The sequence below is a fragment of the Elephas maximus genome, chromosome 9 (assembly GCF_024166365.1).
Source record: "Elephas maximus indicus isolate mEleMax1 chromosome 9, mEleMax1 primary haplotype, whole genome shotgun sequence".
NCBI classification, from domain to species: domain Eukaryota; kingdom Metazoa; phylum Chordata; class Mammalia; order Proboscidea; family Elephantidae; genus Elephas; species Elephas maximus.
The window spans coordinates 5,691,163-5,834,126 of record NC_064827.1 but is presented as its reverse complement, the minus strand read 5'-3'; the positions used below and the strand labels follow the sequence as shown (position 1 = coordinate 5,834,126).

Below are 142,964 nucleotides of genomic sequence, written 5' to 3'. Positions count from 1 at the left end.
GGTGACAAATGAGTAACTGCCAAGTTGTGGGAAATTTCCTGGCAACTAGGCCTAGCGCAGTCCTTTCGCCACACTCAGGCATTTGGGTGTATTCTTCCCTGTTTAACATGGTCCACCGTATCCAAGTGCACACAGGTTCCAATTTAATTTTTGTCCAGCAAGGGGCACCCAAACTATACATGACCAAGTGTTTATACAGATTCATGTGAACCAATAAAGCCCAGATAATTGATTTGCACATAGTTGTTAGTTGCTGTCAATTCATGGCAACCCCATGTACAACAGAAAGAAACATTGCCTGGTCCTGCACCATCTATGCTTAAGTCCATTGTTGTGGCCAGTGTGTATTTCGAGTACCTTCCAACCTAGGTGGCTTATCTTTCAGCACTATATCCGGCAATATTCTGTTGTGATCCATAGGGTTTTCATGGGCTGATTTTCAAAATTAGATTACTAGGCCTTTCTTCCTAGCCTGTCTTAGTCTGAAAGTCCCTGTTGACACCTCTCCACCATGGATGACCCTGCTGGTATTTGAAATACCAGTGGCATAGTTTCCAGCATCACAGCAACATACAAGCCACCACAGAATGACACGCTGGCAGATGGGTGGTGATTGCAGAGAGTAGACACTCAATACGTGTTTGATTAAATACTAGGAATTACTATTTTGTCATGTAGAAGACTGGAATATTAAAGAGCTCTAGAATATACAATGTGAAAGCTGGACAACGATTAAGGAAGACCAAAGAAGAAAGGATACTTTTGAATTACGGTGTTGGCGAAGAATATTGAATATACCATGGACTGCCAGAAGAACAAACAAATCTGTCTCGGAAGAAGTACAGCCAGAAGGCTCCTTAGAAGCAAGGATGGCGAGATTATGTCTCACATACTTTGGACATGTTATCAGGAGGAATTAGTCCCTGGAGAAGGACATCATGCTTGATAAAGTAGAGGATCAGCAAAAAAGAGGAAGACCCTCAATGAGATGGATTGACACAGTGGCTGCAGCAATGGGCTCAAGCGTAACAACAATTGTGAGGCTGGAGCAGGAACGGGCAGTGTTTGGTTCTGTTGTACATAGGGTTGCTATGAGTTAAAATGGACTGACAGCACGTAACACAACAACAGAATATACAGTTGGGCAGAGGACTGTTGGATGCATGAGCGCCAACAGGAAACGTGTATGAGCGCACACACTGGTCTCACCATGAGTTAGGTAGGTGCAAACAGAACAGTAGACTGAAGTGGTGTATGAGAGCCGTGACTGGATTGTAGTGGGGTTGTTGTTGTTGGGTGCTCTCTTAGTCATCTAGTGCTGCTATAACAGAAATACCACAAGTGGATAGCTTCAACAAAGAGAAATTTATTTTCTCACAGTCTAATAGGCCAGAAGTCCAAATTCAGGACATTAGCTCCAGGGAAAGGCTTTCTCTGTTGGCTCTGGAGGAAGGTCCTTGTCGTCAATCTTCCCCTGGACTAGGAGCTTCTCTGCGCAGGAACCCCAGGTCCAAAGGACGTGCTCTGCTCCTGGCACTGCTTTCTTGGTGGTATGAGGTCCCCCCTCTCTCCTTGCTTCCCTTTATCTTTTGTAAGATAAAAAGTGGTGCAGGCCACACTCCAGGGAAACTCCCTTTACATTGGATTAGGGATGTGACCTTAGCAAGGGTGTTACAATCCCACCCTAATCCTCTTCAACATAAAATTATAATCGCAAAATGGAGGACAAGCACACAATACTGGGAATCATGGCCTAACCAAGTTGATACATATTTTGGGGGGGACACAATTCAATCCATGACAGGCACTGTGGAGTCAATTCTGACTCATAGCGACCCTATTATGACAGAGTAAAACTGTCCCGTACAGTTTCCAAGGCTGTAAATCTTTGTGAGAGCAAATCACCAGGTCTTTCCGCCTTGGAATGGGTAGGTGGATTCCAACCGCCAACCTTTCAATTAGCAGCTGAGCGCTTAACCATTGTGCCACCAAGGCTTTTTGTAGTGGGGTTACCCATTGCTGTCGAGTCCATTCCGACTCATAGCGGCAACTCTATAGGTCATAGTAGAACTGCCCCATAGAGTTTCCAAGGAGCGCCTGGTGCATGTGAACTGCTGACTTTTTGGTTAGCAGCCATAGCACTTAACCACTACGCCACCAGGGTTTCCATGGTGGGGTGAGGGGATCAGAAAAGAAAAATCCTGAAAAGGGGAGATTATAAAGAGAAAGAAGGTGCGTTGGCTACCTATTGCTATAAAAAACACTCCAAACCTCAATGGCTTAAAACAACATGATTTATTATTTGTCACAGTTGTGTGGGTTTTTTGGTTGGTCTCACCTGGGCTCAGTCATGTGGCTACACGAGGCAGCTCAGCTGGAACGGCTGGGCCTCTCTCCACATGCTCTTTTATCTCTGGCTTCCTAGAGGGTAAGCCCCAACATGCAAGAACTTCTCAAACCTCTCCTTGCCTCACATTTTCTCACGTTCCATTGGCCATTCCAATTCCCATGGCCCAGCCCAGAGTCAATGTGGGCGGGGAGGGTGAAGAGCCAACCAATGAGCCCTCCTGGATGTTCAAGCCCAGTGCAGCCTCCAGAAGACCATAGACCAGCTGACACCACTTAGAGCAGAAGAACCACCCAGCTGACCTCAGTCAACTCCCAGAATCATGGGAAATATTAAATGGTGGTTGTTATGTACTGGGATCCTAGCCTTTATATAGGGGCAGATGACCCAATAAAAAAGGTAAGCATGGGTTTGCACATGCTTACTTGCTAATCCGTAGTGCGCAGTTTCACTTTTTTTGTGTGTGCTACAGATTCATAAGTTAGCACAACTAAGCCCACGCATACCTTGTTTACTGTACATCAATGTATACTGTACTTATTGGTTAACCGATGCCTGTGTAGTGAACAATTTCACGTTTTTTCACCACATCAAAGATTCTGCTTATAGATCTGGCTGGCATCTGTCTCTCAACACCACAGCACCTTCCTACAGAATCAAAGCATCTTTTCAAATTTATAGTCCCTGACAGGGACAGATTACCCAACAAACAAGGTAAGGACAGCACCGCTCACTGCGCTGTACGCCTGTGCTGCTTTGCTTGGTGGGTTACCCTCCCCGCCCAGACACCTCCCGGTGTAATCCCACTTGGGGATACAGTTTATTTGTTATGTTAATGAGGCCGTATCAGTGTCGGGCCTCACTTTTAAGCCAACCACTTTTGAAATATAAAAAGAGCAGTTTAGGCAGAGAAGCAAGCAAGCATAGATGGGGGAAGGCAGATGCCGCCGTGTGAAGATCACCAGGGAACCTAGGAAGAGGTGCAGAAAAGAGACAAGGGCTTTTCCCCAGAACCAACAGAGAGAAAGCCTTCCCCTAGAGCCGTGCCCTGAATTTGGACTTCGCCCCTCCTAAACTGGGAGAGAATACATTTCTGTCCTTTAAAGCCACCCCCTCGTGGTATTTCTGTTACAGCAGCACTAAGAAGCTAAGACAGCTGTTGTTGTTTTAAGATAATACATTTTGGGGGTGATTTATAACTAAGTGAAACACAGGCTTCAATTCATGGTGAGTGACTGCAAGGACACTCAAGATGGTTTGAAGGTGCACGGCAGTCCAGGCTTGATCAGGGAAGCGTCCTTCAGGACAAAGCCCTAGATTGACACTGCTCAGACATTGCTGCGGATAGAATTCAAGTTGTTTAGGATGAGGATATCCGGGGAACAGAAAGAGGTCTGGACAAAAGCAGGGGAACAGAACCAAGGAGACAGAGCTCAGAAAATGCAACCAGAGAACCAAACCATCGCCATCGAATCAATTCCGACTCACAGCAACCCCACAGGACAGGGTGGAACTGCCCCATAGGGTTCCCAAGGAGCAGCTGGTGGGTTTGAACTGCTGACCTTTTGGTTAGCAGCCATAGCTCTTAGCCTGTGGTAGGACTCTATTTCACCACCAAGGCCTTGTTTTTTTTGTTGTTTGTTTGTTTGTTTAACATTTTGCAAAAGCAATACCAGATGGAGCCTTAGGGCCAAAACAATTATATTATTACCTTCTTCTGGGAATGGACAGTGCATGGTGCCTCAAAAGGGAACAGATACTACTCAGAGCCGGGTGACTTTTGCCCCTGGAATGCAGACCCAATATTGCCAGATCTGAGAAGTCCCAAAACTGAATTTTTTAAGGGAAATCTGCCAGTTTTTAAATGTTAGCCACAAATTTGAACTAAAAAAAAAAAAAAAAAAGGAAAATCACCCACTCTGAAGTGTTTAAAGAAATTCTATCTGTGGCCATTTCTGGCTCTTGAGAGGTATGGTAGACAGCACCCCTGCACAGGCTGAGGAAGGTGGGCAGTTCAAGTCCACCCAGAGGAGATCTAAACCAAACCCATGGCCGTTGAGTCCGACTCATAGTGACCCTATAAGGCAGAGTAAAACTGCCCCATAGCGTTTCCAAGGAGCACCTGGCGGATTCGAACTGCTGACCTTCTGGTTAGCCGCTGTAGCACTTAACTACTACGCCACCGGGATTTCCTACTTCCCAAAAATCAGCCATTGAAAATCTATGGAGCACAGTTCTAGTCTGACACACGTGGGGTCGCCATGAGTTGGAGTTGACTCAGTGGGAGCTGTGTGGGTTTTTGCGTTTGTTTTTTGTCTTGCAGTGTGATGAAAGGTGACTGCAGGCCCCTGTGGAGAAGTCTAGTCTAGTCTGCTGTGAAGATTTCCATTTTGGCCCAGACTGAGACCAAACTGAAGGAAAGGAGAGTGGTGTGAATGAAGCAGGAGGCAGATCAAAAACAGGTGACAGAGAGGGGACCCGAAATGGCCTGACCTTACACAGGTCCCCACCTGGACGGCGGCTGCCTCTCCTGGGCACATCGTAGTTCTCGAGCTCAGCTGCGGAGAAGGGCCATTCCTGTATCCCCTTCAGCTCCGTCCCCCCAGTAGCAAAGCTCTGACTTACATGACCTATCACTTAAACACTTCATTTTAGTTTTGGAAAGGCTTTCCCATTTGATCCTTACAACAACGAGGAAATGTTTTTGGGCAGGCCCGCTTGTCCCTGCTCTACAGACAGAGAACTGAACGGCAGCCAGCCTCAGTGAATTACTCCATGTCAGACAAGCCAGCAGCAGGGCTAGTCTTTCTTTTCTAATGTATTTTTTAAATTTGTTTTTCTTGTACACTGAAGCAGGCTAATTAAGGGCCTGGAAGACATGAGAGAGAAGATACGGAACATCATTTCAGGTATTTATTTTTTATTCATGCCCCTGTCCTAGCATTTCTTACCCTCTCCTTTCCTCAGTTATCATTAGGAATTCTGAACCCCTTGAAGAGGAATTCTGAACCCCTTGATGGTCTTTTGTTGTTGCTGTTGAGTCAAGTCCAACTCATGGGGACCCCGTGTCTGCAGAGTAGAACTTCTTCATAGAGTGTTCAAAGGCTGTGACCTTTTGGAACCAGATCGCCAGGCCTCCCTTCCAAGGCACCTCAGGGTGGATTTGAACTGCCAATCTTTCGGCCAGTAGTCAAACGCTTAACTGTCTGCACCACCCAGGGACTAGCGCTAGTCCTTTGACGCCTGACCCAGTAATCTTCCCACTCTGCTCTCCAGAATAATATGGGGTTATCAAGTGCACCTGAGAAAAGGACAAAGCCCCAAGCACTCCCAGACAGAGGAAATGGACACGTACTCCCATACCCACTGCACACAGCCAATGGGAGGTTTGGAGCTCAAGTTGAACCCACTTCTGGATATCAAATATGTAATTCAATTTAGGTTTGTGGGGTCGTTCTGTAGTCAGAGCTGTGAGGTGAGCTTGGTCAAGGGGAACGAAGTGTATAGGACGAAGCCTTTCTCTTCATGAACACAAAGGCACCAAAGTAGCCTGCCTCTCAGTGCCTACAAGTTACAAAATCTCTAAAATGTTTTCTGTTGTTAAGAGCTGTGAAGTTTGCTCCTGTCAAGGCCAAGAAAGGTGCATTCTAAAAATCTAGATTGCCTAGGCAGCCTCCTCTGTAAGGGGCCTAAAGTAGAGACACAAGTCTCTGAATCCGTGTAAAAGTTTGGCCAGAGAGTTTTTCCCGTCCTGAAAGGAGAAGAGAATCCTTTGCCATCGAGTCAGTTCTGACTCACAACGACCCTGTAGGGCAGAGCAGAACTGTCCAATAGCCCCACAAGACTTTCAAGGAGCAGCTGGTGGATTTGAACTGCTGACCTTTTGGTTAGCGGCCTGGGCTCTCAACCACTGCGTCACCAGGGCTACAAATCCCATAGGCCGTATTTTTCCCATACCAATGTATTAATTAGCAATTGCTTGATAATGCTTTAGAACAACAATAACGAACCCCTCAAATGTTGGTGACTGTTATGGATTGAATTGTGTCCCCCCAAAAGATAGGTGGAAATCCTAACCCCTGTACCTGTAAATGTGGCCCCGTTTGGAAATAAGGATTTCTTTTATTATGTTACTGAGATCATACCAGAGCAGGGTGGTCTTGAACCCAATCACTGCTGGGTGACTTCCTATAAAGAAGAGTCCAGACAGAGATGCCCGGGGACGATGCCGTGTGAAAACAGGGAAATCCATCTATAAGCAGCAAGGGGTCGCCAGGACTGCTGCAGCCACTGGAAGCCAGGAGACAGGCTCTCAGAAGCAATCACGGCCGAGACCCTGGTTTGGGCTTTTTCACCGTCAGAACTATAAGAAAATAAACGTCAGTTCTTTAAAGTCGCCCACTTTGTGGTAGTTTGTTACGGCAGCCCAAGGAGACTAAGGCAATCCCTGGACGGCGCAAGTGGTTAACATACTCAACTGCTAACCAAAAGCTTGGAGGTTCGAGTTCACCCAGAGGCACCTCGGAAGAAAGGTCCAATGATCTACTTCAGAAAAATCAGCCATCGAAAACTCTGTGAGCACAGTTCCTCTCTGACATACGTGGGGTCGCTATGAGCTGGAATGGACTCAACGGCAACAGGTTTTTTTTTTTTTTTTTAATTTTTTGAGTCATATTATGTGCTATGTACTTTTCAAAGTACCGTGCCTGTATTAACTCACATAAGCCTCACAACAACCCTGGGAGGTAGATATTATCATGACCCATATTTTACAGATGAGACAACCCAGGCACAGTGGGGTTAAGAAAGAATTAAGGTCACTCAGTGTATCCGTTTCCTAAGGCTGCTGTGACTAAACACCGCAAAGTGGGTGGCTTTAAACAACTGAAATGTATTGGCTCACAGCTCTGGAGGCCGAGAGTCCGAGATCAGGGTGCCGTTTGTGTTGATTCCTTCTGAGACTCTGACCGACAACCTGTTCACGCCTCTCTCCTAGCTCCTGGTAGCTCCAGGCCCTCCTTGTCTTGCAGCTGCGGCGTCACGTGGCGTCCTCCCACATGCCAGCAGATGTCGCTAAGTCAACACGAAATGCCTTTTAAGAGGTGGGTGGAGGAAGACGGGAAGTTGTTTCACTGGAATTCAGGCCTCAAATACTGCATAGTTGAAAGTCCCTTTTCCTACTCAGTTTGGCTACATTGTCTTCCTGGCGCTGCGCATCATCTGCCTTATGAGGGCACCCGTCTTTTAGGACTAGGACCCGCCCTGCTCCAGTCTGACCCTATCAGGGTGGTATCTTCCAAGACCCTATTTCCCAACAAGGTCACATTCCCAGGTACAGGGGTTAGAAGTTCAGGGTATCTTTCTGGGGACACAATTCAATCCATAACACACAAGAAATGGCAGAGCAGGGCAGTGACAATTACATTAGCACGGAACACAGTCCAGTTCCTTTCTTTTTTGTATCTCCCCCACCCCCACAGCTTTGGGAGCCCTGTCTTGGAAAATGACAACATCTAGGCCCTTAGAGTCATCCTTGAGGCCCTGCCCCAGGTAATCAGTCATTAGGTTCCGCTGTCTCCACTTCCTGACTCTTCCCCTATCCCTCCTCCTCTTCCTCCCTGGCCATTGCCTCCACTAGAGCCTGGCCACATCTTTCCCAAGGATCCCCTGGCTTTAGTCCTGCACCTTCCGCGGCTGTCAGAGGATCTGCCTACAATGCTGAACTATCTGCTCAAGCCGTTCTCCTTGCAGTTTGCATATTCCCAGGAGCTTTTAGGATGAAATTAGCTTGGTCTCCCAGGCCCTCTGTGTTGTGACACTCTGCCCACACTCACCCCTCTCCCCAGCATTCCACACTACTGCGGGTCCTCAGCAGTGACGTGCCCCTGGGCCTTCGCACATGCTATGCCCTTAGTCTGGATCCCTTTCTCTCTTCATCTCACTGTCTGCAGTTTGTCATCCAAAACTCCAGTGAGGGGTCTTACCTTCTGGGAAAGGAACGCTGGTGGTGCAACAGTTAAGCACTAAGCGCTTGGCTGCTAACCAAAAAGTTGGTGGTTCGAACCCACCAGCAGCTCCGCAGGAGAAAAGGCCTGGTGATCTGCTCCTGTAAAGAGTAAAAAACGCAAAACCTGTCAAGGTTACAGCCTAGAAAACCCGACGGGGGCAGTTCTGCTCTATCACATGGGGTCGCTATCTGTTGGAATTGACTCGATGGCACCAAACGACAAACAGCAACCTTCTGGGAAGCCTTCTCCAGCCCATTCCCTAGTCTGACTTGACCCTCCTTCTTGGCGTTGCCAGCAGGATCTGTCCATACTTTGAATGTGGCGTTTGTCAGACTGTTGCAACACGGATCCGCTCAGCTCTAGTTTTTCTCAAAATGTGAGTCAGAGACACCCTGCTTTAGAATCACCTGGGAAATTTGTTTTAAATACAGGCTCCTAGGACCCACCCCAGTCCCACCGAATTCTAAAGTGTTCCCACGATCAATCTAACCTGTGCCGAGTTCAGGACCCACCACCCTAGACAGCGCAGTGGCTATGCTTTCTTGCGCCTCCAACACCTCGCACGGTGCCTGGCACGTGGTCGGCACACAGTGAGTGCGTTCTGAGTGAGCGAGAGACAGGTGCAGACACAAGGGCCTGTGGTGAAGGACAGCCCTGAACAGGTGAGTACCCGCCTGCTGCGGTGCCTGCTGCCAGCAGATGGCACTGTGTCAACAACGTCAAATGCATTTAGGCTTGAGGCCAAGGAAGACAGGAAGTTTTTGTTGTTTTGAAGGAATCCAAGCCTCAAATGCCACGTAATTAAGTTTTGTTTTTCCCTGCTCAGTTTAGCTACGTTGTCCCACTTGGATGAATAAATTGATTTCTGAACGCATGACGCCTTAGACAAGAAAAACAAGTAGGAGGAGACTTCACAGAAGGGAGATGAGCAGGGAATGAGAGCCGGGGAGGATATTCGTAATCACCCCTATTTTCGTCCTGATGAGGGTCGGCCGCTCAGGGAGCACTCAGTACTAGGAAATTACCTAAAGTGTTCAATGAACAGACCATTTCAGCGAGAGGGTGGAGCTGTCCCTTTCTTTCTTTCATCCTTGGCTTCCTTTATAGATGACGCTCCAATGCCTATGTGACTAATCTTTTAAAACCATTTCCCTCAGAAACCCAAGTCTGAATGCTTGAGCCTTTCTCCTGGTCTGGTGCTTTATTCTCCTGAGGTGCTGGAAGCCAGGCTCACAGCGTAAAGGCCAGGCCCCACAGGCAGCCCTTCCTCCCCGTCCCTTCACCCTCCCCTCCTCCCTACCCACCCCAGGCCCCTTGTGCAAATAACTGATAGGGCTGGTGTGGGGCACTGGGCGGACTATCAGGCAAAGCCAGAGCTCCAGGCTGGCCTGTTTTCCTCCCAACTTGGAGCTTTCTGCAAAGGGCCCTGAGGAGGGAACCAGAGGGAGGGGCCTGCTGCCCTCCCAGCTCCAGGCAAAGCGGGAGAGACTGGTGTGGACTTAAAGAAGAAGGAAAACCCCTGCTCTCAGCGTAGTCCGCATCTTGTTGGGGAGGGACAATTTGCAGGCATCACACAACTGAAGGACAATACATTGTAAAAAGAACCATCAATATAAACTAGGTGAAAGTGCTCTGAAGTATGAAGACCCAAGAGACATTTCCTTTTCCTTCCTTGAACAATTAAGCCCAACAGCCATCAGGTGGGTGCCAAGCAAGGCAGGAGGCTAAGAAGGGGGTAAGGCAAGCTTTGGTGGTCTGGATCCAGGCTGGATAGGGAAGGGGGAACCAGCACTGGAGCGGCAGCCCCATGGCGTGAGGTACATGACCCTGCAGTCAGGCAGTCTGGCATGGGGTATTGAAGTCCAAGTACAGAGAGAAGGGTATCCCCAAGGGGATGGAGCAAAGAAATACAAGCATTAAGGATACAGGAGCAACTCCTGGTTGGAGAAGGGGATTAACATGTGTGGAAACAGAAAACTAGAATGAAACCTGTACTGGGTTGGAATTGGAACTATAAGTGTGAACTCATGGTTTAAACACACATGTACATAATGTTGGAGCCCTGGTGGCGAAGTGGTTAAGAGCTATGACTGCTAAGCAAAAGGTTGGCAGTTCAAATCCACCAGCTGTTCCTTGGAAACCCTATGGGCAATTCTACTCTGTTCTATAGGGTCTCTAGGGTTTATATATAATGTTGTTGTCAGCTGCATCAAGTTTTTAGCCCTCAACTCATGGTGAACCCATATATAGAAATAAAAATAAACATAAATGTAAATGTGTTTGTGTTAGAATGAAATTATTGTAAATATTTTCTCTGGGCCACTGGAAACCCTTGAGACTGGGAACCTTCTCGGATATTTTGTTCAGTCACTAAATAACCATGGGATTTATTATTCTTGATTTCCTTATCTGTAAAGTCAAGAAATTGAAACAAATTCTCTAATCCTAGCAGAAATGAGAAAGTTAAAGCTCTCAAATTTTAAATCCTGTTTAACAAATTCTAAGAACACAGCCAAAATATTTGAACCATGATTCTATCACATCAAACATGATCAACAGTTATGCCATTATCTGTTGGATAGGAAAATATTTTATTGCCACAGTACCTGTTGTAACTGATTTAATTTTTATATATGTATGTTTTTCCAAATTTCCTATAATATATGTATGTTTATAAACCAGGAAAAAAGTAGAACACATTTTATTAAGAAAAAATAAAGACTCACTGTGCAGATTTCTGAATGAATATCTTTAGGATTAAGCACTCGCCTTACATTCTGTAAACAGACGTCAGTGTGGAAGTTACTGAGTATGCCCAGAAATCGCCGGAAATTCCCATCCAGGGAATACACACATGTTGATGTTTCTGGGAATTCCCTGCAGCCGGTTTTCCTTCTCACGTTGCACGCTGCCTTGGTCCTCAGATCGCTCAGCTGGAAGTTACTGTAGGCCTGTTAGTCCACTGCTTCTCCCTGAGGGCAGGAGTCAGGCATTTGTCCTTTTTGGTTCTCAGAGCTCCAGACCTAACTGTTCACCATCTTCCGGGTGCGGTTTTCCTAGAGGGCTGTCACCTCACAGACGTCCCTCCTGGACTTGCCTTGCTCTATGAGCATCTCCACTCACCCAGCAACCGCTTGGCGATGGCGAGGGAACAGAGGAAGGTCAAGAACAGTGCCTGCCAAACACGCAGTCCAGCATGGTCCAGAGGTGAGCGGTCTGGAAATAACGCCATGTGAGCAGTAGTGCAAAAAACTGGGCGAGTTTCACGACGAGAAGAAGGTGGGACATCAGGGCTTTGTAGCAGGAGAGACTGAATTTACTTACAGAGCCAGCGACTGCAGTAAGAGGGAGAAAAAGGTCAACGTGATATCTAATGAGGAACTTTTAAACAATGAGTGTTAGTAGAAAGGAAGCCTGTTTGTGTGACATAGCTGTCCCTCAACGGGGCTTATAAGAAGACGGTGTTCAGGGAGCTGTGTGTTGGACAGAGCAGTGGACTTGGTGATCTCCAAGATCCTGTCCAACTCTTTTATTGTTGTTGTTGTTGGCTGCTATTAGGCAGGCCCTGACTCACGGTGACCCTGTGTACAAGGGAACAATGCTGCCTGGCCCTGCGCCATCTCCATGATTAGCGGTGGACTGGACCGCTATGATCTATAGAGTTTTCATTGACAGATTTTCCGTCACCAGGCCTTTTCTTTTATTGCTGTTATAGTTGCTGTCAAGTTGGTCCTGACTCATGACCACCCTGTGTGTGCACCGTAGAACTGTTCCATTGGGTATTCAAGGCCGTGACCTTTCGGAAGCAGATTGACAGGCCTGTCTTCCGAGGTGCCTCTGGGTGAGTTCAAACCACCAACTTTTTGGCTAGTAGTTGAGCCCTTAAACTGTTTGCCCCCACCCAGGTGCAAACCTGGTCCTTGCTGTATGCTTTGACTTTGATTTTGTAAAATCAAGTGAATGATGTCCGTACGTCAAGGTCTGAGAAATAGCAGGAGTTCAATAAATGTCTGCTCTCCACACAACGCCAGAGTGACCTACTTAAAACGTGAACCAGAACATGCGACCCCCTCTGCTTAAAACCCTCCAAAGCCTCCTTTCATTCCAAACTTCTTCCGATGGACTTCAAGACTCTACATAACTTGACCCTTTGCCTAGCCCTCCAACTTCCTTTCTTACCACTTGCCTACTCTCTTCCAGCCGCACTGGCCTTTCCTACTGTTCTCTGATCTCACCAAGCTTATTCCTGTCTCAGGGCCTTTACACGGGCTGTCTCTTTGCTTGAAATGCTCCATTCTAATCTTATCATGCGCGGCTCTTGCTCGTCACTCAGCTCAAGTGTGACCTCTCAGACGTGGCCCTCTCTAACCCCTAATCTTAGTCCGTCGCCCACCCACCACTCTTTTAGGGTTCAGTGTGCTGTGAAATGATCTTATGGTTTATCTCAATCCTTGTTTGTTGTCTGTCTCCTGCAACTAGAATGCAAAGACCTGGTCACTTCAGTTCTCTATTGTTTTCCCAGCACTCAAAAGAGAACCTGGCGTTTGTAGAAATTCAGTAACTTTTAGTTTCTCTCCTCACATAATCCCAGGATTTATATATAGTTTTCTTACTACTATGGAGCTGAGGAGTCCCGAGGTGGCGCAAACAGTTAAGGACTGGATTACTAGCCAAAAGGTTGGCAGTTTGAACCCACCCAGAGGTGCCTTGGAAGACAGGCCCAGCAATCTGCTTCCATAGAGATTACAGCCAACATGGATAGGAAGACTTAACATTGTAAAAATGTCTATTCTTCCAAAAGCGATCTATACATTTAATGCAATTGCGATCCAAATCCCAACGACATTCTTTAATGAGATGGAGAAACAAATCACCAATTTCATATGGAAGGGAAAGAGGCCCCGGATAAATAAAGCATTACTGAAAAAGAAGAACAAAGTAGGAGGCCTTACTTTACTGATTTTAGAACCTATTATACCGCCACAGTAGTCAAAAGAGCCTGGTACTGGTACAACAACAGATACATGGACCAATGGAAGAGAATTGAGAATCCAGACATAAATCCATCCACATATGAGCAGCTGATATTTGACAAAGGCCCCAAAACAGTTAAATGGGGGAAAAGACAGTCTTTTTAACAAATGGTGCTGGCATAACTGGATATCCATCTGCAAAAAAATGAAACGACCCATCCCTCACTCCACGCACAAAAACTAACTCAAAATGGATCAAAGACCTAAATATAAAATCTAAAACAATAAAGATCATGGAAGAAAAATAGGACACCGTTAGGAGCCCTAATACATGGCATAAACGGTATACAAAACATTATAAAGAATGCAGAAGGAAAACTAGACAACTGGGAGCTCCTAAAAATCAAACACCTATGTTCATCCAAAGGCTTCACCAAAAGAGTAAAAAGACTACCTACAGACTGGGAAGAAGCTTTTAGCTATGACATTTCTGATCAGCGCCTGATCTCTAAAATCTACAAGATATTGTAAAAACTCAACTGCAAAAAGACAAATAACCCAATTAAAAAAATGGGCAAAAGATATGAATAGACACTTCACTAAAGAAGACATTCAGGTAGCTAACAGATATATGAGGAAATGTTCACGATCATCAGCCATTAGAGAAATGCAGATTAAAACTACAGTGAGATTTCATCTCACTCCAACAAGGCTGGCATTAATCCAAAAAACACAAAAGAATAAATGTTGGAGAGGCTGTGGAGAGACTGGAACACTTCTACACTGCTGGTGGGAATGTCAAATGGTACAACCACTTTGGAAATCGATTTGGCGCTTCCTTAAAAAGCTAGAAATAGAACTACCACATGATCCAGCAATCCCACTCCTTAGAATATATCCTAGAGAAATAAGAGCCTTTACACGAACAGATATATGCACACCCATGTTTATTACAGCACCGTTTATAACAGCAAAAACACAGAAGCAACCAAGGTGCCCATCAACAGATGAATGGATAAATAAATTATGGGATATTCACACAATGGAATTCTATGCATCGATAAAGAACAGTGAGGAATCTGTGAAACATTTCATAACATGGAGGAACCTGGAAGGCATTATGCTGAGTGAAATTAGTCAGTAGCAAAAGGACAAATATTGTATTAGACCACTATTATAAGAACTTGAGAAATAGTTTAAACTGAAAAGAAAACATTCTTTTGTGGTTACGAGAGGGGGGAGGGAGGGTGGGAGAGGGGCAGTCACTAATCAGATAGTAGATAAGAGCTGCTTTAGGTGAAGGGAAAGACAGCACACAATACAGGGGAGGTCAGCACAACTGGACTAAACCAAAAGCAAAGAAGTTTCCTGAATAAACTGAATGCTTCGAAGGCCAGTGTAGCAGGGGCAGGGGTCTAGGGACCATGGTTTCAGGGGACATCTAAGTCAATTGGCATAATAAAATCTATTAAGAAAACATTCTGCATCCCACTTTGAAGAGTCACGTCTGGGGTCTTAAACGCTAGCAAGCAGCCATCTAAGATGAATCAATTGGTCTCAGCCCACCCGGATCAAAGGAGAATGAAGAACACCAAGGACACAAGGTGATCATGAGCCCAAGAGACAGAAAGGGCCACATAAACCACAGACTACATCAGCCTGAGACCCGAAGAACTAGATGGTGCCCAGCTACAACCGATGACTGCCCTGACAGGGAACACAACAGAGCACCCCTGAGGGAGTAGGAGAGCAGTGGGATGCAGACCCCAAATTCTCATAAGACTAAATGGTCTGACTGAGGCTGGAAGGACCCCGGTGGTCATGGCCCCCAGACCTTCTGTTGGCCCAGGACAGGAACCATTCCCCAAACTAACTCTTCAGACATGGATTGGACTGGGCAATGGGTTGGAGAGGGATGCTGGCAAGGAGTGAGCTTCCTTGATCAGGTGGACACTTGAGACTATATTGGCATCTCCTGCCTGGAGGGGAGAAGAGAGGGTGGGGGGGGCGGTTAGAAGCTGGCGAAAAGGACACAAAAAGACAGAGTGGAGGGACAGAGTGGGCTGTCTCATTAGGGGGAGAGTAATTGGGAGTGTGTAGCAAGCGGTATATGGGTTTTTGTGTGAGAGACTGACTTGATTTGTAAAGTTTCACTTAAAGCACAATAAAAATTATTTAAAAAAAGAAAAAAGATTACAGCCAAGAAAACCCTATAGAGCAGTTCTACTGTGTAACACATGGGGTTGCCATGAGTCATAATCAACTCAATGGCAACAAATAACAACAGCAACTTTCAGGCCAGGTAGGGGACTGTCGTGATCTGGTTATGGCAAAAAAACAGAATGTCCAGTGTTAATTGGGCACTCGATGGCCCAAGTCAAAACTACATTTTCTACCTTCTTGAGCAGCTAGATACGAGAATGTGACTGAGTTCTGGCCAATGGGAGCAGAAGTGATGTGTGCTGCTTCTGGGCTGTGCCTTTAGAGAGAGAGTGTGTATGTGCCATCCGTTTCCCCTTCTCCTCTCCTCTGGCCCGAATGTGATCATCACGGTGGAAGCTGGAGCTGCCATCTCAGACCACAAGATGGAAGCTTCAGTATGAGGACGACGAATCAAGGAGATGGAAGTATGGAGCTAGCTGTACCGGCTGCCTTGCCTCGGTAACAAACAATCCCACATTTTCAGAGGATTACAATAACAAAAGTTTATTTTTCATTCATATAACATCTTAGCCGAGTGTTGCTGTGGGTTGACTATGAATCTTTTCCATGTCATTTTCTTCATTTCAGGATCCACACTGAAGCAGCAGCCCCTTCTTGTTGTTTTTAGTTGCTGCTGAGTCAGCTCCAATTCATGGTTAACCCCACGTATAACAAAACATTGCCCAGTCTTGCTCCATCTTCATGATTGCTGGCATGTTTGAGTCCATTTGGGCTATTGTGTCATTCCATCTCATTGAAGGCTTCCTTTGTTTTCATTGGCCCTCTAACAACCATGATGTCCTTTTCTAGAGATTGGTCTTTTCTGTTGACATGTCCAAAGAAGCTAGTCAAAGTCTCACCATCCTCTCTTCTAAGGAACATTCTGGTTGTATTTCTTCTAAGACTGATTCGTTTGTTCTTCTGGAAGTCCATGATACATATTCAATGTTCTCACCAACACCAGAGTTCAAATGCATCAACTCTTCCTTGGTCTGCCTTTTTCATTATCCAACTTTCCCAGGCGTATGAGGCAGTTGAAAAGACCATGGGTTGAGTGAGATGTACCTTAGACAACAAAGTGACATCTTTGCATTTTAACAAAGATATCTTTTGCAGCAGAGTTGCCCAGTGTGATACACTATCAATTTCTTGACTACTGTGCCCATGGATATTGATTGTTGATCTAAGTAGCATGAATCTGGACATAGTCTCATGGTGGAGGGGAAAGGAGCAAGACAGCTGGTAGAAACATACAGAGGTTCTTAAAACCTCTACTGAGAAGTGGTAAGCATCATGTCAGCTCACAGGCTGTTGGTCAAAGCACGTCACATGGCAAGCTCAATACTAATCAGGCAGAGTTGTATATTCTTCCCGGAAAAGCACAGGTGAGGGCATACGTTTTACAGGTTTGGGAATAAATAATTCAGAGCAATAATTTTATTACATTAGCGTATTGACTCTAGGCTGCTGACGCTTGGCCCACTGTTATTTTGGCCTTGTTATGGTAGTCAAGAAGGCATTGGTGGTTCAGTGGTAGGATTCTCACCTTCGTACAGGAGACCTGGGTTCAATTCCCGGCCAATACGCTTCATGCGTAGCCACCACCCATCTGTCAGTGGAGGCTTGTGCATTGCTATGATGCTGAATAGGTTTCAGTGGACCTTCCAGACTAAGACAGACTGGGAAGAAAGGCTTGGTGATCTACTTCTAAAAATCAGCCAGTGACAACCCTGTGAATCACAGCAGTCTGATCCGCAACCGATCATGAGGATGGCGCCTGACCAGGCGGCATTTTCTTCCACTGTGCATGGGGCCACCGTGAGTTGGAAGCCGACTCAGCTGTAGCTAATTACAAAAACAACAGTAGTCAAATCCATATTCTAACTTTTGTTGGAGTAGCATCCTCCACAAATTAGACAATATTGGGACTGTTTTTAAAAAATACACGAAATATAGGATGGTGCCAAAGTGTTTTTTAATTAAAAAAAAAAAAAACTAAGACCATGTAAATATAAGAAGGCATCTAACAAGAAAGAGAATAATCTGTCTGAATGCAAACAGCCTAAGCCTGTCCAGCACGTGTTCCAAGTTTTTAAGATTCTAAACCGTCCTCCTCCTCTCCCTCACCGCAGGGCGGTTATCGGCCGTCGGATCAGACGCTGGATTGTGCACGAGCTGAGAGAAGCTACGTTCCTGCTCCATCTTGTCTCCCTGGGGAGCACAGACAGAAAGGTAGCAAAAAGTTTCGCTCAGCAACTTACCCACCAGCTCCTCTGTGGGAGAGAGATGTGGCAGTTTGCTTCCGTAAGGGCCACAGCCTTGGCAACCCTACGGGGCAGCCGTATTCTGTCCTGCAGGGTCCCTCTGAGTCAGAATTGACTCGATGGCACACAGCAATGACAAAACATATTTAAAATTATTACGTATATGATTGGTACAAGGAAGGACATCATCACTGTCTGTTATATCGGACACCCTGACTTTGTCCATATGGCTTTCTTTAAATAGAGGAACATACTTCAATACTGGAATGTGCTCACAAGGATCTTGAAATCTGAAACGAGGAAAGAAAAAAAACCTATCTTCCCAACCAGTGCGCATATATATTACGATGACGGGGAAATTCTATTTTTAGGGTTGCCAGCTGTACTGATGAATTACTGCAGACAATCCTGACAGCCGAGCCCTCCTCCTTCTTGGGGATCGCCTTGCACCTCTTGACCTAAAGTCTATCTAGCAGCTGTTCTTTCTTTCTTTTTTTGTTATAATTAAAAAAAAAAAAAAGTAGCTTAATGCCACATAAATACAAGTCTAATCCAGGATTACTGAGGCAGTGTCAAATGCAGCCACTTTCAAATATGGAAGTTTCCTTCATGGTAGTGATTTATTTACTTCTTCAGGATTTCATTTGGCTATTCAACAAATATTTATTTAGCATTTGGTATGTTTTGAGAATTAGTCTAAATATTGTATTTCTTATTTTATTTTTTAACTTTAAAGTTTTTTAATTGAGATGAAATTCACATAAAATTGACCATTTTAAACATTTTTCCAGCGAGAGGTATTTCATCAAGCCAGTTACCACTGTAACTAACAACAAGCTACCACTGTGGGCAGCTGGAGCTTGAAACCTCTGGGGAAACAAACACTGAGCAATCTGTGTCTCTGAGCTATCTCACCCAAGGGTTAGGGAGCTGAGGTACTTATGCACCGACTCCCATCCGTGTAACAAACACTATGAGGACTCTGTTGTTGTTAGGTGCCCTCGAGTGGGTTCCAAGTCAGAGTGACCCCGTGTACAACAGAACAAAACACTGCCCGGTCCTGCGTCATCCTCACAATCGTTGTGAGGCTTGAGCCCACTGTTGCAGCCACCGTGTCAATCCATCTCGTTGAGGGTCTTCCTCTTTTTCACTGACCCTCTATTTACCAAGCATCGTGTCCTTCTCCAGGGACTGGTCCCTCCTGATAACATGTCCAAAGTATGTGAGACTGTCTCGCCATCCTGGCTTCCAAGGTACCGTGGTTGTACTTCTTTTAAAACAGATTTGTTCGTTCTTCTGGCAGTCCACGGTATATTCAATATTCTTTGCTGACACCGTAATTCAAAGGCATCAATTCTTCTTTGCTCTTTCTTATTCATTGTTTGCTTTTGCGTGCATATGTGGCTACTGAAAATACCGTGGCTTGGGGCAGGCACACCTTAGTCCTCAAAGTGACATCTTTGCTATTTAACACTTTATCAAAACAAAACCCGTTGCCGTTGAGTCGATTCAGACTCATAGCAACACTATAGGACAGAGTAGAACTGCCCCGTAGGGTTTCCAAGGAGTGGATGGCGGATTTGAACTGCCGACCTTTGGGTTAACAGCCAAGCTCTTAACCACTGTGCTTTGGGGGGGGGGGAGATTAATTCCCCAGCACTTTTGGCCTGTCGAGTTCCATGCAGGTAGCCTCAGGCAGAGATGTAGGTGCTGGCAGAGGAAAATCAAGCAGGTTTGCCCTGAAAATAGCAACTGCTGAGGGGGTACAGACAGGGCACTCACAGAAGATAATCATTGTTTTCTTCAGGTTGTTGGGTCACTAAATGAGATGGAATACAAAAAAAGGGCTCCCTGCGTAGTACAAATGGTACACATGCTTGGGTGCTAATCGAAAAGTTGGAGGTTTCAAGTCCGCCTGAGGCCCGCTGGAAGAAAGGCCTGGTGACCTGCTTCTGAAAAATCAGCCACGGAAAACTCTGTGAAGCACAGCTCTGCTCCAACACACGTGAGGTTCCCGTGAGTCGGAGTCCACTGGAAGGCAGTTGGTTTTATACAAGCACAGAAACAACCCACTCCTTTTGCTCTCCCTTTTGCCCTGATACCCCCCATGACAGGATTCAGTGGAGGCTTTCAGGGCTTTGGGAGCCTCCGACACCCCCATGCCACCATCGTCAGCTTCCTAAAAGGCAGACTGAGGAGAGGACATCAGTGGCACTGGGTTCCCACCTCTCTCGAAGGACTTCTTGGCTGATTCTGCCAAGTCCTACCCACACCTCTACCATCTTGTCACCCTATAGGAGTTCAGACCGCAGAGGTGGGGGGCGGGAGGTCCTTCATCCCTGACTCTTATCCACAGCAGGCTACCTAGCTACATCCTCGGATCTAATTCCAGCTCCCACGCCGGTCAACCTCTCCTCCCTCCACCGGCTGCTCATGGTCCGGTGGTGGTGGAATAGTCCAGCATGGCCACCAACCATGTTACGATGTTGGACTCACAAGTACGTAGTCATTGGATAGTTAGCTGTGCATCTTTGGAGGTTTTTGAGCAGAGTGACATAATTCAATCTTTCAGAGTATTTTGGGTGTGCTGGAGCAGCTGGAAAAAGAAGAGAAAGAATGAAAAACAATATGTGTGTATGTAAAGTTATAGCAACTACCTATGTACTTTGAGGCATGCAAGATAGGAGGGGCTGACGTGCAGTTAATTGCCAAAACCAAAACCATTGCTATAGAATTGGTTCTCATTCATGACGACCCCACGTGTTAGAACAGATCTGAGCTCCATGGGGTTTTTGTTGGTTGTATGGAGTCTGGTGGGCAAAGGTTAGGCACTTGGCTGCTAACTGAAAGGTTGGGGGTTTGAACCCACACAATCTCTCCTCGAGAAAAACCTGGTGATCCTCCTATAAAGATTACAGCCTAGAAAACCCTATGGGGCAGTTCTACTCTCTCACATGGGGGTCGCTGTGACTTGAAATTGACTGGAGGGCACCGGACAACAATCTTTTCAGATCACCAGGCCTTTCTTCTGCCGTGCTGCTGGGTGAGTTGAACCGCCAAGCTTTCAGTTGCAGCCAAGTGCAAACCCTTGGTCCACCCAGAGACCTAGGGAACCCAAAACCAAACGTGCTGCCGTCCAGTTGATTCCGACTCATAGCGACCCTATAGGAGGGTAGACTGCCCCATTGGGTTTCGAACTGCCCACCTTTGGTGAGCAGCCAAGCTCTTGATAGCTGGGCCACCAGGGGTACGGGGAACGTAAATAATGGGACCATGTGACGGGGCAAAGCGTGGTGTCTCATAATAAAAACAAGCAGCGGCCTGGTGTGGGAGGACTCGGGCCCCAGCACAGGCTGCAACTGCCAGCCTTGCACCTTCCTCGAGTCCGTGTGCACGACGGGGCTGGCACTGCCGCGCAGGTCCCAGCCGGGACAGAGAGGAGCGCGCCTGCGACAGGCTTAGCGCGCCAGCCAACGGTAAGAAAAAGGCGGCGAGGTGATACCAGCCTCCCCCGGGGCTCGCAGCAGCAGGGACGCCCAGTAGCCGGCACCCCGCGGCTCGGGAGACCCCGCGAGGTCAGCCCGGCTGCCGCGCGCGCCTCGGCTCGGTTTCGCTCTCCCGCGCTCCCTCCCGCCTCGCGCTGTTGCCGGGGTCCGGGCCCTTCCCAGCTCCAGCGAGAACCAATGGCGGCGCGGCGCGGGCCCCGCCCAGCTCTCGTGGGGACCAATGGCAGCGCGGCGCCGGCCCCACCCTGATCCCGCAGGGGCCAATGGCGGCGCGGCCCGGCCGGGCGGGGAGGCGGGGAGCGGCCGCCGCCCCGCCCCGCTCCCCTCTGACCCGGTGTCTCGTCGCTCGGTCTTCCTGTTCCAAACCACGTGGACGCGCCGGGGGCCGCGGTGCGGGAGGGAACCCGGGCCGCCGCCGCCGCCGCTCCCCGCCGCCGCCCCGCGCCCCCGCGCCCCCCGACCCGCCGCGTCCGGCCCGCGGCCGCAGGGGCGCGCACATGGCTACGCCGACGCACTCCCTGGGCTACGCGGGCTGCAACTTCTTGCGCCAGCGGCTGGTCCTGGCCACGCTGAGCGGGCGCCCCGTCAAGATCCGCAAGATTCGGGCCAGGGACGACAACCCGGGCCTCCGAGGTAAGGCGGGGAGCGCGCCCCGGGAGCCGAGGGGACGGGGCGCGTGCGCTGGGGACTCCGGGTCCCTGGGGATCCCTCGGGGTGCCGCCGGCGGGGCTGTGTCGCCCCCACACCCGTGTCGCCGCGAGGGTCTCGGGCTGGGCCCCAGGGGAGCGCCCCGCCGCGCCGCGCCTCCGGGCCCTGGTGGTGAACAGCTACACGTTCTCCGGCGTGGGGTGTTGCAACACCCGGCGTCGCCCCTCGCTCCCTTCCAGTCCCTCCTGCTCTCGCCGTAAATCTCTCGAAGGAGAAGAACAGTTTCTTGGCCCGAGCCGTGGTGAATGGGCGGACATAAAGGTGGAGAGTCTTGGAGAGAGAAGTCCCCCTGGCTGGTTCCCTGCCCTGTCCCCAGGCAGGTCTCAGAAGCAGCTGCCCCAGGACACCGCCGTCCCTGTCACCGGGACTTCTCGGCTGCCCCCACACCCCTCCTGCCTTGGTTTTCAGCTGTGACTGCGATTGATGCGTCCGGGACAGGAGCTTTGAGAGAGTTTTTCACAGTCGTGGGCCTAGTGCGTTGACTTTAGGAAAGGGTAGGTGACAAGCCGTCAACTACGGGCTCCAAGCCCCCTTTTTGCCCTAGGAAGGCAGGTAGGTTAAAGTAGGCCCGGCGGGAAGCCTCATCCTGTTAGATGGTGGTCCCCGGAGTAAGACACATGTTTGAAAGCTTCTGTCTGGTTATTCCAAACTGGGAGACTCAGTTAAAGAAAAACAAAGCCGTCTGCAAATTGAAGGAAAGGGGTTTGTAGTGGTTCAGGCGGCCTGCTGGGGCGTGTTGATGTGTTTAATTTTGCACTGGCTCCCATGTTAGGTGGCCCGCCCATTTCATCGTTGGCCTGGATGCATTTTCTGGACAGTTCCATTTATGCGGCTCTTGAATGGTGATTGGTTGAACATAATGCCATGTCATTGCTGGAGATACAAGATTAGGAAGGAAAGAACCAGAAGACCCCACATTCCGTGGTGAGGAGCTCGGGGGCTTATGGTGGTACATGGCTCCTGAGCAGGTTCGGGGGCATGGTTGGACGGTTTGTGCCTGGTTCTCAGCATCTGTTGCTCTTGTTTTGAATCTGACCCTAAGGCAAAGCAATTGCTTGGTCTCTCCACTCTGGGGCATCTGCCCCTAATCTCCAGATTAACCCAGAGAACTTGCCGCTAGCTGGATGGTAAGAAGACAGACTTTCACTTTCTGAGAACCCTGGGCATACCTTTTTTTGTTAGATGAGTAAAAGTACTTTAGCTTGGAGAGCTGGTATTTCTAACAAATAAAGTGCAGATAAGATGTTACTACTACCGGCTGCGGTTGAGCCAGTTTCTACTCAGGGCAACCCCGTGTCTCATAGAGTAGGACTGAGCTCCATTTGGGTTTTCTTGGCGGTAATCTTTACAGAAGCAGATTGCTGGAACTTTCTGCCGAGGCTCCACCGAATGGGTTCGAACCACCAACCTTTGGATTAGGCAGTGCAAACCGCTTGCGCCACCCAGGGACCAACACGTAAGACACACTGTGTTTATCTCTTGAGAGATGGCTTCCAAATATTTATTGGCCCAAAGCATGTCCCCCTCTCCCCACCCCACTGTTAGTGAGCATTCCCTCACCATCACATACATGAGCTCTCATTTCTCTGAAGAACAGGTTTTGGCCACTTGGCACATTCCTGAAAGGGTGCCAGACCCTGGTACCTGGGGGAGGTAGTCCCGGCTGGCATATGTGCTGGTATTTTATGGAGAACACTAGTGTAGAGCATGATTTGCCTGACCTCATAGGTATACCAGAGAAAAAAGAGATTGCAAATTTAGACCTCGTTATGTTGGCTCGGAAACCCTGGTGGTGTCGTGGTTAAGTGCTATAGCTACTAACCAAAAGGTCAGCAGTTCGAATCCGCCAGGCGCTCCTTGGAAACTCTATGGGGCAGTTCTACTCTGTCCTATAGGGTCGCTATGAGTTGGAATCGACTCGAAGGCAGTAGGTTTTTGGTTGGTTTATGTTGGCTCAGAAACCCTGGTGGTGTAGGTTAAGAGCTACGGCTGCTAACCAAAAGGTTGGCAGTTCGAATCCACCAAGCGTTGAAAACTCTATGGAGCAGTTCTTCTCTGTCCTTTAGGGTCACTATGAGTTGGAATCAGCTCCATGGCAACAGTTTTGGTTTTTTTTTTTTTTAATGTTGGCTCTGAGGAGCCCTGGTGGTGCAGTGGTTAATTGCTTGGCTGCTAACCTAAAGGTCGATGGGTTGAATCCACCAGCAGCTCTATGGGAGAAAGATGTGGCAGTGTGTTTCTGTAAAGATGACAGCCTTTGAGACCCTATGGGACAGTTCTGCTCTGTCCTGTAGGGTCACTATGAGTTGGAATTGACTCAGCAGCAATGGGTTTGGGTTTTGTTTTTTTCTTTTTTTGGTTTGCTGGCTCCCAGACCTCAGAAACTTGTCAATGTTTGCCTGCTTAATTTCCTATAGGGGGAACTGAGATATACCTATATGGAGGTATCCATAGTGGTTCAGTGGTAGAATTCTTGACTTCCACATGGGAATCCCAGGTTCGATTCCTGGCCAGTGCATCTCGTGTGCAACCTTGGGTGTTGCTGTGATGCTGAACAGGTTTCAGTGGAGTTTCCAGACTAAGACAGATTAGGAGAAAAGGCCTGGCAATCCACTTCTGAAAACCAGCCAGCAAAAACCCTTTGGATCACAATGGTCCAGTCTATAGCGGATCATGAAGATGGCGCAGGGCCGGGCGGCATTTTGTTTTGTTGTGCGTGGGGTCCTCGTGAGTTGAGCAGCTAACAATGACAGTAAATGCATTCATAGGTATATGTATATATACACGTGTACATACACAAATACATGTAATCTCTGACACGTGATTTGTTGTAGTCAAGCGAGGGCTTGGTAACTTGATTCAAGATGCAGGCAGTGACAGCATTGCCAGTCATCTATATCCCCTTCCTCTTCCTGACACATCTGAGAGTTGGAGGGAGCTCAGAGCGTAGCCCATGAAGTCTTTGGCTCAGATGCGTGAATACCGTCTCCTGAAGGTCATTGCTTCATAGCCCTTGTGGTGTGGGCTTTGGAGGGTAGGGATGGCAAAGGTGTCTTCTGCTTCAGGAGCGGTTATTCATTCAGAAAAGGGTTATGTACAAGTCCTTGAGGGGTGTCAAAGTGAGCAGTTCACTGCCCGCGCTCCAGGTGCTTGGATCTAAGCCGGAAGAGCTTGGGTGAGTGGCTTGAGCAGCCTCAGGTGGGAACAGCTGAGTGTTGTAAAGGGACTCAGGGGGCTCAGAGCAGAGACTTCCCTGGAGGCTATGAAGCCAGGCTGGCTGGATTTACCTTGGATATTGACAGACAGGGTTGAGATACGACTGCAAGAATTTTTGTCAGTGAAACGGTTAAGTCAAAAAATTCTTTATTTCCTTTATTATGAGGTAAAATCCTTCTTTTGTCATGGTCGTAGTTGTTTGGTGGTTACGAGCTGGGTTCTGAGTTAGACCTGCCTTTCGGTTCTAGTTCTGCTTTTTGCTATTAATTCTTGGCCCTTGGGCAAATCCTTTAACATTTCTGAGCCTCAGTTTTCTCATCTGTAAAATGGGGCCAGTACTCCCTGCCTCATAGGGTTATTCTGAGGGTTAAAAGAAATAATACTTGAAAGTGCTCTGAATAGTGGCTGGCAGGTAGGAAGAAGAAATGTTAAATGCTTTTATTTTTATGTAGCTTCTACCCACTAGTTATAATTCTGCTTTCTGGGGCCCCAAATCTGTTCTTGTTTCTTCTGTGCAGGAACCCATCAAATGTTTGAAGAGAATTATTCCCTTCTCCTTGTCTTCCCTTTTCAATCTAAGGGTTTCCTCTTAGGTGATTGTTCCCAAAAGTTTGGGGGTTGAACGTATAATGTGGAGTCCCTGGGTGGTGGAAATGTTAAACGTACTTGGCTGTTAACTGAAAGGTTGAAGTTCAGGTCTACCCAGTGGAAGAAAAAAACCTAGAGATGCCTCAAAAGAAAGGCCTGATGATCTCCTTGTGAAAAACTGAAAACCCGCCGAAGCCAGCTCTGCTCTGGCACACGCGGGGCTGTCACGAGTCAGAGTCGGCTAATGCAATTTTTTAAAAATGTATGATGCAGTGGTTGGTTCTCAACCAGGGATGGTTTTGCTTCCCAGGGGACACTTGGCAATGTCGGGAGACATTCCTGGTTGTCAAAAGTGGGTAGAGGCCAAGAATGCTACCAAATATTGCATAATGCACAGGACAGGACAGTTAAACAAAAAAAGAATTGTTTAACCCAAAGTGTGGATAGTTCCGAGATTGAGACACCCGGGTCTAAGGCACTTAATCACTAAGCCTTTTCTCAAAACGCTCCTGAGAATGGCGGCACGTGGTAACAAGAAAACTGCACGAAGATTCAAAAGGGATGAGCCCCAGGTCAGACTCTGATTTCAGGCAAATCACTTAATCTCTTAAATAAAGCTTCCTCTTCTGAGAAGGAGGGATTTTAAATAATGACAAGAATTTGAACCCCAAAGAAAGAGAGTCCAACCCCTGGAACGGTTTCTATAACGATGCGACTAAACGTGTAACTGAGGCTTCACTCTTGAGGAATATAGGTGACTATGTTGCCCGATTATACGCTTCCCCGCAGTGAGGAGGAAGTAAATATTTTTTGGTGCTGTCTTGTTGTTAGCTACCATTGGGTCGGCCCTGACTTATGGCGAACCCGTGTGCGACAGAACGCAGCATTGCCTGGTCCTGTGTCATCTTTACGATTTTCGGTATGCTCGAGGCCATTGTTGCTGCCCCTGTATTTAGAGTGTCTTTCAACCTAGAGGGCTCATCTTCCTGCACTGTATCAGACAGTCCTCTGTTGTGACTCCTGGAGTTGGTTTTCATTGGCTAATTTTTGGAAGTAGATTGCCAGGCCTTCCTTCTTATTCTGTCTTACTCTAGAGGCTCTGCTGAAACCTTCCCACCATGAGTCACCCTGCTGGTATTCGAAGTACCAGTGGCCTAGCTTCCAGCATCACAGCAACACAAGCCACCACAGTAGGACGCACTGACACATAGGTGGTAGGGGCAGCAGTAGCGTGTGGATATTCAGCGCTACATTTATGGTGCTCCATTTTATTGGTAAGCGACATTGTGATAAACAGAGAAATGATTGACGTTGTCAAGGATTTCATTTTATTTGGATCCACAGTGAACACCTGTGGAAGCAGCAGTCAAGAAATCAAATGATGCCCATGGCCTCAGGGAACATCTAGCTCAATTGGCATAACATGGTTTATAAAGAAAATGTTCTACATCCTGCTTCGGTGAGTAGTGTCTGGGGTCTTAAAAGTTTCTCAGCGATCATCTAAAATACTCCACAGGTTCCACCACGTTTGGAGCAAGAGAGAATGAAGAAAACCAAAGACACAAGAGAAAGATTAATCCAGAGGAGTAATGGACCACAGCAACCACGGCCTACACCAGACTGAGTAAAGCACAACTAGGTGGTGCCTGGCTGCCACCACTGACTGCCCTGACAGGGATCACAATAGAGGGTCCCGGACAGAGCTGGAGAAAAATATAGAACAAAATTCTAACACACACACCCACCCCAGACTGATTGGTCTGACAGAGACTAGAGAAACCCTAAGAGTATGGCCTCTGGACACCCTTTTAACTCAGCACTGAAGTCACTCCTGAGGTTCACCCTTCAGCCAAAGATTAGACAAGCCCATAAAACAAAACGAGACTAAGTGGGCACACCACCAACCCAGGGGCAAGGACAAAGTAGGCAGGAGGGGCAGGAAAGCTGGTAATAGAGAACCCAAGGCCAAGAAGGGGAGAGTGTTGTTGACATGTGGGGTTGGCAACCAATGTCATAAAGCAATATGTGTATTAATTGTATAATAAGAAACTAATTTGCTTTGTAAACCGTTTTCTAAAGTACAATAAAAAAAAAAGTTAAAAAAATCAAACGATGTATTGCATTGGACAAATCTGCAAAAGACCTCTTTAAAGTGTTAAAAGCAAGGGTGTCACTTTGAGGACTACGGTGTGCCTGACCCAAGCCATCGTGTTTTCAGTCACGTCATATGCATGTGAAAGCTGGATGATGAATAAGGAAGACTGAAGAAGAATTGATGCCTTTGAGTTGTATTGGCTAAGAATATTGAATATACCATGGACTGCCAGAAGAACGGACAAATCTGTCTTGGAAGAAGAACAGCTGGAGTGCTCCTTAGAAGTAAGGATGGTGAGACTTCATCTCACATTTCGGACACATTACCAGGAGGGATCAGTCCCTGGAGAAAGACACCACACTTGGTAAAGTAGAGGATCAGCAAAACAGAGAAAGACCCTTAACAAAATGTATTGACACAGTGGCTGCAACAATGGGCTAAAGCATAACAATGATCGTGAGGATGGCGCAGGACTGGGCGGTGCTTCGTTCTGTTGTACACGGGGCTGCTGTGAGTCAGAACTGACTGACAGCACGTAACGACAATATTTTATCAGTATGTCACAGTTTATTCTACCGTTGGTAGACATTTGGGTTGCTTCCAATTTTTAGTTATAGGCAGTGATACTAAGAATATTTTTGTAAAGTCCTCTGGTACATGCAGTGTGTATTTCCACTGAGCGTGTGCTGGGCCGTAGGTTATGCTCATGTTCAGCTTTGGATACATGCTATGAAACAGTTTTCCAAAGTGGTCTTACTGCTTACATTGCCACCAGCAGTAGATGAGAATGCCAGTCACTCCAAATCCTTGTCAGCGCTTGGCATCGTCAGGCTGTGTTTTCACTGATGACTGATGAGGCTGAACACCTTTTCTTTTCTTTTTGCCTTTTTTTTTGTACTTTAGATGAAGGCTTATAGACCAAGTAACTTCTCATTAAACAATTAGGACACATTGTTTTGTGACATTGGTTGCCAACCCCCCCCATGACATGTCAACGCTCTCTTTCTTGACCTTAGTTTCCCCATTACCAGCTTTCCTGTCCCCTCCTGCCTTCTTATCCTTGCCCTTGACTGGTGTGCTCTTTTAGTCTCGTTGTGTTTTATGGGCCTGTCTAATCTTTGGGGAAACCCTCGTGGCGTGGTGGTTAAGTGCTACAGCTGCTAACCAAAGGGTTGGCAGTTCAAATCCGCCAAGCGCTCCTTGGAAACTCTATGGGGCAGTTCTATTCTGTCCTATAGGGTTGCTATGACTCAGAATTGACTCGACGGCATTGGTTTTTTTTTTTTAATCTTCGGCTGAAGGGTGAACCTTAGGAGTGACTTCATTACTGAGCTAAAAGGGTATCCGGGAGCCAAACTCTATGGGTTTCTCCAGTCTCTATCAGATAGCTAAGTCTGGTCTTGTGTGTATGTGTGTGAATTAGAATTTTCTACACTTTTCTCCAGCTCTGTCCAGGACCCTCCATTGTGATCCCTGTCAGAGCAGTTGGTGGTAGTAGCTGGGTACCATCTAGCTGTGCTGGACTCAATCTGGTGGAGGCCATGGTAGATGTGGTCCGTTAGTCTTTTGGACTAATCTTTCCGTTATGTCTTTGGTTTTCTTTACTCTCTCTTGCTCCCGAAGGGGTGAGACCAGTGGAGTATCCTAGATGTCTGCTTACAAGCTTTTAAGAGCCCAGGTGCTACTCACCAAAGTAGAATGTAGAACATTTTCCTTGTAAACTATGTTATGCCAATTGAGCTAGATGTTCCCCGAGACCATGGTCCCCGCGGCCCTCAGCCCAGTAATTTGGTCTGTCAGGGAGTTTGTGTCTATGGAGCTTCCATGACCTTGCCTTCCTCAAGGTGTGGTGGCTTCCCCAGTGCTGTGTACTGTCTTACCCTTCAACAAAGTTACCACTTACCTATTGTCTATCCAGTGTTTTTCCATCCCCACCCATCCCCTCCCTCATAACCATCAGAGATTGTTTCTTTTTGTGAACACCTTTTCTTTGATGTATTGATCAGTTGGGTATCCCCTTGGTGAAGTGTTGTTCAGATCTTTTGCTCATTCTTGTCTTGGTTTCTCTTTTTCTTACTGATTTGGTGTGTGATTAATATGTTCTAGAAATGTTAAAGTATTGCAGGTATCTGGTTCCGCTTTGTGACTTGTGTTTTCAAAAACTTTTCTTATTTTTTATTGTGCTTTAGATGAAGGTTTACAGAGCAAATTAGTTCCTCATTAAACAATATGCATTGTTTTGTGACATTGGTCGCCAACCCTGTGACGTGTCAACACTCTCCCCTTCTCGACCTTGGCTTCCCCATTTCCATTCATCCAGCTTTTCTGTCCCCTCCTGCCTTCTTGTCCTTGATCCTGTACTGGTGTGCCCATTTAGTCTCATATATACGACTGAGCTATGTTTGTTATTGTTTGTTTTGTGGGCCTGTCTAATCGTTGCTGGAGGGTGAACCTCAGGAGTGACTTCAGCATTGAGTTAAAATGGTGTCCTCCAGGGGTCTTTTCACAGTCATAATGATGTCTTTTGATGAACAATAATTCCTAATTTTGATATAGTCAAATTTGTAGATCTTTCTGTGTCCTTTTAAAGAAATCTTTGCCCTACCCCAAGGCCATGAAGATATTCATCTTGAACTTAAAAGGCTTCTGCTTGTAAATACAAAGGCTTTATTCTGTCAAAGAAACTCATTTTTCTTACCTTTAAGAACAGAATTTTACTGAAAGATAGATGTTGAATTTTATCAGATACCTTTTCAGTAGTAATGAAGCTGTTTATGTCTTAATACTGCGTTTAGCTATGTCACACTTTTCTTTGGGCTTTATCTACAGCCCATTCCTGGGATGTGTACCCTTCATCATAGAGGGTGGTTTTAAAATGTGGTATGGCCTCTTTTCTAGGACTCTTAGAATTTTTTTTTTCCATTCTTTTTTTCTAAATTTTATTTGTTTTGTTGTTGAGGATGTACACAGCAAAACATATATCATTTCAACAGTTTCTACACGTACAATTTGGTGACACTGATTACATTCTACAAGTTGTGCAACTATTCTCACCCTCCTTTTTTTTTTAAAATAATTTTTATTGTGCTTTAAGTGAAAGTTTACAAATCAAGTCAGTCTGTCACATGTAAGCTTATATACACCTTACTACATACTCCCATTTACTCTCGCCCTAATGAGCCAGCCCGCTCCCTTCTTCCAGTCTCTCCTTTTGTGACCCTTTTGCCAGTTTCTAACCCTCTCTATCCTCCCATCCCCCCTCCAGACAAGAGATGCCAACACAGTCTCAAGTGTCCACTTGATACAAGTAGCTCACTCTTCATCAGCATCTCTCTTCTACCCACTGTCCAGTCCCTTCCATGTCTGATGAGTTGTCTTTGGGAATGGTTCCTGTCCTGGGCCAACAGAAGGTTTGGGGACCATGACAGCTGGGATTCTTCTAGTCTCAGTCAGACCATTAAGTCTGGTCTTTTGATGAGAATTTGGGGTCTGCATCCCACTATTCTCCTGCTCCCTCAGGGGTTCTCTGTTGTGCTCCCTGTCAGGGCAGTCATCGCTTGTGGCTGGGCACCATCTAGTTCTTCTGGTCTCAGTATGATGTAAGTCTCTGGTTCATGTGGCCCTTTCTGTTTCTTGGGCTCATAGTTGTCGTGTGACCTCGGTGTTCTTCATTCTTCTTTGATCCAGGTGGGTTGAGACCAATTGATGCATCTTAGATGGCTGCTTGTTAGCATTTAAGACCCCAGACGCCACACTTCTACGTGGAACGTAGAATTTTTCATCTCTTCTCATTCCATGAGATTAGTTTCTGATTTCATTTTTTTTTTTTTAAGTCGTGTTCTTAACAGTTCTGCATTGAAGCTACATTTACGTATTTTTATTATTTTTGGTACTTTGGAACATGTAATATAAGAATTTTTTCATTGAATGTTGGAAAAATTTTTTCCAGTAACTTTATCAGTGTTCTTTTCTGTTTGTTATTTGATGATTTTCTTCATTCCCTTTGTTATAAGTCTTTTTCCGCCTTTGTTTTATCTGTCTTGGTTTGTTATTTTTTAACATAGTTGTCTGTCTTTGGAGGCCTGGTGGCACAGTGGTTAAGAGCTCAGCTGCGAACCAAAAGCTTGGCAGTTCAAATCCACCAGCTACTCCTTGGAAACCCTATGGGACAGTTCTACTCTTTTCTACCCTGTCCTATAGGGTCGCTATGAGTTGGAATTGACTTGATGGCAACGGATTTAGTTTGTTTATTTTTTGGCCTGTCTAAATCCCAGCAGTGCAGTAAATAATAGAGAATAGTTTACCACAGACACTCTTATGTGTTTTAGTAGTTGTATTATTTGCTTATTTTTTATTTTACTAATTCACATTTTTTCCTTTTACAAAAGGATGAGGCCATTGATTGTATTTTCTCAATGAATTAGCTGATTTTATTTATTTATCTTTTCCATTTTGTTTATCTTTTTTGGGGTTTTTATTTCTTTTTCTTTTGGCTAGTAATTTGTTCAATTCCTAAAAATCTAGGTTCATTTTACTCTTGCTTTTTTTTTTCTTAAGTATTATCACATGTAGGGTAGCAGTCTTTTTCCTTGGTATTCTCTCAAATATTTTCATAAATTTATATTAGTTTAAAATATTTTACCATGTTTGACAGTTTTTTTCGTGACCTGTTCATAATTTAGGAAACATGCTATGTATTTCTTTAGATTATAATATTACTTATCACATTATGTGTATTATATATAAGTGTACGTATTGTATTTATAATACGTTATTTCCAAGTGGGTGGACATCGTTTAGTTTATTCTGAGAATTGGGTATGTGTTTGTGATTTCTGCCTCTTTGGATTTAATGAAGAAAACAATGACTCCTTATTTCACTTGTGAACAGTTTGCTGTCTTGTCTTCCAGTTACTACTCTGAAGAAATTGAAATCACATTTATATATTATTTTCTAATTTTTTTCTTTGATATACTGTGAGCATTTTCTCATGTAATACTTCTTTTAAAAGCATTTTTAATGGCTGCATAGAATGATAAAGATTCATCCTAAATTATTTAATAAAAGCAGTTTTGTTGGCTATTTAAATTGTGTTACAGTATATTGTGCTTTTAAATTTAAATTTTATGTATTTTAAAAAATACATGCACATGGCGTGAAATTCAAAGGAAACAAGGGTTTACAACGGGAAGTGTCTGTCTGATCCTGTCTCCTCCCCACCCCTGAAGCAACTAGTGTTACTGGTTGTTTCTTTTCAGGGCTTTTTTTTTTTTTCTTTTGAGGCTGGTAACTTGCTTTTTTAAAAAAAAAATTTTTTTATTGTACTTTAAGCGAAAGTTTACAAATCAAGTCACTCTTATACAAAAATTTATATACACCTTGCTATGTACTCCTAATTGCTGTCCCCCTAATGAGACAGCCTGCTCCTTCCCTCCACTCTCTCTTTTCGTGTCCATTTCGCCAACTTCTGACCCCCTTTGCCCTTTCATCTCCCCTCCAGATAGGAGATGCCCACAGAGTCTCAAGTGTCTACTTTATCTGAGAAGCTTATTTTTCACCAGCATCTTTTTCTATCCCAGGGTCCAGTCCGATCCCTGCCTGAAGAGTTGGCTTTGGGAATGGTTCCTGTCTTGGGCTAACAGACGGTCTGGGGGCAGTGACCACTGGGGTCCTTCTAGTCTCAGTCAGACTGTTAAGTCTGGCCTTTTTATGAGAATCTGGGGTCTGCATCCCACTGCTCTCCTACTCCCTCAGGGGTTCTCTGTTGTGTTCCCTGTCAGGGCAGTCATCGGTTGTAGCCGAGCACTATCTAGTTCTTCTGGTGTCAGGCTGATGTAGTCTGTGGTTTATGTGGCCCTTTCTGTCTCTGGGGCTCATAATCACCTTGTGTCCTTGGTGTTCTTCATTCTCCTTTGGTCCAGGTGGGTTGAGACCAATTGATGCATCTTAGATGGCCGCTTGCTGGCATTTAAGACCCCAGACGCTGCTCTCCAAAGTGGAATGCAGAATGTTTTCATAATAGATTTTATTATACCAATTGACTTAGATGTCCCCTGAAACCATGGTCCCCTGCCCCCTACCCCTGCTACGCTGGCCTTCGCTATTTTTTTCATAAACAAATATATAAATATATATATAAATATATATTCTTTTTTTTTTTTTCATTTTACACACAAATGGTATCTGCATCTTACTTTTTTAACTGAACCATGTACCTTGGAGATGATTTATATCAGTATGTAAAAAGAACCTTGCAGTGGGATTCATTACCTTTTTGTGTGGCCTTTCTAGCCATTGTGTTGTAACTCTCACCCAGGTGGCTGTGTTGTGTGGTAGGGCAGTTGTGGCCTACCAGGGGAATTGGTCACTTTAGCCTTAAAAAACAGCCAATTCCAGAGCAGAGAGGAGGGTCCTACCCCCACCAAGGAAGGACAGCCGGGAGCAGAGAGCACGTCCTCTGGACCCAGGATCCCTGTGCTGAGAAGCTCCTGGAAGCAGGAGACAGCAAGCTGCAACCCTGAGGAGGGCGAGGAGCGGTGGGCGGAGGGATCTGGCAGCAGGAGATGGTGCAGGGGGCTTCTGGGCCCACAGAGAGAAAGCTGAGTGCCTTTGGGCAGAGACGGAAGGCCAGGGAGAGGCTGTCCCGATGGAAGAACTGTGTCCTGGGTGTTCTTGAGTCTGAATCGAGCTGTTACTTCCCTTAGAAGCCCCGTAATTGTGAATATGGCCTGTGAGCTCTCTGTGGCCATTGCAGTGAGTTCTAGAACCCCGTGGAGTGCGCTGTGGCGGAGAAGGCTGGTGTCAGAGTTGGTAAGGATGGCCTCCACCTCACAGGAGCCAACTTTGGACTGTTGATCTTAGTTCTCCATCCCCATCGTGAAGTTGGAAGGAGGTCAGACACCGCCCCCTTGCCGTTTTTTTATAAAATTATTTTGGTATATCTTATTGTTGTTGGTTGCACTCAAGTCGATTCTGACTCATGGTGACCCCGTGTTTGCAGAGTAGAGCTGCTCCCTGGGGTTTTCAAGGCTGTGACCTTTAGGAAGCAGGTGGCCAGGCCTGTCGACCGAGGTGTCTCAGGGGGAGTTTGAACCACCAGCCTCTCGGCTTGCAGTTGAGCACTTAACCATTTGCGCCACCCAGGGACTCCTGCTCTGATATAGGTTGTTGCGTGCTGTCGAGTGGATTTTGACTATGGCGACCCTGTAGGACAGAATAGAACCGTCCCATAGGGTTTCCAAGGCTGTGTGATCTTTGTGGAAGCAGATCGCCGGGTCCTTCTCCCACAGAGCCACTGGTGGGTTCGAACTGCCAACCTTTTGGTTGGCAGCAAAGTGCATAACCACTGCGCCAGCAGGGCTCCTTCCTAATATATGGCCGGGCCATAATTTATTTAACCAGCCTGGTGTTTCTGGATATTTAGGTTATGTTGTAATACTGTTCAGTGGAAACTGTGTTTGTTGAGATTTGCTCCTTGTTTTCAAAGTGTACATCTTGTGATCCTATTCCTTTTGCATTTCTTGGTGAGGAGTTACTGGGCCCTTAAAAAATGGTGAGCTCACTTATTGGTGGCGTAGGGAGGGGAGGCATCAGGCATGAGGTGGTGTCTAAGGACATCCTGAGATTAAAGGTCCTGGCGTTTAAAAATTCATTAAAATGTAAGATGTAATAACAAAAAATACATAAAACGTAAAAGTAGTGCTTAACAGATTGTTAAATGGAAACCTGTGTGACCCCCATCCAGGCCAAGAAATAGAACATGCCAGCCGCCTGTGCCCCTGCCCATTCCCAGCCCCGTTCCACACCCCGGAGTCAGCACACTCCTAGCTGTCATAGCGTTGATTCAATTTGCTTTTCTTTATAGTTTAAAAACCTAGTTGAGGAATTCCTAAACAATGTAGTAAAATCGTGCTAATTTTTGGGTCTTCTCCCCTAACGGTTTCAGAGACCTGAAATTGCATACCTTCAGGAGCACTCTTGAAGAGGAAGAATCACAGAGAGGGTGGGAGGGCAGGACAAGGAACCCTGTCATCTTGTCTTCCTGAGGTTTGGGACTGTCTCAGCTCTTTAGAGCTGCTGTAACAGAAATACCACAAGTGGATGGCTTTAACAAATGGAAACTTATTTTCTCACAGTTGGAGGCTAGAATAGAAGTCCAAATTCAGACCGGCAGCACCAGGAGAAGACTTTTTCTGTCTGTCGGCTCTGGAGGAAGGTCCTTGCCTCTGAGGTTCTGCTCCTGGGTGATCTTCATGTGGCTTGGCAGCTCTCTTCACTCATCTCTATCTGCTCTCTGCTTGCTTTTTATACCTAAAAAGAGATTGCCTTAAGATAAACCTAAAAACCTACTGTCGTCGAGTCGATTCCGATTCATAGCGACCCTCTCAGACAGAGTAGAACTGCCCCATAGGGTTTCCAAGGAGCGCCTGGTGGATTCAAACTGACAACCTCTTGATTAGCAGCCGTAGCTCTTAACCACTACCACTACGCCACCAGGGTTTCCTGACTCAAGATATACCCTACACTAATCCTCCCTCGTTAACATAACAGAGACAACCATTCCCAAATGGGATTATAACCTTAGGCATAAAACCAAAAAACCAGTTCTGTGGAGTGATTTCAACTCTTAGTGACCCTATAGGACAGGGTGGAACTCTTAGTGACCCTATAGGACAGGGTGGAACTGCCCCGTAGAGTTTTCAAGGAGCACCTGGTGGATTTGAACTGCTGTAGCTCTTAACCACTACACCACCAGGGTTCCTACCCACAGGCACGGAGGTTAGTGTTCACCTTGGTTTTTGTTGATTGGAGTACACAGTTCAGTCCATAAGAGGGGCTTCTGGTCACAATGGGTTTAGATGAGCCCAAGCTCTTTTAGTACCAGCTGCTGGAGCACCCCTCTGCAGCCAGGACTCAGGAGCTGGCCGTGTGTCTGCTGCTTTGACGTTCTGCTCCCAGAGCACCTGTTTGCTGTGGCTGGGGTGTCCTGCACGGAGGTCGCCATGCGTGCCCCTCACCTGGCATTCCTGTCTGTGCTCAAGTGTAAGAACCCCTGTGGATTGCAAAAAATTTCTCTCTGAAGTCATGCTTTCTTCTTTCCTAGACGGTAAAAGTTACGGCGTTGAATCTTGGGCTTTATTCCTAAGGATGTGTTTCTCTCCCATTTAAGTGCTTGGAAAGTGTGAAGAAATCAAAGGTTTGCTGTATTTGAGCAGAGCACCTGTTTTTGCTATAAACTGTTGTCAAAAGTAGCATTATGATAGAAATTGAGCCTGGTTTTTAAAAAAAATTTTTATCTCCTTTGTTCTTGTGGAGAAGACACACAGCAGAACATTCACCAATCCAGCAGTTTGTACACATACAGCTCAGTGACATTGATGACAGTCTTCAGGTTGTGCACCCATTCCCATTCTCCTTTCCTAAGTTATTCCTCCCCCGTTAGCAAAAACTCACAGCCTCTAAGGTTCCTATCTGATCTTTCGAGTTGCTGTTTTAACAGCATCAATTTGATCCCATATTAAAAAAAATAAAAAATAAAAAAACCCATTGCCTTAAAGTGAATTCTAACTTATAGTGAATCCTACAGGACAGAGTAGAACTGCCTCATGGGGTATCCAAGGAGCGGCTGGCGGATTCAAACTGATGACCTTTTGGTTGGTAGCCAAATGCTTAACCACTTTGCCGCCAGAGCTCCTGATCCCATGTAGGTAGTTCTTAAAAGAGCATAATGCTCAAAGCAGACATTTTTTATTAGTTAAGCTGAACTATCGCTGAGTCTCATTTTTGAAAACATGGACTATTCTGTATAGACAAGACCACGGAAATCATTCCTAGTTTAACTCCGTAGCTCAGTTTCTTTCACACTTTGTGATGACTCCTTACAGTAAGCATGCGTTTTTTTAACCACGACCTACAGTCTTACATATTTTTTTTTAGTATATGTAAGACTGGAACAGAAGTCTCATGACTCGTGTACACCCACTTCCAGCCTTTACTACATGCAGTGACTTCAGTATATTTTATTCTGCTCGAATTATATTAAAGGTAACTGTTGGTTGGGGGCCCATGAAATTGACTTCAGGCAGGTCAGTGTCTGCAGTTGAGAAGGGACAGTGGTTTTCCAGAGGGAGAAACTGGCTCAGGGGAGTAAACTGAGCAGAGGCATACTCATGGTGTGGCGTGGCGTGGTGTGGCGTGGCGTGGCGTGGCAGAAGGCATGGGCCTTGGAGCAGGACAGACTTCAGCTCAAATCCTGGCCCTCGCACTTGGCAGGCATTTGACCAGGGCAAGTAAGTCAACATTCCTGGGTCTCAGATGACTGTAAAATGGGATAGTCCTCCCAGCCTGCCTCGGGGCTGTAAGATTAACTGATAGACCCGCTGGCATACAGTCAGCGCTCAGTAGCCAGTAGCAGCGATCCGCCATGGTCAGTTGTCTGAGGGCTTCCAGCCCAGTGCTCCTTTGTACAGATTGCAGAACTCACCAGGACAGGAGTGTTGAGTCGCAGGTGGATGGGAATTGCTCAGTTGACCCGCCCGCCTTGGGGATCAGTTCAGGTGACTGCTGGGGTCAGTGCCCCTTAGCTCTGCAGGCTGATTGCAGGAGTTGGACTGCCTCAGAGTGTCAGCTGTCATAGCTCAGTGCCTGCAGAAGGGCTGACCCTCCTGTCCTCGTTCACGGGCAGGAGATTGAAGCTCAGGCGGTACGTGTGTGTGTGCGTGCGCGCGCGCTTGCCTGTGAGATCAGCTTAGGGAGAGACTAGAGGGCATACTCCCCTGTGTCTGTGTCTGCCCCTGTGTTGCACACTTAAAAGCCTATTTTCTCTCTCTCTTTCTTTAAAGAATGACCAGCTTTTATGTTCCAGAAAGGTTTATTTTCTGGTCATAAAAGGAATTAATATAAATTTGAGCATAAAAATATAAATAAGAAAATTGAGTTCTGATAAAATCCTGTCACCAAGAGAAGCCCATGTGTTAACTTTTGACATTGTTTCTTCCAGCCCTTTTTCCTGCCTTTGAGGGAAGTGGCAGCAGTTCTGTATCTTCAGGTGCCTTTGTGATGGAATCAAAAGCTGAGCTGCTTAGAGAGCTGGGGGTCGCTGTGGTGGCCGAGGAGGGGAGGGGAGGCACATTGTTGGGCGGGGGTGGTGATCTGTCACTGTCTCTGAAACGGAAGAGTGGCCCTTGACTTAGTTAGCCTTCTTCCTCCCAGGAATTCAGATGTGAGGAAGATTTTGACTTTAAAGCTCTTCCCTATTTTCTGCCACTCCTCTCTTATTTGGCATGCCCCCTAGAGGTCAGTGGAGTCTTGGTGGTGCAGTGGTTAAGTGTGAAGGCTGCTAACCGAAAGGTCAGCTGATGGAACCCACCAGCTGCTCCGTGGAAGAAAAGACCTGGAAACCTGCTCCCATAAAGATTTCAGCCTCAGAAACCCTGTGGGGACAGTTCTACTCTGTCCTATAGGGTCGCTGGGAGTTGGAACTGACTAGAGGCAGTGTGTTTTTCAGAGGTCAGAAGAACAGATCTTAATGGGTTTTATGCTGCTGAAGTTAATACCCCATTAAATTGCTGGTGGAGTCCCTGGGGGGTGCAAACGGTTAACTCGGCTGCTAACTGAAAGGTTGGAGGCTCGAGTCCACCCAGAGGTACCTTGGGAGAAAAGTCTGGCAGCCTGCTTCCAAAAAATCAGCCATTGAAACCCCTACGGGGCACAGTTCAGAGTCAACTCGATGACAACTTTTCCATGGAATGTGGATGCTGAATTGCTTGTAGTAGTGCTACTAAAGCTGTGTGTGCTGGTCAGTGCTTTCCCCCTGCCTCACGCTCCTTACCCTGTGATCTGTGAGGCCGTGAGGAGGAGCTGGGCCTGACGCAGGAAGGTGCCCTGGCCTCTCCGACTCGGAACTGAAGGGCTCTGGGGAACCGTGATCTGGTGTGAGGCTGACCTGTTTGCTCTTCGCCCGCAGATTTTGAAGCCAGCTTCATAAGGCTGATGGACAAGATAACTAATGGTTCTCGAATTGAAATAAACCAGACAGGTAAGCCCCTTCTCCCCACACTCCTGAAAGCACCTACCTGTAGTTTGTCAGCATTCCCGTTTCTCACTTCTTTTGATGATGTAAATCCTGTGTTCAGATGGAAAGACTCAGCTTCCTGTTGGTGATAGACTGTCCAGGGGTGTATGAGAAATCCCCTGAATTAAGAGAAATACACTCCATTTAAGGAAGTTAGAAGACTGTGGGCATTTCCAGACTAACAAGCAAACACTTCCCTTTTTTTTAACATAAAAATGTACCTAATGTTTATGCGTGACTTTCAGAACCCATCCACTCATGTTATCTCATTAAATTCCTACAACAAACTGTGAGATAGTTGTGTCTGCTGAGTTTTTATTTTGTCTTTTAAAACAACTTTACACAAGTACATGCAAAAAAAAAAAAAAAGTGAAACTCCCTTCAACCCTTTCTTCTTTAATTCTTTTCTCCAGCGGTGGCCACTCTCACAGCCTCGGGGGAGTGCTTGTCCCTATTATATACGTTTGCCTGTGTGGGCGTGTGCGTGTGCGTCAACCGGAGCACACGCGTCATTTTGTTCTTCAGCCTTTTTTTCACAGCAAAACTGTCTCAGAAATTTCCCTGTCAGCACGTGCAGAAAAAAAAACCCATTGCTGTCCAGTCAGTTCTGACTTATAGCGACCTTATAGGACAGAGCAGAACTGCCCCATAGGGTTTCCAAGGAGTGCCTGGTGGATTTGAACTGCCAGCCTTTCGGCTAGCAGCCATAGCACTTAACCACCCGGCACATGCAGGCCCACCTCAATGATATTCCACTGTGTAGATGCACAATAACTTATTTAACTGCTCCTCTAATTCTAGACATTTAAATTATTTCTACTTTTTTTTTTTCCATTAAAAACTCTTGTATCTGTATTGTGTAGGAGACCATGACAAACACCCTTTGGCCAACTCCATAAACTGTGTACCTTTGCACACATATTCAGGAAACTCTGAACTCTTTCTTGAGAAAGAAGACAAGCTTGGGTTCTTAAGTGGCCCTGTCCCACCTGAGACTCGTTGTTCTGTAGCTGCTTTCAGCCATACCTTGCAGAGAACAGGTTGAAGGCATGAGAAGTTCAGGTGTCCTTTGCAAGATGGTGATTCCACTGGCTGGCCCTCCTTGGTTTGTTTACTTTGACATTGCTGGAGATTTTTTCAGCCATTTTTTATTGGTGATTCTGAGGAGATAAAGTTATTTTCTAGTCAAATCTGCAGCTGAGTTTAGGGAGTAAGGCATGTATATGACCCCACTCTCACCCTGCCCCCCACCCCCCGCCTTATTCTGATGATCTGGTTCGTTTCTTGTTTGCTGGTTCGTAGACCTAGACAGACAGATTGGCATGGTGTAACTGATTTCACACCTAAATGGTTATATAGTTGTTTTTTGACTTTTTGACCTAAAGGATTGGTTTCATGATCTTGATGCCATTTACAAGGAATGACTCTTTGAGAAGGGTTGATTTTCTTGATCAGATTCTGGTTTTGATTGTGATCATTTGGATTTTAGTTTTTAGGGTAGTAAAACCTAAATTTACTTTCTGAAACGCCCAAGAGCTGCCACCCTCTTGAGGGACTGTACACACGCATTCCTTTTACGTCAGATTGGGGGTTTGGTAGATTGCGCCGGAGGACACTGCAGGAGATCTTGAGCAGCAGTGGTACCTTGTTCACCCAGATCAGGGTATTTTACTTTGTGTTTTCTTCAATGTGTAAATACAGTCAGAAAATACCATACTTTTCTGAAACTTACTAGATGATATGAGTATGCAAAAAATGAATAAAGATGCTAGAGAGTTGCCACTAAAGCTATAAAATAATTTTAGATATTTCTATTTGCTAACGTTAAACTTAAATAGCTCCTATTACTTGAATTGAATCTGTGCCAATTACTGAAAGATGCATTTAATCCTTCTAAGAGTCCAACACAATTGAACGCATCATCCCCCTTTTGCAGATGAGAAAAATGAGGCTCTGAAGGCTTAGAGAGCTGGCCTAAAGGCTTCCCGACTACTAGGCCTATCCCCTTACTTCAGAACCACACTTTTCATTTCTATTATGCAGGATCCCCAAAATGCCAGCATTAGTGGGGAAGAGATGTGATGGACCCATGGCATCTTAATTAAATTCTGCTGCAGGAGGGAAGGAAAGAGCAGCATTTGAGAGCCGAGAGGGATCTAAGATGTCAACTACCCTGGCCCCAACATTTTAATGGTGGGAGTGGAGGTGTGGAGTGTGTTAGGGACTCACCCAGAGCCACACAGGTACTTCCCGGGGGAGACTGACTGTGTCTCCGCCCAGGCGACTGGGGCTTTCTATACCTGGAGCCCCTGTAGCACCTGCTCCCCTGTAGTGACACCATTCTCTCCCCAGAGGGATGCTGGTGCTGACTCGGCTTTGGACAAGCCCTAGGCAGAGTGAGCCAAGTTGTCTTGGGTGTTGGCTCATTCCTGAGTTTCGTATTTCAAGCAGACTTTTTCTGGCTTCCAGCACAAAGATCCAAAATATAACGGAACAGACTCCGCAAATAGTTCAAGTGCTTCTCTTTCTGCCACCTGAGTCTGACCGTTTGTTTGATATGTGAGGCCAGGTGGACTCTAGGTGGCTTAGAAGTAGGAAGCAGAGTGGCCGTCTGTTCCAAAACCTTCAGGGTCCCCTTTGTGCTGACACGGTGATGTCATTTGCCTGACATTGAGGTCCCTCTGCTACCTAAACCCACCTGGTCTCCCAGCCTTACTCCCACTAGTCTCCTTCATGCCTTTGTGGGACCGTGGCTCACAGCACCATATAGGACAGTGTAGAAATGCCTCAGAGGGTTTCCAAGGAGCAGCTGGTGGATTTGAACTGCCGATCTTTTGGTTACCAGCCTGCGCTCTTAACTACTGCCCCACCGGGGCTCAGATTTAAGGATAGCATTTGTAAGCTCCGCCACTCAGCACAGCCTGAGAGTGTGGCTTTGGGGGACCAGGTGCCTCTCAGGATCCCTCCTCTGTGTTCTGTCGTGCCATTGGTAGTTCAGATGGCGTGGGGTGGGATTTAATGTATTACCGTCTATTAAGTTACACTCACAGTTTATTTTGTTATGGAGGCTTCACAGCAGTGAGTCAGCCTTTGGAGTGGCTTGTGGGCTCCCAGGAATGGTATTTTGAGCTCCTTTGGATGACCTTGTCAGACTCACCCCTTGGGATCCCGGCCTCTGTTGCCTTTGTGACACACGGCTTCTCTTGCTGAATGCGGCCCTCTCCTCCGGCTCCAGGCACGACCTTGTACTACCAGCCCGGCCTCCTGTATGGCGGGACCGTGGAGCATGACTGCAACGTCCTCCGCAGCATCGGCTACTACCTGGAGGCTCTTCTCTGCCTGGCTCCATTTATGAAGCACCCGCTGAGAATAGTCCTGCGAGGTGTGACCAATGACCAGGTTGACCCTTCGGTGAGTACTGAGGCCGAGCTCTGGTGTGACATTTGTTTTGCTTCTTGTCATTGCCCAACTTCTGAGAAAAAAGTTCTTTATGAAGCCCAGTTTTAGTCCTGAGTATATGCCTTTTGTATGTTTACCTTGTGATTTAGAAGTTGTCTTGGTCATCTAGTGCTGCTATGACAGAAACACCACAAGTGGATGGCTTTTAATAAAGAGAAATTTATTTTCTCACAGTCTAGTAGGCTAGAAGTCCAAATTCAGGGGATTAGCTCCAAGGGAAGGCCTCCTCTCTGTCGGCTCTCGGGGAAGGTCCTTGCCATCAACCTTCACCTGGACTAGGGGTCTCTCTACCCCAGGTTCAAAGGATGTGCTCTGTTCCTGGCACTGCTTTCTTGGTGGTATGAGGTCCCCAACTCTCTGCTTACCTCTCTTTCCTTTTATCCCTTTACATTGAATCAGGGGTGTGACCTGAGCAAGGGTGTTACATCCCACCCTAATCTGCTTTAAGCACAGTCTGTCTCATTCTGGAAGCTCTCCTGAAACTTCTTCAGCGTTGTAGCAACATGCAGGCCTCCGCCGACAGATGGGTGATGACTGTACATGAGGCGCATATACCGGGAACAGAACCTGGGTCTCCCACGTGGAAGGTGAGAATCCTACCACAGAACCACTGTTGCCCCTTGGAACCAAAATTAGTTATCATGCGATTCAGCAATGTTTGGTCTGTTAGCATTCAGCAAAGTGTCTGTCATTGTTATGTCTAAAACCCTTCAGACCAGATGCCTGCAGCCCTGTTGTGCTTGACACGAAAAGTGGCTGACGTGTGTGAGTGAGGCGTGGCTTTCATGAGGCCACGTGCAGAGGAGGCTGGGGGCAGCAGAACAGGGTTTTAGGCAGCAGATTTTAGCCCTTGACATTACCACGGCATAATCTTGAATTACCCAGGCTTCAGCTACGAGCTCAATTATGCTTCTTCCGAGAAGAGTTTGCAGAGTCAGAGTAAGAACAGGGAAGGAACATGTGAACTTTGAACATGTGTGGACCCAGCAAGCTGCTTATTAGCATGGTAATTCTCCTGCGTGTATGGGGAATATCGTTGGCGATCCAGCTCAGCTTTTCATTGTACCCTGTCAGAGCTGCCTAGTGCTGCCATAATAGAAATGCCGCACATGGTGGCTTCAAAGACCAGAAATTACTTTTCTCCCAGCTGAGGAGGCTGTTGTTGTTAGATTTGATTCCTCCTCATAGCGACCCTGTGTACAACAAAACTAAACACTGCTGGGTCCTGCACCATCCTCACAATCACTGTTAGTGCTTGAGCCCGTTGTAGCAACCAGTGTGTCAATCCATTTCATTGAGGGTCTTCCTCTCTTTCGCAGGCCCCCTGTACTTTACCAGGCACAATGTCCTCCTTCAGCGACTGGCCCCTCTTGATAACATGTCCAAAGTACGTAAGGTGATGTCTCGCCATCCTTGCTTCTAAAGAGAATTTTGTTGGCACTTCTTCCAAGACAGATTTGTTCATTCTTCTGGCAGTCCATGGTGTATTCAATATTCTTTGCCAACACCATATCAAAGGCATCAATTCTTTGGTCTCCTTATTCACTGCCCAGCTTTCACATGTGTAAGAGGCGATTGAAGACACCATGGCTTGGGTCAGGTGCATCTTAGCCCTCAAAGTGACATCTTTGCTTTTAACACTTTAAAGAGGTCTTTTGTAGCAGATTTGCCCAATGCAAGGAGTCGTTTGATTTCTCGACTGCAAGTAAAACGAAGGCTGGAAGTGTGAATTCAGGGCACCGGCTCTAGGAGAAAGCACTGGGAAAGATCTCTTCGAGTTTCTGTAGACCCAGTGTTCCTTGAGTCCTTGGCGATCTCTGCGTGGCATGTTTCTTCCCCTCCATTTGTGCTTATTGTGCTTCTCTTTTTATATCTCAAAAATGAGTAGGTTTAAGACATACCCTATACTGATAAGACCTCATTAACATAACAAAGAAACCCCTGTTCCCAAATGGGATTACACCCACAGGGTTGGGGTTCCAGCACGTATTCTTGGGGACATAATTCAATCCATAACATGCCTGTTATGGCTGTCTTAGTGCAAGTCTGAGTGGGTTTTGTCAGATGTGTGTGTGCCTAGAGAAGTCCTGCCCAGGTGTCTTTGATGTCTTGTGGCAGGAAAGGGTCCCCCCCTTTGGTTACTGTGCTGTCCGTGGAAGGTGTCCTCAAGCTGTTGGCTGTGATGTGAGGAGGAGCCCACTTGTCTCTGCCTCTGCAGACATGGGTCAAGGCCAGGGAGCAGGCGGCTTCTGAGGCCGGCTGTGTGTTGCTTTCTTACCAGGGAGGATCACTTAGTTGATGCCATGAGCCCCAAACGGAGACAGCTGGCATTCACCAAGACACCTCCCAGGGTGGAAACATGGTTAATATGTTCCAAGCCATTAAAAGGCTTACTTCTCAACTCTTGGAAATCCAGCTGCATAAACTCTTCTCTGGGGATGCTGAGTATAGCGCAGGATCTGAAAAGTTGAGCTGTGAAGGGATGTTGCGTAAGCTGTTCAGAATTCTTAACTGATTTCAGATGATTGCTTTTTCTCCCCTGCATTTCTGGAAGATTCTAGGAAATGACTGTTGGCGCTAATAGCTGGAAGGGAGGCAGCTAGCTTTTAGGTTGGAGAGGGGTTGGGGAGGGGTGCCTTAAATAATGAAAAAAGGCCTGAGTGTGAGGGGACTTCAGCAGTGCCCCAGTTTGGTATTCTTAGTCGCTGATGATCTTCGCAATGGCAGTGTTGAAAAAAGTTTTGTATATTAACAGAGACAAAGATCAGCTGGTGAATTCCCCTTAGATGATACTGGTATGTTGTTGTTAGGTGCCACTGAGTAGGTTCCGGCTCATTGCAATCCCACACACAACAGAACGAAACACTGCCTGGTTCTGAGCCATTCTCAAAATTGTTGCTATGTCCGAGCTCTTTATTGCAGCCATCGTGTCAATCCATCTCATTGAGGGTCTTCCTCTTTTTTGCTGACCCTCTAATGTCCTTCTTCAGGCCCTAGTCTCTCCTGACAACATGTCCAGAGTACATGAGATGAAGTCTCACCATCCTTGCTTCTAAGGAGCATTTTGGCTGTACTTGTTCCAAGACAGATGTGTTTGTTCTTCTGGCAGTCGATGGTATAGTCAGCATTCTTCACCAACACCATAGTTCAAAGGGCGCTTGGATCAGGTACACCTTAGTCCTCAAAGTGACATCTTTGCTTTTTAACGCTTTCAAGAGTCTTTTGCATTAGATTTGCCCAATGCAATTATATAGTTTGGTTCTTGACTGCTGCTTCCATGGGCATTGATGGTGGATCCAAGTAAAATGAAATCCTTGACAGCCTCAGTCTTTTTTCCATTCGTCATGTTTCTTATTGGCCCGGTTGTGAAGATTTTTGTTTTCTTTATGTTGAGGTGCAATCCATACTGAAGGCTGTGGTCTTTGATCTTCATCAGTAAGTGCTTCAAGTCCTCTGCACTTTCAGCAAGCAAGGTTGTGTCATCTGCATATCACAGGTTGTTAATGAGCCCCCTCAGATCCTGATGCTACGTTCTTCTTCATATAGGCTGTATAACTCTTGGCTGCAGAATATCGAAAGGATCTGTTCTCCTATGCTGCAGAAAGTGACTGAAATTGCATGATTAACATTACCTTCGTTGCTGCCTGGCTCCGGCCCAGGATAAAATAATATAACTAAACCTGGATAAAGAGTGTAACATCTCCAGCCTGTGCCTTGTTCGTTCAGAGCACTTCTCCTTTTCTACATGGATGTCCCATCGGTTCAGGCACGTATCTACTCTCTGCCTACAGGGACGAATAAGATGAGTGACTCTGCCCTCAAGGACCTTTCAGACTCATGGGCTGGAGAGCTGTGGAGACAGCTGTGGAGACAGCTATGGAGACTGCAAGGCTGCATGATCCTGGACTGTGATAGAGGTCGAGTCCCCGGGTAGTGCAAACTGTTAACGTGCCCAGCCACTAAACCAAAGATGGGCGGTTTGAACCCATCCAGCAGCTCTGTGGGAGAAAGACCTGGTTATCTGCTTTCATAAAGATGACAGCCACAAAAACCCTATGGGGCAGTCCTACTCTGTCACATGGCGTCACTATGAGTTGGAATCGACTCAGTGGCACCCAACAGCAATGACAGAGGTGGAGTCCCTGGGTGGTGCGAGCAGTTAATGTCCTCGGCTGTTAACCAAAAGGTTGGAGATTCAAGTTCACCCAGAGGCGCTTTGGAAAAAAGGCCTGGTGATGCACTTCTGAAAAATCAGTCGTTGACAACCCTGTGAGCCCAGTTCTCCTCTGACACACATGGAGCGATTCGGAGTAGACTGGATGACCATTGGTGATGATGTTGTTCCGTGCTGTGGAGTTGATACTAATTCCTAGTGACCCTGTAGGACAGAGCAGAACTGCCCCACAGGGTTTCCAAGGCTGTCATATTTACGGAAGCAGACTGCCACATCTTTCTCCTGCAGAGCAGGCTGGTGTGTTCGAACCGCCGACCTTTCAGTTGGCAGCCGAGCGCTTTAACCACTGCATCACCAGGCCCCTTGTAGTTATGATAGAGGTACAGAAAACGTGCTGAGGGTCAGGGAGGACTTAGATGAAGGGAAGCCACATGAGTCTGTCGGGGTTTTAGGAAGTTAATTCTGGAAGTGAGTGAGGAATGAATCAGAGATGACTAACTAGTCTGGACATTAAGGAGATGGAAGCCAGAAGGAAGAGAGAGATGGGAAGGACAGTGTGGGGGAGAGATGGCTTATAACTTGGCAGTGACTGGCTATGGGCCAGGAGAGGATGCCATATTTCTGGTTGACTTGACTGGTGGTGATTGGAGTTTGACCCAAGGCAGAGGATCAATGTGGAAGCACGACAGGCAACGCGTTTGGTGTTGGTACTGTTCCCCGGAACGTTGTCAGGATACCTGCAGGGTCAGTCCAGTTGACAGTTGGAAATGATTGTCGGAAGCCTCAGAGGAGTGTGAGATGGGGACTGACTGAGGAGACCGGACCACACCTGGAGTTACACCTGGGCTTCTGCCTGACCCTCCAAGTGAAGTTTGACTTTGTCCTTTGTGATTGGGTATAGGCAGGACAAGAGAGGAGATCCTCTATCACCCCATCTTTGTTTTCTCCCCTGGGGGCTTAGGGGCTGCTGAGTTCCAGGGAGCCCTGCCAGCAGAGCTGCCTGCATCCTTCATCTCACCTTTTCTCGGAGTCCGGTTGGCCTCTTCCCGTCTGCCCTCAGTTCCAGTCTAGACTGAAGTCTTCTCTGTTTTGGCAGTCACAAATGCATAGCTTAAGTTTCTAGGCGTATTTCACTTTAATATTTAATTGAAATTAACTATTCTCTAATAGGTATAATAGGTTTTCCTATTAACTGCCCTCACTCTGCCTGGACCTGTTCTGAACATATTACTAGGCCTCATGGTTCTCTTCTCCCTCTGCTTAATTTCTGATCTAAGGATACTTAGTTGGGGCCTAGGAGTCCTGGTGGCGCAGTGGTTAAGTGTTTGGCTGCTAACCGAAAGGTTGGGGTTTGAATCCACCAGCTGCTCTGTGGGAGAAAGATTTGGCAGTCTGTTTCCATAAAGATTACAGCCTTGGAAACCCTATGTGGCAGTTTTACCCTGTCCTGTGAGGCCACTAAGAGTCAGAATTGACTCGATGGCAGCAGGTTTGGTTTCTTTCTGGTTTTAGTTGGGGCTTCATCTGTGGCAGAAGGCCGTGTTGGAGTATTGTGCTGTTGAACCTTAGCATGTCAGAGGTGGTGGCAGCTTGGAGACAGCCAGGCTGTGCCCCTTAGGGACAAAGCAGTTAAGACAGTTTTCATTTTCTTGTCTGAGACCACACAGCCGTTAGAGGCAGAGTCGGGACCAGGACCAGGGCCTTCCCCTGTACCCTGTGCTCATGCTGCTGGCCATCACTGTAGGCTGAGAGGGGCTGACTCTGGTTCCACTGGGACAAGTCAGGGGTGGGTTTCTCTCCCTTATTATGCAGGTTATTATGGGTTAAATTCTGTCCCTCCAAAATATGTCATAAAAGTTGTGGTGTCATCGCAGGGAGCGTGACAGAGGGGCTATTCCAACAGTTTGACTCCACCAGGTGCTCCTCGGAGACCATATGGGGCAGCTCTGCTCTGTCCTGTAGGGCTGCTGTGAGTTGGAATCACCCTGAAGGCAACAGGTTTGGCTTTTGGTTTAGTCCCCTGAACTGTGAGAAAATAAAAGCCATCCACCCGTGGTATCCCTTATAGCAGCACTAGATAACTAAGACACAGGTGAAGCGACATTTACTGACTTGTCAGATAAACGTGTTTTGAGTGTCGTCCCTGTTCTCTGTGAGGACCCACACAGGAATAAGAAGGGCACCCAGCCTCCCAGGAGCTCTGACAGTGGAGGAGAGAAGAGGCCACACTCAGGGAAGTCTACCCTTAGCTGTGACTGGTGTCGCGGCAGTTTGGGTACTGTGCTGCCTCAGTTGTTTGTGGCTCTCCTCCCCAACTGCTTCCATGCTGTGTCGAACCCCACGTACTTCTTACCTGACTGTGAGGTGGGCACCATCAAGAGTCTTTAAGTATGCTGCCGATTGGTTTGCTTGGGGTTGGAGTGTCACCAGCTTTAAACACTGAGCAGCCATGTTGGGAAAAGATTAAAAAACAAGGCTGATACTTTCGTCCACAGTTTTTGTACCTGCGAAAGAGTGAGCAGAGGCTCCACTTGGTTCAGATCAGATCAGCTGCAGTCTCTCAGTGCTTTCTTTGTGAGGCGTGTGCAGCTCAGGATAGCCCTGTGAGGTGGGTGAGGTGTCCATGTCAGAAATGAGAAGACAAGTGTCTCGTAAAATCACAGTCTTCCTTGGGCAGAGCCAGGCTGTGGCCCCTCTAGAAGACAGCGGCCTTTCCCTTGACCAGACAGCATCTTTGACTTGGTTGTTAAGCCTCAACCCATATCAGGGGCTCTTTCTTTTTTCCATCTGCCCAAGGTTTAGTTGGGAGCCCTGGTGGTGCAGTGGTTAAGAGCTCTGCTGCTAAACAAAAAGGTTGGCAGTTTGAATTCACAGCCACTCTTTGGAAACCCCGTGGGGCAGTCCTACTCTGTCCTGTAGGGTTATTATGAGTCGGAATCATCTTGACAGCAACGGGTTGGTCTCTTGGTTTTAAGGTCTAGTTAGTGAGGCCTTGTTGGGTCAGTGGTAGAATTCTTGCCTTCCATGTGGGTGGCCTGGGGTCTGTTCCTGGCCAGTGCCCCTCATGTGCAGCCATCACCCATCTGTCAGAGGAGGCTTGCCTGTTGCTATGATGCCGAAAAGATTTCAGTGGAACTTCCAGACCAAGACAGACTAGGAAGAAAGGCCTGGTGGCCAGTGCCGAAATTCAGCCAGTGAAAACCCTGTGGGTCACAGTGATCTGATCCCCAACTGATCATGGGGCTGGCACAGGACTGGGCAGTGTTTCGTTCCATTGTGCGTGGGGTGGCCATGAGTCAGGAGCTGACTTGCCCAGCCCCTGAGGACAACAACAAGGTCTAATTAAACTTTCGTTTTCCCCTGAAATAATTTTATAGGTTGATGTTCTCAAGGCGACAGCCCTCCCTCTACTGAAACAGTTTGGGATTGATGGTGAATCTTTAGAGCTAAAGGTAAGAATGCGTGAACGTTGCCTGTATCTGTGTAGAACATATCCTTGGAATTCAGTCTGTGTGTGCATGTGTCACACTCGAAGTCACCATTCGTCAGAAGACCCGCAGGGCTTATGAACCAGCAGTGCATGCTTGAGCTGAAAGGAACCCGTTAGTAATGACAACAGCACCTAGGTTACATTGCACCTGTTTTGTGGTGGGTGCTGGCATGAGCGTCTTACCTGTATGAGTGAACTGCCCATGGTCACTGAGCTAATAAGCAGTGGAGCCAGGGTTCCGGCTGTGCCACCTCTGTGGTCTAGATGACCTAGGTGGAGTTTATGTCCCAAAACCCACTGCTGTTGAGTCGATTCTAACTCATAGCGACCCTATAGGACAGGGTAGAACTGCCCCGTAGAGTTTCCAAGGAGCGCCTGGCTGACTTGAACTGCCGACCTTTTGGTTAGCAGCCGTAGCACTTAACACTACGCCACCAGTCCAGGGGCTCCCAATCTGGGTGCTCGGAGGAGTCACGGTATTTCCAGACCTAGTAGAAGTAATTTAGCATCTGTCTGTCTGCTGTTGAAAGGAACCACATCAATGCACTGTGGTGACCCTGGATATCTGAAGCCATTTAGCCCGTGTTTCCTTAATTGACGTTTTTAAATAGGGGAAATGACTTCATTTTTATTTAGTGACATAGAGTTCTGATAGCTCCGAGGAGGAAAAAGGCTCCTGAATGTTAAGAAGTAGGCTCAGCTGATGAGCTAAGGAGGAAGCAGGTCCCCGTGATGGATGGACCTGGTCAGGGTTACTCAGAGAAATGGCAGGGCCAAGACCTTGTCTTGGACGCGTGGGCTCTGTGTCCGCTGACTTTTCTGATACACCCCAGGGTGGTCTTGCCCAGCACACACCCTCTTGGCATGAAGGAAGCTGCGGTTGGTCTTGGCGGGGCTGAGTTGCACGTGGAGAGCTGTCTGCCCGATGACGAGCCCCTGGCCTCCTCTTGCCAGGCTGGGAGTCGGGGTGGGCGCTGGGTCCTCACCCTGTCTTCTTGCCCGGCTGCAGGTTGTGCGGCGGGGGATGCCCCCTGGAGGAGGCGGCGAAGTGTTTTTCTCGTGTCCTGTCAGGAAGGCCCTGAAGCCCATTCAGCTCACGGACCCAGGAAAAATCAAGCGCATCCGCGGAGTAGCGTATCCTTTGCGTTTGGCTTAGCGCGCGTCTGTTTTTTACCTCTCCAAGGTGTGACTGACTAACCACAGCTTCTCTTCTTCCCAGGCTGTTAACGTCGTAGTTACGGTGCTTTAGTATGTGCCTCGCCGGCACTGAACTCATCAGTGGATTCTTTAAATTTTTTTTTCCCAGTTTCCGCTTAAGCAAATAGCTCCTGTGTGTGATGCTTTCCTTAGGCGTTGGTTTGGGAGCCACAAAAAGCAGCGCAGCCCCCGCCTCAGAAGAGCCCTTCATCCGTGCTGGAGACAAATCCACAAACTCACAGTTGTGACCCAAAAACCCACTGCCATCGAGTCGATTGCAACTCATAGCGACCCTATAGGACAGGGTAGAACTGCCCCCATAGAGTTTCCAAGGAGCTCCTGGACTGCCAACCTTTTGGTTAGCAGCCGTAGCTCTTAACCACTGTGCCGCCAGGGTTTCCCTCAGTTGCAACAGAATGGGTGAAATGACAGGGAAAGATGCAGACTGGGCTGCCTGCGTGGCCAGGCTGCCTGGAGGGCTTCGGAGGGCTGGGGTAACAGTGATGAACAGTCTCTTCCGTTAGCGAGTGCTTACCGGGTGTGCGCCTTGTGATCACTTCACACTCGCGCGGGCAGCCTTCCTTTGCACTGCCCAGGACGGTGGATGCCCCCCGGGGGCCAGACATTTCAGCCGCTACTCTGCAGAGCCGCCCCCTTGGCAAACACCTCACAGGAATGTAGGTTTGAGTTGAGATTGTCATCTTTGGCAGTTGAGGGGCCTGGCAAAAAAGAGCCACCTTTGGAAAAAGCGTTAGTCGGTTTTGCAGTTTTTTCTTGCCAGGCTGGTTGGCTTGTGGGGCTGAGCTTGGACATGTGTATCCCCAAAAGAGGCCTGAGCTGGGAGAGGGTAGCCCCACTCTGTGTGTTTGTGGCTTCAACTGAGTTACCCCATGTTTTCCCTCTCGTAGTCCAGATGATCAGCCAGGACCTGGGTGGGAGCAGGGGTTGGTTCCTGCCAGCAGCTGGGGCTGGATGGGGCCCCCGACTCCTGTCTCCCTGCCTGACGTGGAAAAAGGAATACTGTTTTAGTCTTGTGGCACTGACCCAGCAGCCACAAATCTGCAAACCCAGAATGCTGGCTTTCATGATTGGGCACACAGAAGTCCAGGTAGAGGCAGGAGAGGGAGGGATTTTGGGGACAATCTGGTTTCCTTTCCCTGACAGTAGGGAGGGTACTTAGCGCAGTGTCTGTCAGTCTCTGTCACACACGTGTACACACACCTACCTGTACCTGAAGGGCAGGCGTCCCATGTGGACTTAGAGCAGTGTCTGTCAGTCTGTCTGTCACACGTGTGCACATGCACCCATCTGTACCTGAAGGGCAGGCATCCCATGTGGACTTAGCGCAGTGTCTGTCAGCCTGCCTCTGTCACACCTGGGCATACACACTTGTCTGTACCTGAAGGGCAGGCGTCCTGTGTGGGCTTAGCACAGTGTCTGTCAGCCTGCCTCTCTGTCATACGTGTGCGTACACACGTCTGTACCTGAAGGGCAAGCATCCCGTGTGGACTTAGTGCAGTGTCTGTGAGCCTGCTTCTCTGTCACATGTGTGCTCACACACCCATCTGTACCTGAAGGGCAGGTGTCCTGTGTGGACTTAGTGCAGCATCTGTCAGTCTCTCTGTCACACGCGTACACGTGCACCCATGTGTACCTGAAGGGCAGGCATCCCATGTGGACTTAGTGCAGTGTCTGTCAGCCTGCCTCGCTGTCACACGTGTGCATACACACCTGTCTGTACCTGAAGGGCAGGTGTCCCGTGTGGACTTAGTGCAGTGTCTGTGAGCCTGCTTCTCTGTCACATGCATGCTCACACACCCATGTGTACCTGAAGGGCAGGCATCCTGTGTGGACTTAGCACAGTGTCTGTCAGCCTGCCTCTCTGTCATACGTGTGCGTACACATGTCTGTACCTGAAGGGCAGGCGTCCTGTGTGGACTTAGCACAGTGTCTGTCAGCCTGCCTCTCTGTCACACGTGTGCATACACACCTGTCTGTACCTGAAGGGCAGGTGTCCTGTGTGGACTTAGCACAGTGTCTGTCAGCCTGCTTCTCTGTCACATGCATGCTCACACACCCATCTGTACCTGAAGGGCAGGTGTCTCGTGTGGACTTAGTGCAGTGTCTGTCAATCTCTCTGTCACGTGTACACATGCACCCATGTGTACCTGAAGGGCAGGCATCCCGTGTGGACTTAGCACAGTGTCTGTCAGCCTGCCTCTCTGTCACACGTGTGCATACACACCTGTCTGTACCTGAAGGGCAGGTGTCCTGTGTGGACTTAGCACAGTGTCTGTCAGCCTGCTTCTCTGTCACATGCGTGCTCACACACCCATCTGTACCTGAAGGGCAGGCATCCTGTGTGGACTTAGCACAGTGTCTGTCAGCCTGCCTCTCTGTCACACGTGTGCATACACACCCATCTGTACCTGAAGGCAGGCGTCCCGTGTGTACTTAGCGCAGTGTCTGTCAGCCTGCCACTCTGTCACATGCCTGCGTACACACCTGTCTGTACCTGAAGGGCAGGCGTCCTGTGTGGTCTTAGTGCAGTGTCAGCCTGCCTCTCTGTCACACGCGTGCGCACACACCTATCTGTACCTGAAGGGCAGGTGTACTGTGTGGACTTAGTGCAGTGTCTGTCAGCCTGCCTCTCTGTCACACGCGTGTGCACACACCCATCTGTACCTGAAGGGCAGGCGTCCCGTGTGGACTCAGCTGTGATGTTGTCTCTCCTGGTTAGGAGTTCTTAATATGGCCCTCCTAGATAGATCCGCAGTGGTTAAGAGCTCGGCTGCTAACCAGAAGGTCAGCCCTTTGAATCCACCAGGCGCTCCTTGGAAACCCTACGGAGCAGCTCGACTGCGTCCTGTAGGGACACTATGAATCAGAATTGACTTGATGACTATTGGGTTGTTCTTTTTCTTTTTTTTTTTAAATAGGCTTCAGGAGATTCACAAACCCATGAAATAGTCTGCAGAATTACGCGTGCACGTGTTTCTGGGGAGAGGGCCCATAGCTTCCATCAGATTCTCAGCGGAGTCTCTGACCCCCGGAAGGATAAGAACCTCTGCTGTGGGATTCGAGTCCTGGACGAGTGATAAGAAAAGCAGAGCTGACCTTCCTTGGGCCCCTGCCACATGCCAGGCGCATGCTCAGTGCTTTATCTGCATTGTTCCATCTCACCTTCCCAGCCCTGGAAGAGGGGGCGTCAGGCTTACCCCCGTTTCACTGACAGGAAGTGGAAGCTCAGAGAAGTTGGCACACTTGACCCAGAGTGATACAGTTGGCTGGAGCTGGGGCTTGAACACAGATAGTCCGTTTCTAGACCTTGGCTCCGAGCTGTTGTACTGTAGGCCTCCACACCAAGCCCAGTGGCTCCATCTGGGATGTCGCTGGCTTTGAAGCGCCTTTGCCTTCTTCATCTCACAGCATTCCAACACAGGCTTATACTCGTCCCAAGTTGGTGCTGCCAACCCCCTGGCCTCCATGTCTTTGGGGCGGGGGAGGGGGGGCAGGGAGCTGTCTTTTGGAAGGGGGAATTGTGTGACCTTGAGCAGGTGACTTGGTTATGTGCACTGGCTGCCCTCACAGTAAACCCTGGGACTGGGAATCACTGGGCCTCACCACAGGGTTGCCATGTGTTTGACATACAATGATGGTGGATGTGAAAAACCTCAGAGGCGGGGATGCTGTGGAATTCTGTGTTAGGGGCATAGAGGCTCCTGTGAGCGGACAGCTTTAGGCTTCGGAGGACAGCACCTCCCAGTCCAAAGGGCATGTTGAGACCCAGGGCTGTTTGTCTGAGCCGTCTGGGACGTTCTGGACAGAAGAGGTGGTGTAACTGGGCTCTGTGTGCCTGTGTTGAAAAATCCCTCTTTGCTCTTTCCTCATTCCAGGTGTGTCCTTTGGGGCCAGTCAAATATTTATTGAGCATTTCTGAGTACAGAAGTAGTGTGTCAGGGAGCTGTGAGGGCCGCAGCAGCACAGGCCCTGTCCTGTGGAGCTTGCGGCTTGTGGACGAGCAAGAGCAGAATGTGTGATGTGAAGGCAGGTGTGGTGAGTTGAAGGAAGACCAGCCAGATGCCGGCTGGGGGTTGGAGGAGAGAGGGAGAGAGTGGGAACTCAGGCAGGAAGGACCAGGGGACGGGTACGGGGCAGGAGGTCGATGGTGCCCGGTTGGGAAGACAACTAAGTAGGGGTTTTCAAGGCTTTGAACTATTGAGAAACAGATAGCCAGGTCTGTCTCCTGAGGCTCCTCTGAGAGGGTTTGAGCGGCCAACATTTCAATAGTCGAGCACTTGTGGATAATGTAGGCTCCTTACACCTTCACACACACACGTGCACACACACGCATACACACACACAGTAGTTACAAGGAGCCAACATTATCCGCAAATTAAATCTTGAACGATTGGAAGTTGGCTCCGTATATTATAAAAACCTTTTTGGGTCTTTAAAGCAGCATTCACTACACTCTTCAACTAAATGTTCTCTGCTTCCCCTGATAACAGACTAGGAGGCTAATGGGACTGGCCAGGTCGGCCCTGGCGGGGAGTTGGTTCTGGCTTTAGGTTCTTGAGAGAAAGACTGATGGGTTACAGCAAAGGGGACAGGTGGACCTGATGTGTTTTCAAAGGTTCCCCTTCACAGGGAGCTTGGCTCGGGAGGTCCAGAGGCAGGTTCCCTCACTCAGTCCAACCTAGAGTGGAGCTGTTTCTAGGGGAGGGGGCGCACAGGAAGTCTGGTGGGGTTGGGGAGCATTTACTTCATACTTTCCAACTCTCTCTTTGTTTTTTTTTATCGTGAGCATCATCTAAACCTTTTATTATAACAATGTAAAAAAAAACCTAGGTTATGGTACTATAGAGTTAAGTCATTAAATGTAATTGGGAAACAGAATGGCCTTAGAAATCCCCATGTGTTACTGCTGTTGTTATTTGCCATTGATGGACTCTGAATCATGGTGACCTTATGCGTGACAGAATTGAAAGGTTGCCCGGTCCTGCGCCATCTTCGTGATCGTTGGTGTGTCGGAGGCCATTGTTGCAGCTGTCGTGTGGATCTATCTCATGGGGGGTTCCCCTTGTTTTTGTTGGCCTTCTACTAGCGACATTTGTTACTACTGCTCCACAAATATCCACTGGCTTTATGACTGACTTTCCCTGCTCTGGAGTCCAAGCAGGGTGGCTTCCTTAGCTCCAGGTTGCAGGTATTCCGTACGAGTGTCCCCTCAGATGGCCAACCGGATCGTGGATTCCGCAAGGGGCGTCCTCAACAATTTCATCCCCGACGTCTATATTTACACAGACCACATGAAAGGCCCCAACTCCGGGAAGTAAGTGTCCCTGCATTTGGGTAGCTTAATTCTGAAGCTGCCCTAATCTTACCATGCCTGTTCCGACTGAAGTTAAAGCTGCTGGCTCTGAGGTTGGCAGCCAGAGGAAGGGCACTTTCAGAATTAATTACCTTCTGTCACCAGCAGGCATTCCTTGAGCTCCTGAAACTGGAAATAGCCCTGGTGGCTGATGTCGGGAGCTGAGGGGTCCCTGCCCTCGAGGAATTGACCCTATCGATCGAGAAGTAGTGCTTCGAGCTTTAAATCCTGCGTATACTCTGCTCCCACAAAACGTCAGCGTGAACACGGTTTTCCACCCTATGTAAACAACAATTTAGGGAAAAAAATCCCTTTTTGTGTAAGTGCCAGTCGGATTCTCTCTCCATCAGTCTCCTAGATTTGGAAAACCTGCAGATTTTGGGTTTGGTATAGTTAAAGCCTTTGTGAAAAACCCCACTTTAGAAAATAAAAACAAAATTAATGATAATCTGTGCAAGGAAACTAGGCTTTGGTTGTGTATTTAGAAGCCAGGAAGAAGGGAAGCAAGTAAAACCAATTTTTTTTTTTTTTTAGGAAAATCTTAAACACACAGAAAAGTTCAAAGAATGGTACAACGGACACCTGAGTATCCCTATCACCTGGAATTAACAATGACCCGTTGGCCAAATTTGCTTTTCTTGTGTGTGTATATTTTAATTATTTGTTTTGTTTTTGCTGAGCCATTTCACTTTGAGTGGAGACACCCTTACACTTTAGCTCTAAAGGTTTTCAGCACCTAGAAATAAGAATATCAGAGTCAGGTTAGTCTGGGTTTGACCGTCGTGGGGTGAGAAGTTAGCACTCTCCTGTGTGGTAGCACAGCGAGGCCCTTGCCCAGCGTTCCACCCGAGGTTCCATTGACTTCAGTGATGGGAAGGAAGGAGACAGTAGGAGGGGCTGGGGTGCTGCAGGCTCTCCAACCTTCAGGAGGCCCAGGGCAAACAATGGATTTCAAAAATGTGGCCATGGCCCATAGTCCAAAGCCACAAAGGTGGCAGTGTCAGAGGTGGCAGAGTTGGGAAGGCCCGTAGTGAGTGGCCCCAGCCCCTTGGTGTAGTGCCCTGTAACATCAGCTCTGTCCTCGTTTAAGCAGTGGGGGTGATGGTGCCCGCACCCCCTGGCTACAGTACGAATGGGAAGATCACGTGTGTGATGCCTTGGACGTGGTTCCTGGCGCACAGTAGGTGCTGTTGAGATGGTAGCTGTGAATGCTGCTGCTTCTTCCTGTCCCCTCCCTCCTGGCTGAAAGGTAGGAATTAAGTGACAGCTACTTTCTTTGGGGAGGGGATGGCAGAGGGAGGCGGAGGTAGGAGCAGCAGAAGCTGTCTGATTGCCTCCACGGTCCCCTCGCCACCTGGCCTCAGCCCCACTAGGCACCGTGGCCAGGAATGAGCAGAGCAGGGCAGGGACGCCCCAGCTGGGGTCTGGCCATTTACAGGCCAGCGACTCAGCTGACCCCACCGGTTACTGTCGGGTCAACTGAGACTCATGACGACCCCATATATGTCACAGCAGAGCTGCTTGCTCTGTAGGGTTTCTGTGGCTGATTTTTCAGAAGTAGATTGCCAGGCCTTTTCTTCAGGCACCTCTGGGTAGACTCAAACCTCCAACCTGTTAGTGTACAGCCAAGCACAGTGGCCGTTTGCACCACCCAGGGGCTTTCCATTGCCTGGCACCCCTTGTCAGTGCTGTGATAGGCTGCTGATTGTTAGAAACTCTGGCCTTAGAATCTTCAGCAGTGTTGTGGGCGGGGAGGTGGGGAGACGAAAGGGGAAGGGAGGACTGATAGGAAAAGCATCACAAGCTCACATCTCTCTGGGTGCCACCGTGTGTGCCCTAGAAATAAATAAATAGTAATAAAATAAAAGATCAAACCCGTAGCCGTTGAGTCAATTCCGACCATGACGACCCCGTGTGTTACATACAGAGCAGAGCTGAGCTCCGTAGGGTTTTCTTGGCTGTAATCTTCAGGGAAGCAGATCGCCAGGCCTTTTTTCCAGCACTAGTGGGTAAGTTTGAACCACCAGCCTTTCAGTTAGTAGATGAGTGCAAAATAACCAAAAAACCCAAATCCACTGCAGTTGAGTCAATTCCAGCCCATAGTGACCCTATAGGACAGAGTGGAACTGCCCCATAGGGTTTCCAAAGCTGTGGTCTTTACAGAAGCAGACTGCCACATCTTTCTCCTGTGGAGCAGCTGACGGGTTCGAACCGCTGACCTTTCTGTTAGCAGCCGAACACTTAACCGTCATGTGTCTTTCCAATGTGAGCTAATAGAAACTCTAATAAGGCTTGATGGAACCAGAAAGAAGCCTCCAGACAGAATGCCATCAAAAGATCTTTGTCTTCTTGCCCTTTGCTGGCACCCATGGACCCTGCTCCATTAACAATGCTCAGTGTCTGTGCCTTCGAATTCCCAGGTCTCCAGGCTTTGGGCTGTCCCTCGTTGCCGAGACCACCAGTGGCACCTTCCTCAGTGCTGAGCTGGCCTCCAACCCTCAGGGCCAGGGCGCGGCCATGCTTCCCGAGGACCTGGGCCGTGACTGTGCCAGGCTGCTGCTGGAGGAGATCTACAGGGTATGTGCCCGCCTCGCCGTTCATCGCCTCCTCCCTGAGCACCTTCCTCCCCTTCCCAGGTTTAGCCTGGGGGGTTAGCCCATGCTTGTAATCAGCAGTTGATCATGAACTGGTCAGTGAGCAGAGGGTGGGGATGCAGGGCAGGTAAGTTTGAAAGGTGGGGAGAGGGAAGAGCTGGAGCAGCGTTGCCAAGGAGAGAGAAGGTGAGGGGTGACGATGGAAGGGCACACCCCCCCTTGACCAAAGAGGGGACCACCTCTCAGCACCCCAGTTTTTATTGCTGAATGGGAAGGGGGCTCATTGTTGTCAGATTTTTCAAGAGAAGCTGAGAGTCTAGGTGTGTACGTGACCCGAAAAACAAAACCCATTGCTATCAAGTGGGTTCTAACTCATAGTGACTGTGTAGGACAGAGTAGAACTGCCCCATAGGGTTTCTAAGGCTGTGATCCTTCTGGAAGCAGATGGGTCACATCCTTCTTCCACGGAGCTGTTGGTGGGTTTGAACCGCTGACCTTTCAATTAGCAGCCGAGTGCTTAGCCACTGAGCCACCAGGGCTCTTTTTGTAGGTGACAAAAAAAAAAAAAAACCCAACCCATTGCCACTGAGTTGATTCCGACTTATAGTGACCCTATAGGACGGAGTAAAGCTGTCCCATAGCGTTTCCAGGAAGCGGCTGGTGAATTTGAACTGCCAGCCTTTTGTTTAGCAGCCAAACGGTTAACCACGGTGCCACCAGGGCCACTAGAATGTGACAGTTGATCCAAATTTAAAATAATGCCACCAGGCTAGATTTTGCACTGTGCTCTGCAGCGTAGAAGACTGTCTAGGAGAGGCAGGCCTCTGTCACAGTGTGGAGGGGGCTTTGGAAAGCATGAGAACATGGACAGAAGGTGACAGGACACTGAAGACTGACTTCATCCATCCCCATTTCACTTCTGCAGCTCTGCTGGCCGGCAGGACACACTGCAGACCACCCGCCCACTCAGTGGCCCCAGTCTCTTCTCTGTCCGTCCATACGTGCATACCTGCACACACACACACACACACACACACACACACACACACACACACTTCTGCATTCCCCCAGAATGAGGCGTAGCTGCCCGAGAATACATTCTCCAGGGCTCTAAGCGTGCGGGTAGAGGCGAGGCACGATCTGCTCAGGTTCTGAACGTCTGCGCCACCTCAGGCTCAGCCACACATCAGGGAAGATGACATGCAGGTGGAGAATGTATAGCCTTCAGCCTCCCAAGGGCAGGCTCCTGGGGCTAGGCCTTTCTCTGCTCTGCCCACCAGCCTCTCATTCTTGAACAGAGCCCTCAGCAGCGGCTCAGCTCTGGGCGATTAGCAGCCAGCTCGTGGTGGTGTTTGTAAATTGTCTCTCTTCTCCAGCTGAAGAGCTGACACTCTTTTCATTCCTAGTATTTTATTCTCCAGTTCTTAGTCTTCTTGTCATTCTTTCCTGAAGCTTCCAAGGAAGTTTGGGAGGAGAAATCACACCCTGATTACTGGGGAAGTAAGGCGGGTTCCATGGTCCTTTTGATTTTCTTTTCATGCCTCCTTTGCTGTTGAGTTGGTTTGGTATTAGTGACGGTGGGAGGGTGATGTCTGGGGGTGGGCATTGCTCTCCGGACAAGCCTCACAAAGGAAAACAGCTTAGCGTTGTCATCGGCTCTCTGAATTCAAGTCAGTGTTTTTGAAAGTGTCTCATTGGTCTCAAGGTAGAGCAGTGAAGATGAACTACTTCCGAGTTAATTAAAACTTCCAGGTCCTAAAAAGCTCGACTTGTGCCCATCCCTTCTCACCATCAGCTTGAGAACCTCAGAGGAAAGAGGTCATCCGTTGACAGACATGCCTCTCCAGGAGGAAGCCCCCTTTCATAGCTCTCCACACTCAAGGCCTGTCCTCAGGTTTTTTGACGCTAAAGCAGCTCAATTTCTAATGCTAAGTTGAGTGATTTTCGAAAGCCCAGTAGTAGCTAAAAGCTGGGGGTCAGCTCTTGGGGGTTAAGAGGTTGGCCTGCAGTTGCGTAATTGATGGTGTTTGTTATCTATGTGTTTGGGAGGAAAGAAACATCTGTACGATGTGTACAGCCCTAAAACCCCGTGAAGGAGCCCTGGTGGCACAGCGGTTAAGTGCTCAGCTGCTAACAGAAAGGTTGACAGCTCAAACCCACCACCCAGTGGCTTCGTGGCTGAATGACCTCATGATCTGTTCCCATAAAGATGACAACCTAAGAAACCCCATGGGGCCGTTCTCCTGTATCACGCTGGGTCACTCACTATGAGATGAAAATCGACTCAATGGCACCCAACAACAGTAAGACCCTGTCGCCTCATGGGGGTTCCCCTTTAGGTCCTGTGGTGGCTGATGGCCCTCTCTGACTGAGGGATGCTCCATCTTTTTCTAGTAGCATGGGACAACCTGGAGGCACCCCCATTGCAGAACAGACCCGAGGGAGTCACGGGCACAGCTGGAGTGTGGTTTTATACCCCAGCAACGAGCAGGTGATATGCTGCAGGGGTCAGCATGGCCCGCTAGCCCACTAGAGGAAAACATGCTTCCGGATTAGGCTGGTTATTTCTTCCTTTACTCCAGCTGATTTCTACTTTAAACCATTTCATCATGCCGAGCCCAAGTTTTTGTTTTGTTTTTAATCCTTGAGACTTCCTTTGTGTATCTATGATCTTTAATTGTTAAAGGGATGAAAGTACCTTCCGTTGTTTGGAGTAAATCTGTACAGCTGTGTGACGTGAACTGGTCTGAAGGGGTAGTAAAAGCCCATCTCTGGGAGGTGCTGTTCACTTTACCAGCTTTGAGCCTCTGTCTGACCCTCTTGTTCCTTTGTGTCTCATCAGTTACCAGGTTCTCTTGATTCGGTTCCAGGCTTTCTGGATCTGTCCTATCCCCTCTGTGTGCCATCGCGTCAACCCCCAACTCATGGCGACCCCACTCAAATGGAAGGAAACATTGCCCAGTCCTGCACCATCCCCACAATGGGTTGCGGATTGGACCGTTGTGATTCGTAGGGTTTTCACTGGCTGATTTTTGGAAGTGGATGACCAGGCCTTTGTTCCTAGTCTGTCTTAGTCTAGAAGCTCCACCAAAACCTGTTCAGCGTAGTAGCAACACGAAAGCATCCACTGCGCTGACAAGGTGGCGGCTGTCGTTGAGGGGCAGTGGCTGGGGTCTGACCCGGATCCCCCAGACGGAAGACAAGACTGGTACCACTGAAGCGCCACCGTCCTCTCTAAGACACACGGGAAGGGTAAACAAGGGGAGAAATTAATACAGTGTGACCAGTGGTTTCTGAATATGTTCGAATAAATGTAATAGGTAAGACCTTTTAAAGGCAAAAGTCCTTTAATGTCAGATGGACTGTGCTGTTGTATGACAGAGTAAATAAACAGAAGTGTCACTCGACCCCCGGTAACAACCGTACGTTTCCTAGAACTGATTATACCTCTTTGCTTACAGTCAATAAGGTGACGGCTGCCGGGCTGCAGCTCCCGTGCGAAGGGAAGGCGTCATTTTTCAGTGCACGCACTTCAGTAAATTTGAGTGTCTGTCTGTCCAGTGCTTTCAGAATTACAGCTGCTTTGATGAAGTGCATTCCCTAGTTTATATAAGATTTACTTTTTTTTTTTTAATTTTATTGTGGTGAAAATACACATAACCAAACATACACCATCTCGATTTCTACATGTGCAGTTCAGTGACATTGATTAACATTGATCAGGTTGGCCAGCCATTCTTACTGCTGTTTTCCAAATCACTCTACCACGCTAACGTAGCCTCAGTTCCCCTGAGCAAAATCTTCCTCCTCTGCTCCCCCCGCCCACGGTAACCACTGATAATCTCTGGTTTCTGTGTATTTGTTTATTTTACATAAATGAGATGGTTCTGTCCTTGTGTGACTGACTTTACTCAGCACGATGTTTCCAGGGTTCCTCTGTGTTGTCGCATGCACCAGGACTTAAACATCTCTTTATGGCTGAGCCCTGTTACAAGATTTACAAACCCAGTGCTCTGTTTCGTCACTGCTCAGACATTGTCGTCTGGTATCTTTTGGGTTCTGATATTCTGCGTGTACATTTCCTTTTCTTTGCTCCTCTGTTTTGTTGATTTTCCCTTTTCTGGTTTGCACAACGATAACTCAGTGACGTGCTTGTGTTTACAGGGTGGCTGTGTGGACTCGACCAACCAGAGCCTGGCCTTGCTGCTCATGACCCTTGGACAGCAGGACGTTTCCAAAGTCCTGCTGGGACCCCTCTCACCCTACACGTAAGTGGTTTTCTCTCAGCCTCCTCCTTCTACCCAGTTTACCTTCCTAATAGCACGAAATGACCTGGCCTCGCACTGTGAGCACCTGCGTGTTCTCCCTCAGAAATGAGCTGGAGCCGGAGTCTCGACCTGTTGGCGGTTCTTCCTTACAAGGACTTCCTGCCTTCCTCTCCTGTAGTTTTCATCCCTCCACCTGGCACTCTGTGTAATTTCAGTTGCATGATGTACAGTGTGTGTTTCTTCTTTTGTCTATGCTTTTGATGTTGTTTCCACTTTGGCGGTAAGCTCCTGCCTCTGTTATAACTTGGACTTTGTTGTTAGTTCTTTAGTCCCTCTCCTCCCCAGCAATCTCAGTTGCTGTGGCCAGAAAGGCTGTCTTTCTGTCCAGGCTGATAGCGCTGGCATCGGCTGGGACAGGGTACAGAAGAGGCAGAGTACGTAGTGATGGCACTGGACTAGTAGGGAAGCTGCAGAGGTGGGTGTGGGACCACTGGGTATTAGCAGAAGCTGACTGCTGAGGTATGAACAGGACAAATAGGGAAGCTGTAGAGGTGGGTGTGGGACCACTGGGTGTTAGCAGAAGCTGACTGCTGAGGTATGAACAGGACTAATAGGGAAGCTGCAGAGGTGGGTGTGGGACCACTGGGTGTTAGCAGAAGCTGACTGCTGAGGTATGAACAGGACTAATAGGGAAGCTGTAGAGGTGGGTGTGGGACCACTGGGTGTTAGCAGAAGCTGACTGCTGAGGTATGAACAGAACTAGTAGGGAAGCTGTAGAGGTGGGTGTGGGACCACTGGGTGTTAGCAGAAGCTGACTGCCGGAGTATAAAAAGGCAAGTGTCCTTCAAAAAAGAACAGCTCGCCAGAAGAACTGAATTACAAATAGCACAGTGAAAGCAGCTTTTCCCCGTGGTTGTAAGAGAGGGTCCCTGAAAACGGCTGATTTGAGCCCTGAGGTGTGTGTGCGCGTGCGTGTGTGTGTGCGCGTGTACACTCGTGTAGATGTGTGCTCTAGCATTTACATACATGGGCTTATATCCCTAACGATGGTTGTGTAGCCATCCGCAGGAGGGAAGCCGGGGGTGGGCCTCGTGTGGAGGAAGTGTCAGGTAGAGATGAGACTGAACTGCCCTTTTTCGGTTATCATGGTACCGATGCTGTATATCTGAAAGGTACAGTACTGTGATAACTGAAGAATGGTGGTGCCATCACGTTGAGAGTGGGGCCAGGGCTGCGTGGGGTCAACGTCGGACTGTGACTTTGTGGGCGTGGAAACCAGGAGCTTGAAAGAGGTTTTTTGGGTGTTTGGTGGTGGGGGGTGTTTGTGGAACAGGGATGGAGAAGAGGGAATACGGTCCATTCGTGCTGGGGGAGACAGAAGCCGGAAGCTGTCCTCTGAGAACTTGTGTAAACTGTGTCATGGGACAGGAAACCTGAAATTGAGTAACCCTGGGTGGCGTGCTAACATCAGTAGTCAGCATTACTGAACTAGCTTTCATACGAAAGGCGTTTGGGAGGAAGGCAGCGCTGGGCGTTCAGCGTCCTGAGTGTGGAGGTCCACTCCCCCGGGGACCTGGCTGGAAGTGGCTTGGAGCCGTGGACTGACATGGGCCCCTTGGGCTCACCTCCTGGCTGCTGCTTTCTCAGCCTCTGCTCAGGGCAGCAGAAGGCCTGGCCATGCACACAGCGTGAGCTTGTCTGGAAACGTGTGTGGTCGTGGGCACAGGCTTTGGCAGAACGTCAGGTGAAAAAATGGAATGTATGTTTTTATTTTTCGTTGAGGTTTTTTTTTTTTTTTTTTTACTTTTGGGAAATTTTTTTCAGTCTGGCGCCAGGGCCTCGTAAACGCTCTTGAAGCCAGCAGCCTCCTCGGAGATGGGTCAGGATGTGACTGGACAGCTTTTAACAGTCCCCAAGTCCTCCTGCACATACTCCCTCACCAGACATTCATTGCAGTGTTATTACTTCCAGAAACTCCCTAAAATTACTGCTCTCCTGGGAAAACAAAGCAGCCTGCTCCAAACAGAGCTTTAAAGGAGTAGGACACGTTGCAGAATGAGGCGTTTTCGGACGGGCCGTGGGTGTGGGTGTAGGGGAGCCGTTCTCCCTCAGATTCCCTGCCTCCTGGGGCTCTGTGCCAAGGGTGCCCGCCTGGGATGGGGGTGGGTAGTCTGCTTTCTTCCTGGTAAGCCAGCACTAGGAGGGCGGTGGTTAGCTGCCCTCAGGTTGGCCCCCGACTCATGGCAACCCCACGCACTACAGAACAAAATGCTGCCTGGTCCTGAGCCATCCCCGTGATGGGTTGCAGAGCAAACCGTTGTGGTCCATAGGGTTTTCACTGGCTGGTTTTTGGAAGTGGATCACCAGCCCTTACTTCCTAGTCTGTCTTAGTCTGGAAGCTCTGCTGACGCCTGTTAAGCACCCTAGCAACATACAGGCCTCCGCTGACAGACAATGGTGGCTGCTCATGGGGTGCGTTGGCTGGGAATTGAAGAGCCTGGGACTCCCGCGTGGGAGGCGAGAGTTCTGTTACTGAACCACCAGTGTTCCCACAAGCAGAGGCGGGGGGTTTATTTTCAAGAAAGCCATTTCTGTTTGGGGCCCTTTTTCCTGTTTAACCACTGCAGGGGGCTACAGTGGCCCTATGTGTTGCAGAGCGAAAGTGGGAAGGAACGCGTGTCCTTCGGGGACCCAGTCGGCAAAATCAGCCTTGGATTTGTGTGGACTGCAGGGGTGGGGTGGGGGCAGACTCTGTAGTCCTTGTGGGAGAGCAGTTTGTCCTAATCGGATTCAGGTGCTTTGGAGACCACGTTTATTTATTTCTCTGTGCAGAACAAGTCCTGGAGATCTGTTCTGGGAAACCTCAGGTTTTTGTTTTTTTTTTTTTAGTTGTGCTTCAGGTGAAAGTTTACAGTGCAAATTAGTTTCTCATTCAAAAATTTACACACGAAGTGTCTTCTGATGTTGGATGCAATCCCCGCAGTGTGACAGCACTCTCCCTTTTCCCACCGCGGGTTCCCTGTGTTCATTTGTCCAGTTTTTCTGTCTCTTCCTGCCCTCTTGCTTGCTTTGGGCAGGAGCTATCCATTTGGTCGCGTTAATTTGATTGAACCGAGAAGTATGTTTCTCATGTGTGTTATTATTTATTTTATATGCCTGTCTGATCTTTGGCTGAAAGGTGGACTTCTAGAGTGGCTTCAGTTCTGAGTTAGCAGAGTATCTGGGGGCCATTGTTTCGGGGGTTCTTCCAGTCTCTGTCAGACCAGTAAGTCCGGTCTTTTGTGTGTGTGTGCGAATTTGAATTTTGTTCTTCATTTTTCTCCCATTCTGTCTGGGACTTTCTGTTGTGTTCCCTGGCAGAGCAGTCAGTCGCGGGGCACCATCTCGTTCTTCTGGGCTCAGGCTGGTGGAGACTGTGGTTCATGTGGTCCTTTAGTCCTTTGGGGGAATATTTTCCTTGTGTCTTTGGTTTTCGTTCTCCTTTGCTTTGGATGGGATGGGACCAAGAGATGTGTCTTAGGTGGCCACTCACAAGCTTTTAGGACCCTAGATGCTGCTTACCAAAATAGGATGTAGAAATTTTCTTTATGAACTATGTTATGCTGATTGACCTAGATGTTCCCCGAGACCATGGTCCCCAGCCCTTAGACCTAGCAACTCAGTTCTTCAAGGTGTTTGGATGTGTCTAGGAAGCTTCTACGACTTTGCCTTGGTCACGTTGTGCTGACTTCCCCTATGTTGTGCATTGTCTTCCCTTTGTCAAAGCTGACACTTGTCTACTATCTAGTGATTTCCCCTCCCCATCCCTCCACTCCCTCATAACCATCAGATTGTCTTTTTCTATGTATAAAACTTTTGAGTTTTTATAATAGTGGTCTCACACAGTTTGTCATTTTGTGATTGACTTATTTCGGTCAGCATAATGCCCTCCAGATTCTTTCATGTTGTGAGACGTTTTGTGGATTCATCATTGTTCTAAAACCTTAGATTTCTAAAGAGAACCAGAAGCAAGACTCTTCTTGGTTCAACAGTGTATTCCTTCTGGCACTTTGCACATGTTTTAATTTGTATAAATAGCTTTGTAAATGTCTACTTACAGAGTCCTGGAGTTAAGGAGGATGTCTGTTCTTTCAGCATTGCTTTCAGACCCTTACTGGAAAACATGTGTGTCCATATTGCTCCCTGACGAGCCCTGGCGGTGTGTATGTGAAATATTACTACTGTTTACTTTGAGGCACGCAAGGTAGGAGGGCCTGACTTGCAGTAAAACGTCAAGACAAAACCAAAACCGTTGCTGTGGAGTTGATTCTCACTCATGGCAACCCCACATGTTGGAGTAGACCCGAGCTCCCTGGGGTTTACTCGACTGTAGGGAGCCCTGGGGGACAGAAGTTAAGTGCTGAGCTGCTAACCAGAAGGTTGGTGGTTCAAACCCATGCAGCGGCTCCTTGGGAGAAAGACCTGGTGGTTTGCTCCCGGAAAGGTTACAGCCTGGAAAACCCTACAGGGCAGTTCTGCTCAGTAACACGGGGTCACCACGAGTCAACACCGACTCTACAGCGCCCCACAACAGCGACATATAAAAAAAAAAAAATTTTAAATATGCCTCCCTTATTTTCTTCCCACTGTTTCACTTCAGGAGACTGCTCTTGGCGGTTTTCCAGGCTGCTTGAAAGAGTCTGTATGAGAGCACTTTTCTGGGAAGGCCAGGTTTTCTCAGCAGAATGACTTAGTATCGGTGGGGTGCGTTCACACCGCAAGCTGGCACGGGAGGTGATTTCACATAAACTTGTTGCCTTTCAGGCGGGGTACATCTGGTGCCTGCGGTTCTGCTCTTCCTTCAGAAAGCTCAGTTTCACAGTTTGTTGTTAGCTGCTGTCGAGCCGGCCCCCAACTGAGGGCGAGCCCATGGCCAACAGAACAAAGTGCTGCCTGGTCCTGCACCGCCCCGTGGCCAGTTACGGGCTGGGCAGTTGTGACACACAGGGCTTCCGGTGGCTGACTTTCGGCAGGAGATCGCTCGGCCTTTCTTCCTAGTTCATCTTAGTCGCGAGCTCCATCGAAACCTGTTCTGCGTCATAGCCACACGCAGGCCTCCACCGGCAGCTGAGAGCTGGCTGCGCGTGAGATGCACTGGCTAGGGGTGGGACCCAGGTTTCCACGTAGAAGGCGAGAATTCTGCCACTGAAGCACCACTGCACCCTCAAATTCTGCACTTTAGGGAAGACTTACGCTTTATTTAAAAGTAGGATTGATGGCAAGAAGAATATCAACAACCATCTTAATTAGCACTTTCAGAAATTGTTTGAGAGAAGAACGTGGGGTTACCAGAGCTCTGTGTGTTCGGCCAGTGCACAGGCCTTGAAGCCCATCCTGTCTGGATTCAAGTCCTGGCCCTGCAGCGGAGCCACCATGAGACCACAGACAAGGCTTTGGGCATCCCTGAGCCTCGGTCTCACCTGAGATAAGGTGGATGATCTTGAAGTCATAGGCTTGTGGTGACAAGAATGAGGATTGAGGGCAGGTACTTAGGGCTCCAAGCAGTGCACCCACCGGGGGCTCCCCCATGTGCACCCCTCACTCTGTCCCCTGCTCAGGTCACTTGGAAGACCAGGAGTCCCAGGATACTTACCCTAAGCGATCTTAGATCTGGACATCAGCTGTAAATCATCTGTTCACCTGTCTATAAATCTGGAGTCCCTGAGTGGTGCAAATGGTTAGCACATGTGGCTGCTAACCAAAAGGTTGAAGGTTCGAGTTCACCCAGAGAGGTACCTCAGAAGAAAGGCCTGGTGGCCTGTTGTTAGGTGCTGTAGTCAGTTCCGACTCACAGCAACCCTATGTAAAACAGAATGAAATACTGCCTAGTCCTGCACCATCCTCACAATCATTGCTATGTTTGAGCCCATTGTTGTAACCACCGTGTCAATCCAAAAGGTCTTTTTCTCTGACCCTTTACCAAGCATGATGTCCTTCTCCAGGGACGGGTCCCTCCTGATAGCATGTCCAAAGTACGTAAGACGAAGTCTTACCATCCTCCTTTCCAAGTACAGCATTCTGGCTGTACTTCTTCAAGACAAGTTTGTTCGTTCTTTTGGCAGTCTGTGGTATATTCAATATTCTTCGCCAACACCACAATTTAAAGGCATCAGTTCTTCTTCTGTCTTCCTTATTCATTGTCCAGCTTTCACATGCATATGATGCAATTGAAAACACCATGGCTTGGGTCAGGCACACCTTTGTCTTCAAGGTGACATCTTTGCTTTTCAACACTTCAAAGAGGTCCTTTGCAGCTGATTTACCCAATGCAATGCGTCTTTTGATTTCTCTACTGCTGCTTCTGTGGCTTTTGATTGTGGATCCAAGTAAAATGAAATCCTGGACAACTTCAGTCTTTTCTCCATTTCTCATGATGTTGCTCATTGGTCCAGTTGTGAGGATTTTTGTTTTCTTTATGTTGAGGTGTAACCCATACTGAAGGATTCTGTGGTCCCTGTTCTTCATCAGTAAGGGCTTCAAGTCCTCTCCCAAAAATCAGCCACTGGAAAATGCCATGGAACAGTCAGGTTGCCATGAGTTGGAGTCACCTCCACGGCAGCTGGCTATAATCCATAAATCAGGACTCATTTAAATTTTAAATCTGTGACTAACTTTTTTCAGTCACATTGCTAAACAAGCTACATGTATCTTAATATTCCTAAGAGTTCTGGAAGGTAGGTGTTTATTTAATAAGCACTTAGGTGTTTACTGTGTGCCACGTGTTGTTCTGAGTGCTTCGTTACAAATTCCAACTCATTTCGTTTTTATGATAACCCTCTGAGGGTGATGAAGGCTCCTACCGTTATCAGCTCCATTTTACAGGTGAGGAGACTGAGGCACAGATCAGTCCAGTCACGTGCCGGCTCACAGTCAGGACGTGGGGCTGAGAAGCCGCGGTTGGTTTCTGAGCCCGTGCTCCCCTGAACTCCCAGCCTCCTGAGGTAAGAGCTGGGCTTCCACCCGCACTGGCTCCGTGTGCCTCCTTGCCCGAGGCCGGCTTCTGTACTGCCTCTGTCCAGGAGAGTCCCTGTGTCACATTCCTTAGTACGATGAGCTGCTATCTTTAGTTGGAAGTCTAAAATAAACCACAGCACCTTGTTCTTGATAAATGACCTCTTTCCACTACTTGTGGAAGTGCTAGGTCGCTCAAGCCTACCGTCGGGGCTTTTAGCTCGCTCAGCCTGCATCACAGCGATGAGGAGACCCTGTATGCTTGTGCGTGGGCACATCGGGCCACCGCCCACGCCCGCTGCCCGAGCGTGCCGGCACTTGGTTGTTAAACTTAGCAGATTCAATTGCTTAACCGCTGTACATGAGCTAGCACGCTAACCCTCCACCCCACATCCAAGGAGTGGTTGAAATGCTGGAAGGAGTTCCCTGGGCAGTACAAAAAGTTTAATGTGCTCAATTGCTAACAGAAAGGTTAGAGGTTCAAGTCTATCCAGAAGTACCTCTGAAGAAAGACCTGGCGATCTAATTCCCAAAAATTGGCCATTGGAAACCCCAAGGAGCATATTTGAGCTCTGACACATGTGGTATTGCCATGAGTGGAAATCAGCTTGATGGCATTTGGTTTGGCTTTAAATGCTGCAAAAGCCCGTCACCTTTGTTACACTGTTTGAGCCTGAGAACGTACTTGGCATGTAGTAAAAGCAAGCGACAGCTATACTTTTCAGACGAAAAAGAGGTCACTGACCTGCATGTGGGAGCTCCTGGAGCACCAGGGCAGGACCCAGGTCCCCCCGCAGTGCAGCCGGCCTGGCCCTTCCCGTGCTGCCCCTGTGGCTGAATTTAATCACCTCACTCTTGCAGCAGAGGTCAGCTGGGCCCGGAGAGGTCAGCTGCCGCAGAGAAAGCAACACCAGGACATCTAAAAGCTGCCGTGTAATGCCTGGAGTCCCTGGGCGGCACAGACAGTTAAGTGCTCAGCTGCTAATTGAAATATTGAAGGTTCAAGTCCACCCAGAGGTGCCTTGGCAGAAAGGCCTGGGGGTCTGCTTCCGAAGAATCGGCCGTTGAAGACGCCGTGGAGCACGGTTCCACTCTGACACATGTGGGTGGTCATGAGTTGGCAGCTGGCTGTAATGAGTGCTTATTTCTCAGCTTCTCAGGGTTTTTGCTTTTTAATATCCCAGCTAAAGGTATGGGACTGGAGGTGGAGGAGAAGCACATTCTGAAACGTGCTGGGTCCCAGTCTCTCATACAGCCTTCCTCAGACTGTCCAAGGGGTTTGGCAGAACATTCTGTAAAAAGTGGAACCGACTTTGCTTTTCCTGACTGTTCCAAAGGCTACAAATACCTCAAAGCTGCAAATATGCATCCTGCAAACTCGGTGGTGTCCCTACCCGTTTCCAAGAGAGCCAAGGCGCGGCGTCCCCTGAGAAGTTCTGGCAGCTGGGAGGGCGTCTGGGTTTTCAGGCACAGTTGAGTGATTCACAGTGAAGTGGGCCGGGTGAGGCCCAGGAGTGGAGCACCTCGGAGCCCCACGGCAGCCGCAAGAGAGAACACTTTCTCCCTTGATGCAGCGCGGCCGGGAGGTGCCGTCTTTGCTGTGCAGCGGCTGCCAGCTGGAAGCGTGGCCCACAGACGTGGACTGTTTATCTGTGGGTTTGATATATTTGTTTTCTTTTTTTCCCAGGATAGGGTGGGGGAGGTGGTGGGGCTGGGACGGAGACCAAAAAAAAAAAATTAAAATTTCAGTTGGTTAGTGAGACCGGGAAGCCAGCAGGGGGAGAGCCCACCTCCCTTAATTGCTGAGGCTGTTGTAGTTTCTCGAAGTGACCCCTAACTCTTAAATTCTACTTCACGCCTCTTTATTGAGTGCCTGATAGCATTCCTAAAGGGGGAGTTGGTGGTTCAGTGGTAGAACCTATGTGAAAAAAGGGCAGGCATTGATGGTTCAGTGGTAAAATTCTCACCTTCCACGTGGGTGACCTGGGTGCGATTCCTAGCCTGTGTACCTCATGTAGCCACCACCCATCTGTCAGTGGGGGCTTGCTTGTTGCTGTGATGCTGAACAAGTTTCAGTGGAGCTTCCAGACTAAGACTAGGAAGAAAGGCCTGGCGATCTACTTCTGAAAATCAGCCAGTGGAAACCCTGTGGATCACAACAGTGAGATCAGCCCCAGATCCTGGGGATGGCGCAGGACCGAGCTGTGTTTCCTTCAGTTGCGCACAGGGCTGTGCTGAGTCGAGGGCCGAGTCAAGGGCAGCCACCACCGACAGCACGGCACCTGTCAGGTAAGTGACAGATCCTGGGGATGCCGCAGGACTGAGCCGTGCTTCCTTCAGTTGCGCACAGGGCTGTGCTGAGTCGGGGGCCGAGTCGAGGGCAGCCACCACCAACGGCACAGCACCTGTCAGGTACGTGACAGATGAGGTCGTTGCCCTCGAGGTGCTTCTGTCATCTGCTGAGGAGGGAGGAGAAAGTTGTGAAAGGAGCTACGCAGGAGAATTTAGTTAGGTACCATGAGCAGAGTGGGAATGCCCTGGAAGCCCGGAGGGGAGGGCAAGGCCCTGTTGGGGGGGGGTTATTGGCTGGCAAAGGCTTCGAAGAAGAACCAGCAAGTGGGACGTCATTTCCAGTCCTTCTGGGAGCGTGCTGCCTGCGTTCAGCACAAGGCTCCCGCTCCAGGATGGGTGACGCCTGCTGCGCCAGTCATTTCAGCTAGAACGTGGTCGGGCCCCTTTTCTCCTACAGCCTTTTCGCTCCTCTGCCTAGTCACACGGTACTAAAGGGTCCAGAGAAAGCGGGAAGTCATCACTATAGGTTTATGCGTAGCTTGGTATACACTGCATGGGGTGGGAACCAGGGACTGTTCTTTTTTTCTTAAACTTTACAAGTATGTGTGTGTGTCTTTATTGTAACCAACTTTATTGAGATCTTATTCCCACACCACACAGTTTACTCATTTAAAGTACACGATTCAATGGTTTTTATTAGATTTACAGAGTTGTGTAACCATCACCACAATCTAATTTTCAAAAGAAACCCCATTGGCAGTCAGTCCCCATGCCACCGAGTGCCCCCAGCCTGCGGCAACCACTAGCTGGCTCTCTGTCTCTGTAACAGGCGTACCTGTTGTGGCCGTTTCCTGTAAATGGAGTGACACGGTAGTCCTCTGTGATGGCAGCCTGGTGTAAATGGAGTGACACGGTAGTCCTCTGTGACGGCAGCCTGGTGTAAATGGAGTGACACGGTAGTCGTCCTCTGTGACGGCGGCCTGGTGTAAATGGAGTGACACGGCATGTCATCCTCTGTGACGGCAGCCTGGTGTAAATGGAGTGACGCGGTAGTCGTCCTCTGTGACGGCAGCCTGGTGTAAATGGAGTGACACGGTAAGTCGTCCTCTGTGACGGCGGCCTGGTGTAAATGGAGTGACACGGTAAGTCCTCTGTGACGGCAGCCTGGTGTAAATGGAGTGACACGGTAAGTCGTCCTCTGTGATGGCAGCCTGGTGTAAATGGAGTGACACGGTAGTCCTCTGTGACGGCGGCCTGGTGTAAATGGAGTGACACGGTAGTCGTCCTCTGTGACGGCAGCCTGGTGTAAATGGAGTGACACGGCATGTCGTCCTCTGTGACGGCGGCCTGGTGTAAATGGAGTGACGCGGTAGTCGTCCTCTGTGACGGCAGCCTGGTGTAAATGGAGTGACACGGTAAGTCGTCCTCTGTGACGGCGGCCTGGTGTAAATGGAGTGACACGGCATGTCATCCTCTGTGACGGCAGCCTGGTGTAAATGGAGTGACGCGGTAGTCGTCCTCTGTGACGGCAGCCTGGTGTAAATGGAGTGACACGGTAAGTCGTCCTCTGTGACGGCGGCCTGGTGTAAATGGAGTGACACGGCATGTCATCCTCTGTGACGGCAGCCTGGTGTAAATGGAGTGACGCGGTAGTCGTCCTCTGTGACGGCAGCCTGGTGTAAATGGAGTGACACGGTAAGTCGTCCTCTGTGACGACAGCCTGGTGTAAATGGAGTGACGCGGTAAGTCGTCCTCTGTGACGGCAGCCTGGTGTAAATGGAGTGACGCGGTAGTCGTCCTCTGTGACGGCGGCCTGGTGTAAATGGAGTGACACGGTAGTCGTCCTCTGTGACGGCGGCCTGGTGTAAATGGAGTGACACGGTAGTCGTCCTCTGTGACGGCAGCCTGGTGTAAATGGAGTGACGCGGTAGTCGTCCTCTGTGACGGCGGCCTGGTGTAAATGGAGTGACACGGTAAGTCGTCCTCTGTGACGGCAGCCTGGTGTAAATGGAGTGACGCGGTAGTCGTCCTCTGTGACGGCGGCCTGGTGTAAATGGAGTGACACGGTAGTCGTCCTCTGTGACGGCGGCCTGGTGTAAATGGAGTGACACGGTAGTCGTCCTCTGTGACGGCAGCCTGGTGTAAATGGAGTGACACGGTAAGTCGTCCTCTGTGACGGCAGCCTGGTGTAAATGGAGTGACGCGGTAGTCGTCCTCTGTGACGGCAGCCTGGTGTAAATGGAGTGACACGGTAAGTCGTCCTCTGTGACGGCAGCCTGGTGTAAATGGAGTGACGCGGTAGTCGTCCTCTGTGACGGCAGCCTGGTGTAAATGGAGTGACGCGGTAGTCGTCCTCTGTGACGGCAGCCTGGTGTAAATGGAGTGACACGGTAAGTCGTCCTCTGTGACGGCAGCCTGGTGTAAATGGAGTGACGCGGTAGTCGTCCTCTGTGACGGCAGCCTGGTGTAAATGGAGTGACACGGTAAGTCGTCCTCTGTGACGGCGGCCTGGTGTAAATGGAGTGACACGGCATGTCATCCTCTGTGACGGCAGCCTGGTGTAAATGGAGTGACGCGGTAGTCGTCCTCTGTGACGGCAGCCTGGTGTAAATGGAGTGACACGGTAAGTCGTCCTCTGTGACGGCGGCCTGGTGTAAATGGAGTGACGCGGTAGTCGTCCTCTGTGACGGCAGCCTGGTGTAAATGGAGTGACACGGTAAGTCGTCCTCTGTGACGACAGCCTGGTGTAAATGGAGTGACGCGGTAAGTCGTCCTCTGTGACGGCAGCCTGGTGTAAATGGAGTGACACGGCATGTCATCCTCTGTGACGGCAGCCTGGTGTAAATGGAGTGACACGGTAAGTCGTCCTCTGTGACGGCGGCCTGGTGTAAATGGAGTGACACGGTAAGTCGTCCTCTGTGACGGCAGCCTGGTGTAAATGGAGTGACACGGTAAGTCGTCCTCTGTGACGACAGCCTGGTGTAAATGGAGTGACGCGGTAAGTCGTCCTCTGTGACGGCAGCCTGGTGTAAATGGAGTGACACGGTAAGTCGTCCTCTGTGACGACAGCCTGGTGTAAATGGAGTGACGCGGTAAGTCGTCCTCTGTGACGGCAGCCTGGTGTAAATGGAGTGACACGGCATGTCATCCTCTGTGACGGCAGCCTGGTGTAAATGGAGTGACGCGGTAGTCGTCCTCTGTGACGGCGGCCTGGTGTAAATGGAGTGACACGGTAGTCGTCCTCTGTGACGGCGGCCTGGTGTAAATGGAGTGACGCGGTAGTCGTCCTCTGTGACGGCAGCCTGGTGTAAATGGAGTGACACGGTAAGTCGTCCTCTGTGACGGCAGCCTGGTGTAAATGGAGTGACGCGGTAGTCGTCCTCTGTGACGGCGGCCTGGTGTAAATGGAGTGACACGGTAGTCGTCCTCTGTGACGGCGGCCTGGTGTAAATGGAGTGACACGGTAGTCGTCCTCTGTGACGGCAGCCTGGTGTAAATGGAGTGACACGGCATGTCATCCTCTGTGACGGCAGCCTGGTGTAAATGGAGTGACACGGTAGTCGTCCTCTGTGACGGCAGCCTGGTGTAAATGGAGTGACACGGTAAGTCGTCCTCTGTGACGGCGGCCTGGTGTAAATGGAGTGACACGGTAAGTCGTCCTCTGTGACGGCAGCCTGGTGTAAATGGAGTGACACGGCATGTCATCCTCTGTGACGGCAGCCTGGTGTAAATGGAGTGACACGGTAGTCGTCCTCTGTGACGGCGGCCTGGTGTAAATGGAGTGACACGGTAGTCGTCCTCTGTGACGGCAGCCTGGTGTAAATGGAGTGACACGGCATGTCATCCTCTGTGACGGCAGCCTGGTGTAAATGGAGTGACGCGGTAGTCGTCCTCTGTGACGGCAGCCTGGTGTAAATGGAGTGACACGGCATGTCATCCTCTGTGACGGCAGCCTGGTGTAAATGGAGTGACGCGGTAGTCGTCCTCTGTGACGGCAGCCTGGTGTAAATGGAGTGACACGGTAAGTCGTCCTCTGTGACGACAGCCTGGTGTAAATGGAGTGACGCGGTAAGTCGTCCTCTGTGACGGCAGCCTGGTGTAAATGGAGTGACACGGCATGTCATCCTCTGTGACGGCAGCCTGGTGTAAATGGAGTGACGCGGTAGTCGTCCTCTGTGACGGCGGCCTGGTGTAAATGGAGTGACACGGTAGTCGTCCTCTGTGACGGCGGCCTGGTGTAAATGGAGTGACGCGGTAGTCGTCCTCTGTGACGGCGGCCTGGTGTAAATGGAGTGACACGGTAGTCGTCCTCTGTGACGGCAGCCTGGTGTAAATGGAGTGACACGGTAAGTCGTCCTCTGTGACGGCAGCCTGGTGTAAATGGAGTGACGCGGTAGTCGTCCTCTGTGACGGCGGCCTGGTGTAAATGGAGTGACACGGTAGTCGTCCTCTGTGACGGCGGCCTGGTGTAAATGGAGTGACACGGTAGTCGTCCTCTGTGACGGCAGCCTGGTGTAAATGGAGTGACACGGTAGTCGTCCTCTGTGACGGCGGCCTGGTGTAAATGGAGTGACACGGTAGTCGTCCTCTGTGACGGCAGCCTGGTGTAAATGGAGTGACACGGCATGTCATCCTCTGTGACGGCAGCCTGGTGTAAATGGAGTGACGCGGTAGTCGTCCTCTGTGACGGCAGCCTGGTGTAAATGGAGTGACACGGCATGTCATCCTCTGTGACGGCAGCCTGGTGTAAATGGAGTGACGCGGTAGTCGTCCTCTGTGACGGCAGCCTGGTGTAAATGGAGTGACACGGTAAGTCGTCCTCTGTGACGACAGCCTGGTGTAAATGGAGTGACGCGGTAAGTCGTCCTCTGTGACGGCAGCCTGGTGTAAATGGAGTGACACGGCATGTCATCCTCTGTGACGGCAGCCTGGTGTAAATGGAGTGACGCGGTAGTCGTCCTCTGTGACGGCGGCCTGGTGTAAATGGAGTGACACGGTAGTCGTCCTCTGTGACGGCGGCCTGGTGTAAATGGAGTGACGCGGTAGTCGTCCTCTGTGACGGCAGCCTGGTGTAAATGGAGTGACACGGTAAGTCGTCCTCTGTGACGGCAGCCTGGTGTAAATGGAGTGACGCGGTAGTCGTCCTCTGTGACGGCGGCCTGGTGTAAATGGAGTGACACGGTAGTCGTCCTCTGTGACGGCGGCCTGGTGTAAATGGAGTGACACGGTAGTCGTCCTCTGTGACGGCAGCCTGGTGTAAATGGAGTGACACGGCATGTCATCCTCTGTGACGGCAGCCTGGTGTAAATGGAGTGACACGGTAGTCGTCCTCTGTGACGGCAGCCTGGTGTAAATGGAGTGACACGGTAAGTCGTCCTCTGTGACGGCGGCCTGGTGTAAATGGAGTGACACGGTAAGTCGTCCTCTGTGACGGCAGCCTGGTGTAAATGGAGTGACACGGTAGTCCTCTGTGACGGCAGCCTGGTGTAAATGGAGTGACACGGTAGTCGTCCTCTGTGACGGCGGCCTGGTGTAAATGGAGTGACACGGTAGTCGTCCTCTGTGACGGCGGCCTGGTGTAAATGGAGTGACGCGGTAGTCGTCCTCTGTGACGGCGGCCTGGTGTAAATGGAGTGACACGGTAGTCGTCCTCTGTGACGGCGGCCTGGTGTAAATGGAGTGACGCGGTAGTCGTCCTCTGTGACGGCGGCCTGGTGTAAATGGAGTGACACGGCATGTCATCCTCTGTGACGGCAGCCTGGTGTAAATGGAGTGACACGGTAGTCGTCCTCTGTGACGGCGGCCTGGTGTAAATGGAGTGACACGGTAGTCGTCCTCTGTGACGGCGGCCTGGTGTAAATGGAGTGACGCGGTAGTCGTCCTCTGTGACGGCGGCCTGGTGTAAATGGAGTGACACGGCATGTCATCCTCTGTGACGGCAGCCTGGTGTAAATGGAGTGACACGGCATGTCATCCTCTGTGACGGCAGCCTGGTGTAAATGGAGTGACGCGGTAGTCGTCCTCTGTGACGGCAGCCTGGTGTAAATGGAGTGACGCGGTAGTCGTCCTCTGTGACGGCGGCCTGGTGTAAATGGAGTGACACGGCATGTCATCCTCTGTGACGGCAGCCTGGTGTAAATGGAGTGACACGGTAGTCGTCCTCTGTGACGGCAGCCTGGTGTAAATGGAGTGACACGGTAAGTCGTCCTCTGTGACGGCGGCCTGGTGTAAATGGAGTGACACGGTAGTCGTCCTCTGTGACGGCGGCCTGGTGTAAATGGAGTGACGCGGTAGTCGTCCTCTGTGACGGCGGCCTGGTGTAAATGGAGTGACACGGTAGTCCTCTGTGACGGCGGCCTGGTGTAAATGGAGTGACGCGGTAGTCGTCCTCTGTGACGGCGGCCTGGTGTAAATGGAGTGACGCGGTAGTCGTCCTCTGTGACGGCAGCCTGGTGTAAATGGAGTGACACGGTAGTCGTCCTCTGTGACGGCGGCCTGGTGTAAATGGAGTGACGCGGTAGTCGTCCTCTGTGACGGCGGCCTGGTGTAAATGGAGTGACGCGGTAGTCGTCCTCTGTGACGGCAGCCTGGTGTAAATGGAGTGACACGGTAAGTCGTCCTCTGTGACGGCAGCCTGGTGTAAATGGAGTGACACGGTAAGTCGTCCTCTGTGACGGCGGCCTGGTGTAAATGGAGTGACGCGGTAGTCGTCCTCTGTGACGGCGGCCTGGTGTAAATGGAGTGACGCGGTAGTCGTCCTCTGTGACGGCAGCCTGGTGTAAATGGAGTGACACGGTAAGTCGTCCTCTGTGACGGCAGCCTGGTGTAAATGGAGTGACGCGGTAGTCGTCCTCTGTGACGGCAGCCTGGTGTAAATGGAGTGACGCGGTAGTCGTCCTCTGTGACGGCAGCCTGGTGTAAATGGAGTGACACGGTAAGTCGTCCTCTGTGACGGCAGCCTGGTGTAAATGGAGTGACGCGGTAGTCGTCCTCTGTGACGGCAGCCTGGTGTAAATGGAGTGACACGGTAAGTCGTCCTCTGTGACGGCGGCCTGGTGTAAATGGAGTGACGCGGTAGTCGTCCTCTGTGACGGCGGCCTGGTGTAAATGGAGTGACGCGGTAGTCGTCCTCTGTGACGGCAGCCTGGTGTAAATGGAGTGACACGGTAAGTCGTCCTCTGTGACGACAGCCTGGTGTAAATGGAGTGACACGGCATGTCATCCTCTGTGACGGCAGCCTGGTGTAAATGGAGTGACACGGTAAGTCGTCCTCTGTGACGACAGCCTGGTGTAAATGGAGTGACACGGCATGTCATCCTCTGTGACGGCAGCCTGGTGTAAATGGAGTGACGCGGTAGTCGTCCTCTGTGACGGCGGCCTGGTGTAAATGGAGTGACACGGTAGTCGTCCTCTGTGACGGCAGCCTGGTGTAAATGGAGTGACACGGCATGTCATCCTCTGTGACGGCAGCCTGGTGTAAATGGAGTGACACGGTAGTCGTCCTCTGTGACGGCGGCCTGGTGTAAATGGAGTGACACGGTAGTCGTCCTCTGTGACGGCAGCCTGGTGTAAATGGAGTGACACGGCATGTCATCCTCTGTGACGGCAGCCTGGTGTAAATGGAGTGACACGGTAGTCGTCCTCTGTGACGGCAGCCTGGTGTAAATGGAGTGACACGGCATGTCATCCTCTGTGACGGCAGCCTGGTGTAAATGGAGTGACACGGTAAGTCGTCCTCTGTGACGGCGGCCTGGTGTAAATGGAGTGACACGGTAAGTCGTCCTCTGTGACGGCAGCCTGGTGTAAATGGAGTGACACGGTAAGTCGTCCTCTGTGACGGCGGCCTGGTGTAAATGGAGTGACACGGCATGTCATCCTCTGTGACGGCAGCCTGGTGTAAATGGAGTGACACGGTAAGTCGTCCTCTGTGACGGCGGCCTGGTGTAAATGGAGTGACACGGTAAGTCGTCCTCTGTGACGGCAGCCTGGTGTAAATGGAGTGACACGGTAAGTCGTCCTCTGTGACGGCGGCCTGGTGTAAATGGAGTGACGCGGTAGTCGTCCTCTGTGACGGCAGCCTGGTGTAAATGGAGTGACACGGTAAGTCGTCCTCTGTGACGGCGGCCTGGTGTAAATGGAGTGACACGGTAAGTCGTCCTCTGTGACGGCGGCCTGGTGTAAATGGAGTGACGCGGTAGTCGTCCTCTGTGACGGCGGCCTGGTGTAAATGGAGTGACACGGTAAGTCGTCCTCTGTGACGGCGGCCTGGTGTAAATGGAGTGACACGGTAAGTCGTCCTCTGTGACGGCGGCCTGGTGTAAATGGAGTGACGCGGTAGTCGTCCTCTGTGACGGCAGCCTGGTGTAAATGGAGTGACGCGGTAGTCGTCCTCTGTGACGGCGGCCTGGTGTAAATGGAGTGACGCGGTAGTCGTCCTCTGTGACGGCGGCCTGGTGTAAATGGAGTGACGCGGTAGTCGTCCTCTGTGACGGCAGCCTGGTGTAAATGGAGTGACACGGTAGTCCTCTGTGACGGCGGCCTGGTGTAAATGGAGTGACACGGTAGTCCTCTGTGACGGCGGCCTGGTGTAAATGGAGTGACACGGTAGTCGTCCTCTGTGACGGCAGCCTGGTGTAAATGGAGTGACGCGGTAAGTCGTCCTCTGTGACGGCGGCCTGGTGTAAATGGAGTGACACGGTAAGTCGTCCTCTGTGACGGCGGCCTGGTGTAAATGGAGTGACACGGTAGTCCTCTGTGACGGCGGCCTGGTGTAAATGGAGTGACACGGTAGTCGTCCTCTGTGACGGCAGCCTGGTGTAAATGGAGTGACGCGGTAAGTCGTCCTCTGTGACGGCGGCCTGGTGTAAATGGAGTGACACGGTAAGTCGTCCTCTGTGACGGCGGCCTGGTGTAAATGGAGTGACACGGTAGTCCTCTGTGACGGCAGCCTGGTGTAAATGGAGTGACACGGCATGTCATCCTCTGTGACGGCAGCCTGGTGTAAATGGAGTGACACGGTAAGTCGTCCTCTGTGACGGCGGCCTGGTGTAAATGGAGTGACGCGGTAGTCGTCCTCTGTGACGGCGGCCTGGTGTAAATGGAGTGACGCGGTAGTCGTCCTCTGTGACGGCAGCCTGGTGTAAATGGAGTGACACGGTAGTCGTCCTCTGTGACGGCGGCCTGGTGTAAATGGAGTGACGCGGTAGTCGTCCTCTGTGACGGCGGCCTGGTGTAAATGGAGTGACGCGGTAGTCGTCCTCTGTGACGGCAGCCTGGTGTAAATGGAGTGACGCGGTAAGTCGTCCTCTGTGACGGCGGCCTGGTGTAAATGGAGTGACACGGTAAGTCGTCCTCTGTGACGGCGGCCTGGTGTAAATGGAGTGACGCGGTAGTCGTCCTCTGTGACGGCGGCCTGGTGTAAATGGAGTGACGCGGTAGTCGTCCTCTGTGACGGCGGCCTGGTGTAAATGGAGTGACGCGGTAGTCGTCCTCTGTGACGGCGGCCTGGTGTAAATGGAGTGACGCGGTAGTCGTCCTCTGTGACGGCGGCCTGGTGTAAATGGAGTGACGCGGTAGTCGTCCTCTGTGACGGCAGCCTGGTGTAAATGGAGTGACGCGGTAGTCGTCCTCTGTGACGGCAGCCTGGTGTAAATGGAGTGACGCGGTAGTCGTCCTCTGTGACGGCGGCCTGGTGTAAATGGAGTGACGCGGTAGTCGTCCTCTGTGACGGCGGCCTGGTGTAAATGGAGTGACGCGGTAGTCGTCCTCTGTGACGGCGGCCTGGTGTAAATGGAGTGACGCGGTAGTCGTCCTCTGTGACGGCGGCCTGGTGTAAATGGAGTGACGCGGTAGTCGTCCTCTGTGACGGCAGCCTGGTGTAAATGGAGTGACGCGGTAAGTCGTCCTCTGTGACGGCGGCCTGGTGTAAATGGAGTGACACGGTAAGTCGTCCTCTGTGACGGCGGCCTGGTGTAAATGGAGTGACGCGGTAGTCGTCCTCTGTGACGGCAGCCTGGTGTAAATGGAGTGACGCGGTAGTCGTCCTCTGTGACGGCGGCCTGGTGTAAATGGAGTGACGCGGTAGTCGTCCTCTGTGACGGCAGCCTGGTGTAAATGGAGTGACACGGTAGTCCTCTGTGACGGCGGCCTGGTGTAAATGGAGTGACACGGTAAGTCGTCCTCTGTGACGGCAGCCTGGTGTAAATGGAGTGACACGGTAAGTCGTCCTCTGTGACGGCGGCCTGGTGTAAATGGAGTGACACGGTAAGTCGTCCTCTGTGACGGCAGCCTGGTGTAAATGGAGTGACACGGCATGTCATCCTCTGTGACGGCAGCCTGGTGTAAATGGAGTGACACGGTAGTCGTCCTCTGTGACGGCGGCCTGGTGTAAATGGAGTGACACGGTAGTCGTCCTCTGTGACGGCGGCCTGGTGTAAATGGAGTGACGCGGTAGTCGTCCTCTGTGACGGCGGCCTGGTGTAAATGGAGTGACGCGGTAGTCGTCCTCTGTGACGGCGGCCTGGTGTAAATGGAGTGACACGGTAGTCCTCTGTGACGGCGGCCTGGTGTAAATGGAGTGACACGGTAGTCGTCCTCTGTGACGGCGGCCTGGTGTAAATGGAGTGACGCGGTAGTCGTCCTCTGTGACGGCGGCCTGGTGTAAATGGAGTGACGCGGTAGTCGTCCTCTGTGACGGCAGCCTGGTGTAAATGGAGTGACACGGTAGTCGTCCTCTGTGACGGCGGCCTGGTGTAAATGGAGTGACGCGGTAGTCGTCCTCTGTGACGGCGGCCTGGTGTAAATGGAGTGACGCGGTAGTCGTCCTCTGTGACGGCAGCCTGGTGTAAATGGAGTGACACGGTAAGTCGTCCTCTGTGACGGCAGCCTGGTGTAAATGGAGTGACACGGTAAGTCGTCCTCTGTGACGGCGGCCTGGTGTAAATGGAGTGACGCGGTAGTCGTCCTCTGTGACGGCGGCCTGGTGTAAATGGAGTGACGCGGTAGTCGTCCTCTGTGACGGCAGCCTGGTGTAAATGGAGTGACGCGGTAGTCGTCCTCTGTGACGGCAGCCTGGTGTAAATGGAGTGACACGGTAAGTCGTCCTCTGTGACGGCAGCCTGGTGTAAATGGAGTGACGCGGTAGTCGTCCTCTGTGACGGCAGCCTGGTGTAAATGGAGTGACACGGTAAGTCGTCCTCTGTGACGGCGGCCTGGTGTAAATGGAGTGACGCGGTAGTCGTCCTCTGTGACGGCGGCCTGGTGTAAATGGAGTGACGCGGTAGTCGTCCTCTGTGACGGCAGCCTGGTGTAAATGGAGTGACACGGTAAGTCGTCCTCTGTGACGACAGCCTGGTGTAAATGGAGTGACACGGCATGTCATCCTCTGTGACGGCAGCCTGGTGTAAATGGAGTGACACGGTAAGTCGTCCTCTGTGACGACAGCCTGGTGTAAATGGAGTGACACGGCATGTCATCCTCTGTGACGGCAGCCTGGTGTAAATGGAGTGACGCGGTAGTCGTCCTCTGTGACGGCGGCCTGGTGTAAATGGAGTGACACGGTAGTCGTCCTCTGTGACGGCAGCCTGGTGTAAATGGAGTGACACGGTAGTCGTCCTCTGTGACGGCGGCCTGGTGTAAATGGAGTGACACGGTAAGTCCTCTGTGACGGCAGCCTGGTGTAAATGGAGTGACGCGGTAGTCGTCCTCTGTGACGGCAGCCTGGTGTAAATGGAGTGACACGGTAGTCGTCCTCTGTGACGGCGGCCTGGTGTAAATGGAGTGACACGGTAGTCGTCCTCTGTGACGGCAGCCTGGTGTAAATGGAGTGACGCGGTAAGTCGTCCTCTGTGACGGCGGCCTGGTGTAAATGGAGTGACACGGTAAGTCCTCTGTGACGGCAGCCTGGTGTAAATGGAGTGACACGGTAAGTCGTCCTCTGTGACGGCGGCCTGGTGTAAATGGAGTGACACGGTAGTCCTCTGTGACGGCGGCCTGGTGTAAATGGAGTGACACGGTAGTCGTCCTCTGTGACGGCAGCCTGGTGTAAATGGAGTGACGCGGTAAGTCGTCCTCTGTGACGGCGGCCTGGTGTAAATGGAGTGACACGGTAAGTCGTCCTCTGTGACGGCGGCCTGGTGTAAATGGAGTGACACGGTAAGTCCTCTGTGACGGCAGCCTGGTGTAAATGGAGTGACACGGTAAGTCGTCCTCTGTGACGGCGGCCTGGTGTAAATGGAGTGACACGGTAGTCCTCTGTGACGGCGGCCTGGTGTAAATGGAGTGACACGGTAAGTCGTCCTCTGTGACGGCGGCCTGGTGTAAATGGAGTGACACGGTAGTCCTCTGTGACGGCGGCCTGGTGTAAATGGAGTGACACGGTAGTCGTCCTCTGTGACGGCGGCCTGGTGTAAATGGAGTGACACGGTAGTCCTCTGTGACGGCGGCCTGGTGTAAATGGAGTGACACGGCATGTCATCCTCTGTGACGGCAGCCTGGTGTAAATGGAGTGACACGGTAAGTCGTCCTCTGTGACGGCAGCCTGGTGTAAATGGAGTGACGCGGTAAGTCGTCCTCTGTGACGGCGGCCTGGTGTAAATGGAGTGACACGGTAAGTCGTCCTCTGTGACGGCGGCCTGGTGTAAATGGAGTGACACGGTAGTCCTCTGTGACGGCAGCCTGGTGTAAATGGAGTGACACGGCATGTCATCCTCTGTGACGGCAGCCTGGTGTAAATGGAGTGACACGGTAAGTCGTCCTCTGTGACGGCAGCCTGGTGTAAATGGAGTGACGCGGTAGTCGTCCTCTGTGACGGCAGCCTGGTGTAAATGGAGTGACACGGTAAGTCGTCCTCTGTGACGGCGGCCTGGTGTAAATGGAGTGACGCGGTAGTCGTCCTCTGTGACGGCGGCCTGGTGTAAATGGAGTGACGCGGTAGTCGTCCTCTGTGACGGCAGCCTGGTGTAAATGGAGTGACACGGTAGTCGTCCTCTGTGACGGCGGCCTGGTGTAAATGGAGTGACACGGTAAGTCCTCTGTGACGGCAGCCTGGTGTAAATGGAGTGACACGGTAAGTCGTCCTCTGTGACGGCAGCCTGGTGTAAATGGAGTGACACGGTAGTCCTCTGTGACGGCAGCCTGGTGTAAATGAAATGACATGGTAAGTCGTCCTCTGTGACGGCAGCCTGGTGTAAATGGAGTGACACGGTAAGTCGTCCTCTGTGACGGCAGCCTGGGTTTAGCATAGTGTTTTGGGGTTTTTCCACGTTGTAGCACGTGTCAGAACTTCATTCCTTTTTATTACTGAATGATGGTTAATAAAGTTGAGATGACACTAAAAAACAAAACTGAAAATATTCAATAAAATAAATTTGAATGAAATCTGACTAATACCACATTTTAAATATTTATCACGCGTTGGTCGACAAGTGGGTCATTTCCACCTTTTCACCGTTGTGGATAGTGCTGCTGGGAACATCCATGTAGAAGTTTTCTGTGGCTGTGTGTTCAGTTCTTCCGGGTAGACACCCAGGAGTGGGATTGCTGGGCCATGCAACAGCTCTTGAACGTTTTGAGGAACTGCCAAACCGTTTTACACTGACAGCAGTATGGGTGAGGGTTCCCGTTCCTCCACGCTTTGCTTATTGTCTTTGATTGTAGCCATCCTAGTGGGTGTGAAGTGGTGTCTCTTTGTGGTTTTGATTTTCATTTCCCTGATGATTAATGACAGTGAGCATCTTTACAAGTGCTATTTGACCACATGCGTATCCTCTTTGGAGACGATCTCTTCAGATCATATGCCAATTTTTTTAGTTATTTGCCTTTTTATTATTCAGTTTTAAGAGTTCTTTATGTATTCTGGATACCAGACCTTTATCAGCTGTGTGATTTGCAAGTATTTTCTCCCGTTCTATGGGTTATTTTTTCATTCTCCTGATGATGTCCCTTGATCACAGAAGATTCTCATTTTGGTGACATCCGGTTTATCTTCTAGTCGCTGCTTTTTGTGTCATATCTAACTCCAGGTCATGAAGACTTACCCCAATGTTTTATTTTAAGTTTTTTATTCTTTTATTGTACTTTAGATGAAAGTTCACAAAACAAACTAGTTTCTCATTAAACAGTACACATATTGTTTTATGACATTGGTTGCCAACCCCAAGACATGTCAACAGTCTCCCTTTTCAACCTTGGGTTCCCTGTCTCCAGCTTTCCTGTCCCCTCCTGCCTTCTGGTCTTTGCCCCTGGGCTGGTGTGCCCTTTTAGTCTCGTTTTGTTTCATGGGCCTGTCCAATCTCTGGCTGAAGGGTGAACCTCTGGAGTGACTTCATCACGGAGTGAAAGGGTGTCCAGGAGCCATACTCTCAGGGTTTCTCCAGTCTCTGTCAGGCCAGCAAGTCTGGTCTTTTTTTGTGAGTTAGAATTTTGTCCTGCATTTTTCTCCAGCTCTGTCTGGGACCCTCTGTTGTGATCCCTGTCAGAGCAGTCAGTGGTGGTAGCCGGGCACCGTCTCGTTGTATTGGACTCAATCTGGTGGAGGCCTTGGTAGATGTGGTCCGTTAGTCCGTTGGACCAATTTTTCCCTTTTATCTTTAGGTTTCTTCGTTCTTTCTTGCTCCTGAAGGGGTGAGACCAGTGGAGTATCTTAGATGGATTAGTATTTTTGAATCAGTATTTTTGAAGTTCCCCAGGTGATCCCATGTGCAGTTGAGGCTGAGAACCATCCGGCTGGGGTAGGGAGTTGGGATGGTTTCTTTGGGAGGCAGCACAATCCAGGGTTGCTGGAATACCTCATTACAGGATCTCAGATGATCCATTCTTCACTGACTGGTGAGATTCGCCAGGTGCTTGTTAAAGATAAATTTCTGGCTCCCGTGCATGGGGGCCGGGGTCAGGGCCCACCGGGCCCTGTTGGGGCAAGGTGGGGCCGGGCTTCTGTGTATGGCTCCTCTACACGGACACGTCTCCCTGCCAGTTGCCAGTTGATCAGAGCCTTAAGGAACCTGTGAGTTTAATGAGCTCTCAGGTGCATCTTATGATCACTCTGGCTTGTCCCACACCAAAACTTCTAGAACAGACCTTTAGTAGAAGCCTGTATACCTGCACCGGGACCCTCCACAGAATTGCTGTTCCCAGGTTTCTCTTGGGGCAATACCATCACTCTGTACTAAGGGCATTTACAAGAAACAGCCCCATGGGATCCCTTGCTGTGTTTGCTGTGAGCTCTTCACTGGTCACCTACTTAACATTGGCTCAGGCCAAACCCATGCAAATACCGTATATCCGCTTTTCTCATCCATCAGCCTTCTTGGCTTTATTTAAATTTCCATAGCACTTATCAAGAATATTACTTATCTTGTCTGTCCACGCTAGATTGAAAACTCTGTGAGGGGAGGAGGGATTTTCATTTCCGTCTTTTTAGTTGACTGCAGTCCCCCAAGCTCCGAGAACAGTGTCTGAACGTAGCGGGTGCTCAGTCAGCATTTGTTGAGTGAATGGAAGGATATCATTGAGTTTAGAGAACGCAGGGAGAGACTTCTTCATTTCAGTGTTAGCGGTAGTCATTCTGCGTTCTTTTTTTTTTAGCCTCATGGCTCTGTGAATCCTGGAAGTCCATGCTTCTCTCTTTGCTTGGGCCACCCAGAGATTACCGCTGTGTTTCTGTCCATCTCTAACAGCTGCACAGGACTGAATGACTACTTGTCATATACTAACCTCTAACCTTACTATTATTTTAATTTATGTTGCTGTGTGTGTACACTTTTGCAGGCTGTCTAAATCCTCTTTAGAAACTGGGTGGGGTATAAATAAGTACCTTTTGAGTCATTCCTGTTGGTCTGGGAAACTTTTCAAAAGCTTGGGTTTTAGGTGGGTGTAGGGGTGGAGGGGAATTTCTTAAAAACATGAATTCCTTTTTCATTTCCCTTTTTTTTCCTTTTGTAGGATAGAGTTTTTGCGACATTTGAAGAGCTTTTTCCAGATTATGTTTAAAATTGAAACCAAGCCGTGTGGTGAAGAGCTCAAGGGTGGGGATAAAGTGCTGATGACCTGTGTGGGCGTTGGCTTCTCCAACCTTAGCAAGACCCTCAAGTGATACTGTCGCAAGATAAGGCCCCCACACCTGCCCACAAAGCCGAAGCTGCCGGGACACCAAAGGGACCAAGGCCAAGTGCATTCATCAGGGACAGGACAACCTCTTACAGTAGGGACTTCCTTAATCTTCTGTTAAGAAAACCAGAATGCGAAAATACAAGGCATCTCTGTAGCACGTGGTTGTCTGCCGCTTCTCCAGTGGCATTGATATTCCTCAGGAAGCCTGTCATGATGACAACGTCCTTGGCTTACCTGGCGGGAGAGTGCGTTTCAGGACGGTCACACCTGCCAGACCAGCATCACAGCTGCATTGCAGTAATGCTTCCTCAGCCCCACATCCCTGCACTTCTGTCTGCGGCCTTTTTCCAGACCTGTGGAGTCTCTCACTGTTCTTCCTGCAAGGACTTCTCTGAGCCTTGCTTTCTGTTGTAGGGATTAAATGAGATAATATGTGTGGAAGCTCTTTGTGAGTAGTGCGATGCTATGCAAATGTCAGAGATGGGTATATTAAGTGCTTTATGCCTTATCTTCTGAGTGGACTGCCATCTTAGGGACCGATACCGCGTCCTGTTTGGTTCATTATGCGTGAGGGGAGGTTGGGGTCAGCAGGCATCCAACTGAAGTTATCGCAGGTTTTCTACATGCCAGATGTGTTAGGGATTTTCTTATTTTATTTTTACAATTGCCCTATGATACAGATTTTATTATTTTCAGAAGAAAATGAATTTGAAAAGAATATTTTGCTCCTTTGAATTTTTAAAGAGCTAAGTATGATCATTCCAGGGTCTGGGGTTTTAAACTACTTAGGAGCTAACAACTAAGATTATCCACTCTTTCATGGATGCTGGCAGAACACATGAGACTCCTAGGTCAGAGACAAAGAACTTTATTACTCACAGTATAGCAAGTGACCTGAGTTTCATGTTGTGTCTGTTCTCTCCCTCTGAAGTCCCACACGGGCAATGTGCAGGAGCCCCAGGTCATGCCACTTACGCAGTAGGCTGACAACACAGCCAAGGAACAAGCAGCCTTGGGGTTGTTCCTCTTTCCTAGTAAAAACAGTGAGTCTGCTCTGTTCCAGGTAGAAACATTGTCTCATCCCTCCAGAGTGCTTGCTGAGAAGGGGCCTGGCTAAAGAATGGTGGAACCTTGCTTTCTTGGCCGACCCAACAAGAACGTGCAGGGACATGCTGGGCTGTGACACATCGCCCCTGCCAGCTGATGGTGTCTGCATTTGCTGTGCGCTAGGGGGGCAGAAGGGGGTAGATCTGACTTTTTTCTATTAGGGTTTCAAATGGTATCCTCTACCTGGGAAGGACTCTTGAAGTAAGGAAAGGTCTTTGCCTTACCAGTCCTTCTTGGTACCCTTTTGTTTTTTAGTGGAAGGGGAACAGAGAAATCTGCTGTGATAACTGGGGGTATGGGAGGATGGGGGGAGGGTAAAGTGCTAATATTTTGAAAGGCCAGGGCATCTTGAACAATGGCACTATGCCAAGAGCTTTACATACCATATTGGTTTTCTATTGCTGCATATAACAAATGACCACAAACTTAGGGACTTAAAACAACACCTGTTTATTATCTCACGGTTCTGTAGATAGAAGTCTAGACAGGTTTGTTGAGTTCGCTGATTAGGGTCTCCTGAGGCTGCAGTCTTGTTAGTGGCCGAGGCTGGCCTCTTTTCTGGAGGGTCCAGGAGAGAATCTGCTTCCAGCTCATTTAGGTTGTTGACAGAACTCAGTTCCTTGAGGTACTTGCACCGAAGTCCCCATTTCCTTGCTGGCTGTCAGCTGGGGGAGACTCAGCTTCTAGAGGCTGCCTGTATTCTTCGTCATATGGCTCTTCCTGTCTGCAAGCCAGCAGCTGTACATTGAGTCCTTCTCATGCTTCAAACCTGACTTCTGCTTCCCGTTGGAGAAAACTCTGCTTTTCAAGCACCCATATTACATTAGCCCCACCCAGATAGCACATCCAGTTGCCATGGGCTTTACTCCAACTCGTGGTGACTCCCAAGTGTGTCAGAGTAGACCTGTGCTCTGTAGGGTTTTCAGTGGCTGATTTTTCTGGAAGCAGATTGCCAGGCCTTTCTTCGAAGAAGCCCCTGGTGGACTCGAACGTTCATCCTTGGATCTAACACGCAGCTGAGCATGTTAACCATTTGCACCACCCGCAGACCCCAGAGAATTTCCCTATGTTAAGGTCAACTGATTAATAACCTTAATTACTTCTGCAAAATCCCTTCCTTAGATTAGTGTTTGAATATCCAGGGGCTGGGAATCTTGGGTAGCTGCCTTAGAGTTCTGCCTACCACCCATACGGCAAACTTAGTGCTGCTGACGTTTGACCCCAGATCTGCCCGTACCAAATCCAGAACTAAGGGGCCACATTGCATATGGACATGTCAAATGCTGTCCTACAGGGGCCTTCTGTCCCTTGGAACAGGCTCTGGACATGGTGCTGTGGCTCAAGTTCAGGTGGTGTGTAGAGTCCAGGCAGTTTATTGGAAGCAGTAGAGGGAACGTGTGCCTGGTCAGCTGCAAATATGGGATGTTGGTGGCTTCCAGCCCTCCATCTGGCACATCTGCTGAAGTTGGAACATCTGACTGGGGTGATGATACCAAAAGGAGGACAACTTTATGGAACAGTCTGCACCAGGCTTCCTGTATTCCCAGGAGAGGCAAGGCCATGCTTTGGGCAGAAGGCATTATGTGCTGGCTGCGGCTATATCTTACTGACCCCTGCCTTCCCTGCCTTGTTCTTAGTTTAGCTTCTGGTTGGTACAGCTACCCCCTAAAATTGTCTGATGAGAGAGACTTCAGCACTTTGGGGCTTGGTTTTTCTGCCTTGGCCTGTCTGCTCCCATCTGCTGACAGGCACAGCGCTCTGGTTCAATAGGATTAGTCACTTTTTTTAGGCAGATACACCTGTGACCTTGTTGGGGAGTCATTGCCTTTACCTTCCTGTCATCTCCCAGGCCTGCTGCTTCTGTCTTTGAGCACCTTTCAGCTGTATTCTGTGCCGACACCAGCCAGCCTTCCTCCATCGTGATTGTTTTACCATACTCATCAGAAGAGTTGATTAAGGGGTGGGAGGAAGCTAGGGCATTGCAACATGACGTGCCAGCATGACATGCTGATTGGGAAATAGCAACAGGAACACCCACTGGAATCCCAACTGCCTCCTAGGGCAGCTGCACCTCGCGATTGGTGAAGGATGTCTAATTATAGACCTAAGTGAAAAAACAGAAATACAAGTTGTGCTGTGATGCCTGTCCCCTCGCTGTCACTCCCTACAACAAAAGACTGTGAGAGGGTTATTTCTTACTGAGGGCCTTCAGGTCACGAGGCTCCCAGGTGAGGCCAGATTTATGGTGATGGAGTATGAGAGCTGATGCTAGAGAAGTAGGCAGAGTTGAGTCGGGGAGAACTGAAGAAATGGATAAAATGGACGGCAGGTGGGGAAACATCAACAAGAAGGGAATTTCCAAAGTTTTGGCAGTGCCCAAGGTGGGGGTAGGATTCACTTGGGTGGGTCAGGGGGGAGGACCAGGGAGGGCTACAAAAATGGAAAATGGGCTTTGGTCAAGGGTATGGGAGTTGCATGTGAGGTTCCATTGATCTTACCTGTTGTACTTCCTTGGAGACCTGTGGATGTCAAAATGGGTGGTTTGAGCTAGCTGGATGGATGGGAAGACAGTGCCACACGCCATATGCCCAACCTGGCATCTCCAGTGTTCCTCACCTGAGTCCAGGGTGAGCAAGAGTAACTTGGGCTTAGTGAGAGTTTTCGTATTCACAAGCCCCTGTCTCGTGCTTTCAAAGTGACTAATAGTGGGGATATCTGCTGCGCCTGACCCAGGCCGTGGTGTTTTCAGTCACCTCACATGCACGTGAAAGCTGAATGTTGAATAAGGAAGACTGAAGAAGAATTGACACCTTTGACTTGTGGTGTTGGTGAAGAATATTGAATATACCATGGACTGCCAGAAGAATGAACAAATCTGTCTTGGAAGAAGTGAGGCCAGAATGCTTGCTCCTTAGAAGCAAGGATGGTGAGGCTGCATCTTACATACTTTGGACATGTTATACAGGAGGGTTCAGTCCCTGGAAAAGGACATCATGCTTGGTAAAGTAGGGGGTCAGGGAAAGACTGGACGGATCTATGAAAACATTTGCAGGAAAACTGGGGGGTCAGGTGGGGAAAACTGGCTCCAAATTATGCAAAGAAAAGAGCAAAAATAACTAAATAGCTACTAATGAGACTTTTTGCAGTCTAATTGCTAAAATACTGAGAACGATGTAGGTGAGAGTTTCATACCCAGGAGGATTTCCACGCACACACAAGATTGCCAAGGAACCCTAAACCCTAGCGAATCATAAATGAGTCATAGGTTGCCAAGTAATTTCAAAGGTAAAATTATAAAAAAAGCCTTTCAGAAATTAGGCTATGGTTGCATTTTGATATGTCTGGTTAGATACGCTGTCATAGGAGACTAGGAAGTAAAACCGCTCTAAGCGCCCCCCCCCCCCCGCATCTCGCTGGTTCAGCTCCTCAGTTTTAAGGGCTCAGCAGTGCCTTGGGGAGGCCCCACTCCACACTACACCCCCTTAAGTGTTCTTAGGGACCCCGTCCCCCCTCTGAGCACTCGCCACAATGGTGGTGGTTTAATTCTCCTTCCTGTTAACCTATAATGGGAGGGGCTGTGTCCTTTTTTTAATTTTTATTGTGCTTTAAGTGAAAGTTTATAAATCAAGTCAGTCTCTCATACAAAAATTTATATACATCTTGCTTTGTACTCCTAATTGCTCACCCCCTAACGAGACAGCACACTACTTCCCTCCACTCTTTCATGTCCATTCATCCAGGTTCTGGACCGCCTCTGCCCTCTCATCTCCCCTTCAGACAGGAGATGCCAACATAGTCTCATGTGCCTACTTGATCCAAGAAGCTCATTCTTCCCCAGTATCATTTTCTATCCCTTTGTCCAGTCCAATCCCTGTCTGAAGAGTTGGCTTTGGGAATGGTTCCTGTCTTGGGCTAACAGAAGGTCTGGGGACCATGACCACTGCGGTGCTCCCAGTCTCAGACCATTAAGTCTGGTCTTTTTACGAGAATTTGGGGTCTGCATCCCACTGCTCTCCTGCTCCCTCAGGGGTTCTCTGTTGTGTTCCCTATCAGGGCAGTCACGGGTTGTAGCTGGGCACCATCTAGTTCTGGTCTCAGGCTGATGTAGTCTCTGGTTTATGTGGCCCTTTCTGTCTCTGGGGTGGGGCTGTGTCCTTTAAAGTTTTCATATAACTTACCATTTTAAAAGTTTTTGGGAAAGCCTTTATATTTTTAAAATTAATAGAAAATTTAATTGAATTAATTAAAGATTAATGAAAACAATCTAATCATTTATGAGGAGAGCTGGTGTTTTGGTTTCTTGGGTTCTGGTGGAACATTGTGGAAATAACAGGCTTAGGCGTTAGACCAAGGAACCCTGGTTGCACAGTGGTTAAGTGCTTGGCTGCTAACTGAAAGGTTGGCGGTTCAAACCCAACCCGCTGCTCCATGGGAGAAAGACGTGGAGATTTGCTCTCTTAAAGATTACAGCCTAGGAAACCCTATGGGGCAGTTCTACGCTGTCACATGAGGTCATTAACAGTTGGAGTTGACTCCACGGCACCCAACAACAGCAACAAGAATTAGACCTGTGTTTGAATGCTGGCCATGTCAGTAGATCCATGGCATTGGGTAGGTTCTCCACCCCTCTGACCCTTGATTTCGTCAGCTATAAAGTGAAAACAACTACATCACACTCGCCCTGGAGGCTTTGTTAAACATAATGCAAAACCAAAAAACACACCCGTTGCCATCGAGTTGATTCCAACTCAAAGTGACCTTATAGGACAGAATAGAACTGCCCCATAGAGTTTCCAAGGAGCACCTTGTAGATTCAAGTGGCCTGGTGGATTTGAACTGCCGACCTTATGGTTAGCAGCTGTAGCTCTTAACCACTGTGCCACCAGCGCCCCATTAAACATAATGGGTGTGCAACAAATGATTAGGGTTCATTTCGTTCATTCAGTCTGGTGAAGATCGCAGGTAGCCATCTGCCTACCAGGTTAATGTCAACATTAGTCACAGGTTCTGTCTTTAGATCTGGTACTTGGATGTGCTTCAGCTGCAGAGCCAGAGACAAGGTGTGGCGCCTGCAGGTGGGTTGAGGTCCCACTGCCCCGTGACAAATGGTACAGAGTCCAAAAGGGGGCCCACAAGCATGTTGGTGACGTGCTCCATGTTCCAAGAGGGAGTGCCTGATCCAGACAGTCCAGGTGCAGTGACAAGGTGGTCAGACCTCAGGTAATGCCTCAAGCTACTCCGTACAGCAAACCAAACACAGCAGAAAAGTGCTGAGAAAAAGTAAGAACCTCTGGTTGCCAGTTCTGAAATTCTGTGTCGATCGTCTTTTCCCATAGCCAGTTCACGTCTGGTGTGGCTAATAGAAAAAGTCAGATAAGCCTAGGGGTCCAGCGTTGAGCCTCCCACCTAAGGCCCAAGCTTGAGCAAGTCACTCAACTTTTTGAGCTTCAGTTTCCTCATTGGGACGCGAGCACACACTGTTGTTGTTAGGTGCTGTGGGATCAGTTCTGACTTGGCGACCCAAGGGTGTCAGTTCTTCACTCTTCCTTATTCATTGTCCAGCTTTCACATGCAAATGGTTGTTTGCAGCTGTTTTCCTCCTTTTGAGTCGTGCCACATCAGCAGATCAAGGTTCCAAAAGCTTGACTTGGCCCACCTCGTTAAGGCCGACTCTGCTTTGAGGAGGCAGCTCTTCCCCAGTCATCTTTTGAGTGCCTTCCAACCTGAGCGGCCCACCTTCCAGCACTGTGTCAGATGATCTGCTATTCGTAAGGTTTTCACTGGCTCATTTATTTCGGAAGTAGACCACCAGGTCCTTCTTTCTGGTCTGTCTTAGTCTGAAAGCTCAGCTGAAACCTGTCTGCCAGGGTGACCCTGCTGGTATTTGAATACCAGTGGCATAGTTTCCAGCATCACAGCAACACACAAGCCCCCAAAGTACAACAGACAGACAGATGCGTGGGGGTAGCATACACTAGGCCTTCAAAGACTGCAAGAATGTCTTGACTGATGGTAGTACTAGGGAAAGACCAGGTTTCTTGACAGATATTACGGTGGATATGGAAGTCAGTTTATCTTGGGTAAGTCCTATGGCTTTGTATTGGGTAGGACTCAGTTGCAACTGAGAACTTCAAGAAATTGACTTAAGCAAGAGAATATGTTGGCTCAAGAAACTAAGGAGTCCTATGTATATTTGGCTTCAGGTATATAGTTGGATCCAGGACTTCCAACAACGTCAGTAGAACTCAACTCCCTCCCATTTCTGTTGACTTCCTTCTCCAGCAGACATTCCCTTTAATATCCTATTCTCTCAGCAACCCTAGTGGACAGAGATTCTCTCCACCCAATACTTTATAAAAAATAAAACATTCCCCAGTGTTGCATCTCTGTACTGACTCCGGAATGCTTGGGTTGACCAGATCTGTGTCCTGTTCTCATCCGTGGAACCTGGGGATAGAGTCATAGTGATGTCAGCCTCACCCAAATTGTGTGGACCAAGAGGGAGGGAAGAGGTGATTCCCAAAGGGAAATATGACAGCTTTTACAGAAGAGAATGGATGCTGGGCAGGCAGAAAGACCAGTTGTCCACCCTAGGCTGCATTGCTAATTCCTTGAATATTCTCAAAGGCATATCTGATGATATGGCCTGCCCCCCGCCATCTTTCTCCATATAGAATCTTCCAGCATTATGGTATAGAACTGGGTAGACAAGGATGAATTTAGTTCAACAAACGATGTCTGACAAAGGCGAACTCATGAGTTCCGAAGGCCAAACATGGACACTTAGCAAAGCTTCACCAGTTTAAGCAGTGATATTCTTGGCCTCGAAAGAGGAGCAACACTCAGGAGGACAAGACAGGGTGTGAGAGTGGCACTGGGTGCTGGGCTGGGGGGAGGAGTGGGGTCCTGCCTGGAGTGAAGAGGGAACACCTCATGCGAGGGTCAGTGGTACCCCTCCCCGACCCCCGCCTTGTGGCTTTGCCCTTCCCTACCTCGGCAAAGACTCAGGAGTCAGGGAAGATCTAGACTTCTTGTCCTTATCTCCGGGAATAAGCGGTTGCCTTTTAGTTGACTCTGCCTCGTGACAGCCCCGTGTGTGTCACAGTGGAATGTGATCCACAGGATTTTCAGTGGCTGATCTTTCGTAAGTAGATCACCAGGCCTTTCTTCCGAGGCACTGTGGGGGACTCAAACCTCCAGCCTTGCAGTTAGCAGCCGAGTGCACTAACCATTTGCACACCCAGGGAATCCTTTTCAAATTGACTTAACCATGGAACTCTCTTCTCCCTCACAGTCCCTCCCTGCAGAAAAAAGAAGCATCTCTTAACATCATGTAAATCTTATTCTGCAGATAATACTTGGGGTGTCTGATCTAGTAGGGACTTTTTTTTAGAAAAGATAAGTTGTTGCTTTTTTTTTTTTTTCTAAATTTTATTTATTTTGTTGTTGAGAATATACACAGCAAAATGTACACCAATTCAGTTGTTTCTACGTGTACAATTCAGTGACACTGATGATATTCTTTGAGTTGTGCAACATTCTCTCCCTGATTTTCCGAGCTGTTCCTCCCTCGTTGACATAAGCGCACTGCCCCTTAAGTTTGCTGTCTAATCTTCAAGTTGCCGTTGTCAGTTTGATCCCATATAGATAGTTCTAAAAAGAGTGTAATGCTCAAATCAGGCCTTTTTTTACTAGTGAAGCGAAACTGTTGTTTGGTTTTAAGGTGACTTCAGGGGTATTTTTGGTTTAAGGTTTAAAGATTATCTCAGAGGTTCATCCATCCTCCATGGCTCCAGAAAGTCTAGAGTTCCTGAGAATGTGAAATTCTGTTCTGCATTTTCCCCCTTTGACCAGGATTCTTCTGTGGACTCTTTGATCAAAATCTTCAGTAATGGTAGCTGGGCACCATCCAGTTCTTCCGGTCCCGTGGCAGACAAGGCAGTTGTTCATGGAGGCAATTAGCCACACATTCGGTATCCTCCCCCTGTTCCTGACTCTCCTTCTTCACCTGTTGTACCAGATGAATAGAGAACAATTGTGGTGCCTTGGATGGCCGCTTGTAAGCTTTTACGACCTCAGGCACTATACAACAAACTAGGAGGTAGAACAGAAGTACTAAACATGTTATTAGGCCAATTAAATGGGGTGTCCGATGCAACCATGACCCTGAACCTCCAAATCAAGGAACCAAATCCCATGAGGTGTTTGGTTGTGCACAAGCAGACTCAGCAGCTACTCTTTTTTTTTTTTTTTTTGTCATTGTAGTAAATGTATCACACAGTTCCTCTTTTTACAGGTGTACAGCTTATTGACAGCAGTTACAATAATTGGCTCTGCAACTTTCCCCTTAATCAGTGTGATTTTCCATCACCGTTAACCCTCTTTTCCCCCCAATAACCACTAATAAACTTTGGCCTCTGTACAGTTGCCTTTTCTTGTTTTTTTATACAAGTGAGGTTGTATGATATTTGTCCTTTTGTGATTGGCTTATTTCACTCAGCATAACGTCTTCCAGCTCCATCCATACCGTACTGTGTGTCAAGATTTCATTCCTCCTACTGGCTGAGTGGTATTCCATTGTATGTATGTACCACATTTTGCTATCCATTCATCTGTCAATGGCCAATTAGGTTGTCCCCACCTTTTAGCTGTTGTGAATAGTGCTGTAATGCATATTGGTTCACAGGTCTTTGAGTCAGTACTTTGAAGTCTTCTGGGTATATACCTAGGAGTGGAATTGCTAGGTCATACGGTAGTTGTATTTGTAGTTTTTTGAGGAACCTTTGTACTGTTTTCCACAGTAGCTGTACCATTTTGTATTCTACCAGAAACAGGTAAGGGGTCCAGTTTCCCCACATCCTCACCAACATTTGTTATTTTCTGCTTATTTTATCTTAGCCATCCTAAAAAATAAAAACAAAACAAACCTGTTATTGTCGAGTTGACTCCAACCCATAGCAGCTCTATAGAACAGAATAGAACTGCCCCATAGGGTTTCCAAGGAGCAGCTGGTGGATTCAAACTACCGACCTTTTGGTTAACAGCTGTATCACTTAACCACTGCACCACCAGGGCTCCTGACCATCCTAGTGGGAATGAAATGGTATGTCATTGTGGTTTTGATTTGCATCTCTCTGATGGCTAATGATGATAAGTGTCTTTTCATGTGTTTGGTGGCCATTTGAATGTCCTTTTTGGTAAAATGTTTACCCTAGTCCTTTGTCCATTTTATAATTGGGTTAAGCTCTTGCTTTCTTGGTTGAGGTATCTGTGAAAGGCAGATGGCTCAGGTCTAACCTTTGCTCCCAGCCCTACAGTGTTGCCTACCCACACACCTGAGCTTCATATCCATGGCCACCTGTCCTACCCAGCCCCATATCATCTTCCCTTCTTATATGAGCTTCTAGGAATTAGAGAGATCAGGTATGTAGATAAAGTGGGTTTTTTTTTCTTTTTTTAAGTCATGTGATAATTATAATACCCCCAGTTTCTGCAGAGTTATGCCAGCTGTTTCTTTCTGGGTGCAGAGCCTCGACACGGCAGGAGGCCCACTTTAGGTGCTTAGGAAGAAGAGGTGGAAGATATGTCTAGAAATTCTATGGACTGAAGGTCCAGGAAGGTTGCCAGAGCCTTGTAGGGGTTCACAGGCTTGAAGAGGGGTGGGCACTCAGCCTGTGTCTTAGTCATGGCTCAGGGAGAAACCCTTAGGGAGATGACACCATGAAGAAATGGAAGGCTTCTTGCAGGTTTGCGGCAGACCATGCTCTTAGGCCAGGCCTGAGCCCCAAGCACACCTGGATCTTAAGAATGGTCTGCCTGCAGTTCTCACGAAGAGGCAAAGAGCTTGTCCTCAGGGCAGTGGCCCCAGTTGCTGGGAATGCGGAGGGGTTGGGCTTTTTAAAAGGGACTCCTGCGGTTAGAACAAGCCCCTGCCTTGAACTACTTTCAGCCCTGCTCCTCCGCTGATGGGCTGTCCAACAAACAGACTCTGTGAGTGTCTGCTTATCTTAGTACAATGTACGTGGGTGCTTTTCAAAACTGCTGGTTGGTCCTGCAGGTCAAGGGTAAACCTCTGCCGATCCTGAAAACCTGAGTGCGTGCTATTTGCAGTCCTGAGTTTTGCCTTTTGGGAGTTCGGAAGGCGAAATAGCAGCAAAGGTTTAATTTGAGTCCGGATGTGACCCAGGTTAGGAAATAACTAAGGGGATTTGAACTCCCTGCCCACCGACTTGGGAGGAAGACGAGGGCCAAAGGAAGTGAAAAAAACCTCGGATCAGAGGAAGTGTGGCTGGGATCTGTGTTAACACCGCTGAGAAGACAGCTTTGGCAGAAGCAGGGGAACCCTACCAGAAGAATTGGCGTGGGCCAGTTACTCCAGTCCTTCAGGGGCTGCCCTCCTTGTCCTATCTGTCAGCCCCCAATCCCACGCCGAGGCACCTCAGAGGAAAGGCCTGGTGATCCACTTCCAAAGGGTCACAGTCTTCAAAATGCTTTATTGTTGTAGTTCTGGAGCCCTGTTGGCATAGTGGTTAAGAGCTCGGATGCTAACCAAAAGGTCAGCAGTTCGAATTCACCAGCCGCTAACTGGACCCCTATGGGGGAGGGCAGTTCTACTCTGTCTTATAGGGTCGCTATGAGCCAGAATCTATTCGATGGCAATGGGTTTTTGAGTTTGGTAGTCTCTCATTGGTTACTTATCTCGGCCATATGATTATTCTGGAAGGCTCCGGAAGGTTTTAATTTCTTGGTACAAACTCTGACCATCTACTTTTGGGGAGGAGGGTACGGGAAGGAGAGGAAGTGGGGAGACTGGAGGTCAGCTCAGTTCTTGAGCCATTCTCAGTCCTCATTCAAAGAGGGGAAGTTCCATTTGGAGTCACTGATCTCCTGATACTAAAATGTTGTACAAGCTGAGTCTCCCCACCTCAGGGTAAGGTGCTGCTCTCTTCCCTCAGGATGTTTTCCTCCGCAAAGCAGCAGTCTTCCAAGGTGGCAGTGTTCTGATTGACAGAGGGTAGTGACTCACAAAGACCAGTATTTTATGGCTTTCAAACCACTTCCCCGAACATCGTCTCATTTCATCCTCACAGACACATACGTTCAGCCTTAAAGAAGCTATGAGGCTTTCCCAGGGTCGCAGGATTAGCTGGGAAGCTGAAACACGAACACAAGGCTTTGGTTTCACTAACTCTGAACCATGACAGATGAGTGTTCCTAGCAGGTCACACCTTAGTGCCCTTTCAAACGGGTATTCTTTGAAGTGTTTTTTCAGTGTCACTTTAGAGAGGAGAGGATGAACACTCCGTGAGGGTAGGGTAGAAGAGCAGGGTGTAGAGGCAGCGCCCTAATTTCCTGCGTCTTCTCGGCAAAACCAAAGCCCTGCAGTTAACCAGGGCCACATTGGTGATCATCTTTTGTTAACCAAACATTCCCCGTGGAAGTTACGGTAAACCCTGTGAAATGCAGAGTCTGTGTAAGGTGGAAACCTGTCAGAGAATGAAAACTCAAATAGTTTTCACTAATAGCGAACAATAGAAAAGTGTTAAGACCACACCCTGTTAAAGGTGGAAGACTTGCGAGACCTGGAAAAACAGGGCAGTCCCGGCAAGTTTCGGCTGTCACAGGTTTCGCTGTCCAAGATTTTTTTTCTTCAGTGTACGTGACTGGAACAGAACTCAGACAGGCGTAAGCAAAAATGGGGATATACTGACTCATTTAAGTGCTTCAGGCATAGTTGGGTCAAGCTGATGTGTATGGTGTGATTCTGTCCCATAGTGCCTCATGTTCCCCACACCCAGATTCCAGAGAGTTCCAAAGCTGAGGGTCAGGGGCCCTGTGGTGAGTGGAGAGGCGGGTCACGGCTGGGCAGGGCCCTGCGTTGTGGGGTAAGGTGAGGAAGGAGAGGAGGCTGCTGGTTACTGATGTGGCTGGGCAAGGCTGGGGGGTCCTCGATTTGGACTGAGAAGCCTCACCCAGACTCACTTGTTGCTTGTGGGATCTTGGTCACCAACACTCGTCTGAGCTAAAGGACCAGCACAGTTTGATCCACCCATTAGTGCTGACCTCACTTGACCATTAAATCAATAAATATCCATTTAGTGGAGCGGTTGCTGGGAAACTAAGGGGTATCAGGGATCTGACATCTCCTTGAGGAGACTGTGTGACTTGGTTTGGTTTTCTAAAGCCACAGGTTGCTCCTTGGTTCCTGTCAGGGATTGAATTGTGTCCCCCCAAAATATGAGTCAACTTGGCTAGGCCATGATTCCCAGTATTGTGTAATTGTTCCACCATTTTGTCATCTGATGTGATTTTCCCATGCGTTGTAAATCCTATCTCTGTGATGTTAATGAGGCAGTATTAGAGGTAGCTATGTTAATGCGGCAGGTTTCAATCTACAAGATTAGATTGTATCTTTAGCCAATCTCTTTTGAGATATAAAGGAGAGAAGCTAGCAGAAAGACGTGGAGACCTCCTACCATCAAGAAACAAGAGCCAGGAGAATAGTAGGTCCTTTGTTTTTTTTTTTTTTTTGGGGGGGCCCAGGGTCCCTGCTCTGAGAAGGTCCTGGACTGGGAAAGATTGATCACCAGGACCTTCCTCCAGACCCGACAGAGAGAGAAAGCCTTCCCCTGGAACTGGTACCCTGAATTCGGACTTCCAGCCTCCTAAAGTGTGAGAGAATAAGTTTCTCTTTGGTAAAGCCGCCCACTTATGGTACTTCTGATATAGCAGCACTGGATGACTACGACAAGGCCTTTATGTTACTCCTTTCAGTAGGAAAGTGAATCCATAGCCTTCACCCTGTCAGGAGCCTTGAACATGCCCTCAGCAACTGCTCCTTGCTCCACAGTTGGCTGGAGGGCCAGTAGCTGGCAGGAGCTCCTCCCAACAGGTAGAGCCAGAGTTGGTAAATGAGGGAGGAGTTCTTTTCAGAAGAAAAACCCTAAAAGAAGAATTCTTGAGTAATTGTAGCTCATTTTCTGAATCTCTCGCAACTCGCGGAGGCACCGTTCCCAGCTGCACTGTGTCCCGCTCAGACCGTGTGCCTTTCATTCTGTCCTGATGGTATGCCAAGTCATTTCTATCTTCATTTAGTTTGCTGAAGGAGCCCTGGTGGCAAAATCTGTTTAAGCACGTGGCTGCCAACTGAAATGTCAGTGGTTCGAACCCACCAGCAGCTGCACAGGAGAAAGACCTGGCAATATTTTTCCATAAAGATTAAAACAAACAAAAACCCATTGCTGTCAAGTTGATTCTGACTCATACCGACACTATAGGACAGAGTAGAACTGCCCCACGGGATTTCCAGTTTTAATCTTTATGGAAGCAGACTGCCACATCTTTCTCCCTCAGAACAGCTGGTGGATTCAAACCACCAACATTTTGGTTAGCAACTGAGCACTTAATGCTATACCACCATGGCTCCTTCTGTAAGATTATAGCCTAGGAAACCCTGTGAGGCAGTTCTTCCCTATCTACTCTGTCATGTAGGGTCAATACAAGTCAGAATTGACTCAACGGCACTCAACAACTAGTTTACTGAGGAGAACAGTCGGGCAAGCTGGGGTCTTCTCTTCTGTGCGTCTCCTTTAGGGACAGAGATGCTTCACTTTCTCTCCAGCCTTCCCCTCCCCTCCCTTTCCTCCGGGCTGGCCATCCCAGAGGTCATGGTGGGGGTCATGGCGGCGGCGACGAGGGCGGGGCAGAACTGGATGTTGCGGAAAGAGATGGGCAACTTCATGTTTTCCAGTATAGCTGCCGCACATACTGCCCAGACACAGGCTGGGGACAGGGTCTTGAATGCCAGCTGTTGGGTGCCCGCCTTGCCACTGACTGCCAACCACATGGTTCTCCTTGCCTCCATCCTCCTGCCTCACAATCGGCCATGAGCGCCATCTTTTCAGGTGTCTGCGAGTCCTTTGGAAACGGGGCTCTGTGCTCAGTTCCACTGGTGTTGACCATGGGCCACCCTGTCAGCATGTCCATCTAGGCCTCTATTTTCCTTAGAGTGGCGGGAAAACAAATTGTGAAACGGGCGGAACGGGGTCAGGAGGTGATAGCTGTTCTGACCTAAAGCATTTACAGCCTGATGGGGCCAGCGAGTGCAGTCCCTTCTGTACCTGAGCCACCAACCAAACAGCTCTTCATGCTTTGGGGGTGAAACCATAACTTACACCAACTAGACTTGGATGGAGTGATGGGGGTGACTTGGAAGCTCCCGTCGGAAGATGGGTTCTGCTCTTTCTACCCAGAAAGTTGTCTAAGCTCATGCAGCTTCACAAAGTGTTTGTATATATTCTTATGTTAGTATTTGGGTGGCAAGTGTTAGAAATTGACTTATATCAGTCAAGACTCTTTGGTTTGCAAGGGATGAAACCCAGTTCCACAGAGAAATAATAAAAGAGATTTATTGGCTTGCACACTGGAAAATCTAAGAATGGATCTGGCTTCAGGCAGGGTGGAATTCAAGGCTCAAATGTTGTCCTCAGTGGGCTGTTCCCTCTCTGTCCACCTCTTGGGCTGGCTTTGCTTTGTCTCTGCTTGGTCGTTGCAGACACAGGGTCTCTTCATAGAGACGGTGAAGCAGAGGCTGGCAGTACCAGACTCCTGTCATCTCAGTCTACCCCAGCAGAAAGAACTCCTCTTTCCAACTCCCCACCTCAATCCTAGGGGAGACCGTGATGGACCTTGCTTGGGTCATATGTCTACATAAATGAGTCACTGTGGCCAGGGGGACGTGGTGCCCTGCTTGGCTAGCCTGGATGGTGAGCTCTTCTTTGGGGAGAACATCTGTGATGGGCTGCCCTAGTAGGACCACAGGGAAATTGGGGCAAGAGCTCCCCAGGGAAACCGAAAGAAGGGGGTGAGAAAGCAGGTTGTTCAACAAACATTGTAGCTACTACAATCCACTATTTGATGGAAGGTAGCTTAAAGGAAAAATGGGGGAGAGTTATAAGCGTATAGGGACCTCCTTTCTAAAGGGCTGAGACGGTGGAATATCCCCAGTATATAGCACAATGCCAGGAACGTGCTAGGTGAATATTTGTTGGAAAAATAAAAAAGAATGAAAAGTAAGAGAACAACAAGAAAAAGAACCTCTACCTTTGCCTAAGAGAAAATTGTTTCTTGTTCTTCTGAATTCTAGATTAGAGAAAAAGCTTCTGAGAAATCATTTTTGGAGAAAGGTTCCAGAATTTTTAGCCTCCATAATAATGATAATGGCTAACATTTTCAACAGACTAGGAAGAAAGGCTTGGCGAAGTACTTCTCAAAATTAGCCAATGAAAACCTTATGGATCACAACAGAATATTGTCCAACAGAGTGCTGGAAGATGAGCCCCCTAGGTTGGAAGACACTCAAAATACACAGAGATCTCAACAATGGACTCAAATAGAAGAACGATCACGGAGATGTCGCAGGACCAGGCCACTTTTGTCCTGTTATATATAAGGCCGCCACTAGTTGAGCTGATTTCACAGACGCTAACAGCAACAACATGCAAAGGATTGGAGCTGTGTTTCTCAAAATGTGGGTCACCAGAGCAATGTGGAATAGCTCAGCAGATGGTTAGAAATGGCTGAAAGACATGTCTAAGGGGATGGGACTGAGGCAGAGTCCCTGGGTGCACGGTCTGTCTAGAACCTGTAGGGGATCCAGAAGCCACTGCCTGCCCTGGTGGAGCATAGCAGATGCAGTCGGGTTCCTAATGGTATCTTCTTGTTTTTACCACTTCAGTGCAGGACAGAACATTCAACTGCCAGCATTGTATATTCTCCCCGAGGGTTTTCTCTGCCCACCCCCTCTGTAGGCTGAAGTCCAGGGAAATTAATGTTCTTAGGGAGCAGCCGTCAACCAAAGACTGACAGGAGCCTGTGTAGAATATTAAAAGCCCACCAGGTAGAGTGCCCGTTATTCCACTAATCGAAATACAAGGTGCCCTGCAGAAAAATGGACACAGCGCAATTCACCAAACCAAACCCGTTGCTGCCGAGTTGATTCCTATTCATAGCTACCTAAAGTAGAACTGCCCCATAGGGTTTCCAAGGCTGTAATTCTTTACAGACAGAAGCAGACACCACATCTTTCTCCGGAGGAGCAGCTGGTGGATTTGAACTGCTGACCCTTTGGTTAGTAGCCGTCGCACTTAACCACTACACCACCAGGGTTTCCACAGCGCAATTACTGGTATTAAAATACAAAAGACTAGAGTCCTTAGGATGGCCCTCTACTTAGAAATGTTAAGTAAAGATTAGGAACCAAGCCCTTCCTTGCCTTTCGGCAGCTGCCTCCTAACACAGCTCCTGGCTGCCACCTTGTTTTCCTCCCGGCCACTCAGCGCGCTGCAGGGCGGCCTCTGAAGTGGGGATGTGGTCATCGAGCTCTGCCAGGGCAGAGATGTTGTGATTTGCTTTGGAGTCCATTCTGACTCATGCTGACCCCATGAGGTGCCTCTGGGTGGGTTCGAACTGCCACCTTTCCCCGAGTAGTCAGTCAAGTGCTTAACTGTTTACAACACCCAGGGACTCTCCGTTGTGTCCTCAGCACCTAGGAGTGCCTGCATGTAGGAAGCACCCACAACCAAAAAACCCAGTGCCGTCGAGTCGATTCCGACTCATAGCAACCCTAGAGGACAGAGTAGAGCTGCCCCATAGAGTTTCCAAGGAGCACCTGGCGGATTTGAACTGCTGACTCTTTGGTTAGCAGCTGTAGCACTTAACCACTACGCCACCAGGGTTTCCCTACAGGAAGCAAGCACTCAATAAATATTATAGGAAATTCCTATGAACAGATTGTATCCCAAAATTTTGTGTGTAAAGAGGTCCTTTGCAATTTGGAATGCATTTTGGCATCACAATAAGTAGTTTTTAACTTGTCAGAATAAAAACCCGAAAACCAAACCTGTTGCCGTCGAGTCAATTCTGACTCATAGTGACCCTATAGAACAGAGTAGAACTGCCCCGTAAAGTTTCCAAGGAGTGCCTGGTGGATTTGAACTGCTGACATTTTGGTTAGCAGCCTTAGCACTTAACCACTACAACACCAGGGTTTCCAATAGCTTATCAAAAACAAGCTCACCCACTATGAAGCCTAACCCTAGTCCCAGCTTTCCTGGCTCTCTTGAGCAGGTGACCATAGTGTGAAGGAGACCAGAAGAAAAGGAGGAAGCATAGGTCTTAGGAGCCATTTGGAATTGGATAATTTGTCATCATCATCTTCCTACTTCCTTTTGGCATGTGAAAGCTGGACATTGAATGAGGAAGACTGAAGAAAAATTGCTGCCTTTGAATTATGGGGTTGGCAAAGAACAGTGAATAGCCCGTGGACTACCAGAAGAACGAACAAACCTGTCTTGGAAGAACTACAACCAGAGTGCTCCTTACAAGGGAGGATGGTGAGACTTCGTCTTATGTACTTTGGACATGTTATCAGGAGGGACCAGTCCCTGGAGAAGGACATCATGCTTGGTAGAGAGTCAGCGAAAGAGTGGAAGACCCTCAACAAGATGGATTGGCAGTGTCTGCAACCATGGGCTCAAGCATAGCAGTGATTGTGAGGATGGCGCAAGACAGGGCAGTATTTCATTCTGTTGTGTTTAGGGTCGCTATGAGTTGGAACTGACTACATGGCAGTTAACAACAACACTTCCCTTTTATACTTCTCTGTTACTGTCTTAGGGCTTGGAAACCCTGGTGGTATAGTGGTTTAGAGCTATGGCTGTGAACCAAAAGGTTGGCAGTTCAACTCCACCAGGTGCTCCTTGGAAACCCTATGGGGCAGTTCTTCTCTGTTCTATAGGGTCACTATAAACTGGAATCGACTTGATGGCAACAGTTTTGTTTTTTTGGTTCTCTGCACCTATTCCCCACCTTACTCCTCCCACCCGAACTGGGACCCCCCTCCAGGCTCCTCCTACCTTCCCCGCACTGCCAATCACCATTCCTGTTCTCTGATTGCAGAGAATGTCAGGTGTTAACAGGAACGTGGCCTCATTGAGCAGATTCCCATTCCGGATGGGTGTCTGACAGCTCTTTGACCTTCTAGAGGTATTGATGTTTTCTAAAATCAGCATCCACTACATGAATCTCCAGTGGAGTTTTTCACTGTAACAAGGTGAGATGAAAAAAATGATGGTGAAAGATGTTTTAGGGCAGACACTTCCACCAACCCTACAGCCTCTTTCCAGATTCTCACCTTAATACTAATGATCTAGATTATTCTGGATTTTCATATCCACAGGTTCTTTAGAGACCCCTCCCCACTTTTTCCCCCACAATTATCCTCATAGGCCTGGTTTCGGAGGAGGTCCTTGAGAGAGTGTAGCAATGGGTGGGAAGGTCTCTGAATGGATCCTTCTTCGTGGACTTTGCTGATTTACCCCATCCCTGGTGGCTTTGCCCCAGCAAGCTTGGCCTTTGAGCTGACACGTGGACCAAGTCCAGCACCAAAATGTAGTCAGTACTCAAAGAGCCAGAACTGGAATAATTGGGGGGAATTTCTAACTGAACAGTCTGGGGATTTCCATTCTAACATTTGTATTATCTTTAATTTTCTGTTCTTCAACCGGGACAAAACAAAACAAAAAAAACCCGTCTGACCAGGGGATTTCTGGTTTCGCAGCTGTAGGGAAGAAATGGGATTAGAAAGGATGAAAGTGATACTTGCCGAAGGTCACACAGCTAGTTAGAAGAGAGCACTTGTCTCCTGGCTCCAGATCCTATTTCTGCTGATAAAGAAGTAGCTGCTTCATATCACTTAAAATATAGGGTTTGCCCTAATCTTCAAGATTAGCTCTTCCCTCTTAAGTGAGAGAAAAATAATAAGATTATATTTGCAGCATTTTTCCATGGGCCCGAGACTTATTTTGGTTAAGAGTTTTCCTTTCCATGAAACACTATTATCAAATAATACACTTTGGGAAATACTGGGATAAGGGAAACAGAACTTTAAAAACCGAATCTGCATTAGGCCAATAATTTCCTTCTGCAATCAAGGACCTCTTAGTGCTGTGTACTCTGCTATACATGACATTACCAAATGATAGCATTAAGGTATAGTCAGACAATTTGTGTCTTTGGTAAAGCGTTGGTTGAACTCAGGTTATCCATATGATATTCTCTCACTGCAAAAAGATGTCATCTAAGTGGCATCGCTGCTTTTTAAAACTTGAAAAAAGGTCTTTTGCAACAGATTTGCCCAATGCAGTATGGCATTGCCCTTTCTTCACCATGGGAATGTTGAGAAAGTCAGGTGAGTTATTGTATGTGAAAAAAAAAAGTGCTTGATAAATGGTAAGGAACTACCCAGTAATAGTGAGCAGGGTCCTCCCACTGCCCGCCAGGGTGGAACCAGGGAGAACAGCGAACATCTAGTCCTCTGAGTTTCCAGCAGCCTCCTCACCTTCCTTGTCTGACTTCTCTTAACCCCTCTCCTTTAAACTGGTGCTACTCATTTGGCTGTATGGAACTGCCTCAGCCCATCCAGTACAAGGTGCCTCCCAAATCCTGCCAAAAGAACCTGTCCTTTTATTCTCTGGGGACCAAAGGGCATAGATTCCAAATCTGAATGGTGAAAGAGGGCTGAATCCAAACACACAGAGTAGCTCTCAGTCACTCGGCAATGGTCTGTTTCTTCCTTCTCTCCCACTCTTGTTCTTGCATGTAGAGAACACATTAACTTCACAGCTTGAATCAAGTTGGGTGTAGAGAAGATGCTTAAATAATCGCTATTTTAAGCCAAATTTTACTTTAAAACTTGAGGGAAGGAAATATGTGTAGATAAAATATCGCTATTGCAAAAGAGGTTGTGGAACATGGCATTTCATGATGTAATTCTGGAAGCCATTCACACCTTCATCCTCTTCCTTCCCTAGCAGTTCTGCAAAGTGTTTCTTTTGGCTTATTTCTCATAAAAATGTAAAAGAAAAAGAAGCCCTGCCCATTATTAAGAGCACTGGTCAATACAAGCTACTGTGGTTGATATGACTTGGCATGGGGAAAATGGATCTCTGACAAGAATGGAGGAAGGGAATTTCCAAATGTCACATTCCAGTGGGAGAACGACTAGCCGGGAGTCATGAGTGACTGACTCCCCAGTGGGAAGAAAACCATTGATATTAATGACCACAAAAAGAAAAACGTCAAACTTTCCGGTTGTACAGTGGTGATGGGTGCACAAAACGGTGAGCCTAATTAATGTCACTGAATTGTACACATAAAAATGGTTGCAATGGCAAATGTTTTCTCGATGAATATTTTACCACAATAAAAAATTTTAAAAGTCCAGTTATTATTATTTTAGATTGCTCTCCATCTCTGGGAAATCACTCTTATCAGCATTAATGGCAGTTTCCAAGGAAAAAAGGAGAAAGAAAAAAGATGCCACGTTGGAAGATGTCACCACGTCATTCTTTAAGCAGCCAGTTGGGGAGCAACTACATTTCCTTGGCAGGAGACTTTGGAAACCTCCTGTGCATCTCCACACCCAGCTGTCCTGTGAACTAGACTGAAAAGTCCACCGCCGCTCAGTAGTTCGCTCCCACAGGTGCCAGAAAAAATTGCTGAATCCAGAAATCAGCAAACCTCATGGGAGATTCTGACTGAACTCCAAACCCCGAGGCAAAGCAGGTAAGCATTGGAGTCACAAGCTATTTATTTTCTTATTCTTCTCCGCATGTCTCCAAACATGAATTAGTAGCGTAATTGGATTATTTAGCCAATGACTATGATGTACACCTCTTGGAAAAAGTAATCTATTAATGTATTAAAAGCCAGTTGCTGTCAAGTCACTTCCAACTCATGGCGATCCCATTGTGTGTTAAGAGTAGAACTGGGCTCCATAGGGTTTTCACTGCCAGATTTTTCAAAAGTAGATCTCCAGGGCTTGGTGGACATCGACTCCAACTTTTCAGTTAGCAGCTAAGCGGAGCACGTTAACCTTTTGTACCACCCAGAGACTCCATTAATATAGGACACTATTGTGGTGCAAAGGAACCCTGGTGGCTGCAGAGTTAAGTACTCGGCTGGTAACACAAAGATTGATGGTTCTAACCCACCAGCGGCTCTGCAGAAGACCTGGTGGTCTGCTCCCATACAAATTAAAGCCAAACCCATATAGGTCTGTCCAATCTTTGGCTGAAAGGTAAACCTCAGGAGTGACTTCATTACTGAGCGAAAGGTGTCCGAGGGCCATGTTTTCAGGGTTTCTCCAGTCTCTGTCAGGCCAGCAAGTCTGGTCTTTCTTTTTGAGTTAGAATTTTGTTCCACATTTTTCTCCAGCTCTGTCCGGGACCCCCTATTGTGATCCCTGTCAGAGCAGTCAGTGGTGATAGCCGGGCGCCAGCTAGTTGTACTGGACTCAGCCTGGTGGAGGCTGTGGTAGATGTGGTCCATTAGTCCTTTGGGCTAATCTTTCCCTTATATCTTTAGTTTTCTTCATTCTTCCTTGCTCCTGAAGGGATGAGACCAGTGGAATATCCTAGATGGCTGCTCACAGGCTTTTAAGACCCCAGACACAACTCACCAACGTAGAATGTAGAACATTTGCTTTATAAACTATGTTACGCCAGCTGAGCTAGATGTTCCCCGAGACCATGGTCCCCACAGCTCTCAGCCCGGCAATAAGGCCCCTCAGGGAGTTTGGATGTGTCTATGGAGCTTCTGTGACCTTGTCTTGGACACGTTGTGCTGGCTTCCCCAGTGTTGTCTACTGTCTTACCCTTTGCTGAAGTTACCACTTATCTATTGCCTATTTAAGGGTCTTCCATCCCCACCCCTCCCCTCCTTCATAACCATCAAAGATTGTTTCTTTTTGTGTGTAAACCTTCTCATGAGTTTTTACAGTAATCGTCTCATACAATATTTGTCCTTTTGTGAATGACTTATTTCACTCCGCATGATGTCCTCCAAATTAATCCATGTTACGAGATGCTTCACAGATTCACTGTTGTTCTTTATTGTTCCATAATGCCCCATTGTGTGTATGTACCACAGTTTGATTATCCATTCATCCGTTGATGAGCATCTAGGTTGTTTCCATCTTTTTGCTATTGTGAACAATGCTGCAATGAACATGGGTGTGCGTATGTCTATTCATGTGATGACTCTTATTTCTTTAGGATATATTCCTAGCAGTGGGATTGCTGGATCATATGGTATTTCTATTTCTAGCTTTCTAAGGAAGTGCCATATCATTTTCCAAAATGGTTGTATCATTTTGCATTCCCACCAGCAGTGCAGAAGAGTTTTGATTTCCCCGCAGTCTCTCCAACATTTGCTATTTCCTGTTTTTTTGATTCATGCCAGTAATGCCGGGGGTGAGATGGTATCTCATTGTGGTTCTGGTTTGCATTTCTCTAATGGCTAGTGATCACCAGCATTTCCTCATGTGTCTGTTGCCGCTTGAATGTCTTCTTTGGTGAAGTGTCTGTTCATTTCCTTTGCCCATTTTTTAGTTGGATTATTTGTCTTTTTGTTGTAGAGGTGTTGGATTTTCTTGTAGATTTTAGAGATTAGATCTTTGTCTGATTTGTAATAGCCAAAAAAATTTTTTTCCCAGTCTCTAGGTTCTCTTTCTACTTTTTTGGTGAAGTCTTTTGATGAACATAAGTGTTTAATTTTTAGAAGATTCCAGTTATCTAGCTTATCTTCTGGAGTTTGTGTGTTGTTGGTTGAGGTTTATATCCTGTTAATGCCATGTATTAGGGCCTCTAAAATTGATCCTATTTTTTCTTCTATGAACTTCATGGTTTTCGCTTTGTATTTAGGTCTTTGATCCACTTTGAATGAGTTTTTGTATATGGCGTGAGGTATGGGTTCTGTTTCATTTTTTTGTGGACGGACATCCAGTTTTGCCAGCACCATTTGTTAAAAAGACTGTCTTTTCCCCATGTAATGGACTTTGAGCCCTTGTCGAAGATCAGGTGACCATAGGTGGATGGATTTACATCTGGGTTCTCAATTCGGTTCCATTGGTTGAGGTGTCTGTCATTGTACCAGTATCTGGCTGTTCTGACTCCTGTAGCTGTATAGTAGGTTCTGAGGTCAGGTAGTGAGAGTCCTCCTACTTTATTCTTCTTTTTCAATAGTGCTTTACTTATCCAGGGCTTCTTCCTGTTTTGTGTAAAGCTAATGATAAGTTTTTCCATCTCTTTAAAGAATGTTGCTGGTATTTGGATGGGGATTGCATTGTATTTGTAAATCACTTTGGGTAGAATTGTCATTTTCATGATGTTGAGTGTACCTGTCCATGAACATGGTATGTTTTTCCATTTATGTAGATCTCTTTTGGTTTCTTGCAGTAGTGCTTTGTAGTTTTCTTTGTATAGGTCCTTTACATCCCTGGTTAGATTTATTTCTAAGTTTTTTTTTTTTTTTTTTAGGGCTATTATTTTTTTTTTTATTGTAAATGGTATTGTTTTCCTGATTTTCTTTTCATCATTCTCTTATTGGTGTATGGAAATCCAGCTGATTTTTGTATGTTTATCTTGTATTGGGCTACTCTGCTGAACCTTTCTATTAGTTCCAGTAGTTTTCTTGTGGAGTCTTTCAGGTTTTCTATGTATTGTATCATATCATCCACAGATAGGGAGAGTTTAACTTCATTACCAACTTGGATGCCCTTTATTTCTTTTTCTCGCCTTATTGCTCTAGCTAGGACTTCCGGCACAATGTTAAATAGGAGTGGTGATAAAGGGCATCCTTGTCTTGTTCCTGTTCTCAAGGGAAATGTTTTCAGCCTCTCTCCATTAAGAATAATGTTGGCTGTTAGTTTTGCATAGATGCCCTTTATTATGTTGAGAAATTTCCCTTCTATACCTATTTTTTTTAATAATTTTTATTGAGCTTTAAGTGAACGTTTACACATCAAGTCAGTCTGTCACATATAAGCTTATATACACCTTACTCCATACTCCCATTTACTATCCCCCTAATGAGTCAGCCCTTCCAGTCTCTCCTTTCCTGACAATTTTGCCAGTTTCTAACCCTCTCTACCCTCCTATCTCCCCTCCAGACAAGAGATGCCAACACAGTCTCAAGTGTCCACCTGATACAAGTAGCTCACTCTTCATCAGCATCTCTCTCCAACCCATTGTCCAGTCCCTTCCATCTCTGTTGAGTTGTCTTCAGGAATGGTTCCTGTCCTGGGCCAACAGAAGGTTTGGGGACCATGACCGCCAGGATTCCTCTAGTCTCAGTCAGACCATTAAGTCTGGTCTTTTAATGAGAATTTGGGGTCTGCATCCCACTATTCTCCTGCTCCCTCAGGGGTTCTCTGTTGTGCTCCCTGTCAGGGCAGTCATCGGTTATGGCTGGGCACCATCTAGTTCTTCTGGTCTCAGGATGATGTAAGTCTCTGGTTCATGTGGCCCTTTCTGTCTCTTGGGCTCATAGTTATCGTGTGACCTCGGTGTTCTTCATTCTCCTTTGATCCAGGTGGGATGAGACCAATTGATGCATCTTAGATGGCCACTTGTTAGCATTTAAGACCCCAGACACCACATTTCAAAGTGGGATGCAGAATGTTTTCATAATAGTATTATTTTGGCAATTGACTTAGAAGTCCCCTTAGGCCATAGTCCCCAAACCCCCCCACCTTGCTCCACTGACCTGTGAAGCATTCAGTTTATCCCGGAAACTTCTTTGCTTTTGGTCCAGTCCAGGTGAGCTGACCTTCCGTGTATTGAGTATTGACCTTCCGTTCACCTAAAGTAGTTCTTATCTATTAACTAATCTGTAAATAACCCTCTCCCACCCTTCCTCCCTCCCCCCTTCATAACCACAAAAGTATGTGTTCTCAGTTTATACTGTTTCTCAAGATCTTATGGTCTTATACAATATTTGTCCTTTTGCCTCTGACTAATTTCACTCAGCATAATGCCTTCCAGGTTCCTCCAAGTTATGAAATGTTTCACAGATTCGTCACTGTTCTTTATCGATGCGTAGTATTCCATTGTGTGAATATACCACAATTTATTTAACCATTCATCCGTTGATGGACACCTTGGTTGCTTCCAGCTTTTTGCTATTGGAAACAGAAGCTGCAATAAACATGGGTGTGCATATATCTGTTCGTGTGAAGGCCCTTATTTCTCTAGGATATATTCCGAGGAGTGGGATTTCTGTGTTGTATGGTAGTTCTATTTCTAAGTTTTTAAGAAAACGCCAGATAGGTTTCCAAAGTGGTTGTACCATTTTACATTCCCACCAGCAGTGTATAAGAGTTCCAATCTCTCCGCAGCCTCTCCAACATTTATTATTTTGTGTTTTTTGGATTAATGCCAGCCTTGTTGGAGTGAGATGGAATCTCATCGTAGTTTTAATTTGCATTTCTCTAATGGCTAATGATCGAGAGCATTTTCTCATGTATCTGTTAGCTGCCTGAATATCTTCTTTAGTGAAGTGCGTGTTCATATCCTTTGCCCACTTCTTGACTGGGTTGTTTGTCTTTTTGTGGTTGAGTTTTAACAGAATCATATAGATTTTAGAGATCAGGCACTGGTCGGAGATGTCATAGCTGAAAATTCTTTCCCAGTCTGTAGGTGGTCTTTTTACTCTTTTGGTGAAGTCTTTAGATGAGCATAGGTGTTTGATTTTTAGGAGCTCCCAGTTATCTGGTTTCTCTTCATCATTTTTGGTAATATTTTGTATTCTGTTTATGCCTTGTATTAGGGCTGCTAGGGTTGTCCCTATTTTTTCTTCCATGATCTTTATCGTTTTAGTCTTTATGTTTAGGTCTTTGATCCACTTGGAGTTAGTTTTTGTGCATGGTGTGAGGTATGGGTCCTGTTTCATTTTTTTGCAAATGGATATCCAGTTATGCCAGCACCATTTGTTAAAAAGACTACCTTTTCCCCAATTAACTGACACTGGGCCTTTGTCACATATCAGCTGCTCATATGTGGATGGATTTATATCTGGGTTCTCAATTCTGTTCCATTGGTCTATGTGTCTGTTGTTGTACCAGTACCAGGCTGTTTTGACTACTGTGGCTGTATAATAGGTTCTAAAATCAGGTAGAGTGAGGCCTCCCACTTTCTTCTTCTTTTTCAGGAATGCTTTACTTACCCGAGGCTTCTTTCCCTTCCATATGAAGTTGGTGATTTGTTTCTCCATCACATTAAAAAATGTTATTGGAATTTGGATCGGAAGTGCATTGTATGTATAGATGGGTTTTGGTAGAATAGACATTTTTACTATATTAAGTCTTCCTATCCATGAGCAAGGTATGTTTTTCCACTTAAGTAGGTCCTTTTTAGTTTCTTGTAGTAGTACTTTGTAGTTTTCTTTGTATAGGTCTTTTACATCTTTGGTAAGATTTATTCCTAAGTATTTTATCTTCTTGGGGGCTACTGTGAATGTATACGTATTTTTTTGAGAGGTTTTTTTTTTTTTTTTTAATCAGGAATGGGTGTTGGACTTTGTTGAATGCTTTTTCCGCGTGAATTGAAATGATAGTGTGATTCTTTTATTTCCTTTTACTTATGTGGTGGATTACGTTGATTGATTTTCTAATGTTCAGCCATCCTTGCATACCTGGGATGAATCCTTCTTGATTATGGTGTATTATTTTTTTGATATGGTACTGAATTCTATTGGCTAGAATTTTGTTGAGAATTTTTACATCTATATTCATAAGAAATATTGTTCTGTAACTTTCTTTTTTGTGGTATCTTTGCCTGGTTTTGGTATCCAGGTTATGCTGTCTTCATAGAATTAATTTGGAAGTATCACTTCCTTTTCTGTGTTCTGAAACAGTTTGAGTAGTAGTGGTGTAAGCTCTTCTCTGAATGTTTGGTAGAATTCTCCAGTGAAGCTATCTGGCCCCAGGCTTTTTTTTGTTGGGAGTTTTTAAATTACCTTTTTCAATCTGTTCTCTTGTTACGGGTTTGTTCAGATTTTCAGCATCATTTTTTGTTAGTTTGAGTAGGTAGTGTGTTTCCAGAGCTTTGTCCATTTCCTCTAGGTGTTAAATTTGTTGGAGTATATTTTTCATAATACTCTGTTATGATCTTTTTTATTTCAGTTGGGTCTGTTGTAATGTCCCCCATTTCATTTCTTATTTGGGTTATTTGTGTTCTCTCCTGTTTTTCTTTTATTTGGGCAATGGTTTGTTGATTTTGTTAATCGTTTCAAAGAACCAACTTTTGGTTTTGTTGGTTTTTTCTATTGTTTTTCTATTTTCTATTTCATTTATTTCTGCTCTGATCTTTGTTATTTCCTTTCTTCTGGTGGCTGTGGGCTTCTTTTGCTGTTCTCTTTCTATTTGTTCATGTTGTGTAGCTAATGTTTTGATTTTGTCCCTTTCTTCTTTTTCAATGTGTGCATCTATTGCTATAAATTGACCTCTGAGCACTGCCTTTGTTGTGTCCCAAAGGTTTTGGTATGATGTGTTTTCATTCTTATTTGATTCTAGGAATTTTTTTTATTCCATCTCTGATTTCTTCTATTACCCAGTGGTTTTTAAGCAGGGTGTTATTCAGTTTCCATGTAATTGATTTTTTTCCTTTGCACTTCCGGTTTTTAATTTCTACTTTGATGGCGTTGTGGTCAGAGTAGATACTTCTGGGCTCAGGGGTGCGATGTTCCGTGCATGGTGCAGGAAGGAGGGGGGAGGTTGTGATGTATGGAGCTAATGTGGGTATGGGAAAGAGGACAGTGTGGAGAGAGAAACAGGAGCCAAAAACAAACAAATAAAGAGTGCTAAGGGAGTTTGCTGTTGGAGTGGAGAGATGGGAAACCAAGAAATGGAGAAAAACAAAAAGATGAAAAAAAGAAAAAAGGGAAAAAGAAAAAAAATTACTAGATAAAAATTTGAAAAGAAAATCCCCCAGGGGTCCCACAGATTTGGCTGCAAAGACCAGAGAATGGCTCCCAAGCTGCATAGCATAGCCTGACTAGAGGGGGTTTAGATGTCACACAGTGCCAGGTATTCAGGAGAAAGGAAAAGAAGGAAGTACAGAAAGATGAGAACAGAGATACGAAGAAAGACAGAAAGGAAAAAAGACACAGAGGGGGAAAAAAGAAAAAAGAAGTGCCCTCAGGAATCCCACCAGTTGTGGAAGTAGCTCCTAAGCCGTGCAGTCCAGCTAGAAGAGGTGTCCAAGCCGCGAAAAGAAAAAGAAAGCAAACAAAATAGAACAAAGCAAAGGAAAAAAAAAAAGAAAAGCCCTGGGGTTCCCACCAACATGGTGTCTTGGGCCGGAGGAGTGGTTCCCCCATCCAGCGGCACTTCACAGCCTTTCAAGAAGAAGCAAAGATGGCACATGGAGCCAGGCATTTGAGAGATAGTGGGGAGAGGTGGTGGGAGGCACGGAAGAAACCAAAAGAAACAGGAACAGACAAATGGCACTCAGGTGGCCAGCTAGTGTGGGTGGGGTGAATCCAAGTGGCCCGGGGTGGAAGCAGTTGCCTCTGGGCCAAGAAACTGTGGCTGGTGGGAAGCAGAGGAGACTGAGGGACTGAGGAAGAAGGGTGGGTGTTAGGAAAACATGTATTGCTAGTTACCAGGTGCTCTGTCTCTTGCTGGGAGCTCTGTGAAGTTACTTTCCCATAATTCCTGTCTGCCACTCTCTGATGTGGGCAGGGCCAATCCAAGCAGTATGGTCGCTGCACTTCCTGGCCGGCAGAGCCACTGCTGCCGTCCAGGAAGCTTGGAGGTAAAGCAGTGGGGAGAGGATGGGTGGCGGGAGAACATGTACCGCTGGTTACTGGGTGCTCTGTCTCCTCCTGGGAGCTCCATGAAGCTGCCTTCCCATGCTCCCTGTACACTGATCTCCCACAGGAGTCCAAGATGGCAGATCTGTGCTACGATAGCTGATAGGGAACCTCCACACGTATCTTTCCTCGTTCTCTGTCTCTGTACTTTCTTATTCCATTTGGTGCTTGGCTGAGTTCGTTAGCTTTTCTTTTGACACTTTGGTTTCCAGGAGCATTGTTTGTCTCTGTTTTATTTAGTTTTTCAGGTCTTTGCTTTGGAGGGAAGGTGTGGTGCTTCTGTCTACGGCACCATGTTGGCCAGAACCCTCAATGGGATTTATTTCATTTAAAAATTATATTTATTGTATTTTTTCATTAAAAGTAATATATGCTCATTGTGGGGCATTAGAAAAACACAAGGGAAAAAAATAAGGCCACTTATAGTCCTTAGAGATAATTCCTATCGATATTTTGCTGTGAACATTTGCCTCGCCATCATATTTTTCATCTTTTTATTGTTTTTGAAATTATAAAAGAAATATATGCTTAGTATAAAAAATGAGACAATTCAAGAATAGAAAACAAAATGTGGAAGCCATGTTATGGCATTTGTTACAGCAGCGTTGGCAGGGACTCTGTGAGCCCTGGTGCCCTGACAGTGCCTGAGGTGCTAAGTTTCAGGTTAGTTAGCAAAGGGGCCCCTGAAAGAGTTGCCTGAATTAACCACTGTAACACTTGGAGGCTCAAGCAACCTTACTTTGGGCCCATTCCCTCTCAAGGGAGTTCAGCAGCTCATGTGGATGATTGTGAACACCTTGGCAGGTTCCAGGAAATCATTTTGAAGAGCACGTTCTGCAAGATTGGACTTCCTGTGGTCAAGCAGGTGGAAGGCTTGGAGATGATGAACTTTGGGTGTTAATGTTATTATTTTTGCTCTAAAGACTAGTGAAGCTCGAACTATTTTTAAGTCTCAACACCAAAAGACTCAACAACAACAACAAAAAAAGAGGGCTGATTTTTTTTATAAAGAAAATTGCAGGTTAAATATTCTTTTAAGGTCAGATACAATATCCTGTATTTTTTGTTTTGTTTTGTCTTTAGAAGTACCCATAAAACCTACAACAGTGCTAGTGCATAGTAGGTGCTCAAAGAAAAGTAATTTATTGCAAAATTTGTTGCCGAGTCTACTCTCTTGTAGTTTAAAAGCAGTATTAGAAAGCTTATTTGTGGACTGTGGTTTCTTGCAAACCATCAAATTCTTCTCTGCTGTGACTTGTACCAATAGGAAGACTGAAGAAATATCTTTTCAGCCATAACTGGAATATGAGCACCAGATTCATTAACACTGAAATCAGCTATGGCCAAGGCTGAATGACAACAGGAGAAATCGGAGCATTCTCTTAGAGAACCATGGTCAAACTTACCCCTTTGAATTTCTTTTTAATCAGAGGAATGATTACAAGTATAGCAATACAGTAGGCTGGTTTTCTAAAAAACGTGTCTACCTGCTTTGAAGATGCTTCCCAAGTGAGTTAAATTCCTTATCTCGGGGAATAAACTACCTGCAATAGGCATTCATACTTTTTTATGCAGATCAGATATGAAATATTTGAAAAATTCACTGTTGTTGTTGTTGTTAGTTGCCATCGAGTTGGTTCCGACTCACAGCAACCATATGTACCAACAGAATAAAACTGCTCGGTCCCGTGCCATCCTCACAATCATTGTTACGCTTGAGGCCATTGTTGCAGCCACTATGTCAATCCACCTCATTGAGGGTCTTCCCCTTTTTCGCTGACCCTCTACTTTACCAAGCATGATGGCCTTCTCTAGGGACTGGTCCCTCCACTGTTGCTGTTGTTAGGTTCCGTCGAATAAGCTCCAACTCATAGGGACCCTATGCACAACAAAATGAAACACTGGCCGGTCCTGCGCCATCCTTACAATTGTTATGCTTGAGCCCATTGTTGCAGCCACTGTGTCAATCCACCTCTTTGAGGGTTTTCCTCTTTCCGCTGACTCTGTATTTACCAAGCATGATGTCCTTCTCCAGGGACTGATCCATCCTGACGACATGTCCAAAGTATGTAAGATACAGTCTCGCCATTCGTGCTTCTAAGGAGTATTCTAGTTGTTCTTCTTCCAAGACAGATTTGTTCGTTCTTTTGGCAGTCCATGGATTATTCAGTATTGTCTTCCAACCCCACAATTCAAAGGCATCAATTCTTCTGTCCTCCTTATTCATTGTCAAGCTTTTGCATGCATATGATGTGATTGAAAATACCTTGGCTTGGGCCAGGCGCACCTTAGTTTCCAAGGTGACATCTTTGCTCTTCAGCACTTCAAAGAGGTCCTTTGCGGCAGATTTGCCCAATGCAATGCATCTTTTGATTTCTTGACTGCTGCTTCCATGGGCATTGATTGTGGATCCAAGAAAATGAAATCCTTGACAACGTCAATCTTTTCTCCGTTTATCATGATGTTGCTCATTGGTCCAGTTGTGAGGATTTTTGTTTTCTTTATGTTGAGGTGTAATCCATACTGAAGGCTGTGGTCTTTGATCTTCCTTAGTAAGTGCTTCAAGTCCTCTTCACTTTCGGCAAGCAAGGTTGTGTCATCTACATAACACAGGTTGTTAATGAGTCTTCCTCGGATCCTGATACCCCATTCTTCTTCAGATAGTCCATCTTCTCAGATTATTTGCTCAGCATACAGGTCCCTCCACTAAGTAGATAAAAAATTCACTAAGTAGACAAAACTCTTCCCTTCCATTCAACTTCGGTACCTCCATGAGTTTTTAGGAGTTTGCTGTGGTCACTTACTATGTGAAAGACAAGAACTTCCATTGTTTTCTGAGAGTTTGAGACTGTGTTGATACTGGAACGGGCAAAGGTAGAAATGACATCAGCAGATTTCCATCTCTCTTGAGAAGCCAGTGAGTAACTGGGGTGTGTCTGTTTCAATGGATTTTTGGTCTAAGAGCCCTGAGCATTGTCCTCTTTGAGATTTTTTTCCAAATACAACTTGAGTTATTGCTTAGATGTTTTTCCCAAAATAAATTACAAAATCTAGCATATGAAATAAAAACTCTCTAGTCAATGACTTTGACTCGTAATCCAGCAGCTAAATTGGGGATTAAGTAATTAACTTTCCTTCTCCTTTGCTGTGCCCACACGCCGGCCACCCTCACCTCACCTCTTGCCTCCCTCTCTGTGATTTTAGGCTAGAGGGGGAGGAGAGAAGGAGAAGAAGCTGGAATATGTTCTTTCTATTCTGTTCCTTGTCCTTCAAACATAATTTCCCAATGGGTATTATTTGCTGAGTGCCTACTGTAAACCAGGCATTGTACTAAGTGCTTTACGAACAGCATTTTGTTTAGTCCATACAGCAACCCTGTGAGGGAGCTGCTATTATTATCCCCATTTTCCTGATGAGAACACTGAGGCACAGAGCTTAGAATTATGAGATTGATTTCAACCCAGTTCTATTTAACTCCCAAATCCTCACTCTTCCCAAACATGGAATGCACCCAGTAAATATTTGTTGACTTCTGACCCCTTTGTTCCCACACTACAGAGGACGTGGCCGAATTAGACACAAAACCTAGGGCCTCCTCATCTCCCTTTGACCCAAGGCCTAGACTTAATGAAGAGGAGGGAACGACTTTTTTGTTTTAGGACAGAAGAAAGGAAGGGGAGGAGGAAAACAGAAGAGAAGGAGAGCCAAACAGCAGTGAGGCCATGGAGAGAAAAGGGTGTTTCAGAGAATTTATGAAGGTTGGGAAGGGAAGAATTAAATTCAAGTCCTGCAAAACATCAGGAATGCCCTCCCACACTTGGGCCATATTATGTAGGGGATATTTTCTAGTCTTTAAACTGGAAATACTGAATACTTTGCTTTAGAGGTTTTACGATTTTGAAATTTAAGGAATTCAGCTGATGAGAATTTACCCATGGAAAGAAGTGAATCAGCAAGGCTCTTGTTAACTGTCCCCATCAGCCTTTTTGGATTCCTTATTCTTCTCTTTAGTTTGTGCTGGTGGGTTTGAACCACTGACCTTTCAGTTAGCAGCCCAGTGCTCAGCTACTGTGCCACTAGGGCTCTTTTTTCAGCCATACGATTCCATATATTATCTTTTCTGCTTCAGCTAGTTTGAATTGAGTGTCTGTTATTTGCATCCAGAGTTTATTAGTACACTAATAAAGTTTATTAGTAACTAGTAAACTTCCTAAATTTTCAAATTTATGGGTAAAAATAATATAGCGTATTCTCTTATAATTTAAAAAATCTCTTCTGTATCAGGACTTAAATCTCCTTTCTTATTCCTAATATAATATATTTGTGTTTTCTCTTTTTTTTTTCCTCAATCACAGCTGGCAGAGGTTTGTCTGTTTTACTGGTTCTTTAAGAACATGGTTTCATTGATCAAGACTTCAGTGATTTTATAGATTTTTTTATTTCCTTGTTTTATTTTTCCTTCCATCTGTATTCTTTATATTACTGCTCTTTTTAAAAAAAAAATCTGTGCTTAGTTTATTTCAAAATTTGTTATTCCCTAAAACACTATAAATTTGTATTTTCTTCTGCATACTGCTTTATCTAGGTCACACAATTTCTTAGGCATGATGCTATATTATTTATTTTTAAATAATTTGCAATTTCTCTATTTCCTCTTTTACCCAAAACTCATTTAGAAGGGTATTTTAAAGTTTCTAACTATATGGATTTCAGTTTTTTTTATTTTTAATAAGCTTTATATATTTTTAAGGAGCCCTGGTGGTGCAGTGGTTAAGCGCTTGGCTATTAACCAAAGGGTCGTCTGTTTGAACCCGCCAGCCACTCTGCTTAGGGGTGGTTGTTTTTATATTTATCCTGCTTGGGTTTATTGCTCTATTTAGATCTGAAAGTTGATATTTCTCACCATATCTGCAAAATTTTCTTCATTACTTTAACTTTATTTTTTCTGTCCCACTCTTTTTTCTTTAATCTCTCTGGTACTTTAATTTCACGTATGTTATTCTGGTAGATATTGCCCCGCATGTCACTGAGGCTCTGTTAAGTTTTTCAGTCTGTTTTTCTTTCTTCAAATTGAATAATTTCTATTGATTTGTCTTTACGTTTACTAACTCTTTCTTCTACAGTCTCCTAAACCCATTCAGTGAAATTTTCATTTCAGATATTTTACTTTTCAGTCCTAAAATTTTGACTATTTTTTTTTTTAGTAGTTTATACTTTGTTGCTGAGAATCTCTTTCTGTTCACTCATTAAAACTGCTTTTTCCTTGAATGTATTTCTGACAAAACAACAAAAACCCATTGCTGTCGAGTGGATTCCAACTCATAGCAACTCTACAGGACAGAGTAGAACTGCCCCATAGGGTTTCCAAGGAGCAGCTGGTGGATTCGAACTGCTGACCTTTTGATTAGCAGCCATAGCTCTCAACCACTGTGCCACCAAACCAAAACCAAACCAAACCCAGTGCCATCGAGTTGATTCCGACTCATAGCGACCCTATAGTGACCCTATACTGTGCCACCAGGACTCCATATTTATGATAGCTGCTTTACAATCCTTGTCTGCTAATTTGAACATCTGGATTGGATCATCACAGAGTCTATTTCTATTAACTTCTCTCTTTTTCCTTGATGATGGGTCATATTTTCCTGATTAGTCACTTTTTAATCCTGTGCTGTATTTGTGGATAATATATGGTGTCTTAGTTACCTGGTGCTGCTATAACAGAAACACCACAAGTAGATGGCTTTAACAAAAAGAAATTTATTCTTTCACAGTTTAGGAGGCTAGAAGTCCAAATTCAGGACGTCGGTCCTAGAGGAAGACTTTCTCTCTCTGTTGGCGCTGGGGGAAAATCCTTGTTCCTTGGCTCCCGGGTGATCTTCATGTGGTGTGGCATCTCTCTTCCCTCATCTCTGCTTTGCTTGCTTGTTTAATCTCTTTTGTATTCCAAAAGAGATTGACTCAGGATACACAGTATATTAATCCTGCCTCATTAACATAACAAAGACAGCCCATTCCCAAATGGGGTTATAACCACAGGCATAGAGGTTAGGATTTGGGGTGGTGGGGGGGGTTGGGGCGGGGTTGGGGGGGGCACAATCCTATCCACAACATATCATAAGGGAGACTGTATTATTTCATCCTCCTTTAAAGAATGTTCTGTTGGGCTGTGGAATTACTCATGGACCCTTTTAGTCCTGTCAGGATTGGCCTTATTCTGATAGGGTGGATCTATCTCTCTTCTGAAATAAGTTTTAGGACATGATTCTTACTCTGGGGTATATTCCTTACTTCTGAAGCTTGGCCTTTGGGGTCTCAGCTTAATGCCTGAGTTACTAAGCGAGGTCCCTCAACACTGCCTGGGCCAGAAGTCAAACATATCCTAGCATTCCAGCTCCTGGCCCCACAACAGTGATCTCCACTAAGCTTTATGGAGTGTCTCCATGTGTATGTGCATCCAAGTTGTCTACCAAGGCCCCATGCTAAGCCCCATTCAAACTTCTGCCTTTCCCAGGCCCTGGGCGTCTATTTCTTCTCCCGTATACTGGCTCAGTAATTCCAACCCCTCGACTGGCTGAAACTCTGGTCCCTGCCTATGGGCTCAATGACACCCCTGCTCTGTTTGGGCCTTACCTCCTCATGCAGGAGACCGCCTTCCGTCAGAAAGTCAGGGCAGTTGATAATTGGGCTTACCTTGTGTGTTACAACCATTTCAGGAGGTAACATATGATCAGGAACCAATGGTACTGAAGGAAGAAGTCCAAGCTGCACTGAAGGCATTGGTGAAAAACAAGGCTCCAGGAATCGATGGAATACCAATTGAGATGTTGCAGCAAACAGATGCAGCACTGGAAGTGCTCACTCATCTATGCCAAGAAATTTGGAAGACAGCTGCCTGGCCAACCAACTGGAAGAGATCCACATTTATTCCTATTCCCAGGAAAGGTAATCCAATGGAATGTGCAAATTACCGAACAATATCATTAATATCACATGGAAGCAAAATTTTGCTGAAGATCATTTAGAAGTGGCTGTAGCAGTATATTGACAGGGAATTGCCAGAAATTCAGGCTGGATTTAGAAGAGGAAGTGGACCAGGGATATGATTGCTGATGTCAGATGGATCCTGGCTGAAAGCAGAAAACACCAGATTGTTTACCTGTGTTTAATTGACTATGCTAAGGCATTCGACTGTGTGGATCATAACAAATTATGGACAACATTGCAGAGAATGGGAATTCCAGAACACTTAATTGTTCTCATGAGGAATCTATACATGGATCAAGAAGCAGTCATTCCAACAGAACAAGGGGATACTGAGTGGTTTAAAGTCAGGAAATGTGTGTGTCAGGGTTGTATTCTTTCACCATACCTACTCAATCTGTATGCTGAGCAAGTAATCCGAGAAGCTGGACTATATGAAGAAGAATGGGGCATCGGGATTGGAGGAAGACTCATTAACAACCTGCATTATGCAGATGACACAATCTTTCTTGGTGAAAGTGAAGAGGACTTGAAGCACTTACTGATGAAGATCAAAGATCACAGCCTTCATTATGGATTGTACCTCCACATAAAGAAAACAAAAGTCTTCACAACTGGACCAATAAATAAACCAAGCCCAGTGCCGTCGAGTCGGTCCAACTCGTAGTGACCCTACAGGACAGAGTAGAACTGCCCCATAGAGTTTCCAAGGAGCACCTGGCGGATTTGAACTGCTGGCCCTTTGGTTAGCAGCCGTAGCACTTAACCACTACGCCACCAGGGTTTCTGGACCAATAAGTAACATCATGATAAACGGAGAAAAGATTGAAGTTGTCAAGTATTTCATTTTACTTGGATCTACAATCAACAGCCATGGAAGCAGCAGTCAAGAAATTGAAAGACTCATTGCGTTGGGCAAATCTGCTGTAAAGGACCTCTTGAAAGTGTGGGAAAGCAAAGATGTCACTTTGAAGACTAAGGTGTGCCTGACCCAAGCCATGGTATTTTCAATCGCATCATATGCATGTGAAAGCTGGACAATGAATAAGGAAGACCAAAGAAGTAGAAGAGTTGACACCTTTGAATTGTGGTGTTGGCGAAGAATATTGAATATACCATGGACTGCCAAAAGAATGAACAAATCTGTCTTAGAAGAAGTACAAACAGAATGCTTCTTAGAAGCGAGGATGGTGAGACTGTATCTTACACGCTTTGGACATGTTATCAGGAGGGATCAGTCCTTGAGAAAGACATCTTGCTTGAAAAAGTAGAGGGTCAGCAGAAAAGAGGAAGACCTATAAAGGGGTAGATTGACACGGTGGCTGTAACAACGGGCTCAAACATAGCAACAATTGTGAGGATGGCACAGGACCAAGCAGTGTTTCCTTCTGTTGTGCATAGTGTTGCTAGGAGTCAGAACCAACTCAATGACACCTAACAACAACAACAAGGGTCACACTGCTGTGCTGCTGGTTGTTCAACATCTGGAAATAGTTGCCTCTTATTTTATCCAAGTTTTGTAGCTGTTTTTGGCCAAAGGGCAAACCTGGCAACACTCTGTCTTGTTTGCTTTAAAGTTATTGTTTTCCTTAATTTCTGATATTTCTGTGTGATTGGCATGAAGTGGCCTGTAAAATTTTTTTGTTTGAGGTTTTTTGTGGTGTGTGTGTGCAACCTAAGTAATATGCTACAAATTCTTGCTGATGTTCCATGGTTGTTTGAAAAGTATGTATATTCTTTGTATGTTAGATACAAAGTTCTAAATTTATTTATTAGTTACAGTTTCTCAATTATGATGTTCATTTCCTTTACACGCTTATTTGTTTATTATTTTTTGCTAACAGCTTTCTTGTGATATAGTTCACATACCACACAATTTACTTAAAGTGTACAATTCAGTGATTTTTAGTCTGTTCACAGAGTTGTGTAACCATTATTACAATGAAATTCAGAATATTCTTGTCACCCCACAACAAAATTCCATACCCATCAGCCATTAGTCCTGTTTCCTCCCAAACCTTACCCACAGCTGTCAGCAACCACTAATCCACTTTCTATCTCTGTAAACCCATAAACCCATTGCCATCGAGTCAATTCCGACTCATAGGGACCCTATAGAACAGAGCAGAACTGCCCCATTAGGGTTTCCAAGGAGCGCCTGGTGGATTCAAACTGCCTACCTTTTGGATAGCAGCTGAACTCTTAACCACTACACCACCAGGGTTTCCTCTATTTCTATTAAAAAAAAAAACCAAACCCTAGATTTTCCTATTTTGGACATTTCACGTATGTAGAATCATACAATACAAGATGTTTTGTGTGGGGATTCTTTCTCTTAGCATAATGTCTTAATGGTTCACCTATGTTGTGGCATGTATCCATGTTTCATTCCCTTTTATTGTCAAATAATTTTCTCTTGTATGGATGTACCACATCTTATTTATCCACCAGTTGATGAACATTTAACTTGTTTCCGCTTTTTGGCTCTTAGGGGTAGGCCTGCTGTGAATACTCGTGTACATGTTTTGTGTGCACAGGTGCTTTCACTTCTCTTGGGCCCCTGTGTGGGAGTGGAATTGCTGGGTCGTGTGGCACCTCCGTGTTCAGGAACTGCCGGTCTGTTCCCCGTAGTGGCTGCATCATTTCCAGTTCTCGTCAGCACTGGATGAGGGTTCCAATTTCTCCACATCCTTGTCAGCACTTATTATCTGTCTTTTCGGTTAGAGTCGCCATAGTGTGTGTGAAGTGGTCTTTTTCTTTCTGAAGACTTGATTTGTTCGTTTGCAGTAGAAACCTCTTAAATTCTTTCCATTAGGATTCAATAAATTACAGCTCTTTATGCAAGAGCTGTGTACCAGGCATTATACCAGATGCTTGGCGTACAGGCGTCTGAAGTGAGGCTAGAGAAAAAACTTTTTTTTACGTAATCGAGATGATTCTAATACACAGGTAAGGCTGAGAGCCACTGGGCTGGAAGAAATATAGAATGAGCTCAGTTTGGAATTATAGTAGGTACAGAACCGTGGTTAGGAGTTTAGATTTTATTTTAAGTGCAATGGAAAGCTTTTAAAAGATTTAAGTAGGTAAATCCTACCATCTGACTCGTGTTTTAAAATGATCTCTCTTAACCAGGCAGTTGTAAAAAGGAATGAGGAAGATTTCTGTGTATTATATGGAGCTATCTCTAGGATAGATTTTAAATGAAAAAAGTAATATGCAGAGACCTGTTTATACTACGCTATCATTGGGTAGAGAGGGGCATAAAATGTATACCTTATTTTCAAAACAAGGGAAATATAAATCAAAAACTGGTACAATTGGTTACAAGACCTGGTGGTGAAATGATTAAGAGCTCAGGCTGCTAACCAAAAGGTTGGCAGTTCGAATCCACAAGCCGCTCCTTAGAAACCGTATGGGGCAGTTCTACTCTTTTCCTACAGGATCCTGTGAGTCGGAATCGACTCGACAGCAACAGATGGGAGGAAACAAGATTCAGGGAAAGGGATGAAGCAAGACTTTTGTCATTACTTGGTTATATAGTTTTGAGTTCAGAACCATGTACATTTTTTTACATGTACAAATTAAGTTATAAAAGAACAATAATATTAAAAAAAAAAAACCCTGACAATTGAAAACAAATGGAAACAAGTGACCATAATATTATGTCAAGTTGATGCCAAAGCCACACAAAGAAAACCGTTACTCAAAATGACTTTCAAAGGATGTGAATAGGCACTTCACTAAAGAAGACATTCAGGCAGCTAACAGATACGTGAGGAAATGCTCACAATCATTACCCATTAGAGAAATGCAAATTAAAACTACAATGAGATTCCATCTCACTCCAACAAGGCTGGCATTAATTCAAACAACGCAAATAATAAATTTTAGAGAGGTTGTGGAGAGACTGGAAAACTTCTACACTGCTCATGGGAATGTAAAATGCTATGACCACTTTGGAAATCGATTTGGCGCTTCCTTAAAAAGCTAGAAATAGAACTACCGTAGGATCCAGCAATCCCACTCCTTGGAATATATCCTAGAGAAATAAGAGCCTTTACATGAACAGATATATGCACACCCATGTTCACTGCAGCACTGTTTACAGTAGCAAAAACATGGAAGCAACCAAGGTGCCCATCAACGGATGAACAGATAAATAAATCATGGTATATTCACACAATGGAATATTGCGTATCGATAAAGAACAGTGAGGAATCTGTGAAACATTTCATAACATGTAGGAATCTAGAAGGCATTATGCTGAGTGAAATGAGTCAGTTGCAAAAGGACAAATATTGTATAAGACCACTATTATAAGAACTCAAGAAATAGTTTAAACAGAGAAAAAAATATTCTTTGATGGTTTCAAGAGCAGAGAGAGGGAGGGAGAGGGGTTTCCACTGATTAGATAGTAAATAAGAACTATTTTAGGTGAAGGGAAAGACAACACACAATACAGGCGAGGTCAGCACAACTGGACTAAACCAAAACCAAAGAAGTTTCCTGAATGAACTGAACACTGTGAAGGCAAGCATAGTAGGGGTGGGGGTTTGGGGACCATGGTTTCAGGGGATATCTAAGTCAATTGACATAATAAAATCTATTAAGAAAGCATTCTGCATCCCACTTTGGTGAGCAGGGTCTGGGGTCTTAAACGCTAGCAAGCGGCCATCTAAGATGCATCACCTAGTCTCCATCCACCTGGAGCAAAGGAGAATGAAGAACACCAAAGACACAGGTAATTATGAGCCCAAGAGACAGAAAGGGCCACATAAACCAGAGACTACATCATCCTGAGACCAGAAGAACTAGATGGTGTCAGGCTATAACTGATGACTGCCCTGACAGGGAACACAACAGAGAGTCCCTGAGGGAGCAGGAGCGCAGTGGGATGCAGATCTCAAATTCTCGCAAAAAAGACCAGACTTCATGGTCTGACTGAGACTAGAAGGACCCCAGAGGTCATTGTCCCCAGACCTTCTGTTAGCCCAAGACAGGAACCATTCCTAAAACCAGCTCTTCAGACAGGGATTGGACTGGACTATGAGATACAAAATGATACTGGTGAAGAGTGAGCTTCTTGGATCAAGTAGACACATGAGACTATGTGGGCTGCTATTGTCTGGAGAAAAGACGAGAAGGCAGAGGGGGTCAGAAGCTGGCCGATAGGACAGGAAAATAGAGACTGGAGGGAAGGATTGTGCTGTCTCATTGGAGGGAGAGCAACTAGTAGTATACAGCAAGGTGTATATAACTTTTTGTGTGAGAGACTGACTCGGTTTGTAAAGTTTCGCTTAAAGCACAATAAAAATTAAAAAAAAAAGACTTTCAAGTACACTATTTTGAGGGTACATTCCACTGGGATATATCCTAGGAATAAAACCCACAAAGAAATCTTAAATTGCATCCAGTGATTTTATTGTTTTTAATAATATTGGTATTTTTCTAATTTGAAACTAAGGAGCCCTGATGGCCCCGTGGTTAAGTGCTTGGCTGCTAACCGAAAGGTCAGCTATTGGAACGCACCAGCTGCTCCACGGGAGAAAGATGTGGCACTTCAGTAAAGATTACCCAAACCAAACTCATTGCCCCTGAGCTGATTCTGACCCACAGGGACCCTGTAGAACAGAGTAGAACTGCCCCGTAGGGTTAGTTGTAATCTTTTTTTTTTTTTTTTAATAATTTTTATTGTGCTTTAAGTGAAAGTTCACAAATCAAGTCAGTCTCTCACACAAAAACCCATATATACCTTCCTACACATTGCCAATTACTCTTTCCCTAATGAGACAGCCCACTCTCTCCCTCCACTCTCTCTTTTCTTGTCCATTTTGCCAGCTTCTAACCCCCTCCACCCTCTCATCTCCCCTCCAGGCAGGAGATGCCAACATAGTCTCAAATGTCCACCTGATCCAAGAAGCTCGCTCCTCACCAGCATCCCTCTCCAAACCATTGTCCAGTCCAATCCATGTCTGAAGAGTTGGCTTTGGGAATGGTTCCTGTTCTGGGCCAACAGAAGGTCTGGGGGCCAGTCTCACTCAGACAATTAAGTATAATCTTATGAGAATTTGGGGCCTGCATCCCACTGCGCTCCTGCTCCCTCAGGGGTTCTCTGTTGTGTTCCCTGTCAGGAAGTCATCGGTTGTAGCTGGGCACCATCTAGTTCTTCTGGTCTCAGGATGATGTAGTCTCTGGTTCATGTGGCCCTTTCTGTCTCTTGGGCTCATAATCACCATGTGTCCTTGGTGTTCTTCATTCTCCTTTGATCCAGGTGGGTTGAGACCAATTGATGCATCTTAGATGGCTGCTTGCTAGCGTTTAAGACCCCAGACGTCACTCTTCAAAGTGGGATGCAGGATGTTTTCTTAATATATATTATTATGCCAATTGACTTAGATGTCCCCTGAAACCATGGTCCCCAGACCCCTGTCCCTGCTATGCTGGCCTTCGAATCATTCAGTTTATTCAGGAAACTTCTTTGCTTTTGGTTTAGTCCGATTGTGCTGACCTCCCCTGTATTGTGTGCTGTCTTTCCCTTCACCTAAAGTACTTCTTATCTACTATCTATTTAGTGAATGCCCTTCTCCCACTCTCCCTCCCTCCCCCCTCTCATAACCACAAAAGAATATTTTCTTCTCAGTTTAAACTTTTTCCCAAGTTCTTATAATAGTGGTCTTATATAATATTTGTCCTTTTGCAACTGACTAATTTCACTCAGCATAATGCCTTCCAGGTTCCTCCATGTTATGAAATGTTTCACAGATTCCTCACTGTTCTTTATCGATGCGTAGTATTCCATTGTGTGAATATGCCATAATTTATTTATCCATTCATCCATTGATGGGCACCTTGGTTGCTTCCATGTTTTTGCTATTGTAAACAGTGCTGCAATAAACATGCGTGTGCATATATCTTTTCGTGTAAAGGCTCTTATTTCTCTAGGATATATTCCAAAGAGTGGGATTGCTGGACCGTACGGTAGTTCTATTTCTAGCTTTTTAAGGAAGCGCCAAATCGATTTCCAAAGTGGTCGTATCATTTGACATTCCCACCAGCAGTGTAGAAGTGTTCCAATCTCTCCACAGCCTCTTCAACATTTATTCTTTAGTGTTTTTTGGATTAATGCCAGCCTTGTTGGAGTGAGATGAAGTCTCATTGTAGTTTTGATCTACATTTCTCTAATGGCTAATGATCGTGAACATTTCCTCATATATCTGTTAGCTACCTGAATGTCTTCTTTAGTAAAGTGTCTATTCATATGTTTTGCCCATTTTTTAATTGGGTTATTTGTCTTTTTGTAGCTGAGTTTTTACAGTATCATGTAGATTTTAGAGATCAGGCGCTGATCAGAAACGTCATAGCTAAAAACTTTTCCCCAGTCCGTAGGTAGTCTTTTTACTCTTTTGGTGAAGTCTTTGGATGAGCATAGGTGTTTGATTTTTAGGAGCTCCCAGTTACCTAGTTTTTCTTCTACATTCTTTATAATGTTTTGCATACTGTTTATGCCATGTATTAGGGCTCCTAACATTGTCCCTATTTTTTCTTCCATGATCTTTATCGTTTCAGATTTTATATTTAGGTCTTTGATCCATTTTGAGTTCGTTTTTGTGCATGGAGTGAGGTATGGGTCTTGTTTCATTTTTTTGCAGGTGGATATCCAGTTATGCCAGCACCATTTGTTAAAAAGACTGTCTTTTCCCCCATTTAACTGTTTTGGGGCCTTTGTCAAATATCAACTGCTCATATGTGGATGGATTTATGTCTGGATTCTCAATTCTGTTTCATTGGTCCATGTATCTGTTGTGCCAGTACCAGGCTGTTTTGACTACTGTGGTCATATAATAGGTTCTAAAATCAGGTAGAGTAAGGCCTCCCACTTTGTTCTTCTTTTTCAGTAATGGTTTACTTATCCGGGGCCTCTTTCCCTTCCATATGAAGTTGGTGATTTGTTCCTCCATCTCATTAAAGAATGTCCTTGGAATTTGGATCAGAATTGCATTAAATGTATAGATCACTTTTCATTGAGTAGACATTTTTATAATGTTCCATCTTCCTATCCATGAGCAAGGTATGTTTTTCCACTTATGCAGGTCTCTTTTCCTTTCTTGCAGAAGTGTATTGCAGTTTTCTTTGTATAAGTCTTTTACATCTCTGGTAAGATTTATTCCTAAGTATTTTTTCTTCTTGGGGGCTACTATAAATGGTATTCATTTGGTGATTTCCTCTTTGGTGTTCTTTTTGTTGGTGTAGAAGAATCCAACTGATTTTTATATGTTTATCTTGTATTCTGATACTCTGCTGAACTATTAGTTTCAGTAGTTTTCTGGAGGATTCCTTAGAGTTTTCTGTGTATAAGATCATGTTGTCTGCAAATAGACATAATTTTACTTCTTCCTTGCCAATCTGGATGCCCTTTATTTCTTTATCTAGCCTAATTGCTCTGGCTAGGACTTCCAGCACAATGTTGAATAAGTGTGGTGATAAAGGGCGTCCTTGTCTGGTTCCCGATCTCAAGCGGAATGCTTTCAGACTCACTCCATTTAGGGTGATGTTGGCTGTTGGCTTTGTATAAATGCCCTTTATTATGTTGAGAAATTTTCCTCCTATTCCTATTTTGCTGAGAGTTTTTATCATGAATGAGTGTTGAACTTTGTCAAATGCCTTTTCTGCATCAATTGATAAAATCATGTGATTCTTGTCTTTTGTTTTATTTATGTGGTGGATTACATTAATTATTTTTCTAATGTTGAACCATCCCTGCATACCTGGTATGAATCCCACTTGGTCATGGTGAATTATTTTTTTGATATGTTGTTGAATTCTATTGGCTAGAATTTTGTTGAGGATTTTTACACCTACATTCATGAGGGATATGGGTCTATAATTTTCTTTTCTTGTAATGTCTTTACCTGGTTTTGGTATCAGGGATATGGTGGCTTCATAGAATGAGTTTGGGAGTATTCCGTCCTTCTCTATGCTCTGAAATACCTTTAGTAGTAGTGCTGTTAACTCTTCTCTGAAAGTTTGGTAGAACTCTGCAGTGAAGCCTTCCGGACCAGGACTTTTTTTTGTTGGGAGTTTTTTGATTACCTTTTCAATCTCTTCCCTTGTTATGTGTCTATTTAGTTGTTCTACCTCTGTTTGTATTAGTGTACGTAGGTAGTGTGTTTTCTAGGAATTCATCCATGTCTTCTAGGTTTTCAAATTTGTTAGAGTATAATTTTTCATGGTAATCTGATATGATTCTTTTAATTTCATTTGAGTCTGTTGTAATATTGCCCATCTCATTTCTTATTCAGGTTATCTGCTTCCTCTCCTGTTTTTCTTTTGTCAGTTTGGCCAGTGGTTTATCGATTTTGTTGATTTTTTCAAAAAACCAGCTTTTGGTCTTTTTAATTCTTTCAGTTGTTTTTCTGTTTTCTATTTCATTTAGTCCTGCTCTAATTTTTATTATTTGGTTTCTTCTGGTGCCTGAGAGTTTCTTTTATTGCTCTCTTTCTATTTGTTCAAGTTGTAGGGATAATTCTTTGATTTTGGCCCTTTCTTCTTTTTGTACGTGTGCATTCCTTGATGGAAATTGACCTCTGAGCACTGCTTTCGCTGTGTCCCAAAGGTTCTGATAGGAAAGTGTTTTCATTCTCATTGAATTCTATGAATTTCTTTATTCCATCCTTAATGTCTTCTATAATCCAGTCTTTTTTGAGCAGGGTATTGTTCAGTTTCCAAGTGTTTGATGTCTTTTCCCTGCTTTTCCTGTTATTGATTTCCACTTTTATGGCCTTATGGTCAGAGAAGATGCTTTGTAATATTTCAGTGTTTTGGATTCTGCTAAGGCTTGCTTTATGACCTAATATGTGGTCTATTCTAGAGAATGTTCCATGTGCACTAGAAAAGAAAGTATACTTGGTTGCTGTTGGGTGGAGTGTTCTGTATATGTCTACAAGGTCAAGTTGGTTGATTGTGGCATTTAGATCTCCCGTGTCTTTATTGAGCTTCTTTCTGGATGTCCTGTCCTTCACCGAAAGTGGTGTGTTGAAGTCTCCTACTATTATTGTGGAGCGGTCTATCTCACTTTTCAATGCTCATAGTTTGTTTTATGTATCTTGCAGCCCTGTCATTGGGTGCATAAATATTTAATAGGGTTATATCTTCTTGGTGTATTGTCCCTTTAATCATTGTATAGTGTCCTTCCTTATCCTTTATGATGGATTTAACTTCAACGTCTATTTTGTCAGAAATTAATATTGTTACTCCTGCTCTTTTTTGATTGTTGTTTGCTTGATATATCTTTTTCTATCCTTTGAGTTTTAGTTTGTTTCTCTAAGTCTAAGGTCTGTCTCTTGCGGGCAGCGTAGAGATGGATCTTGTTTTTTAATCCATTCTGCCACTCTCTGTCTCTTTATTGGTGCATTTAGTCCATTTACTTTCAGCATAATTATGGATAGGTATGAATTTAGTGCTATCATTTTGATGTCTTTTTGTGTGTTGTTGAGTTTCTTTTTCCCCACTTAATTTTATGTGCTGAGTAGATTATCTTTATATATTTTCCTTTCCTCATATTCCTTGTTATTGATTTTGGTTCTGCTGAGTCTCAATTTTTTTCTTGTATTTTATTTTGATGAGTAGGATAGTTTGTCTCCTTTGTGGTTATCTTATTATTTACCCTTATTTTTCTAAATTGAAACCTTACATTTATTTCTTTGTATCGCCATATCTTCCTCTGCATATGGAAGATCTATGATTACATATCTTAGTCCCTCTTTATTGTTTTAATGTTGTCTTCTTCTATATGATAACATCGCTGTTTCCCTGTTTCGAGCTTTTTTTTTTTTTTTTTTTTTAATTTCCCTGTCTGGGTTGACTTCTGGTTGCTCTGCCCAGTGTTCTAGTCTTGGGATGATACCTGATATTATTGATTTTCTAACCTAAGAGCTCCCTTTAGTACTTCTTGTAGTTTTGGTTTGGTTTTTACGAATTCCCTAAACTTCTGTTTATCTGGAAATGTCCTAATTTCACCTTCATATTTAAGAGTCAGTTTTGCTGGATATATGATTCTTGGCTGGCAATTTTTTTCCTTCAAGTTTTTTTTAAATAAGTCATCCCATTGCCTTCTTGCTTGCATGGTTTCTGCCGAGTAGTCCTAGCTTATCCTTCTTAGCTTTCCTTTGTAGGTGTCTTTTTGTTTATGCCTATCTGCTCTTAAAATTCTGTCTTTATCTTTGGTTTTGGCAAGCTGGATTATAATATGTCTTGGTGACTTTCTTTTAAAATCTACCTTATGTGGAGTTCGATGAGCACCTTGGATAGATATCTTCTCATCTTTCACGATATCAGGCAAGTTTTCTGCCAACAAATCTTCAATTCCCTCTGTATTTTCTGTTATCCCTCCCTGTTCTGGTACTCCAATCACTCATAGGTTATTTCTCTTGATAAAGTCCCATACGATTCTTAAGGTTTCTTCATTTTTTTTAATTCTTTTATCTGATTTTTCTTCAAATATGTTAGTGCCAAGTGATTTATCTTCAATTTCAGAAATTCTGCCTTCTACTTGCTCAATTCTGCTGCTCTGACTTTCTTTTCAGTTGTCTACTTCTGTAATTTTATTGTTAATCTTCTAAATTTCTGATTGCTGTCTACAGATTTTTCCAGCTTGTTAAATTTTTCATTATGTTCCTGAATAATCTTTCTAATTTCTTCAATTGCTTTATCTTTGTGTTCCTTGGCTTGTTCTGCATATTGCCTCATTTCCTTCCTGATATCTTGAAGGGTTCTGTATATTAATCTTTCATATTCTGCCTCTGGTAATTCCAGGAATGCACTTTCATCTAGAAGATCCCTGGATTCTTTGTTTTGGGAGCTTGTTGAGGTGACCATGGTCTATTTCTTTATGTGACTTGATATTGCCTGTTGTCTCTGAGCCATCTAAAGTTATTGTATTAGTTTATGCTTGCTTACTGTGTTGTAGCTTCTTGCTTTGTTTTGTTTTGATATACCCAAATGGGTTACTTCATTGAGCTAGCTTGATTATTTTCATCTATTGGAGCTCTGAAGTCCCATCCCAGATGGCTACAGGTGTTATCAGGTATATCAGTCTAGGAGTCCATTCACTTTTCTTGTATGAATTCAGCTCAGGTGTTCAGGTAGCTGATATCAAGTGTGTGGTACAGGCTCTATCCTACAGTCTTAGAGGGGCAGGGGTAATTGGTGTATGTTCCAGTATCTGATTGCAGGAGGGGGTCATGCTCTGAAGAAGCCAGGGGGATGAAAACCGAACCTCGAGTGTCTCTGATGAAAGCTTGTCCCTGTTCCCTAGAGCATGCAGGTGGGTGGGTTCTGCAGATGGACCATGGGCACCCAATGTTTTTGGTTGTAAGGACTGGGAAGTACCAGTTATCCTTGGACCTCTGTCGCGGGTGGCTAGGTGACATGAGTGGAGCTACCAGCCCTTAGGCCCCTCATGTGGGTAGGTAAGGACCCTGTTTAATAGGCAAAGCAATGTCAAACATCAAACACTCAACTCTCTACTGCACAGCTGAAAGAGTTGGAGCCTGCCAACAAGGACCTATTCTCCTAAAATAGGCCCACAGAGGTCCATGCAGAGGGGAAATGTGCTCAAAATCCATGGACCATTTATGCCTGGACAGGAGTCGGTTCTGTCCTGAGCTCCCCCAGTTAGTGGAGCTGGCAAATTATCTTTTCCCCCAGTTGCAAATTTTTTCCTTCTCCAAGGCCGGGAAGATGGCTCTACGTGCTCAACAGTGCCTATCTCAGGCCCAGGGAATTCAGCCGCTGAAGCTGCCTTGGGGGTAGGGAGGGCATGGTAAAATATATGCAAGTACTTAGCTTTTGCCAAGAGTGCTGTTCTTCTCAGATTCCAGAGGTGTGAGTAGGCTGTGTGGCTGGCTGCTTCTCCCTGTGGAAACTGCAGGCAAATGCTAGTACCAGCCTGCCGCCGCCACTCCAGGAATGGTGCCTGAGGGCTCCCCACAATTCAGGTCCAGTAACTCTTCTCCACTTCTGAAAGGTCTCTTCCTCCCCCTGCCCCTCAGTTCATTTTCTAAGCTTGCCTTTGAAGCTCGGAGCTCCTAGCTTGTCATAAATATACTCGTTTCACTTGTTTTTTAGGGTCTTTGTTGTAAAGAGGGCTCTCCAGAAGCGTCTGTCTATTCTGCCATCTTGGCTCCGCCTCCCCCAAATTTCTTGGTGTAGACGAGTGAACACTTCAAGTGCTGGATCTGTTTGTTGAAACACCTCAATTGATATTCCATCAGTTCCCGAAGCGTTGTTTTTCAGCAATGCCCTCAGAGCAGCTTGGACTTCTTATTTCAGTACCATCGGTTTTTGATGATATGGTACCTCTTGGAATGGTTGAACATCGGCTAATTCTTTTTGGTATAATGACTCTGTGTATTCCTTCCATCTTCTTTTGATGCTTCCTGCATCGTTTAATATTTTTCCCATAGAACTCTTCACTTTTGCAACTCATGACTTGAATTTTTTCTTCAGTTCTTTCAGCTTGAAAAATGCCGAGCACGTTCTTCCCTTTTGGTTTTCTATCTCCAGGTCTTTGGACATGTCATTGTAATACTTTACATGGTCTTCTCGAGCTGCCCTCTGAAATCTTCTGTTCAATTCTTTTACTTCGTCATTCCTTCCTTTTGCTTCAGCTGCTCGACATTCAAGAGCAAGTTTCAGAGTCTCTTCTGACATCCCTCTTGGTCTTTTCTTTCTTTCCTGTCTTTTCAATGACCTCTTGTTTTCTTCATGGATGATGTCGTTGATATCAGTCCACCACTCGTCTGGTCTTCGGTCATTAGTGTTCAACACGTCAAATCTACTCTTGAGATGGTCTCTAAATTCAGGTGGGATATACTGATGGTCGTATTTTGGCTCTCGTGGACTTCCTCTGATTTCCTTCAGTTTCGACTTGAACTTGCATATGAGCAATTGATGGTGTGTTCCACAGTTGGCCCCCTCAAAGTAAAGTTGACCTTAATGATGTGGATGGAGTAAAGTTTTCAGGACCTTCATTTGCTGATGTGGCACAAGTCAAAATGAGAAGAAACAGCTGCAAACATCCATTAATTATTGGAACCTGGAATGTACAAAGTATGTTGTTGTTAGGTGCCATCGAGTCGGTTCCGACTCATACTGTCTTAGTCATCTAGTGCTGCCATAACAGAAACACCACAAGTGGATGGCTTTAACAAAGAGAAATTTATTTTCTCACAGTCTAGTAGGTTACAAGTCCAAATTCAGTGCGTCAGCTCCAGGGGAAGGTTTTCTCTCTCTGTCAGCTCTGGAGGAAGGTCCTTGTCCTCAATCTTTCCATGGTCGAGGAGCTTCTCAGGCACAGGGACCCCGGGTCTAAAGGATGTGCTGTGCTCCTAGTGCTGCTTTCTTGGTGGTATGAGGTCCCCCAATCTCTGCTTGTTTCCCTTTCCTTTTTATCTCTTGAGAGATAAAAGGTGGTGCAGGCCATACCCCAGGGAAACTCCCTTTACATTGGATTAGGGATGTGACCTGGGTATCCTCGAATCCTTTTTAACATAAAATTACAATCACAGAATGGAGGACAACCACACAATGCTGGAAATCATGCCCCAGCCAAGTTGATACACACATTTTTGGGGGGACATAATCCACGACACATAGTGACCCTATGCACAAAAGAACAAAACACTGCCCAGTCATAAAAATATTGGAGATCGTCAAAAATGAAATGGAACACATAAACTTCATTATCCTAGGCATTAGTGAGCTCAAATGGACTGTTATTGGCCATTTGGAATCAGACAATCATACAGTCTACTCTGCCAGGAATGACAACTTGAAAAGGAATGGCGTTGCATTCATCGTCAGAAAGAACATTTCGAAACCTATCCTGAATTACAACGCTGTCAGTTATAGGTTAATATCCATACGCCTACAGGGAAGACCAGTTAATACGACTATTATGCAAATTTACGCACCAACCATTAAGGCCAAAGATGACGACATTGAAGATTTTTATCAGCTTCTCTGTCTGAAATTCATCAAACATGCAATCAGGATGCATTGATAATTATTGGTGATTGGAACGAGAAAGTTGGAAACAAAGAAGAAGGAGCAGTAGTTGGAAACCATGGCCTTGGTCATAGAAACAATGCCAGAGATGGAATAATTTTCTTCACAGTAAGTTAGGCTAAAGGTCCAAATTCAGGGTGTCAGCTCCAGCGAAAGGCTTTCTCTCTCTGTTGGCCTTCTCATCAATATTCCCCCAGACTAGGAGCTTCTTCACACAGGGTCCCTAGGTCCAAAGGCTGTGCTCTGCTCCCAGCACTGCTTTCTTGGTGGTATGAGGTCCCCCACTGTCTTCTAACTTCCGTTTCCTTTTATCTCTTGTAAGATAAAACGTAGTGCAGGTCACACCCCAGGGAAACTCCCTTTACATTGAACCAGGGATATGACTTAGTAAGGGTGTCACAATCCCACTGTAATCCTCTTCAACATAAAATTATAATCACAAAATGGAGGACAACCACACATTACTGAGAACCATGGGCTGGCCAAATTGACACACACGCATTTTTAGGGGGACATAATTCAATCCATGACAAAAGTATTCACATAATTCTGCAACCATCATCACAATCAATTTTAGAGCAATTTTATCTCCCCAATAATATTTATCTTATACATTTCCTACCCTAGACCTGAAATCAGCCATTTATCTTAAGGAAAAAAAAAAAAAAAAAACATTGCCATGGAGTGGATTCTGACTCATAGCAACTCTATAGGACAAAATAGAACTGACCTGTAGGGTTTCCAAGGCTATAACTCTTTATGGAAGCAGACAGCCACATCTTTCTCCCGAAGAGTGGCTGGTGGGTTCCGACCACTGACCATTCTGTTAGCAGCCGACTGCTTTAACCATTGCACCACCAGGGCGATTTTTCTAGTGTCATTTAATTGGAAATAATATTAGAAACCACAGCTCGCTTCAAGGTCTTGTCAGTGGACAGAGTTAGGAAGTATATATTGGCTAGCGGAGGAAAAAAATTGTAAATTATACTGATATTTCCATTTCAAATTTTATTACAGGTGTTTACTTAAATTCTCTGGTTTTATATTTGTGTCTCTTTTCTCCTATGGCGAAAATCTTGCTTTCTAACATTAACACGATTATTTATTTTCTTTATTCTATGATATGCTTATAATAGTTTCAAATTAAGCCAATGCTGTCAAGTTTATTC

At 46.9% G+C, this 142,964-nt stretch overlaps 1 protein-coding gene and 1 long non-coding RNA gene across 5 annotated transcripts; both read left to right on the top strand.

The window, feature by feature from the left end:
* The first annotated feature begins 21,714 nt into the window (after positions 1-21,714).
* On the top strand, positions 21,715-90,366 carry RCL1 (RNA terminal phosphate cyclase like 1). 3 transcript variants are annotated; one of them, XR_007518621.1, is made up of 9 exons: positions 21,715-21,933; positions 39,873-39,944; positions 43,216-43,391; positions 50,991-51,065; positions 52,113-52,237; positions 57,510-57,635; positions 60,095-60,251; positions 63,139-63,588; positions 64,433-64,508. XR_007518621.1 is itself a non-coding variant. In XM_049895532.1 (9 exons), exons 1-9 carry the CDS (start codon positions 21,798-21,800, stop codon positions 73,817-73,819), a joined length of 1,047 nt encoding a protein of 348 aa, XP_049751489.1. In that variant the 5' UTR covers positions 21,716-21,797; the 3' UTR covers positions 73,820-74,815. The 3 variants fall into 3 exon arrangements, 2 of the variants coding, with proteins under 2 accessions (XP_049751489.1, XP_049751490.1); XM_049895532.1 differs by lacking the exon at positions 63,139-63,588 and adding an exon at positions 73,744-74,815 and having other exon boundaries at positions 21,716-21,933; positions 64,433-64,536; XM_049895533.1 differs by lacking the exon at positions 63,139-63,588 and adding an exon at positions 89,758-90,366 and having other exon boundaries at positions 21,717-21,933; positions 64,433-64,536.
* LOC126082709 (uncharacterized) lies at positions 83,726-86,278 on the top strand. Of its 2 annotated transcripts, none has more exons than XR_007518623.1 (3): positions 83,726-83,991; positions 85,381-85,472; positions 86,157-86,278. It is a non-coding gene; the product is annotated as an uncharacterized LOC126082709 (long non-coding RNA). The 2 variants fall into 2 exon arrangements; XR_007518622.1 differs by lacking the exon at positions 83,726-83,991 and adding an exon at positions 85,123-85,240.
* Positions 90,367-142,964: the final 52,598 nt, after the last annotated feature.

What these genes read in the sequence shown, in the direction of transcription:
- RCL1 (XM_049895533.1), top strand. Translation starts at nt 21,798, where the DNA reads ATGGCTACGCCGACGCACTCCCTGGGCTACGCGGGCTGCAACTTCTTG. An exon ending in CGACAACCCGGGCCTCCGAG is followed by an intron (nt 21,934 to 39,872) that starts GTAAGGCGGGGA and finishes CTTCGCCCGCAG; the next exon opens with ATTTTGAAGCCAGCTTCATA. An exon ending in TGCTGGAGGAGATCTACAGG is followed by an intron (nt 60,252 to 64,432) that starts GTATGTGCCCGC and finishes TTGTGTTTACAG; the next exon opens with GGTGGCTGTGTGGACTCGAC.